Source organism: Ornithodoros turicata, chromosome 1, assembly GCF_037126465.1.
Source record: "Ornithodoros turicata isolate Travis chromosome 1, ASM3712646v1, whole genome shotgun sequence".
In the NCBI taxonomy this organism is placed as follows: Eukaryota; Metazoa; Arthropoda; class Arachnida; order Ixodida; family Argasidae; genus Ornithodoros; species Ornithodoros turicata.
Window position 1 is genome coordinate 180,945,735 of NC_088201.1, and position 143,170 is coordinate 181,088,904.

At 46.5% G+C, this 143,170-nt stretch overlaps 4 protein-coding genes, 2 long non-coding RNA genes and 23 other non-coding genes across 29 annotated transcripts in view; 4 read left to right on the top strand and 25 right to left on the bottom strand.

The window, feature by feature from the left end:
• Positions 1-1,244, top strand: part of LOC135373578 (uncharacterized) — a 2,297-nt gene extending 1,053 nt beyond the window's left edge. The window contains exon 2 of the long non-coding RNA XR_010416505.1: positions 548-1,244. This is a non-coding gene — a long non-coding RNA (uncharacterized LOC135373578). The remainder of the gene's footprint in view (positions 1-547) is intronic.
• A 28,045-nt stretch (positions 1,245-29,289) lies between these two features.
• On the top strand, positions 29,290-37,783 carry LOC135373584 (uncharacterized). Its single transcript, XM_064606684.1, has 2 exons — positions 29,290-29,446; positions 35,657-37,783. The coding sequence occupies exon 2, from the start codon at positions 35,682-35,684 to the stop codon at positions 37,608-37,610; it is 1,929 nt and encodes a 642-aa protein (XP_064462754.1). The 5' UTR covers positions 29,290-29,446; positions 35,657-35,681; the 3' UTR covers positions 37,611-37,783.
• An 11,168-nt stretch (positions 37,784-48,951) lies between these two features.
• Positions 48,952-52,658, bottom strand: LOC135391324 (uncharacterized). The gene is made up of 5 exons (XM_064621563.1): positions 52,450-52,658; positions 51,833-51,906; positions 51,524-51,715; positions 51,369-51,422; positions 48,952-50,786 (listed from the first exon to the last, which is right to left on the bottom strand). Exons 1-5 carry the CDS (start codon positions 52,656-52,658, stop codon positions 48,952-48,954), a joined length of 2,364 nt encoding a protein of 787 aa, XP_064477633.1.
• Positions 52,659-58,995: 6,337 nt separating this feature from the next.
• LOC135373592 (uncharacterized) lies at positions 58,996-59,463 on the top strand. Its single transcript, XR_010416507.1, has 4 exons — positions 58,996-59,056; positions 59,120-59,204; positions 59,263-59,349; positions 59,409-59,463. It is a non-coding gene; the product is annotated as an uncharacterized LOC135373592 (long non-coding RNA).
• Positions 59,464-67,736: 8,273 nt separating this feature from the next.
• Trnah-gug (transfer RNA histidin (anticodon GUG)) lies at positions 67,737-67,808 on the bottom strand. Its single transcript has one exon. It is a non-coding gene; the product is annotated as a tRNA-His (tRNA).
• A 116-nt stretch (positions 67,809-67,924) lies between these two features.
• On the bottom strand, positions 67,925-67,996 carry Trnah-gug (transfer RNA histidin (anticodon GUG)). The gene has a single exon. It is a non-coding gene; the product is annotated as a tRNA-His (tRNA).
• Positions 67,997-74,521: 6,525 nt separating this feature from the next.
• Positions 74,522-74,593, bottom strand: Trnah-gug (transfer RNA histidin (anticodon GUG)). The gene has a single exon. It is a non-coding gene; the product is annotated as a tRNA-His (tRNA).
• A 116-nt stretch (positions 74,594-74,709) lies between these two features.
• Trnah-gug (transfer RNA histidin (anticodon GUG)) lies at positions 74,710-74,781 on the bottom strand. The gene has a single exon. It is a non-coding gene; the product is annotated as a tRNA-His (tRNA).
• A 2,411-nt stretch (positions 74,782-77,192) lies between these two features.
• Positions 77,193-77,264, bottom strand: Trnah-gug (transfer RNA histidin (anticodon GUG)). Its single transcript has one exon. It is a non-coding gene; the product is annotated as a tRNA-His (tRNA).
• Positions 77,265-77,380: 116 nt separating this feature from the next.
• Positions 77,381-77,452, bottom strand: Trnah-gug (transfer RNA histidin (anticodon GUG)). Its single transcript has one exon. It is a non-coding gene; the product is annotated as a tRNA-His (tRNA).
• A 502-nt stretch (positions 77,453-77,954) lies between these two features.
• Trnah-gug (transfer RNA histidin (anticodon GUG)) lies at positions 77,955-78,026 on the bottom strand. Its single transcript has one exon. It is a non-coding gene; the product is annotated as a tRNA-His (tRNA).
• A 492-nt stretch (positions 78,027-78,518) lies between these two features.
• On the bottom strand, positions 78,519-78,590 carry Trnah-gug (transfer RNA histidin (anticodon GUG)). Its single transcript has one exon. It is a non-coding gene; the product is annotated as a tRNA-His (tRNA).
• A 555-nt stretch (positions 78,591-79,145) lies between these two features.
• LOC135391346 (uncharacterized) lies at positions 79,146-80,045 on the bottom strand. The gene has a single exon (XM_064621595.1). It carries the CDS (start codon positions 80,043-80,045, stop codon positions 79,146-79,148), a length of 900 nt encoding a protein of 299 aa, XP_064477665.1.
• A 3,855-nt stretch (positions 80,046-83,900) lies between these two features.
• On the bottom strand, positions 83,901-83,972 carry Trnah-gug (transfer RNA histidin (anticodon GUG)). Its single transcript has one exon. It is a non-coding gene; the product is annotated as a tRNA-His (tRNA).
• A 304-nt stretch (positions 83,973-84,276) lies between these two features.
• Positions 84,277-84,348, bottom strand: Trnah-gug (transfer RNA histidin (anticodon GUG)). Its single transcript has one exon. It is a non-coding gene; the product is annotated as a tRNA-His (tRNA).
• Positions 84,349-84,464: 116 nt separating this feature from the next.
• Positions 84,465-84,536, bottom strand: Trnah-gug (transfer RNA histidin (anticodon GUG)). Its single transcript has one exon. It is a non-coding gene; the product is annotated as a tRNA-His (tRNA).
• A 6,295-nt stretch (positions 84,537-90,831) lies between these two features.
• Positions 90,832-90,903, bottom strand: Trnah-gug (transfer RNA histidin (anticodon GUG)). Its single transcript has one exon. It is a non-coding gene; the product is annotated as a tRNA-His (tRNA).
• A 304-nt stretch (positions 90,904-91,207) lies between these two features.
• On the bottom strand, positions 91,208-91,279 carry Trnah-gug (transfer RNA histidin (anticodon GUG)). The gene has a single exon. It is a non-coding gene; the product is annotated as a tRNA-His (tRNA).
• Positions 91,280-91,395: 116 nt separating this feature from the next.
• Positions 91,396-91,467, bottom strand: Trnah-gug (transfer RNA histidin (anticodon GUG)). Its single transcript has one exon. It is a non-coding gene; the product is annotated as a tRNA-His (tRNA).
• A 304-nt stretch (positions 91,468-91,771) lies between these two features.
• Positions 91,772-91,843, bottom strand: Trnah-gug (transfer RNA histidin (anticodon GUG)). The gene has a single exon. It is a non-coding gene; the product is annotated as a tRNA-His (tRNA).
• Positions 91,844-92,147: 304 nt separating this feature from the next.
• Positions 92,148-92,219, bottom strand: Trnah-gug (transfer RNA histidin (anticodon GUG)). Its single transcript has one exon. It is a non-coding gene; the product is annotated as a tRNA-His (tRNA).
• Positions 92,220-92,335: 116 nt separating this feature from the next.
• On the bottom strand, positions 92,336-92,407 carry Trnah-gug (transfer RNA histidin (anticodon GUG)). Its single transcript has one exon. It is a non-coding gene; the product is annotated as a tRNA-His (tRNA).
• Positions 92,408-92,711: 304 nt separating this feature from the next.
• On the bottom strand, positions 92,712-92,783 carry Trnah-gug (transfer RNA histidin (anticodon GUG)). The gene has a single exon. It is a non-coding gene; the product is annotated as a tRNA-His (tRNA).
• Positions 92,784-92,899: 116 nt separating this feature from the next.
• Trnah-gug (transfer RNA histidin (anticodon GUG)) lies at positions 92,900-92,971 on the bottom strand. Its single transcript has one exon. It is a non-coding gene; the product is annotated as a tRNA-His (tRNA).
• A 5,204-nt stretch (positions 92,972-98,175) lies between these two features.
• On the bottom strand, positions 98,176-98,247 carry Trnah-gug (transfer RNA histidin (anticodon GUG)). Its single transcript has one exon. It is a non-coding gene; the product is annotated as a tRNA-His (tRNA).
• A 116-nt stretch (positions 98,248-98,363) lies between these two features.
• On the bottom strand, positions 98,364-98,435 carry Trnah-gug (transfer RNA histidin (anticodon GUG)). Its single transcript has one exon. It is a non-coding gene; the product is annotated as a tRNA-His (tRNA).
• A 492-nt stretch (positions 98,436-98,927) lies between these two features.
• On the bottom strand, positions 98,928-98,999 carry Trnah-gug (transfer RNA histidin (anticodon GUG)). Its single transcript has one exon. It is a non-coding gene; the product is annotated as a tRNA-His (tRNA).
• Positions 99,000-104,364: 5,365 nt separating this feature from the next.
• Trnah-gug (transfer RNA histidin (anticodon GUG)) lies at positions 104,365-104,436 on the bottom strand. Its single transcript has one exon. It is a non-coding gene; the product is annotated as a tRNA-His (tRNA).
• Positions 104,437-118,890: 14,454 nt separating this feature from the next.
• Positions 118,891-134,815, top strand: LOC135373599 (uncharacterized). The gene is made up of 2 exons (XM_064606697.1): positions 118,891-119,048; positions 132,699-134,815. Exon 2 carries the CDS (start codon positions 132,724-132,726, stop codon positions 134,647-134,649), a length of 1,926 nt encoding a protein of 641 aa, XP_064462767.1. The 5' UTR covers positions 118,891-119,048; positions 132,699-132,723; the 3' UTR covers positions 134,650-134,815.
• The last annotated feature ends 8,355 nt before the right edge of the window (positions 134,816-143,170 follow it).

Genomic DNA, 143,170 nt, shown 5'->3' on the forward strand with positions numbered 1-143,170 from the left:
AGCCATTTTTCTCTTTACCATTTTTCTCTGAAATCCAAACGCTAGCACCCCTGTAGGAAGACAAACCATGCGTGTAACGTGAAGACCGCATTAATATTTGCATTGTTATTAATAATATCAACACCTAGTATTACTAACCTAGACTGGTGGAAATCCAGCGAACCGGTACCGAAGTATGACGTTACTGGCAAGCTTTCGTGAAGAATCTGCTCGCCATCAGACTCGCGCACATTTTTCACGAAAGCCTACCGTTTAGAGAAGATGCCTCAAACCTTTCGAATTTTATTCTTCCTACCTCCTCCATGGACTTTTCCATGTAAGGACCAATGCTACGTTGGTAATGGAAAATATAAAGGAAAATTCTGGATGACGTACAGAGTGTTAATACATCGAGCTTTTTCAAAGCATCGTCTTGTCAAACAAATACGGCTATTATTAACAAACACCAACAGCGAAATGTATCACAATGTTCCGTTTATGATTTAGGCCTCTCACTCGCACACAAAATCGGATGTGGTCTACATGGAAACTTTATCTCCGTTTACAGCTATGACTGCGGCGAATTGTCTACCGAGGTCATTTCGCTGCCCAACCTGCGATAGGCATTTCTCCACCGAAGCCTACCGAGCCCGACACGTCAAACGCATGCACCACCACCCGGGAGGTCCACACCTATGTTCCCCCTGTGGATACAGCACAACCAACCTGGAAAGGTTGAGAAATCACCGACGAACCCATACTGGTGAACGTCCGTTCGTCTGCACCTTTTGCGCAAAGGCTTTCGCTGTGAAGTGTAGTTTAGATTGCCACATCGAACGCGTGCATGAAAAGGTCAGGCACCTATGTGAAACATGTGGAAACTCATTCCATGACAGATACTGTTTAAGGCGGCACCAGAGAACTCATACCGGGGAGAAACCCTTTGTATGCGCGGTTTGCGGGAATCCATTCAGCCGGAGCGACGTCCTCCGCGAGCATGAACGTACACACGCAGAAGACAACTCGGCTCGGACGCGACACGAACAGAACGACAGCGCGGGTTCGAAGGACGGAGCTGCGTTGTGTCTTGGATCTAACGAGGATGTTACAGAAGAAAAATGAAGAGAAGCGTGCTGGCTGAACGATATCTAGTTCTGTTCGTGTTCTTATCTTGACGACGATACGATGTCAAAATTTTCTGCACAATTATTCATGCGTCGACAGCAATCGACGTACAAAAAATAAATATGTCCGCACAAATCGTAGCCTGTCTAAAGTGTCTTCTCTTGCACTGTTTTAGCCTTATAATAATAATCATTGTATTTATTTTGGCTCGAGAGCTGAACCCGAAGCTCTGGGGAAAAAGCTGCATACGCAGCGCAGTTCTCGAACGAGCCGTTTTTGATGGTGTGATGAGTTGGAGGATGCAGGGGGAAGAGAGCGGCAGGGCGAACGCCTCTCAAAACCATATCAGCTCAGGTCGGCCTAGGTGACAATTCGCTGCGTCACATACTGTGGGCCGCCATTAGATGTCCCATTGGTAGCAGGCGTTGGCCCGTAGCGGATCACAGTAGACTATATTTATCCAATCCAAGCCCATCTGAGCAGCAGCAGCCGAAAGCAAAGCGTCTCGCTGGGATGAAGCTCTAGTGACGGAACAGATAGTGCGTGAGTTCGACGATTTTAATGAGGCGACACGTTTCGAAGTTTATTAATACACACATTGCTGCAGTTAAAGGTAAGTAACGTTACATCGACGCGGCTTATAGTCACGTAGTCACAAAACATCAACAGAAAATTACATACATGTGATCAACACGTAATCGTCAATAGAAGAGTAAAACGTACAGTACGCAACTCATTCTTGTTTTTAAAAGTCTTGTTCACTGTGAACCCTTTCCCCTTTGAACAACCTAAGGAAACCTCCTTTGGTATGAGCAACATAAAACAGCAAAAACGAAACGATACTGACGTTAAGATTTCGTTCGCCAAAACTAGCTCCGCCAATTATTGGCGGGCAGCTCTGGGACTCCTCATGGCGTCTTTTATCGTTTGATGGTGGTTCCGCGTGAGCTACGGTGACCCGCATCCGTTTAAACAAAAGGTTCACCTCTCCCCTCCCCCACTATGCAACCCCAAATTATAAGCTTAGAGAAAGCATCCGCCATCTCTTCCCGCCCGAAAGTGAGGATCTGGGGTGTACTGGTATATCCCCTGGTCTCATGGTAATCCTGGTACAATCCCCTACTGGTGCTTGCGCGTGATTCTCTCCAAACGATCGCGGGTTACCTCCACAGGCAAGTGAACCGTGTCAAATGGAGAATCCAGGGCACATAATTCTCCATTTTCTACTACCAAACTTCCAGGGTGTCACTTTTAATCTAAGCGAACTATACTCTCGCCCTCTGACAGCAACAAAATTATCAGCGCACCGACGCCCTGTCATAAAATCACTTCTCACCATTTTGGACAACGTAGTGCTTCGATCGTCACTGTGAGCCTCATCAACCAAACTACCACGAGCAGTGGGTTACAGTGTCGCCTCTGTCTATCAAGCACCTCAGTCCAAATCACCAATGTGAAGCAGCATGCCTACTATTTCCAGCAGGACTGTGATACTCGGTCATTTCGCTCGACAAGTTTTATCCGACGCTGTTAACTTAGTAGCTGGCCAGTACGTAGCTCCAAAGCTTGTGGGTATTCGGCCTCGCTATATCATTGTGAGGTTGCGGTATAAAAAAAATATTTTTTTTTGTACTTATGTCAATGGTCACACCCCATAGCTGCGAGCTTCTTGCAACAGTACCACACTCGCTCTTTTTTCTCGCACTGAATACCAGCTTTTTGTCTTTGTGGTTACATTGCACACTTTCATCATGCAACTTTCACCATGCTTAGCTGCATAGCTTGTGGAAACCCGCGTTTCAACCACCTCGGGGCGTCAGCCCGTCCGTCCGTCGCCAAGCAAGACACAGCATGTGCAAAATGCAACCAGTAACAACAAAGCTTTATTTCATACGTCGCTTCCAAAAACAGCTCTGCCCGACGGATTCCTAACAGCACAGTACAGCACAGCACACTTTTGTAGACGTCTTTATCTGCAGCTACAACACATCACTTCAGGATTAGCGCATCCAGCGCTATCTCTTGTTACGAAACAAAACTAAACCCAAGCAGCACAATGTACTGAAAGTCGAGTGCAATAGGGGTGGACGGGTAGGTGGAAGGCCTTGAACAGAATTGTGAAACTAGAGAACATTGATAAAACACATACCGGCCACCCCTACTGCACTCGGCTTTCAGTACATTGTGCTGCTTGGGAAGTTTTCCACACTCGCACGCCCCCAAACTGTCCAACATAACGAAGTTCAAAAGTTCAACATGTCCAGGATGACATCATCAGCTGCTGATGGTGCAGTGCGGTCCTGTGGTACTGACAGACGCCCGGCGTCCTTGAGCAGGTCGGGTCGAAGACATTGGAGGACCCGAAGCGCTGCGTTGACGTCTGTACTGACCGACGATACGGCCCTTGCAGCCTCTGACTTTGTACGATGAAGAGATCCTCGGCGATGCGTTTTCCGGTTGATTCCGGTAACAGAACACACTGGACACAAGAGACGCCGCTCTTCATCTGAAAGGGGCGGGAGCGGATCCGCCGGGTGCCGATCCTCCAGCGTCAGCCCGCGGAACGGAGGTGGTACGAGGTTCTGGTCGGTGCCGCGAAGAAGTCTGGCTTGAGAGGACCACTTCGACCGGGAGACCCAGGGGATCGGCTTATTTCCGAAGACTACGGTCCACGTCGCGACTGAATGTGAACGCCGCTGGCTTGTCGTAGGTGGGCCTGGTGGTTGGAAGCGGGCCGCCGGAACTGTCCGACTCCTCAAGCTCTTTGCTTGTTGACATTGAGACATACTAAAAAGAGAACATGAGAAAAGGGTCAGGAGGAAACTCCCAGCCATCGGGGTCGGCAAGGCCCTCTAAACTACATTGGGAGACCGTGAATGACACTAGAAATCACACAAGTAAATTCCCAACTAAATCAGAAGCACTAGGTCCTAGTGACGGAGATAGTGGCGGATACGTGCACCGTCTGCGAGGACGCAAACTCTAGCGAGTGGGAGGTCCGATTGAATGTTCTGTATCCGCACCTGTTAGATATCCAATGTGATCTTGAAATATGTTGCGCCCGTATGCAGTTGTGGTCGCGTAGTTTTATTTGTGCTGTGTGCTATATAGACCACCGAATACATGTGATTTTGTCGATGAACTGCGCCTCGTCCTTAACAATATAACCACGAGGTGTCCATCCAGTGAAATAGTTCTCACGGGGGATTTTGACTTTCCTAACATTAAATGGAAAAATGGGCTTCAGCTGCAGTGCTCCCCAGAAGAGCGCGATTTTGTTGATTTATGTAGCCTGTACAGCCTCGAGCAATTGGTAAGAGAGCCTACACTCGTAGGCAGCATATCGTCAAATATTCTTGACCTGATCCTCACTTCAGTACATGATATCTTGTCCATTGTATCTGTATTCGCTGGCCCAAGTGATCATAAATTCATCCACGCCTCTCTGTCTATTAAAGTCGCGCGCACACGGAGGGGTAATAAACTCATAAAAGATTACAAAGCTGGGAATTTTGACGCTATAAACACTGAACTTGCCGTATACTACGAAGATTATCTCGGCTCATTTCATGTTAGGTCCAAGTCGAGGATAACTGGTGTCTTTTCAAGAACAAATAACTTGACTTGGTGAACACTCATGTTCCTACCATTTCTGTCAATGTTTCACGCTCAGTGCCATGGTTCAATAACAAATTGAAACGTCTTCGTAGTAAAAAAAAGAAAAGATTATATAGGAAAGCTAAACTATCAAGAAATAATCACGCATGGGCGAGGTATTATCAAGCCGAAACAGAATTTCGGACCAGTACTCAGTCAGCCAAGACCTCATTCTATCAGAGCACACTGCCTTCAATGCTACGTGATAACCCCAAGAAATTCTGGAATATCCCAAGCAGCAAAATGTACTGAAAGTCGAGTGCAATAGGGGTGGACGGGTAGGTGGAAGGCCTTGAACAGAGTCGTGAAACTAGAGAACATTGATAAGACACATACCGTCCACCCCTATTGCACTCGACTTTCAGTACATTGTGCTGCTTGGGATAGTTTGCCCAACTCAGCACGGGGTGATACGCGTACACGACTCGACTGGCCCTTTGGTAACTGATGAAGATTGCGCCATGGTACTGAACGATTATTTTGTATCTGTATTTTCTGTTGACGACGGCGCAAATGCTACCGGTGCAGTAGAGCCTGGTTTCCAAGCCATGTGTAGCATTGATATATCGTACAATGGAATTATCAAGTTGATAGACAATCTGAAGATTAGTTCATCATGCGGCCACGATTGTATTAACTCTAAGATACTGAAAAACACGAAATCCATCAGTGCTGAATTTCTGTGCCTTATTCTAACCCCATCGCTTGTGGAAGGAGACATTCCTTCCGACTGGTTAATTGGAAAGATCATTCCAGTGCACAAAGGTGGTGACAAGCAAACGCCATGTAACTACAGGCTAATCTCCCTCACAAGTATACCTTGCAGGTTCTTGGAGCACATCATAGTGTCTAACCTTGTAGGCTTCCTGGAAAATAACTCATTTTCCTTTGGGTACCAGCACGGTTTTCGAAAAGGTTACTCGTGCGAAACGCAGCTAGCTGATGAACATGAAAGAACTGATGTCCTGAGGCTGGAACAACATAGAAGGGACAAATACATACAAAACCTCAATTTGCCTAACAAATTAACGATGAAAGATGAAAGTCACTGGTCAAAAGCTAGCCAGCTGTAGGACTCGAACCCACATCTTCTGGATTGCCGGTCCAGGGATCTACCAATTGAGCTAAGCTAACACGCCTTCTCAGCGACTTCCAGGGTGCGCCATCTGAAGGGACAAACCAGCCACTCTCTCTCATTCATCCTCCTTTCACTCTTACATTTTTGCTCACTCATACACACATTCATACGACGGGATCGGCGCAGGCGGCAACTGATGAACATGAAAGAACTGATGTCCTGAGGCTGGAACAACATAGAAGGGGCAAATACATACAAAGCCTGGATTTGCCTAAGAAATTAACGATGAACGGTGCCCGGAATTTGCCAACTAGCGCTTCTCCAGACCTCGATGCAGCCGGGTAGTGGGTTGCCCAACGGTATCTGGTGTCGTCCATTCACATCCACACTGCGAATGTGGTGAGGTCCTTCATTGGCCCGCACGTCGAAGTTCACATGCGTTTGTGGACACGGGACAGCAGTGCCCCTAGCATGATCCAAAACTGTTTAAAACTGCTCTCATGTTTGGTGACAACCGTCACGTGGCCAGGCACGGGTGCCAAGCTCGCAATTTCCGAGCGCTAGGCTGCGTTGCCACGAAATTACCACAGAAACGCCCATCCGTCTGCCAACAAGCTTATTGATCGAAAGTGCAAAAGCACGCCTCCCGATTCACCTACACATATAATAAACATAACCATGGATTGGCACCATCTTTGCATACCTTTTGTGGAGCGATCGTGATAGCAGACGATATACAGGACCATGCGGATTGGTCTATCTCGTGAGGGAGGAGGGCATTGATAATTTTCTCCAATGTGTTTCATGCAGGCAGGCTGCTCCATTTCGACTGTTCATTTTTGCCCCGTATATCATTTTAGCGGAACTCTGTGAAGCACCCTCTGCTCTGCCCTATGTGACTGATGTTTTTATAGAAGTCTCTGCATTTGAGTATATTGGGTATCCATAGTTCTGTTCGTACACCATTATTATTAAATGTTTTTTTTATAAACCATGACCAGTTGTTGCCTCCGATTTCTTTCTCTATGCTTTACTTACCGTGCACAGCAGTGTCAGTAACTCCTCAATTTTTCCACAGCTTTCGGAATGCAAAGGCCTCGGCGGTAGAAATGTGAATACCGCAAGGAGGAAAAATTTTGACCAATCTGATGGCTGATAATGTTGCCCAGCACTACAGTTGGGACGGCAATAAAGGCAAGAAAAAATTCTGCAACGTTAACATGAAGCCACTGATAATTGGGAGGTATTTTAACATGCTGCAGGTTATTCAAAGTTTTACTTAGATCCATTTTACAGATTGTGAACTTTCGTATAATTTCTGTTACTAGCCTTCTCACTCGCTCATATCTGCTTCCGTTTCAACTTGGTACTACTATTGTTACTTTCATTTTCATTAAAGGGCACTAAAATGCGACAATAACTTCTTCTCAAATGCAAGCCTGTGTCTCAGTATCCTGCAAGGAAAATTAGTTCACACAGCGCTACCGTTTAGAAGAAAAGCGCAATGAAAACCAATGATTGGTGCTAACCAATGTGATCCTCAGAAAAACATTGATGGCATCCAGTCAGACAGCAGCAGGAGTGTGCACATGCCTATTGTGTGCTCATGGATTTGGAACAGGTCCGGTCATACTGTTGTGCATATGCGTGGCACCATCCGCATTCCTGCATTCTTCAATACCAATTTAGTGAATTGTAGCCGACAACAGTAATCACAAATTTTCTAGTGGCAACAATTATCTTCACGTCCTTCTAACAGCGTGGCAGCGCGGCGTGCTTCATAAGCCACACCATGATTTTTGCCGGAACTCCTCCATGTCGTCGCATCCACGTAGATTCACAACACGGACTGAAAACACCCGATATATACCTGATGCACAAACTGAAGGTATGCTCGCTGCATAATGCAAAGGCACGAAAGAGTCCCGTATAATTCTGATTGTAGCTTCGTAATGGAATCAAAGTTTCGAACTACGACGACAGGTGCGAAATTAATGTAGCGCGTAATGCCCCTTGAAATGAACTTGTGGTGGCGATTTTAGAGTTCCTTTAAGTTTCTTTCATGCGCTGCCCTACACCTTTACCATCTGCATCTATTATCTCTCTGCCCCTCCTAGGAAGCCTCAAGATTGTGAGAAAGCTCACGTGTGTACTCTGAAATACTATATTCCAAGTACTTAAGGAAAGGAACACAAGCACACACACACACGCACACACACGTACACACACACACACACACACAATGGCAATTCACTGGTGTTGGAACACAACATTCGTAGCAGGGTGCAGGCCGAGAAATGCAGTCACATTTTGTCTCAGAACAAGTTACCTGCCCAACAAATCTATTATTTATGCAACGCCAGGGAACGAGTTTTTTTTTTTTTTGCGGGTAAACGGTAACGGTAATGGTAATGGAAACAAACAGTATATTGCCGAAATTTGAGATGGTAACGATAACGGAAACAGAAACGCATACCACGGTCCTCCATTACCAGAAACAGAAACGATAATTATCGTCCGGTACTGAATTCGCTAATGGCTATTTCTGTTGCGCGGTGATATTTGAGTGATTTTTGTATTATTATGACTTCATTCCCAGTAATGCTCCAAATACTACGCCAGAGCATGGAAACAAAGCGCAGTATTGGATCTCGAGGGTGCATCCCTCGTTTACCTACTCGTCCCAGTCTTCATAACTTCGTGATATCAACACATGAGACTTACACAACATAGACTCCACACACTCTACTCCCTCAGAGCACGAGGGCGAAAGCCTAGGATTTTCATTTATTTATTTTTTACGTTTTTTTTTTTAATTTCACTGTGTCTATTCCAGTATCGTTTTTAGTATCGAGAGCGTGTGCCTATGAATGTGATGTACATCTGATGTAGGTCACGCCCATCTTGTGTTGCTGGACTCAGAGTGACTGAAGAGGGAAGACATGTTCCTGCTTTTTTTTTTATCGTGCAAGATGTGCGCAGCCCAACGACGTAAAATTACTTGGGTAGTGTGTACGCGTGACACCGAAATAGGGCGGTGACACAGCTGGACGGGCTGTCCTCGCGCGGCTCTGTCACAGCCGTTCGTTTATAACAGTAAGGGAAACGAAATTCAAAGGCTGATATCAGAAACGGATAACGGAAACGAAAATATAGCAGTAACGAAAATGGAAACTGTAACAAAAATTCGTCCGTTACCCTTACCTGGGTTTTGGGGGGTTTCTCACGTGTCACTCTGCAAAGTGCATGGGACTTCCTGAATTGAGCAAGTAATTTAATAGGGGCTGAAATGTGACTGACATTTATCTCTGGTCACCCCATATACTGTATATATATTTGGACAGCCAGTACATTAACAAGGCTTTCGTGATTTTGATCTCCCATGAATCGTGCAAGTCACCGAAAGTGTACCAGATGTATACCTCGAAAAGCAGTTCATGAAGGGCGTCAGGAAAGAAACAAAGCATGTAAAATAGCGGAGGCAAAAGTGCCGCTAAGATGAGCATATTCTTATATCGTTCCTCGGTATTTTAGTTTGCTTCCTTCAGATTTAGTCGCTCAGTTTATTGAATGATGGGATCGCTGATTGTAATATTTTGGTCTCGCAGTCGCCAAAATGTTACCATAAATAATTTTGTTTACATTACTGTCTTAGGAGTCTGAAGTGCACAACACATATTTGTTTCCTTTCCCAAGCCATCACTGAATAATACCAATGCAAAATTGAATATATGTGCCGATATTGCTTTTGATAAACTGGTGCATGATGTATTGCATAATAGTTGCACAGCTTTTTTCTTTGTGGCTATTCACGATGCTCTTTTCCAGGTATCCTTAATTAGTAAGTAAGATAGCTTAGAAATTTGGAAGTAAGGCAAGCAGTGTTATTACACTGCGGTGCCTCCTCAGTTTATTTGTATTTTTTCTAGCTGCAGTGAGGTCAGTCAAGGCGTTCAATGCCACGTTGGACGAAATATAGACTGTTGTGAAGAAATGGTTGCAACACGCTTCCGATCGTGTGAAGCTGCAACAGGATAAAGCTTCGAAGGCACCTGTGGCTACAACTTCTTGAGCTCAAGCCAGTAAACTATCTTGTTGATGGCAACAGAAAGCAGCAAGTCGCCGCTTGCCAGTGTTGTGTTGACTTGAATTGACTAAGAATTGATTTCTCAAGAATGTAACCCTATTTTACAGGGTTCGATATATTAACTTTGGGGTTTCTAATGGAGATAACACGAATAAAAACAGTTTTGGGAAGGTATAGTAGATGTTAGAGGACGCTGAAGTAGACATCCGAGAACGTATTATGCCCCCAAATTTCATATCAATACTGCTACTTGACTCGTTTCTGTATGGATAAATAGTAAAAATAAAAATAAAAAAACAGCTACATCTGTGTTTCCTATCGATGTTTCAGCTCCTCCCATCAGATGGCGACACGGTCGAACCGAAACCAAGTTAACCAAGTGGAACTGAATGCAGAGCGCTGCTGCGCGAAGTCATCTGGAACACCGCGTCTGACCGTGTCACCATCTGAAGGCAGGAGTTCAAACACAGGTATAGCCGGTTTGAGACACATGTGTAGTCAGTTTTTTTTTTTATTTCTGCTATTTATCCACACAGAAACGAGCAAAGAATAAAATTTTTGAGGCATAATACGTTCTCGGATGTCTACTTTAGCTTCCCGACACTGTCTTCATTTGTTTTATCTCCGTTACAAAACCCAACGTTTATCTTGGAGAACCCTGTACTTTCATAACAGTCAGCCCCATTATCTTGCGCATGCAATGTATTGCACTTTAGTTTCTTATCATAGCATATTTACAAGGTAATGCGAAGGAAGTTTCGTTCCAGTTGGTTGCAGTATAGCTACGAACCACACAAATGAGGTTGTTGCAGATTAGTTACATGGCCTAGTCTCGCATCTCTTTAGTGGTATTTTGTTACTTTAGTACAGCCACTTAGCTAGAAGCAGTTCATTACCTTTTCAATTGTTTCATTAATTGTTTCCAATTGTTTCCAGTAAAAAGTGAATGGTAAGCATTGAGCATTTATTTGACAGACTTTTTTTTTCTGCCACCATGGACGAAACAGAGACTATTGTAAAAAAATGTTGCAACACGCTTTCCATCGTTTCCAACAGGAGAACGCTGCAGATGCACCTTTCTTGCGTTAAAGTTGGTAAAATATCTTGTTAATGTGCATATGACAACAGAAAGCAGATAGTCGCCACTTGCAAGTGTTTTGTTGAGCGCGTAAATGTCGACTTCTTCAGAATGTAACCTATTGTACTTCCATAAGCCAGCCACATTACCTGGTGCATGCAGCGCGTTGCATTTTGGTTTATTACTATAGCATATGTATAATGTAATGCACAGGGGTTTCATTCCAGTTGGTTGCTGTATAGCTACCACCCACACAAATGGGGCTGTTGCAGATTAGTTATATAGCCTAATCTCGCAGCTTTTGAGCTATATTTTGTTGCTTTAGTACAGCCACATAGTTAGAAGGAATAAATTAACTTTTCAATCGTTCCTTTCCTGTAAAAACTGAATGGTGAGAATTTATTTGGCAGACATTTTTATTCCCATATGGTGATTTAAAATTCTTGAACCCCGCAAGTGCTTTCAATCACTCGCATCCGAAATGCTGCCGAAATCAAAGCATATAGCCACAAGTGCAGCTGGGAAAGTACACCAGTTAGGTGTCACATCCCCGATTGAGAAAGAGGTGTATTGCCCTCCATCAAGATGAAACTTTAGATGGACATTTGTTTTGGCTGCAGTGATAAAACGATATTCCTAGGACGACGATGTCAAAAAGGTTTGTATAGAAGGGGCAGTAAGCATAAAAAAGCTATTTTTACTCTTCCCATCAATGGCATAATTTAAAATGTAAATGACAAATGTTGTGCACGTCACCACATAACCGCTCCTGCGTTGCACTCAGCTATATACAGCAAACCTTTTTTTTTTTTTCACTACAAGTAAGAGCACTACCAGGTGCGAGTGCTGTAGCCACAGGCATTAAGAAAGTAATTTTCAATATCCGTGTATATATGTATAACAATAAAAAGTGGCAATTTTCTTGCAGAAACATTTTTGTGTCTTATTCTCAGCTCAGCGAAGATTTTAGGCAGTAATACACACACCATTTTGGTATGAATACGCTGTATCCTATAAATGCAATATAATTAGCTTTTCGTTCGTAAGTTTATTAAACAGACTAAAATAAATACAGTATAAATATAATACTAATATAAACAAATAAAATATTGGATGGTAGAGATTTAAAAGATTACATGCACATGACGTCCAGTGGATGTTACTATATTATTGTCAAGATATTTTCTGGACGCCCAACAATAGTCAATAAAATATCTAATGGAAGACATTTGAAAACGTGGACATACACGAGATGTCCAGTGGTGTTGCACACCATCACCACCACCCCCTCATCCGTAAACTTCAAGGAAGGCGAAGCACGCCGATCCACGGATGTATAATGTCATTGAAATCCCGTGATCCCCCGCGGCTCAAAGCACGGCCCTGTGGACACTTCCGTCGCCAAGCGTCACCGCTTCTGTCCCAGGGTATCCGGCAGGTATCCGGACCTCGTACTACAGCAACTGACTATGGATTTGATCGGCACCACATACACTCTAAATCTTTTCACACCTTTAAAGGTGTAATAACGTGCATGGCGCACGCCTTTTTAGGTGTAATTTTGGCAACATCATAATGGAGCACGGTTTCGCACAAATTTTCTTTACTTGAGTGTTGTCTGTCCTCCAAAAATTCAGTCTTGCCACAAATCAACATTGGTCAACAGTATTGTAGACACTTGCGCGTGCTCGATTATCGATAGCGATGCATATATGCATTAGCTCGTACCTACGATATCCAAGACATAATGAAAGCAAGATTTGCACTGACACTTGATCTTTAGTAATGCTTTCCAAATTTTGTAAAATATCATCCGGGAGATGCAATGTTACGCAACCAGGTTGAATGTTCATAGCGCACACCTTTAAAGGTGTGAAAAAGTTTACAGTGTATGACGGATTCTGCACTAGGTGCATTCTTTTCGCTTTCACCTCCTCCAGCCAGATCTGAACTGGGTTATTTGCGTGCTGCATTTTCCTGTTGAAAAGAAAGGCATTACTAATAAAGTTCCTTTCAGCTGGAAAGTGCAGCTCCCGAAAACCCGTCTTGCGTGGAGTCCAAGCTAGTGCAGTCCAGTGCAAGTGAAAAGAATGCGCTTACTGTCTTCACCGATCAGCGAAAACTTCGTCAACCTCATCTTTTGTGATACCCTCGACACCGCTCGCCCGGGGCTGTCGGTTGTCCCATCGAGCTGTACGGAATCCTTCTGTTTTTACAATATGCGGCCAACTGCGACCCACGGCGATGGGTAGTCTGTACGGACTCCAAGTCATCTCTTCGGTGCCGGAAAACCGTAGGTCTCCGTGGCTCACTGGCCACACTTGTGATAGATTATCTACGCCTACTGAAGTTAATAACTGCCCACGACTACCCTCGCTTTTGAATGGATTCCGGGTCATTGCGGAATCTCTGGCAACCACGTTGCCGATGCTGCGGCAGCGGCCGCTCACCACCAGCGCAAGTGCGTTGGTGCGTCCTGATTGTACTCCCAAGGGGGGATAGACGGTCCCTTCTTCGTGACGGGACTGCCATACAAACGTGATTGGTGGATTCGAAAGATTCGATTCGCCGTTTTAGGTACTGGGATTCGGATTCGCGAATCTCGCATCCCTGCCTGGGATTCTAGGATTCGAGGACTCGATTGCCACATCCCTACTTCTGATAATTTCAGTCGCTACTCTGTAAGCTTCGCTTTGTGGAATGGGAAGTTGGTGAAACAACTTACAGTTCGAACATGACTAATTTGTGATTGAACTCCCCGTTTCAGACTTGGACTTCTTCAGGCCGCAATTCAATTGGATCTTGAAATGTCCCGAGATTCATGAAAGCCTGGTCACCAAGCGAAACGGGGACTGCAGCGAGTCATATTGTCTGTCCATTGTGCGATACCTTGCGAGATTGAAATATGTGTGCGTGTGAAACAGTTCCCGACAGTGTGCACGAGATGTTTTGTATAATTGTGTTAACCTGTATACCACTTTCAAGGTATGCGTTTTCGTGATAATAAAATAGTGTGGTGCTCTGTGCCTCACTTCGTGCGTGTGCGTTTATACGCGTCGCGAGTGTGTGAAACTCTTTCAAATTGGACTTCGAGAACTGCACGATTCCCGTTTCCACGTCTGGTTGGAAGCTTCAAATCGCACGGGCGAACGAGACCTGGCATTGTTTGACGCTTTTCTGGTCTCGCTGATCCGTGCATGTGCTTCCTCCATTAAGTGGCGGACGGGCATCGTACACTCTAAATCGTTTTACACCTTAAAGGGTGTAAATCAAAATGTTCATGACGCACACCTTTTAAGGTGTATTTTAACGCCCTCATGGCAGTTGGGGTGTAAAGGGTGTAACGCCGAATAAAACTGTTGGGTTTGTGGCAATATGCTGGTAACTGTGTTTTCACAATTACCAGCATATTGCGTATAATCACATTGAGGTCCATATGTCCATAGGTCCATATGTATGCACATCAAGGTGACTAAATATGTGTGTAAACATGCACAGCCGACATACAGACAATCATGTATGGCGTTGTCAGCTGTGGAATCAGCAAGGTTATCAGCTGTGAATAGCAATGAAGCAGGGCAGCTGTATATAGCCTTTCGTGAAACTGTAGACCTTCTCATGAGCAGGCACCTCCCCCATATGCATGTTCATTACTTAGAACGCTGCATTTATTCGCTGCATATTTCTTCAAGGCTCTGCGGTGTTGTACCCACAAATATCTAACCTCTGTAAAATGCATTACGCTGTTCATTATCCGCGACTCATCAGGATGTTAGGTCCTTTCCTATCTGTATGGTTGTACGCGTTTCGAAGGGAAACACCAGCATTTTAAAGATGTTGCTAGAAAAAGTCGACATCTTAAGAACATAACCCTTTCGTTAGCAAGAAGACATCAATTTTATCAAATGTATGTGTGGTTGCAGCCCTTCATGAGAAATGCCACATCTACTGATGGTTCCAAGGAGATACTACTTCAACATGCCCCAGAAGCAATTCAGAGTTACATTCATGACGGTTATATTCACGCAGAATCTATAGTCTATGTGAAAAGTGCAGTTGATAATGATAACACATTGGCTGTTGGCTTGCCAAAGAATCTTCCGAGGAGGACTTACCCGTGTTCATTGAGATTGCAGGCATACATGTTATTAACTCTGATACCATTTTTCTCGTACAAACATTAACTACAGTTGAGTATGATGAGCACTATCATGTTCTGTCTTGCAATGAGGAGCAACGTGTTTTAAATAATTTAAGCACTATCTCAACAGATCTTCTAAATCGGCATGCATTACCAGATGGTAGACGTGTTGTAAATCCAGGGCATGCACTTTTGTAATGTAACTTCCTGCTCCCTGTTGTTGTATATGTTTACTTTTGGTCATGTGAACGAAAACAAACGTACTCCCTTTCTACACCCAGGCGGCACACTATCATCATATATTTCACCTGAGTGTGTAGTACACCATTGTTACACCCTCAGGAACTTCCAAAACAAAGTTGTAGGGTGTGAAAGGGGTGTGATCTTTGTTAATACACCTATTTTACACCTTTAAAGGTGTGAAACGATTTAGAGTGTACCGTATGTGTATATCATACATGAAACCCAGCCGTACATCATACTTTATCAGGTTCTCCGAACTTCTTCAATCCTGAGGTAATTTTTCTTTAAGGTACCTCGTAATCATGCGGTAAAAGCAGAGGTTACACAACTATTGGCACTATCAAACATTGCATCACTTGCATCAGAAAGACACACTTTCATGCGGAATCGATACCCCAGGAAGTTCGTAAGATTCACCTGATGAAGTCCGTTGTCTTATTGCGCAGTTTTTGAGATGGTTCTTACTTTGTAACTTCTTTAGTTGTCATCTTTTTAAATGTCAGTATATAGTCACCTAATAAAATGTTACGTATGGTATTTAAAACATTGTCTGCAGAATAGAATACTGTTTTCTGCTATGCCTTGTCAGTCATTTCATCAGAATTACAACGGATATAAGAGCTATAAGTTATATTTAAGAAGATAGCTTTCCTTTATACCTTCTATTTCTGTATGGTGCTATCACCGAGGTCTTACGAACACCGAAAAGTTGTGCATCGCCTTCCGATTTACAAGTCTTTCTCACTCATTTGTGCGCACAAGCTTTTGTTTTCTGACCGCAAACGTTGTAAACAAAATGTCTAATTGGTTTATGTGTACTGTGTCTCTTCTAGCTGTCACAGATTATACACACACATACCCTACAACCATACAACACCTTTGTTAGTAGGGTATATCCTGGGCATAATGGATGCTATGCAATCACAGGCGAAACGTGTTCGACGACCCAGCAGGGATATTCGCAGTGTGTTCCTCTCGACGGGGGGAGGGTGTTTTGTAGGGGGTGTGCGGCACCCATATTTGCAGCTTTTATGGCTTTTTTAGCCTTTCTTGCAGACAATTTGGAGGGGTGTTACACGATTTTGGGGAGTGTCTTAGCGGGGTGTAGGGGATGCTCGAAAAATCCCTAGGACTCGATTTTACGAAGCACAAAATTGAAGCATTTGTTGAAGGTTATCAAGCAAAAAAGTGCGTCATTGACGCTTCAGGGATGGTCTCGAAGGTTCTGTGGCAAAGTGCAATGCGTGGGTGCGTATTACGGAGTCTTTGTTTGCCATCTCCAAATACGCCGCTGCCAAATACGCCGCTATCTTTCCTCATAAGACTGCTCGGGAGGTCTCGCAGGATTCCGCCGTATGCTGCGAAGATTTTGCGACGCGCGCCCTTCGTGAATCTACACTTCGTCGTAACATTCCCGTACGACGGAGTTACGACAGATTCCGTCGCATGAGCTTTTCGTGAATCCAACCCCAGAGACACATTCAATAGCTTCCTGGTCGCATATGGTCGATGCCTCGTCGATATAACGGCAACAGTGCCACTCATCATCTTCCACTTTGCAGCAATGACCGCAAAAGTGCCTGATGAGCAGCTTTATTAGAACCTAAACTTTGTTATACTGTACAGAAAGAAAAGGAAGCCTGAGAGCATGACCTACCTGAACGTGGTGCGTTGCGACAGGTCGGTAAAACCGCCGTTGGACTGGCTACCGGTTTATTTATTTATTTATTGCAACCCTCAAGGCTCTGGCGAGCATTACAGAGGGGAATGGGCACGATAACACATACATAACATAACAACAACATGTTAATTGCAAAAAAAAAAAAAAAAAACAGTAATATTAATGTGATAGATTCGATCAATAATGACATGTAAATAGCACTAGCATTAACCGTGATAAGACCAACACAGAAATGACTAAATAAATATATTTCAGAGCATATATGCGCATACTGCACTACGAAAATGCGCAGCGTCATTAAAGTTTATGATTGGAGCAGGCAGGTCATTCCACTCTTTGATAGTTGTGGGCCATCACTCTCGTTCTTGATTGTGCCACGAGATAGCAGGGCAGGTGGTCGGCAATACGAGTTACGGGGGCGGGCCAGGTACATATAAGCACACGGGCACTGCTTGGGTGCGTTGGTTTTTCTGTCTGTTTGACGGCGATGTGCGCTTGGGATCTCGCCCGTGTAACCAAGAGGTTGTGGAAACACGGGTTTCCACAACTGGCGCACCACAGACGCAGCACGTGTTGTTCCCTTTTTAATGGAGTACGTTTTTTTTTTCTTTTTTCATTTAGGGCTCCGCCGGTTTCTTTCTTTTTTTTTCCGGGGTGTCGTTTTCTTATTTATTTTTTCTTGTGAGCTAGCGTTTTTGTTTGTTTTGAGTGTGTTTGATTTGCTTTCGAGTGCTTCACAGCTCTCACTGGGCCCCGCCCAAGCCCCGGAGCCGATGCAGAATTCGCCGCCGCCAGGCCGATATACGACCTCGGGAGCGGATGGAAGGGCACTGTGCAGAAGGTGTACCGTGCGGAGAAAGGGCTGGTATCCGACACCTCGGCGCCTTCGGAGCCGATAGGACCAGCAGAGGGCAAAGAGGCACATGCAATGCCTCCGTCCCAATGTACGTACGTCAACTACGGTACCCGCAGTGCCGCAGTTGGACTCCGCTATAACGACAGAACTCTTGTCACGCATGACGGAGTTATGTTCGTTGGTGGCACAACGCCCTGATGCCGGGTCGGCTTCGCCGCCGCAGGCACAAGCGCCCCCGCGACTGAATTTACCGGTCCCTACCTTCTCAGGGTATACCGCTGAAAAGTCGGTCGGACACTTCTTGCATGACCTTACAGCCGATCAGACTGGTATGGGAATCTCAGATGAAGTTCTGATGCAACGCAGCCTGCAGGTTGCTTTGATCGGAGACGCCGCTCGCTGGCTTCGGCTGCAGTCGAGGTTTACGTCCGTTCAGGACTTTCAGAAGCGGCTTAAGAGCGAATTTCCTCCCCCGGATTACGAATATCGTATCCTGGAGGAGCTGCAAAAGCGTACTCACCATCCGGATGAGACCTTAAGAATTCGTTCGGGCCTTGCAAGAGCTGTATAGCAGAGCTGAACCTACTGCTACAGAGATAGCAGTGTGTGGCACGGGCTTATCCGTCAGTGTCATCCTCGCTACCGGCCCTATCTTCGAGCTCATCGCTTCAATAGCATTGAAACGCTGGCGCAACAGGCTCGCATTATAAAAGGCGACCTCTTAGCGGAACTCGAGTATCGCCCCCCCAAATGCTTCAAAACGGTGCAGTTCAAAGGTCCCAGGGCCCTTGGACGTTTCCTGTCGCCCTAGCTTCGAAACGTGATGGTGCGGCTAGGATATGTGTCGACTTCCGTCGACTTAACGCAGTCACTGTAAGGGACTCTTACCCCTTTCCGTCCATCGAGTGTATTATGTATTCCATGGGCAACGCGACAGTGTTTTCAACGCTAGATTGTAGTAGAAGGCTTTTGCAAATCCAAGTTGCCCCGGTGGATTTCCCGAAAACAGTCTTTACCTGTCATACGGTTTGTTTTCAGCTTGTACGGATGCCTTTCGGTCTGTCTAATTCTTCCGCCAGTTTCCAACGGCTAATGGATACCGTTTTGGGAGATGCGAGGTATAATTTCGCAATGGCGTACATGGATGATGTCGTAGTGTTTTCCAGGAGGTTTCAGGAACACTTGGAACACCTCAATCGTCCTTGTAACGATGAAGCAGGCAGGGCTAATCATCAACTCCCGCAAGATGGAGCTGGCATCGCCTAGGATCAGCCTTCTTGGTTTCGTGGTGGACGGAGGAACCATGAGTCCTAATGATGACAAGATAAAGGCGATCATGGTAACATCACGGTAACATAAAAGCCTTACAGTGTTTCTTGGGTATGGTTGGTTTCCACAGACAATTCATTCTTAATTGTGCCGAGTTAGTGCAGCCGGTTAACCAGTTGTTGCACAACGATACCCGCTGGCAGTGGGAAAAAGAGTAGGAAAGATCCTTTCTAGCTCTCTCTCTCTCGCAACCGCTAATACGGCCAGGCTATATTTGGCAGACCTGAACAAACGGGTGCATCCCGTTTGAAACCATTAAAAATAATCTTTCAAAAATAAACGCGTAAGTACCCACTGTTAAAAATATATCTCCCAGAATATACGCTTAAAAATCAACGCACAAAAATAATCGCCGAAATATCCCCGTTTAAATAAAAACGCTAAGGAATCCACGGTTAAGAATATATCGTTAAAAATAAATCGTTTCAGAATCCCCCCAAATCTACCCTACCGTTGCTAGAGTCATTCGGTATGGCCCAAATCAAGGTGAACTGCAAGCAAGGGGCTTAAACTAACCTCACAGGACCAAACTAGCCTAAACTATCCCAAACTAACCGAAACCAAACTAAACTAACCAAACATAACCTGATCTAACCCGGCGCAAATTGCAATCAATCTGCCTCCGTGCTAGATGGTAAGGGGATTTTGAAACAGTTTATTTTTAATGGTGGATTTTTAAACGGTGATCTCCAAGCGCGGATAGTAAGCGGTTTATTTTAGGTCATATATTTTTTACCCTGTATTTTTTAAGGGGTTTGTTCTTGAATGTTTTATTCTTAAGCGGTTTATTCTTAATGGTGGATTTCTGGAACCCACCGAACAAACCGTTTGTTGTGCAAACAGATGCTAGCGATTATGGTGTTGGCGCAGTTCTCTTGCAGGAGCAAGACGCTATTCTCTGTTCAGATTTGCAAGTCGCACGCTGAGTCCGGCAGAACGGAATTATTCCGTCACGGAAAAAGAGTGCTTGGCGATCATCTTCGCTCTCAGGAAGTTTGATCTCTACCTGGACGGCACCACTTTCACCGTCGAGACTGACCACCAGGCCCTTTCTTGGCTGCAGCGGCTCCGCAACCCATCTGGACGTCTTGCCAGGTGGACCCTGACGCTACAAAGCTACGCCTTCAACGTGGAGTACAGTCGGGGCTCGACGAACGTGGCAGCAGCATGTTTGTCACTCCGACCTTCGACGGATTCGCCTGCTAAGTGATGCCGCACGCGGCTTTGCAGCTTCACTCGCAGATTGGTGGGATGGCCCCTTCGAGGTAAGTGTGTGCCCCTCCGGCCTCACTTACAGGCTTCGTCTGCAGGCTGTGACACAGGCGCAGAAACTGGGCCAGTACACATCTCGGTACCTGAAGACTTACCACCTCTGAGACCCCGAGGGCGAAGAAGCAGACGTTCAGCTTCCTCCTCAAGACCTGGACCAGGGTCCCGTTCATGGACCTTCCAGTCGCTACAGTTTGCGTCTCCGCAGGCCGCCCACGTAGCTGCCACTATCCCAGTCGATATCCTAGTGCTCTTGTATAGTTGGTCTTTCTTGGTGTGATTTCTGTTTCGCAGTCTGCAGCTAAAATCTTCTGGGTGAGAGCCTTTTCAGGGTCCCGCGAATTGAAATAGCTTTCTTACCGGATTCCCCTTTTCTACCCTGGCAGACTACGATGCCTCTCACAAGGAAGCACCAGCGTGCCCCTCCTCCTGGACAGTCCCCAGGAACTAGCACATCGCGATCACGAGCTCGGCCTCCGAGCGCGGACCGGCGCCAGCAGCTCCGACCCGCCGATCGGTTGCCACCAGGACTTTGGTGTCAGAAGAAAGACCAGTGTCCTGGGCCTCCCGTACCCGCTGGTCCGCGCAGCCACGTCCGCTCCGTACGGACGATCCTATCAAGGCGCCTCTCCCGTTCAGGGGACAGACCCTAACTGACCGTCACCTGAATCCATCAGCCCATCCCACTTTCCGAAGAAGAGAAGAGACTCCTGTGTCCGCTTTGTGGAGTACTGGAAATTCATCGCAGTGCTCACCGACGTGGCCCACTACACAACGCTCAGCAGCAGACCGCCCAGCCCACCCACGGAGATGTCGCCACAGCATTGGCCACGCTCAGAAGTCTCAGGCCTGATCTTCTGAAGCCATCCTCCCTAACCAAGATGAAGGAGGACGTAGTCCTTGAGGTGTCCGACGATGAACTATGAGTGACGGATGGGGCACTTGAGGGTGGGGGATGTGGGCCATCGCTCTCGTTTTCGATTGTGCCACGAGATGGCAGGACAGGTGGTCGACAACACGTGTTAGGGGGCGGGTCAGGTACATATAAGCACACGGGCACTGCTTGGGTACGTTCGTTTTTCTGTTTTTGTTTGACGGCGGTGTGGGATCTCGATCGTGTAACCAAGAGGTTGTGGAAACACCGATTTTCACATGGTAGATGGTAGAAATTAGTGATAATGTGCGACTGTCTTACTTTTTACAGTCTTAATCTTCTTTTGATGATCAACGCGATCCGACACATAGGATGGCAGTTCTAGTAGAGATCCCTTGAGAATGGGGTGGACATGGTATATTTTGTGCAGAAGACATAGCCGTGATATTTTACTTCGAGTTGACAGAGCCGGTAGTGACAATGATGATTTCATGGCAGTGATACTAGAATGTCGGGAGTAGTCAGACTGCCCGATTCTGTAAGCTTTCTAAGCTTGTAAGTTTTATGAAAAAACCTGGATGAATTTTTGAAAAAAAAAACTACCTGCGTCATTTTCCTGTAGGGCATTGCGAAGCAGATATTACGTTTACTTCAGAAATAGTGAATCTTCGCGGACACCTCCTTTAACGAGTACAACGTGCCTAAGTGCATCATTACTGACCAGGGGCACTGCCTTTAGACCCGCACAGTTCGAGGCATACTGCAGGGAGAAGCGTATCACTCATACAAAGATATCTATACACAACGACCGCAAGGAAACTGTGAAGTTGAGAGGGTAAACCGGACACTAATTTCCCGCATTGCTACGTCAATTGAGCGGCCTGATAATAAAGACGGGGACAAAAATGTCGAACAAATTGAAAGACACTTAAATAATAGTAGCAGCAAAACAACAGGAAAGACACCATTCGAGTTGTTATATGGCTTTCATGCCAGACACAACGACAGTTTCATGCGACCACTGGATGTCGGCGAGGAACCGGAAGAAAGCGCTGAGAAAGTATGGCAACAGGGTCGGGAATCAATCGGAGCCAGCAGCGACAGCAAGCACGACGTTATAATTTGCGAAGAATTGCGCACCCCTCCGAACGCCGTAGGAGATATCGTTGTTGACCGAGTGACGCGTATCGCATAATATAGTTGAGTCATAGCCTCCTATATACTAGCTATAGGAGGCTATGGTTGAATCAAGCATCGAAAGGTGGTGGTGGTGGTGGTGGTGGCGATAGGGCTTGCCGTTGTCGGCCTCACGTATGTGGGCAACGTCATGACTGACGCCCTGGGGGAATGTGCGTCCTGGGCCGACTTCTAAGGGGACTGTGCCAACATATGTCTGAAAGCGTCTGAGGAAAACCCAGGAAAAACCCCAGACAGCACAGCCGGCACCGGGATTCGAACCCGGGTACGCATCGAAACGTATCTACCACACTACAGCGCACGCTGACCAATTAAACCTATGGCATGCTACACGGGAAAACGAATGGACTAGACGATGGTGACAGCGATGAATGTATTGATACTGAATGAAATGCACCACTTTTTCAATGTCACTAGAGTTTTTTTGTTTTATGAGTTTTTATTAAATTTTTTTGAAGTCACTTGTGCTACCCAACACGTGGGTTGAGTGCGAATTTCAATGTTACAATGTTGCATGTTGTGCAATGCGTTGCACTGCCGTGCATCTACCTATTATTCACCTATTATTACCATTATTCGCAATAGTATTGTTACCCATTGTGTAAGAAAGCCGATGACAATGCATTTACGATGTTTCTTAGAGCGTTACAGGCAGAGCTTGAGTTATGTACCGCAAGCTATATTTTTGTACTATGTAAACTGTTTACCAATGTTTCTTTCTCAGGATGTGTTTCCTCGTTGTTTCCATTTTTATTTTGTCGCAGTGTCGTTCTCCTGAGCAGAGTATGCACGAAGACGCTTTGTTGTGTTTCGAGGGCAAAACATTATTTAGGATGGCCGAATGTGAGCTGCCGTCTAGACATAAGCACGGCAAGTGTTTATGTCGTTGACACGTTGGCACGTTGGCAATAACTTTGGTAATAATTTTCGAGGGGATACCACAGGCCAGGGTACGCTTCCCCGGCAGGGTGACCCGTACGTGCTTAACGCAGCATATCGTAACTTACGTAATACAATGCCCCGATTTCGTTTACTGTAGATAGTGTGAAATAAAGGTGTCTGTTCTTGAAGCTCGATGTGTGAAGACGTGTTGTCTCGACTCTGTGTCCTCCAGCCAGAGCGGGCCCTGGGCAAAAGTGTCCTACGACGACAACGAAGCTTCGTATTTCTTTTTATACGCACCAGTTACGCCTATGACGGCTGCGAAGCTTACATATGCTGGATACTTTCTGGATGCTATGCTGGATACTCCACAAAAACACACATCGTCAGAGAACAGTAGGTGATTGTGGTTTGTATAATTCAGGTGAATACGCTACAACTTACCCAAATTGGAGAGTTACTAAATACCTCATTTCTAGAACAAGGGGTGGCGAACTATTTTGAGTTGTCATGCGTGTTAATACAGATTTGACAGATCACATTAAGCTATTATTACCGGGATTGGATGTTAGGGTATCTGCAGTGCACGCTAGCGACATGCATCGCTTATTGACTGATCCAGGAGAAACACGCCAACACTAAATCAAGATGCACAATGCAGTATTATCATTACAACAAGTCAAAGTCATTAATGCAATCTTCCTTTCGCATCAGTCAACATCCAACATGCTGTACTGAGTAAGGTTTAGAGAGCAAGATTAAGACACTAACTGGAGGCTCAGTGAATGGAATTTTCGACATCTAATACATCTATATCGAATTCGAAATTGAACCTCAATGGTTATGAGACGAACCGATGCTCATGAGGGCAACTTCAGATTGAGTCGATTCAATTTTGAGCATTTCAATGTAAGTTCAGTAGCACTAATAATTTATGGACATTGATAACAACTCTAATACGACTGGGAGAATGATCTATGCAGAGGACGCTATTATGAATTCCTATCTCAACTGAACGATAGAAGCATCGAGCTATGTTATCAGAATTATAAAACTAATTCATTCATCTTACATTAGAACCTCAGTGCAGAATTGTCCGTGGGTGGTTACTTTAATCCCATACTAAGGGAAACTATAGAATTGAACTTAAATTTGCAACACCATACTGCCTCATGCAATGTCGGTTATACTTATAAGTCAGAGCCCCAAGGTATTGACAGTCAATGCTGACATTTCAGTTCACTTGGATTAAATCATAGATGTTCTAGATCTTGAATTATAGTTTTCAATGAATCCTCAAACTGTGAGAATATATTAAGGTACCCATGCTATCAACAGAGTTTTGCCACTTCAAGAACAAGGTTTCAATGTTATGAATACGCATCCACACGACGACCCCTGGGAACATTGGTTGTTCTACATGAGGAAGCGAAATGATAGATTCATCTATGTGGACAGCTTTGGTGTACCGCCAATTGCACAAGAACTGCTAGATCTACCTGTTGATGAATATTGTGACAAATGTATACAGAGTCTCTACAGGTGCCACTGCAAACTCTTTGCTTCTTGTCTCCGTAAGAATTACCCACTCAAAAGCACCTTGTCCTTATTTGACAATAACCTTGTATGCAACGACCTCAAGGTAATAAAATGACTGAACAGGAATACCTCTTTTAAAAATTTTCTGATTTTGTATGTTCAATGTACAAGCTCTTTGAAGATAGTCCTCCAGACTCACTATCTTGCGAGAGCCGTCTTCCTTTCGCTGGACGATGTAGTGCGAATGTTGGATGTAATAACTCCGAAGGACTGCTATTCTCAAACCAGTATTTATAGTGTTCGGTGAAATCTGTTCACCATCACGATAGCATCTTAACGAGTCACATTTCGCAGCGACAAACTTTTGTAGCCTCTTCCTTAGTAGTCCGCGTCTTGTTCTGATTTGATAAGGTAAAGTTTGCAAGATAAGGGTGAAGTCACTCTCTGGTCCATTGCAATTCAGGTGTGAGTTTAATTTCATCAGGTCCTTGTACATCAAACACTGTATAGTCAAATTAAATCTCTCAGCAGAGGTCATACTCAATCCAAGCTGGGGTGGCATCCGAGATATGGCCTGATAACACGGTCTAGCCAGTCTGGTGATTTCCAGCAACCCCAGCAGTGTAATATTTCTTCCAGCGGTCTTCTTTACCATGTTCCCTTACTTGAGATGTCTCAACGGTTTTTATCTCCGGTAACGCTCCTACTGTACATCGATTTCTTTCGTGTATTCTTTTTCGCGCCCTCAGTCCTCTCTAATAGGAATTCGTATTTCCTTCTCACCACCTCCTTTGTCCCCTTTCTCTGATGTACATTAGTATAAATATCTCTACCAAGTGTTCAATGTATCGCTCCTGATGAAGGACGGACTCCGTCCGAAAGCTTGTTTTTCATTAAAATAAATGTTTCAATCTCTTTAAATACTTGAATACGATACTCAGGGTATCAAGACGACATGAAAAGAATTGCAGATGATAACCTCGATCTTTCGTCCTGTCCCACTGATCATCCACTCTATAGTAATAAAAATTAAGGGGCATTGTTCTGCTTCAAGGATGAGATGAGGGGTAGAATAATTGAAGATGTGGTTGCTCTGAAAGCAAAAATGTATTCCATTCGATTGAGCGATGAGAGTCAGATTGGTAGAGCAAAATGTGTCAAGAAAAGTATTGCTGGTAAGGAATTGCATCATGATGTATATAAAAATGTTTTGTTTAATAGTGCAAGGTAAATCAGCCACAGAGGACCATATGTAGTATGTGCCAATGCATGTACACTGTGGAAACAACTAAGCTTGCCCTCATGCCATATGATAAGACATACCTCTTTAATGCTATTTAGTCACGCCCATATGGAAGCTCCAAAATTGGTAATGAGTAAGTGTATTCTTTATCTGTATTTTCTAATACATGCACTGTCTTGTGTTTTGCTTCTTCTGTTTCAGGTTGTGAATGCGTTTCTCCTTCACCTGATTGGCATCACAATTGCCAATACAATTGGCTTTAATAAATATATTGCAACTTGTACTTCTGTGTATGACTCCTTTTTGCACGTACATGCATGTTATAAGTGTACGGGCAGCCTTCCACCCACGCTCCAAGCAGCGCGCACGGAGAAGAATTTGCGAAAGAAGTCGGTCCAGGTGGAAAAGATGTGCGAGGGTAAGCGCACGGGTAGCCATCCGCACACGTGCCGGCCAACGTGCGGGGGGGAAAATTCGCGAGTGAACTCGGCCCAGACGCGACGGTGGAGCAGCCCTGGTGGCGGATGTAGGCAAATGAACCACTCTCTATACTACTTAGGCCAGGACATAATCCTTGTCGTTCTTCATCACTCTCAATCTGCCACCACATGAATCGTGCCTTTTTGTGACAATTCTACATAAAGTGTATCATTTTAGTACACTTTGAGATGTTGCACTGCATTGCATACATTGTGTAGCACAAACAAAATTGTCTGACACAGCGTGCACAATCCTTAGTCAGTATGGCACAGAAGAGGGGATATTCAGTTATTCTATTCTGGGTCCCTAGCCATACGGGCATACGAGCCAATGACTTTGTCAATCGGGCTGTTGCTGATGCAGCTTCCAAAGACACCAGTCTTTTTGAGATACCCATGCAAGATAGCAGGTCGGCACTCAGGAACTCACTGTACACTCACGAAATGCAGAGCTTCTGGAACATTCAGACACACAAGCTACACTTGATTAAACATTACATCCACAGTTACGGAGACCGCCAAGAAAATCGTCTTTTAAGTGTTCTGTGAACGAGGTTGCAGATAGGTCATACTTTCCTCACCCACAAATTTTCACCGTAGGGAGAAGAGTCACAACAGTGCGTTTCCCGTGGTGTACTGCTCTCTGAGATGTACATAGTTATCACCTGCCCACACCACGAAACTCATTGTCAGCATCATTTTGCAGAGTTTTGTACATATTTTTACCTGTTTATCCAACGCTATTGCTTGGTGGAAGGCTATCATCCCTTTTAATAGAGTTTCCAATTTTTAAGATACATTGGAATTGTAAATCTTCTGTAGTTTTAGGCTTGCATTTTGTACAATATTCCTCTCCTTCTTTAACATCGCACCTGTTTTAACTAGTCTCATTTTAATCACAGTGTTGGCGCATTATGACCTGTGTCGACGCGCCATCAAAACGCCAATCATCATCATCACCTAGCAAGTGAAGGGGAAGAGAGAGATAGGGATGATGAGGAAGAGCGACAGGCAGAGAAATAGAGACTTCACGTTTCTGGTGGCGCGAATTCTGCATACCATTTTTTTGCGCCCATTCCGTAAGACAGCTGTATACCGGAGCTGGCTGTTGAATTTCATATTATTGTGTGTTAGAAGGCCGTTGATAATGCGGCCTTCGAAGTACCGTGTCTACCCAATTAACTGCTATGATCTTAAAGGGGCCGTAAACAGACCACCAAACATTTCTGAAATAATGATAACCCTTGAAAGAACGCAGATCATAATACCCAAATGTACATTTCGTTCGGCTCGTGCCAGCTCATTGACCCATATAGCTGCTTTCAAAGATGAGTAACCAGCATTCCTCTCCACCAGCGAGCCTCTCTCCACCACGCATACGTCACATGGCTACGTAGCGTTTTGCCGTCCAATCGGGGGGCCGAGCTGCGCACATGACGTTTCAAATTACCAGCCAATAAACGTACTTCGTTATCAGCTGTGAGTCGGAGCGCTCAATTTGTTTGTGTGAAACGACGTTTTGCGCTCCGTGGTTCCGAAATTCAGCGTCATGACATCTTCAACATCTCCGGCTGGCGCAAACGTCAACAGTTGGGCTGCTATCACATGACGCGATTCGAACCCGGGTTCCTCCCAGTCACGACATGACATGGCCAGCACGCTATCCACTGTACCACGCGAGCTGGTGACGCGATGTCGCGTGACTCCATCCAAAGTACGGCAGCCCAGTTGTCGGAACCATTCGAAGATGACGAAGATGTTCCGTCGCACACCTACCTAAGATTCCGGAACTCTAGTCCCGGATATTCATTCGCGCTCGTGGTGTGCTGCGTGCTACTGCCCAGAAAAGGTAGTGCGCGTATGATACCTAAATTAAACGCATTTCTTTTTCAGTTTGAGGCTGTAACTGTTTAGATTTTGAATAGAAGAGGATTCACGTTCATCTAGTTCAATTCCGCATTTGAAATAAAATAATACGTGGAACACTCGATCGTAATTGGTGAGGAAAGCGCCACGTCAAAATGACGTAAAGTTAGAGCGCGGGGCGGAGCTAAAATGCGAAAGAGTGCAGTGAATATTTCATCGGTATACAAGCGCCTTTTGTTTTTGAGCGTTAGTAATTGCAAGGGGTTTTTACTGCATAAGTTTCAATAATATAACATAAAGAAATGTGCACCTTTTGTACCTGTTTGCGGCCCCTTTAAGCCATGCATGCCGTCATTGGTTCCGGAAGGTACGGCATAACCTCATGCTGACATCATCAAAGGTCTACTAGCACTCACTATTGTCACTCCATTTTGCATACTACTGCATAAAATAGCATGGGGATGATATATTCAGCTCAGTGTCCAAGCATTTCCTCGGAGAATACCGCGACAGCTAATGGTTTCCTATGCAAATAGCAGAACTTCATAATACTTGCGAAGTAATAGAAGAAAGGCTGCAGGTGGTTTACCTTCACGACTGCTGCTGAAGTGCCTGCGTTTTTATTGCCTCGAAGGGGAGTTTCATGACTTCCGTTTTGAGAAAGATTCTCCACGCAGACGCGCTTTAAATGAATGATAAAATTAGTTGCAGTTTCTGCGGGTCACGGTTTACTGGCATCGTAGCCCTATTAAGAGAATTGCAATGAACGTAGCGTACTGTATGTGGATTAGTTGTTAGGGGCTGGTGTTAGTGATAGACTGCATAGGTGAAAGGGAACTTAAGGTGAGTCACTAATCGTTCACAATGATTACGAATGATTTACATCACGAGACAACTAGGCCACAGTCGCACGGCTGTGAACTTATTTCGCGCACCTGAGCAGTGGCATAGCCAGTGGAATAGTTTGGGAGGGAGTCTACAGCCCCGGTTACATGAGTGCGAGAGAAGCGTATCGTATTGAGTTATCGCACCTCCTCGCACCTATGCCTACCGGTTGATTGGCTGATGTGGCCCTGTCGGAGCGGTTTTCTTGTGATAAGTCTATATGAAGCGCTTTTGTCGTATTCATGTAAACGCAACTTTAAGCTGCTTTTACATGAATGTGACAAATGTGTAAACCGTGGTTTGTTGTGCTCTACATGGGGAAGGACGTTTTCCTCCCCCAAATACTACTAAAGTTACGATTTCGGGGATTGTAACCCCCGAAACGTCTCCTGACTAGGTCACTCCACCTGAGTTTTCTTTAGAGACAGCCGAACTAACAGTACAGGGCGAGCCTTAGTTGTTATCTCCTTCCTATTAGGGGACGTGAATATGAAACTTGTTGGCTGGATACAATTCGTTCAAACGTGTTGCTAATCCTTGTTACCGCATGCTTACATGATGAATCATAAGGTGAAGCACCAAGGTTTCTTCCAGCGTCACAGATGAAATTTTGTTGTTTCTAATTACGATTAAAGAACGCTAAACCGGTATAGGCAGAGAGAAGCGAGGACAACATTACTTGGTTTTAGTGCATCATAGGCAATCACCTTTGCGTACGTCAATGGTAGCGTGATGGTTCTGAGCACTGGGAGAAGCTCTCTGTTTCACGCGTGCGCAGAACCACCAACGATATCTCTTACGTACGCAAAGGAAATTGTGTACGCACTTGTAGCGAGCCGCCCAATCTGCAACGCCATTAGCGCTCGTTCGCATTGATCGCGCTAATAAATGCACGGCGCACCGGCCGCTCGGCTAGTTGCTCCCGTGCATTAGCCAGAGCGTTGTCTGTTTCCTGGAACATGCTACCTACAAACTGGTGACCCGACGTCTCAATGGACGCTCCACGGACTGCGTCATCAGCCCCGATGTCCCCTCCAGTCCACGATGCTGGAGACCATCCGTCGATCGCCGCCGTCGACGATGAGATTAAGCTTCCCTCCTTCTGGACCAAGAATCCCCGGGCATGGTTCTCCCAAGTTGAGGCGTGATTTGCACTTCGGCATATTTCGGCACAACTTACCAAGTACCTCAACGTTGTGTCCGCGCTACCCATGGAGGTCGCCGACCAGGTTGACTACCTCTTGGCCTCACCACCCCCTGACAACCACTATACGATCAGCTGAAGGAGGCTATTCTTTCCCGCACTGAATGCACCGAGCAATCCCGGCTCCGTCAACTTCTATCCGAGGAAGAACTGGGCGATAGGCGGCCAACCCAATTACTGCACCGCATGAAGCAGCTCCTCGGAGACTCGGCTGATACTCAGTCTGGTTCGCCCGCGCTGCAGACTTCTACGGGCATTCGTACTGTGTTGCCTGCGTCCCTCTACGCCACTATTCTAGCCGATTTTCCCGCTGTGACCAAGCCGTGCAACCTTGAGGTTACGCCCAAGCACTCCGTCATGCACCACATCCAGACCACCGGACCACGCCGTGGTATCACGCCCCCGTCGGTCTTTGGTGAGCGCCTCCAGATTGCTCGCCGTGAGTTTGACCCCATGCTGCAGCTGGGGTTCATCAGTCCATCGTCCAGCCAGTGGTCAGCACCGCTACATATGGTACCGAAGAAGGACTCCGGCGATTGGCGGCCTTGCGGCGACTATAGAGCTCTGAATTCCCGCACGGTACCAGACAAGTATCCCTTGGCGCACATGCAGGACGGATGCCGCGTGTCGGTGGACGGCATTTCACCACTCCCGTCCAAGGTACATGCCGTTCAAGACATCCCCGTGGCTTCTTCACTGCGGAAGCTCCGCGAGTTCCTCGGCCTCGTAAACTTCCACCGCCGTTTTCTCCCCCACTGTGCGGACCTCTTACGACCCTTGACAGACCTCCTTCCTACGCACACCAAGGCACACTCTGACACTCCACTCAGAAGCTCTCACTACCTTCCAAACAATCAAGGCGGCCCTTGCCTCAGTCGCCATGCTCGTAGATCCGGTGTCTTCTGCACCTACACGCCTAATGGTGGACGCCTCGTCTCATGCCGTTGGCGCCGTTCTCCAGCAGCAGCAGTCCGGCGATGATTGGGCCCCCTTGGCTTTCTTCTCTCAGCGGCTCAAGCCATCTGAAGAGAAGTATAGCACCTTTATCCGAGAACTCCTCGCCATCTACTACGCTGCCTGGCACTTCCAGCATTACCTCGAAGGCCGCCGGTTATACGTTCTCACGGACCACAAACCTCTGACATTTGTATTCAAGTCCAATCGTGACACATACTCCCCGACTGATCTCCGTCGTCTTTCGCTCATCTCGGAGTACACCACCGACATCCGCTTCGTTCATGGTGATCAGAACGCTCCGGCCGACGCACTGTCACGCCTCGAGGGTGCCACGTGTTCGGCTGCCATGACCTTCGACACTCTGGCCACCGCGCAAGCGGGAGGTCCTACGCTTAGTCACCTTCTCTCTGACACGACCAAGCACTCCCTACAGCTTCAGAAGGCGCCTCCACCCTTTTCGTCGTGGTGCGACGTCTCTGGCCCCGTCCCCCAACCCTCCTTTCCGCCTTCCCTGCGCTTCCCTACATTTCAAGATCTTTATAACATCAGCCATCCTGGGATCCGTGCCACGCAGCGACTATTGTAATCTCGCTTTGTGTGGCCGGGAATGAACACGGACGTTCGGCGTTGAACGAGGGCTTGTATCGCTTGCCAAAAGGCCAAGATCAAACGTCACACCAAGACACCCGTTCATCCCTTCACCTTGCCTGACCCACGGTTTCAGCACCTTCATGTCGACCTCATTGATTCGTTACCGCCGTGCAAGGGCCATCGCTACCTTGTTACTATCGTGGACCGCTATACACGATGGCTGCAAGGGGTTCCCCTTCTGGATGCGACTGCAGATACCGTGGCGCACGCCCTCCTTTCTGCCTGGATCGCATGGTACGGCTGCGCCGCCCGCATTACCACCGACCAGGGACGTCAGTTCCAGAGTGCCCTCTTCAGGCGACTCATGGTGCTCCTCAGCATTCACCATCTGCGGACCACAGCGTACCACCCTGCAGCAAACGGTCTGGTGGAGCGTTTTCACCGCCAGCTGAAGACCGCTCTCATCGCTCGCCAGGCCGGGACTCATTGGGTCGACCATCTACGCCTAGTCTTGCTGGGCATTCGCTCCGCCCTGAAGCACGACCTAGCCTGTCGCAGAGTTGGTTTTCGGCACGACCCTGCATTTGCCCGCTGACTTCTGGTTCCCTTGGTCAAACTGAGCAGCCTGTTCCCCCGGCCGACTATGTCCACGGCCTCCAACGCTTCCGAAGGAAAGGATCCGAAAGGGGTAGACGTTTAAGGTTGTTCAGTAGGAAGGTAGATACGTTTTTTTGCCACGTGTGCCTTTCGAACACAATAGCACGGAACGGTACGTCAACTTTGTGTGTTTTGGCCGTGTAGAATACGTCTAAGAACATCGCAGGGCTTGCTTTGATTGCCTTCTTCAGTTGGTGGAGTTCATTTTCTTCGCAGATATTAATAATTTTTTTGTTTTGCAGCAGCGCATTCTTTCGATTGGGCAGGTCGAAAATTCTTGTCAAGGGCTTGCAAGCTCTTAGCTTTGAACATTGCTTCAGGTATGATAACAAAGCTACCTTCTTTATCAGAAGTAACTACCTTACTATTTGCAACACTGAAGACGGTAGTCACTTCTCTAAGGGCATTAGCAGCAGACCTCTTGAGGGTAATGTCCTTAATTGCGTGGACTTAATTGCATGTCCTTAATTGTCAATAAATCCTTTAGTTGAGAATCTGCAGTTCCGCTGTTGTGTGTTTCTACCGTTGTGTCTTCGTCCTCTCTTTGGCTGCAAGGTTTTACTCATGGCTATGTACCAACTACCCCAAATTTCTACCTTGGTGCCGAAAGTATGGTTCCATTGGGATTGGGTCTGATGGATTTTTCGACTATAACTCGTGTCATGGTTACTCCTAGGAAATTGAGTAAACTGGAACTCCCTCTTTGAGGATGTAAGTTTTACTCCAAAAGATAGTGCTCATAGGCAAGCTACGTGATTCCCTAAAGGAGTTCAGACGGCACCATTTTTTCTGATAGTGTGTCACCATTGCATTTGTAGGAGAACTTCCGTCATCTACGTCGCTGCCTCGTGTAGTCGACGGTGTTTTTATCTTTTGGACGGAGAAATAACTGACATCCGATGTAAAGATATTGTTGCCACACGCTTTCATATTACAGCTCCAACCCCAATAGTATCTCAGGATCGCCGCTGGATGATTAACGCTAACACTATAAGAGGCAGAATGAACAGGAGACAAGTGCTTATCAACTTACCCGCCATGACGAAGAACAACGCAGTGTTGCTCATGAAAGACTGCAGTGCGCGGCAAAAGTCACTAACGAATTTGTGGGACTCCTCCTTCTTGAATCCCACCCGGGGTATAGCCCGACCAGTGTTCTGTCCCAACCGCAACCCCGAGAGCACGAAGACCAAACAGAAATATCAATATAACACTTTATTTTCGTACATCAGTCTCTTTCTGGCGCGTTTCTTCTCGCTCCTCCGACCCGTTCCCGACGTTCTTCTCTCCGCTGTCTGCGACGAAGAACCAAGGTATATCCAATCTGGTAATGAAAACAGGCAAAAATAACAATCAGACCCATCGGCAAGACTACCATCATGAGGCGCGCGCAATTCTGGGTGTTGGTAGTAGAGGTACGATAGTAAACAAAACAACTTTACAAGATGGGCATGGCTTGTGTGCTTAAAATTTCTGATAATTTCAATGTAGAAAAACCTTTCTGTTGCCCCACTCGTGCACGTATACTAAATCATCTACCCCCCGAGTATATTTTCGTATCCTGCTCCTTCGCGCATGTGTCACAGTGGGCGTATTTATCCGTGCACCTCTGTATACGTGTCGTCTGTCCGTGCATTGTTATACGGAGTTTGTACAGTTTTTGGGTCAAACAGGAAGCGGTGTTCACATCTCGGAGCTGTAGACCAAGATTAACACGTGTTAACGGATGAATACAATGCATCTCCTGTTGCTGGCCCCGCGAAAACAAAAATTTCGTCATGGGACGAGCGGCCATGATACTGTGAGTGTTAGCAAGGATCAACTGTGCACCAACGATGTCATGTTTTGTTGCAATGGACCTATAATGGCCACTCATTGAACAAATGCAAACGTCTAATCACTACGTGTACGTATAGCTCTAGGTGAGAAATGGATCTTAAGTGAACCTTCCTAATTTCTGTGTGGTCATCACTTCTGTTTGAAGTTGTCGAAATCTGTGATAACTGTATGTACTCCGAACTGATATGATTCATTAAACCTGATATGTTTTATTTTTCTGCGTTCTCGTCTGGTACTGCTGCCTGGGCGAGGAAAAGGGAATACAATGCAAACGACGTGCCCGAATGTAAACGTGCCATGGCTAATTATGCGCTACTTATTATTCATACTGCTGACGTCATCCCTGACGTCATTTATTTACAATCGTAGTAGTCCGCGGAACGGATGGATGGCGCTATCTCGGCGTCATTCTGAAGACACAGGGGCATATGGGAGTTGCGCTACCTGTTTAGATATACCGAAGAAGAACTGCCGTGTCCTTGCTCCGGCTCCAGTTTTTGCTCTTTTTTTCAGAGAGAGGGGAATGCTTCCCTTGCCATTCCTCGCGGCTGTTTCACATAAGAAAACCGGACATAAGGCGCTCCTCACATTTCAAAACTGTTTTTAATGATTCCCACTTTGTTTCCAACACTAGATATTTCGGAATTGTGCTCTGACCGTGCCAATGGTTGTAAAAAGGAAACACGTTTGATATCGATTCCGTGGCTAAGTCTCCCTCAAAGGTCGTGTACCAGATATTTGTTTTTATTTTTTTTTATTTAAAAACCGGGCGGGGGGCTGTTATGCAGACATGAAGTGGCAGATGAATATCAGAAAGCGCAGACAGCGAGAGTTCACCGTGAATCGGATCGTTAAAACTGTTATTTCGCGTGGGCTTTCGTTCCGGTGAGTAACATAATGACGTCCAATTCCTTTTTCAGACAACAGAGTTGACATTGAAAGGCAATGACAAATCTCAAGAAGCGTGCAATAAAAATACTTCTATTGGTATGCATCGCCCTCGGGACCTTTCTCTGCACTTGGAAGTCACTGCTTGGATTCACTGGAAGCAGAAGCTCTGGGCAAGCAAGATCGCCTGAAACAATTGAAAATGTGCCGGGAACTGAGGAAGCGAGGAAGTTACTCATCAACACGAGTTTTTGCACAATTCCCGATATTGACCCTTATGACGAGAGCATCAAGCGATTTTATGCGAAAAAGGATGGGCGACTTTGTCCCAACAGACCTTCGTTCATACAGATACTCAACCACTCCATACCAACGCTTCTGGAAGCGAGATTGCTGGACTTGCACGGGCTGAGTCGCAAGGAGATCAGCTGCACTTACAGCGAGATATATCGCGACGAGTCTCTGTCCGTGCCAGACGAAGAGCCGTTGTATAAGGACACGGAACCGCTTGCCTTTGGCCTGCCTTTAACTACGGAATATGGCCACATCAAATGTTTCACTCCTCGTGGTAGGCTGTTCTACGAAGAGTTCGTCCTCGTACCCATACTGAAGCCAACTGTTGAGGAGAGGTTGAAAAGAATCGAGGTCAACTTCAACAAAGCGCTTCCACGGCCCAACGTCTTGGTGCTCGGAATGGACTCGGTGTCCCGTATTAACTTTAACCGACACTTGCCGCGATCTGGAAAATTTGTTCGAGATGTTTTGAAGGGTTTCGAACTCTTCGGCTACAACAAGGTCGGCAGAAACTCGTTTCCCAATCAGACGCCGCTTTTAACCGGGCTCTCAGCTGACGAGGCCAAAAGCATGGCGGCGAATGAGTACTTCGACGACCTGCCCTTCGTATGGAAGGAATACAAGAAGCAAGGTTACAGGACATTGTTTCTCGAAGAAATGCCAAAGTACGGTTTGTACACGTGCTACGGCAAAGGTTTTAAACGCTCCCCTACAGACTACTATCCCAGGCATGTCGTACAAGCAATTGACAGGTCGCCTTTGAAGACGTATAAGTCTGTTAGATACTGCGTTGGACCCAAATTGCCAATGACACTATATTTAGAGTATCTCCTGGGACTCATCGATACGTGGAAAAACCAACCATTTTTTGCGTACGCGTGGATGTCCGAGCTGGGACATGATGACCTCAACTCAGTGGGACTCAGCGACTCTCCGTTCCTGGATTTTCTCCGTGCCCTCTACGATCGGGGTGTCCTTAATAACACTGTGGTCGCATTTTTGAGCGACCACGGACTACGCATTGGAAGCATCCGCAATACGTACGTCGGCTGGTACGAAGACAGCTTACCGTTCGCCTTCCTGCTCCTTCCGGACTGGTTCCTCGAAAGGTATCCACAGTACGCTAAGGCGCTTGAAACGAATCAGAGAAGGCTCACAACGCACTACGACATGCACGCCACTCTGCTCCAAATGCGTGACTTCCCCAACATGAAAAGGACGGACACGAAGCGAGGGCTCAGTTTGTTTTACGAAGTTCCTGAGAATCGCACCTGTGCTGCTGCGTCCATACCGGATCACTTGTGCACGTGCCTTCCGACATCAACCCTTCCACGAGATCATCCTCTCGCGCATCGACTTGCTAGCTTTGTCTTGAATGAAGTGAACCACATTGTCCACAAAGAGTTCAGAGGGAAATGCAGGCAATGGAGCTTAAAAGAGGTCGTCTCCGTATATCGCTTACATGTTCGAGATCATACACAACATGACGGAGCAACTACCCATTACCGAATTAACATTGCTGCTTTTCCGGGCAGCGGACTTTTCGAAGCTGCTGTCAGCCACACCATTGATAGGAGCGAGTCGTCGTTCGCGATGTCACGGGAGCCAGATCGGCTTGACCGATACGGGGCTTACGCTTATTGCGTACGAGGAAAGGTGCTAGCGAAGTACTGTTACTGTAAGCAGTTTTGAAGTGCATGTTGTTACCATGCGTGTTGTTCACAGGTGAGAAATTTAATAGTCACGTTCTGGGAAAAAAATCTGGGACCACATCTGTGTGTTGTGAACAAGGTACGGAATGCCAAGAGATGTTGGTGTTGATGTTTGCGAAAAAATAAAACGGAGAGATTGATTTCCACACAGGACGAATTCTACCATTCTCTTATAAACGATATTTCCCTCTTAGATATTATCCGTGTGAATTGCAGTAGTTGGTCGCACAATTCATGTGTGCTGCGATGAGAAAACAACTGCCGCATTTTCTTTCTTCTTCTGCTTTTTTTTTTCAGCAGTTCTTAGGAGCAACACTGAACCCAACTTTTTGGGGTGCGGGTGACAATTATGTGGGCTGTCGCTTGATTGCGCACCGTTCCGTCCAGACTTGCCGTCCGGCGCCCCCTTTGGGAATGCGCCCAGGGCGGATGCCCCTCTCGCACCCCCCCTCGAAACCGCTGCGGCCGGTTCTGTGGATTTTGCCCACCAGAGCATGCTATGCGGTGAAGTTCAGTTTTGAGAGTGTGCAATAATAATAATAATCTTTATTAACGTGTGCAACAACAGCCAAAGCCTTTGTATTGGCGCACGTAGACAATGCAGTACTTATATATATATATATATATATATATACGCTACAAAATTTAGGTTCGAACGACCAGGATGTTGAATATAGATAGGGGAGAAAAGACACCAGAGACTGAAGTAGGGAGTAGGGGAAGTTATTTATTAAGCTGGCATTTAAACTAAGGGTCTGGGGAAGTCTACGTTTCGGCGGAAGCTCCGCCTTCTTCGGGACTGAGACGAAAATCTATGTACAAGGTCTTTTAAAAGGTTACAAAAGTGTCGTCACAGTTGGTACAATTCCACTGCGAGGCAGTCGTCAGTGAGTCATGTTCTGGAAGATTCCGGAAGGTTCCTGGGTCATCGGCCGGGGAGATTACGTGTCAGAGTCTTGGGTCGCGCTCGTTGAAAACCTGTTGTCCGGGGTGTTTTTAGAGTCATTGTGTCCAACTGTAAAGAAAAGAAGAAAAGAGGCAGGGGGCACTCCGAGGACATACAGAAAAAAAGTTATCCGGATATGCTTCTTACAGTTGATAGCACTCCTTTATCCTCATTTATTAGAGATTGGAATTTGTAGATCAAGTACGATTCGCGTTGCTCTCTGAAGCGATCGGATGTGAAATTTGACTCTAAAATAAAAAGTGCGACGTTATTAATGGAATGACCGGGTCGACTAAAATGGCGAGAAACCGGGAGGCTACCTTTTTTCGAAACATCTGATCGGTGGTTATTGAATCGAATCCTGAATGAATTTTTACTTTGACCTACATATTGCGCGGAGCATGTTGTACATTGAATGATATAAATAATGTTACTGGAGTTACAGTCAAAGTCGCCATTGATTTTAAGGGAGAAGTCGGAGTTTGTACTCTTGACCGCTGCCGTGCTTTGCATTGATTTGCATATTTGGCATCTTTTATCATTGCATGGATGGCATCCCGCCGTAGGTGTTAATGGTTTGGGAACTTTGGAGTTGACTAGTCTATCTTGGAGGTTGCGGGCACGTCTGTAGGTAACTCGTGGCTTCTCGGCAAATATTTGTCGTGTCCGTTCAGATTGCAGAAGGATGCTATGGTGGCGGTGGAGGATACTGTTAATATTACCCGCGCCTGCACCAAAGGTAAGAACAAGGTTTACGCGGTCGCCCTTGGGTTCGTCGTTGCGTTTACCGAATAAGTTCCTCCGGTCTGTTTGTCGTGCTTTGGACAGGGCGTCTCTTACTAGACTGGGTGGAAAATTACGATTAACGAAGGTCTGCTCTAATTCCGCGAGGTTTTTGTTTAGAACATCGTCGTCCGAGCAGATCCTCCTGTATCGGAGTGCCTGGCTATAAGGAATGGCGAGTTTAGTATGGCGCGGGTGGCAACTGTTAAAGGAAAGGTACTGCTGAGCATCAGTTGGCTTTCGGTACAGGTCAGTGGAAAACCCCTTCTCGGTTAAGGTTACTTTTACATCTAGGAAATTAACAGTCGTTGCCGAGAAGGAGTGGGTGAACTTCATGGCGGGGTGTACCAGGTTGAAATCGCGAATAAATCCTGTGAGATCTTCTTCGGAGTGTGGCCAAACCATGAATATGTCGTCCAAGAAGCGTTTGTATAGACTAGGTTTTTTGTCGCGCACGGCTAGAAATTTTTCCTCTAGTGCACCCATGAAAATATTTGCGTACGTTGGTGCCATCTTGGTTCCCATAGCTGTGCCATTTATTTGTAGATAGTGGCGGCCGTCAAATTCGAAGTTATTATTTTTGAGGATCAAGTTGAGTAGAGTTGGTAATACAGATGGGTCAACCGCGCGATCGGAGTACTTCGGATACGCCGCCTTCGCTGCTAGCACGCCATCCTCATGTGGGATGTTAGTGTAAAGGGAGGTAACGTCTAGCGTTACCAACAAGCTTGCTTTGGGTGGTTCACATTTGCTAAGTATTTCGAGGAAATGGTTGGTGTCCTTAATATATGAGGGTAATCGGGGAGGTATATCTTTAAGGAGGTGGTCAACGAAGCTAGAAATTTTCTCCGTGGCGGTGCCGATTGAGGAAACTATAGGTCGCCCTGGGTTTCCTGGTTTATGGATTTTCGGTAACATGTAGAACCTGCCTGGTTTAGGGTTTTGGGGGGCTAGAAATTCATATAGGCAGGAGTCGATTATTTCACGCGCTTTTAGGGATTTTAGGGTTTTGGTGATTTCGGCAGCTATCTTATCTGTTGGATCACTGTCAAGCGGCTCATAGAACGTGTTACAGCCCAGTTGTCGGAACCCCTCGTTAAGGTAGTCCTGTTTGTCCATCACTACGATTGCCCCTCCCTTGTCTGCCCTTTTGATAATGATATCGCCACAGTTCTGTAAGTCGGAGAGGCTGCGCTGCTCAGCTGCTGTTAAATTTGGTTTAGTTTTGCGGTTAGATGGATTGTTGTATGCGTCAAGTACATCCCTTTGAACAGCCTTGATGTACATATCCAGGGCTTTGTCGCGGTTGGCATCGGGTGTGAAATCAGAAGTTGGTTTAAAGGGATTCGGATTGGAGTTAGGTTTGTCGAAAAAATATTCTTTTAGGCGCATACGCCTTGCGAAATTGTCCAAATCAAGATGGAGTTGATATTCATTTAGTTTAGCGTTGTTGGGGCAGAATGACAGACCCCGATTCAGAAGTGAGAATTCTGAGTCGGTGAGGGTGCGGGATGACAAGTTCACAACGTTTTGTGATACAGTTACACGTTGTTGGACGGAAGAGGCCGCACCGTCCAATTCACCATCATGATCACGTTGAAGTTGGGGCAGTAATAATTGAGTAGAGGTGACCGGGTGTTTATTTACCGAGATACTTTCTGGAGGCGTTTCATTATTATCAGCTAAAATAGGTGAGCATACTCCGTCCCTGGCAAGCTTTTTGTGTTTAGTTCTCGATACGAGCTGTTCACGGGACCTGCAAAATTTTGACAATTCTTCTTGATGGGCGTCGGATAATGTCGTCGTATCGTGGATGATTTTCGCTTCTCGAGAAAGTTCGTTAATAGAGTCATCGCAATGAGAGATTAGTACATCTATTAGCGCAGTAGAGGCATTTTGAACGATGTTATTCCACTGACGGGAAAGTCTATCATCGAGGGGGAATGTCGGGTTCACTTTAATGGTCAACCCTCTAGGAGTTTTTTCTTGCTCTTTGTAAAGTTTGAGTGCGGCGCGGTGAGAATTGTAGCGTATTTTCTTATCGCATACTTGACGGAGCCTAAAGAACGCTTCAGTCTCGGGAGTTATGTCGCTATTTCGTTGGGAAAATTTACGCTCACCGGCGGTTAGTCAGTCCGATACAGGAGGATCTGCTCGGACGACGATGTTCTAAACAAAAACCTCGCGGAATTAGAGCAGACCTTCGTTAATCGTAATTTTCCACCCAGTCTAGTAAGAGACGCCCTGTCCAAAGCACGACAAACAGACCGGAGGAACTTATTCGGTAAACGCAACGACGAACCCAAGGGCGACCGCGTAAACCTTGTTCTTACCTTTGGTGCAGGCGCGGGTAATATTAACAGTATCCTCCACCGCCACCATAGCATCCTTCTGCAATCTGAACGGACACGACAAATATTTGCCGAGAAGCCACGAGTTACTTACAGACGTGCCCGCAACCTCCAAGATAGACTAGTCAACTCCAAAGTTCCCAAACCATTAACACCTACGGCGGGATGCCATCCATGCAATGGTAAAAGATGCCAAATATGCAAATCAATGCAAAGCACGGCAGCGGTCAAGAGTACAAACTCCGACTTCTCCCTTAAAATCAATGGCGACTTTGACTGTAACTCCAGTAACATTATTTATATCATTCAATGTACAACATGCTCCGCGCAATATGTAGGTCAAAGTAAAAATTCATTCAGGATTCGATTCAATAACCACCGATCAGATGTTTCGAAAAAAGGTAGCCTCCCGGTTTCTCGCCATTTTAGTCGACCCGGTCATTCCATTAATAACGTCGCACTTTTTATTTTAGAGTCAAATTTCACATCCGATCGCTTCAGAGAGCAACGCGAATCGTACTTGATCTACAAATTCCAATCTCTAATAAATGAGGATAAAGGAGTGCTATCAACTGTAAGAAGCATATCCGGATAACTTTTTTTCTGTATGTCCTCGGAGTGCCCCCTGCCTCTTTTCTTCTTTTCTTTACAGTTGGACACAATGACTCTAAGAACACCCCGGACAACAGGTTTTCAACGAGCGCGACCCAAGACTCTGACACGTAATCTCCCCGGCCGATGACCCAGGAACCTTCCGGAATCTTCCAGAACATGACTCACTGACGACTGCCTCGCAGTGGAATTGTACCAACTGTGACGACACTTTTGTAACCTTTTAAAAGACCTTGTACATAGATTTTCGTCTCAGTCCCGAAGAAGGCGGAGCTTCCGCCGAAACGTAGACTTCCCCAGACCCTTAGTTTAAATGCCAGCTTAATAAATAACTTCCCCTACTCCCTACTTCAGTCTCTGGTGTCTTTTCTCCCCTATCTATATATATATAGTATAGCTATACGGGAAGTAAGAAAAAAGGGATAATTTATTTACATTTAAGATACTTGGAATGCTAAAAGGGTTGTCGACGTTTCGACAGTGGCTTCCTTTTAGTCCTGACGAAGACAGTGCCACTGTCGAAACGTCGACAACCCTTTTAGCATTCCAAGTATCTTAAATGTAAATAAATTATCCCTTTTTTCTTACTTCCCGTACCTTCGTAGTCTGTGTTTCAATTTTCATTTCAGCTACATATATTCGCGGTCGTCCGAACCCCATTCACCAAGTATATATATAAGTATATATATATAAGAAAATATTTTCTTCATTTTATACTTCACTGGCTTTGCACTGGGCTTTCAGTGAGTGAGTTATCTCACCCTGACGGGAGGAATCACGTGTTACGCGACCTTCTGACGCCATCCACTCAAACGCTGCCTGCCTGCGTACGGTTGATGAGGCCCAACAAGGCCGAAACAGCTGTCCAGTACTGGCATTGCGACGTTTGAGTTACAAACATATGCTATACGTGCAGCCAAAGAGCTCCGGCTATTTTCTTCATTTTATACTTCACTGGCTTTGCACTGGGCTTTCAGTGAGTGAGTTATCTCACCCTGACGGGAGGAATCACGTGTTACGTGACCTTCTGACGCCATCCACTCAAACGTTGCCTGCCTGCGTACTGTTGATGAGGCCCAACAAGGCCGAAACAGCTGTCCAGTACTGGCATGGCAACGTTTGAGTTACAAACATATGCTATACGTGCAGCCAAAGAGCTCCGGCTATTTTCTTCATTTTATACTTCACTGGCTTTGCACTGGGCTTTCAGTGAGTGAGTTATCTCACCCTGACGGGAGGAATCACGTGTTACGTGACCTTCTGACGCCATCCACTCAAACATTGCCTGCCTGCTGATGAGGCCCAACAAGGCCGAAACAGCTGTCCAGTACTGGCATGGCGACTTTTGAGTAGTAGTGCTAGAACTGTACTTTCGGAGCTATGACGTAACTATATCGACACGCGACACTACACTTGGAGCTCTACAGACACTGGGAGCAGTACGTAGTTAGCATTGAGATACCTAGCTAGACGCTGGGAGCAATCACGTAATTCTAGCAACACGTTGCTCTACACTGGGAGCAGTGCGTAGTTAGCAATGACATACCTAGCCAGACGTTGTTAGCAGGACGCTGGGAGCATGCAGTACGTAGTTAGCACTGAGATAGCCAGCCAGACGCTGGGAGCAGTAGACGCTGGGAGCAATCACGTAATTCTAGCAACACGTTGCTCTACGCTGGGGGCGGACACGGTAGCCAGTACGTAGTTAGCAAAATGACATAGCTAGCCAGACGTTGTTAGCAGGACGCTGGGAGCTCTCCAGACGTTGCCTGGGAGCAGTGCGTATTTAGCAGTGACATAACTAGCCAGACGCTGTTAGCAGTACGCTGAGAGCAAGAGAGCCCAGACCAATCTCGCGCCGGCGCCGCCTCGGCTCATGCAAGTGATTGATAACCAAACATATGTCTCGTTTTTATATTTTATTTGAATCAATTTGAACTGCATCACCTGCAACACACAAAGTATTGCAATTACTACACAGTGACACATACGTAAGGATGCGTCACATCTGCTACACAATGCAGCACACAAACTGTCACATAATGATATTTCTAAGAACACACCGTACACAAACATCGTTAATAACTTTTACGGGAGGGCACACAATGTATGCTCACGCGCAACCATAGTATATAGAGTTATAACGGACTGACCTTTAGTGGTGAAGGACTCTGAACTGCTGTGCTTCATGCATCAATGTAGTCCTCTGAACGGCTGTGCCTCATACATCCATGTAGTCCTCCGATATGCTGTGCCTCATGCATCCATGCATATACGACACAATCCACACAACATCACTGAAAAGAATAGAGACTGTAACAAGATTTGAAGACGACAGTAGGACGCACCACTTTGCTGACAAAGTGTTCTCCTCAGAACTCCTGCCAATCTTGAGGGAAATCATACCACATTGTGGTCGCCGGGAAAAAACTTCGCTTAAGTACCCCTTTCGCAAAACAAGTTTTCGTATCAATTATCTTGACTCGTGTATCTGTCTGTTGCGACTTGAGCAACAAACAGCTTTTCTTTTCTCGCATAACATTATCTTCAGCGAGGATCTGGTGATTGTTTTTGTTGTTGTAAGGTGTGTGTGTAACGTCTGAAGTGGAAAACTGAAGCTCTTTCAGGGTGACTATCTCGAACCACATCTCTCGAGATTTTCCTCGACTTAGAAAACAAGTGACACACCAGTTGCATATAAAAGTAGTGCGTGCAACTTAACGTTTACCAGAAAGGAGGAAAATGGCGAGCCAGTTTTATGTAAATCTGCTCTCGAATGCTTCCACTAATGAATTTCCCAATAACACGATGAGCAAGTTTCGTGTTAAGCTCTCTCAACCCATAAGTCTAGATGGTATGTGGGAAGTTGCCCTGACAGAGGTAAATATTCCTTTTGCAATCAAGAATGTCACAGATGGTGTTAATGAGATAACAGAGACAAGCATGTTCGGTGCTACAACTACAAAGGAGAAGATCAAGTTTCAGGCGGGAGAAAACATTCTCCCACCCATCAAGCAGTTGCTCGCAAAGCATTACAGGACACAGGCACGAATAATACGTGCAACTGGTCATTATGAAATACAGCTTCCACTGAATGCTGGCTTGGAATTCAGTTCCACGCTGGCAGCTAAACTTGGCTTTACTCAGAAGATTATTGGCCGCTCGGAGATTGATAAAGGTCGGTCTGTGAAGGTACTCAAGTATCAAGTGGATACCGAAGAGGAAATCACCCTAATTGTTTATCAGTCACGCACAAAAAAATATGAAATTCCACAAGGCTACTACAGCTCAGGACAGGATCTCGTAGATGCAATAAATCATGCATATCGGACACAGTTACAGCTGCCACAGAACGCTCGTCTTTTATTCTACAATTCCTACAACAACGTCTGTCAACTGGAACGTCATAACGATGGCTACACCACCTTTCATCCATATTTAGTTCTAATGCTGGGATTTGGAGCGAGAACAACTTTCTCCAACTTTGCTGTGGCAGAGCGTGATATATGTCTTTTCCCGGCACAAAATTACATCTTCGTTTACACAGACATCATCGGGAATGAAGCTGTAGGAGATATAACTGCGCCACTTTTACGTCTACTTCCATTCATGGTACAGAATCGTAACGAAGTCATTTCTTATTCTTTTACAAACCTGTACTATAAATATGTAGTAGCAAAGGAATTAACTACCATTCAAATCGAGTTGGCAAACGAGATAGGTGATTTCATTCCATTCATTGCAGGCTCAGGACGTGTCGGGGTCACATTACACTTTAGGAAAGTCAAAGAAAAAAAATGCATATATTGCAGCCACCTTGTTGCATCGCACATTTTGGTGGCGGTAAGCGTGATCTTCCACATTATTCGGGTCCGCTTTATCAAGTTGGATCAGGCTTTTTCTCAGACCTGGTGCAGCAGTTCATGCCTATACTAACTAAACAAGTGGCACCATATGTGGGACGAAAACTCCTCGACACGGGACGTCATATAGCTGAAGAAGTTCAACAAGGAACAACATTTGGAGAGGCTGTAAAGAGAGGTGTTGGCCGCACGATCCACTCCACCCATGACGATTTGCTTCGCAAACTTAAAGGAAAAGGAAGAAAAAGCAATAAAGAAGCAAACGCAAGAGGGTTGGCCGGTCAGTGAAAGTGGTGAAGAAACGAAGAAAGGTTGACTTTTTCACCTGAGAAACATGTCTAGCATTGCTATTGTACACAAGAATTCCTGCCTCTGCACAACAAATCAACTGGAGCTCTTTTCATTGCCTCCAACCAACTTTTCCTTGGAGAAGTCAGAATAAGTGGAGTTCTTTCCTGTTTCAGCACCAACATCGAGTGGTGTGATTGAGTATAATGTTCCCAGTCTTGGAGGTGCCTTCTTCGATCTACAGTCGAGTTTCTTACACATTCAATGCAAGATTGTTCGCAAAAATGGGGACGTGGCATCCGCCACGGTAGGCACGACTGTGACACCAGACAACGTGATCCCCGTTCAGAGTTTTGCCTCTTCCCTCTTTCAACATGTGCATATTTATCTAAATTCGACACTGGTTTCTAATTTCGAGCACTATGCATATCGCTCCTACCTGGATATCATTACCAATGCAAACAATGTTACTCAAACTCACACACTGTCTGCAATGTTATACGAACCAGATCCGGTGGGAGAGTCAGAAAATTTTGCCGTGCCTGCTGAAGCAAAAGGGATGTTTGCTCGTTACAAACGTACTAAAGGATCTGCACTCTGTGATCTTTATGCACCAATCTTCAGTGACATCTGCCAGCAGGAAAAATTTTTGCTTAATGGAACCGATCTCAGGGTTGTGCTGAGGCAAACGACTGACGAATTTAGACTTCTCTCTGGTCCCGCTGAGAATGAAAAACATACAGTGGAGTTTGCACGCATTGTCCTCTACCTTCGACGTGTGCAGGTATCACCCAGCGTACTTGTCGGTATTGAGCGACGACTTCAAACGACACCTGCCTCGTATCTCCTCCGAGGTTTGGAAATTAAGTACAGAACGATTGCACCAAACCAGTCTCAGGCGATATTCGATGACCTCTACAGTGAAAGAGTTCCATCAAAATTGACGATGTTGATGGTCAAAAGTGTTGCATACCAGGGCAACTTGCAGCGAAACCCTTTCAAACTGGAGCATTTTAAACTAAAGAGAGCAGTGCTCGATGTTGGTGGTCAACAGTACATGGATGACTTTGACTTTCCACGGGATATTTACACAAAGGGTTACATGAACTTGCTTCACAAACTGAAGCGCAAAGACATCCCCCTACCTCCAGAGGCCTATCAAAAAGAAAAATTTATGCTCTATTACCACCTCACACCAGACGTGGAGGTGCACTCACTCAGTCCAATAGTGCAAGCCAACGTTCGCCTTACACTGACATTTGCTGCAAACCTTACGGAAGCTGTGACTGTACTTTTTATATCGGAGACACCTCGTGTTCTGGAAATCAACAAAGACCGGCGAGTGAAATTCGTCTAGAGAAGATGGAAGAGTGGGAGTTCTATGCAACGTTTTCCCGCAACCATTGCACAAGGTCTTGCTTCCGTGGGACATTTGCATGTGACGAAATTGCGCAGCCTGGTCTTTACGTGGTGAACACCGCTCCCAGATCTTCACATGGAGAACACTGGACACTATGTCATATTGCCGGGAATGGAAGCATCTCTTATTTCGACAGTTAAGGTACCCCTCCAGTGTACAAGGAATTTTACACATTCATTGATCACACGAAATCGTTTCACTATAATCGAAAACGACTCCAGGGATATGAATCTGCAACCTGTGGACTCTCATCCCTCTATGTAGGTGCACTTCTCTGTTGTGGATTTCCACTACAAGAGTGTACTCGAAGGTTCTCACCAACAAATTTCAAGCTCAACGACAGACTTATACCAACTCTTGTGCGTAAACAATTCCAGAAAGGGAAGATGCTGTCATGCTGCAGTGTGCTCTAAGAGATCAATAAAAAACATGTTTGTTGTTTTCCAAACAAACTGATTTTATTTACTTATGCTAACAAAAGGGTATACAATAAAGCATTATTCAGACTCTGAGATACACAACATTGTAACAATATTACAAGATAAGCTACGTAAAAAGTTTTGTGTGAGTACAAGAACATTGAGAGTATCGCTCCAAAAGTTACTTTTTTCAGAATAATACAAGACATGCTGCTTACAGGCATCTGCTGTCTAAATCAAGTATACAATTTCATTTTAAGACTCTGAGATGCGTGCACAACATTATAACAATATTACAAGATAAGCTACATACAAAACTTTTGTGCGAGTACAAGGACGTTGAGAGCATTACTCCAAAAAAGCATTTTTTTTTCGGGAATATTAATTCAAGATGGTGCTGCTTATAGTCATCGCTCTCTAAATCAAGCATACAATTATTAGAATAGGGATAACACAACTACAACCATTTGTGGGACACTGGACTTTTAATTACAATTACAAGTACCTGTGGGATACAAAAAAAAGGTTTGTCACTTGTGTTGCCTGAGAAAAGCATTGACTTCCCTTTTTATTATTCAACATGTGAACTCCATAACAAAGTCTACGATGCAGTCACCACCCTTTCATTACAGTAGCTAATCACAAGACTGTCATACCAAAAGGTAATGTCTCTACTCCATCCGAGCAAATATATCGCTTTGTGTCCAGAGGGTTGAGAGCTATTTTTCTCACGGTCACGCTTTTGTTTACGTTGTCCTTCTGCACGATGAGGTTCTGTTTAACCCTGTGTATTGTGCCATGTTCAAGAGCATCTGTGTACATGGAAAAGTGAAGTTTTCGTGCTTCACACAGCTTTACACCTTTCGCACGGTTGTACTGTTTCTTGCTACAGAGATCTAGTGCATATAGCTTGGGTTTTAAGCAACAAAAACCAAGTATATGATCACGAGGCATTTCATTCTTAAACTTGCCCAGTACCATTTTGTTTTTCGTCGAATACAAAGGATTGTCTTGCTCATAGGCTGAGTTGTCCAAGTGATCTTCAGCTAGTTCAAGCAGTGTCTTTTCATCGCTCAGCAATATTATATAGGAATCTGTGTCCATGTACAACAGTCTAGTATCGGGAGCTACACGCATCAGATGATTGTGATAGAAGTCAAACATCTTAAGCTTTGAGAGTTCCAGTATTGTGAAACCCAAGTATAGTGGTTGTTTCATCTGAAGCACTGCCTGGGAGAACTGAAACAGGATTACATGAGCACTTAATGCTCGAAACTGTTTGAGGTTTGGCTTACGCAAGAGTTTCAAAACTTGTTCGTCCGTCACTGTGAGGCGACAGTCTACAAATTTCCTCACTTGCATACAAAATCTGCCGAAAACAGCATTTATCATATACTTACTCTTCTGACGCTCGAATGTATTAGTGGCATTTTTTCGCAGTTCGTGATTCAAATCCACATAGTCACGAAGAAAAGGTTTCTGGTTGAATTTTAGAACTCTGTGAACCTTTGTGACTTGCAACCCCAATTGCATGTACAACTGCAAATTGCGATAGTGAAGAAAGTACTTCTCTTTGTTGAACAATGTTAGCAGCAGCTTTGGCTCGATAGCTTTCGACGGAAGCCCAAACTTTTCCATCAACTGTTTCTGGTAGTCTGACAATAGGTCGTAGTGCATGGACATTTTCTCTGGTGCAACTGGAAGATCACTATGACGATCATGAATTTCTTGATCATACAACAGATCCACTTCGAGAAAGTAACCAATAGATGCATCATGTGGAATGCGAGTTAGGTCTAGGTTCTCAATTTCTTCCTTTGTCAACCACTGAAACCCTCCATAGGGTAGCGACTCTCGCATTACTGATCCATACAGACCGTTAACGTCAATGTAGTTAATTATTCTTGTCGGTTGTGTTGGATCAAACTGCTCTGTTCCCGGAATATTTGTGGTCGCTTTTCGAAGAGAGCATTGTGTTACACCTCCTCGCAAGCCATTCTCAATTAGCAGGTATGCATCAGGGTCGTGAATGAGTTCAAGTTGTATCTCACTCATTTTTAGTGCGCAGGACATGCTTAACCCTGGGAGAGATACGAAATGCAGGGGCTCGATTTTGTGCACATCAAGTGTCCATTTGCGAAAGTTTTGAAACACGTCTGCTAAAAGCAGTGTGTCAGTGAGCAGGTACAAATCTGAATATTCGCCTAGACTTGTCATTTGGAATTTTTCGAAGACATTCTGCGCATGGTTGTAGTCTTCTTCACTTACTTCCACTCCATTGAGTGTATTGAAGAATTTCTCGCGAGGTGGTAAACAAGGCTCATCATAGACATCGAAGTCAGTGATATGGCTGTAGCAAAAGACTCCCTTGCGAACGACAAGTCCAAAGTGTTCTTCGTTTGAGAAAAACTGTCGCAGACAATGAAAGTTTTCCACCCCCTTCTCACGCAGATTTTTCACCAACATTTCAAGACCTGCATTTAGGAAACTCAAACTGTCCAGGAATCTAAAGGACCCAACGTCAATAGATTTGAATTTTTGACAGCTGCTGGCAATCACTCTTATTTTCGATTTTTTGAGCAAATGCAAATGAGACACAAGGAAACTCATATCATAGTTAGCATTGTGAGCAATGATTGGAATCATCTGAGGTGTTCTGAAATTGAGGTTGCACGATTGACACAAGGATTGTCGAAACGTTCCACTTACATGGTCATGGTCGCAAACTTTCTGTTTCTTTGCAAACGACTCTTTGCAAAAGTTACAGTGGGTGGCGGCGGCGTGCTGGCGTTCGTTCTCTTCGCTCATTTCCAGAGGTGCAATCTGCTGTATCCACTCCAAAATTTCGTCATGTAGACTCATGAACACAGCAACACAATTTGGTCTACGAAAAAGGTGTTTCTGGAGAACATTTGAATCTGACGCTCGTATAACTAAGAGGCAGAAGGAGGAGGGGATATGGTCTTCATACACATTTCCTCCATCAAGACATGGTGACAGGACACTCTCAAAGTCATACACACAGTAGAAAGGTACTTCAGCCAAAAGACGCTCACCAGCGAACTCTAAAGTGTCTCCTTTCTTAGGATAAACTGTCTTGCCTTTACTTTCTGAAGTTTGCACATGTTTATATGATTACTCAGGACAGCTTGTGTAGTGAAACCCATGGTACATCGCTTGCAATGGAAACGTCCACGTTTTTGAAACAAACCATTGAAATTTGTGATGACCACAAAATGAGAGTCAATCATGAGTAGATCCACATGTTTTTCGCATTCCTCGTTCACAACTTTTATAGGGTAGACAAATTTCTCTTCCCTTTCATATGCATAGACATTAATGGTGATGCCATTTTGCTTTTCAAACATTTCTACATCTTTGGGATACGCGATGGGAAATGACTCTGGGAGCACATACTGAGATAAGTATGACCGATACGAGGATGCTCTAGGTCTTCGAAATCGATCAGCAGGATGCAATCCTGCTATCACGGAAAATGCGAAACACATATTTTGCTCACCCTCGTGCAGACCGTAATCCACATTCAGTAGAGACGTATTCTTTCGTTTCAACTCTGCAGGCAGCTCAAAGTCACTACAACCGATTAGTTCAGGCAGTAGTCGTCCAGCATTGACAATGCATGTGAGAATACGAAAGAGGAAAAAAACCAGAGCCTTCGATTTCGAGACTTTCCAAGTTGTGCGCAATTTCGCTGCCTGACTGAATAATAGCGGGTTCTATGTCAAGTTCTGACCATACTGTCCTCACCTTGGAAGGCACGAATCGTGTATCAAGTCGTATCTCATCATCATCCACTGTATGTCGTCCAAGTTCTGCTTTGAGAAGGATGTAAAAACGTAATGGGAAACCAAAGTATCGCAACACACTACCAATATACTGCCCGTATAGATGAAAGAACGTTGTCACATCATGTCCAACCTCGTCTCTGTCATGCAAGTGCAGCTCGAAGCGTCTTGTGTAATTTCGAAGTGTGCATAAAGTCTCACAGAATGGGATGCATGGTGTCTCCAGTTGGTGTACGTTTGCCAGATGAATTTGGAGTCCTATCGGTGTTCCGCAGAACTGTCGCTCATGTGGAGCACACAAGTGACAGGTGACCATGATTTCTGAAGTTACTTTTTCTTGCCATTAGTGAAAATGATGTCTGGATACGCCAACTTCTTGCCATTGCGGTATCCATCCTTCTTCTCCATTTGGAGGTTTGGTAACTGTCTCATCTCTTCCAGGTCTTCGTCCGAAAGTCGCTTGAATCTACTTGGAAGGTAGACTTTCACCTTGGTCTCATTGTCTGTCAGTAATTCTACGTAGACAGTGTCTCCATACATTGTCTCAATTCTGCGAATATCCAGAACATCAAATTTTTGATTCTTCGATAACATACTCATCTTTTGAATTTCTCCATCTCCCGACTTTTTCAGTTTGTTGAGTTTCTCCAAAATCGATGACATGCTTTCCTCGGAAAACTGAAAAAACGCATGGGGGAAAAGTTAGTTGATTCAACATGTACTCAGAGGGCGGCATACCTCTTCACACTCAGATTCTCACTGAAGAAAACCCAATGTGCGTGACGGTTTATATACGAAAGACAACTCAACATTTTTTCGCAAATCATGACCTTGAATGTCTGAACAGTGAACAAACATGCATATAGTCACGTTATATCTTGTCAGGCCTTTTGAAAGTCTGCATCCTCCTTACACCACGTGGTGAACGAACTTGTGTAGACATGTTATATCTTGTTAGTTCTTGAAACATCTTGCATGGACATGTGCTACAGCCTTGAACCTACTGTCTGCATCTTTTTTTTTCTAAACTGCATAGACATGTTATGTCTTGCCAGATCTTTAAGACCTTGTATAGTCGTCTGCAAACCCGAACGTAATCTCCACATTTCTTATATTATTTTCTCTTAAGCAGTTGCTGCAACACGTTTTCTTTTTTTTTATTATGTGGAGTCTTTAAAAGAAATATATTTATGAAGTTATGAAAGAGACAGTTATGAAAGCGAGTTTGAAATAGTAAAATGTGCAGTAGCTCTTGACGGTGACACCAGAGTGCCATGGCAAAGGAGAGCTCAAGGTGGTCCGATATTGAAACTCAACCCGGTGATTCGTGGTCCTCATCAGACGGTGATGAAGGAACACCAGACGGAGATGAGTGCGACAAATCCAACAAAACTGTCTTTCGTATGCTAGCACCATGTCGCCAGCAGCACAGATCGTGGAAAGAACTTTCCAGGTGTGGTCTAATGGAGACGAAACGAATGTCTTTGGTGGAGGCTTTCAAGATTGTCACCAATATAGTCCTCTTTCAAGAACTCCCCAAAAGTCTTCCAAACATTGGCGTCTGGGAGACTGCCAAAACCATGTATGCGAGTCTTAATAGAGAGCGTTTCGTTTCATACGACACACCATTCGGTTTGTGAACCAACTGGTCACACAAAATCGATGATTTGATGGACTACAAACAACAAATCGATCCTCTGTTGCTTTCAACAGAAAGCCTATGGTTTATCGAAATCGCTGTGAAGTTGGGATACCACTCAACAGCAAAGTTCATCATGCTGTTCGTGATTGACTTTCTCAATTGTCGACTTGAAAACTAACGTATAGCGACTGTCAAATAAATTCAGATTCTATGAAAAACTTTCTCAGTTGCCTCTAGCAAGTAGATTGGAGCGGTGTCTCTCTCCTACATGCGCTGTGAGTTTCTGAAACTTCACATAACATCATACTGTATAGTATTTCACTGTGAAAGAAAAAAAAGATGACCGAGGTTGAACCGTACCGCTTCATTACTCCTGCTTCGATAACCATTTCGGGGCAAAGTCAGAGTGGGAAAACAACGCTGGTAACAAGACTTTTGACTCACAGAGCATCCGTTTTTGACAAACCATTTGATCGTATATTTTACATATACTTATACAAGCAACCAATCTTTGACAAATTCCCCGAGGTCACATTTACGCGAGATATACCAGATAACATGGAGAATGTCAGAAATTCTTTAATCATATTTGACGACTGTCTGGCCGACAAAGGTCGACTTAAAGAAATCTGTAATTTCTACGTTGCCGGCTGTCACCTTCTAAATTGTTCATGTATTTTTATTACACAATATTTATTCGTCAACGAGCCCCTATATCGGTGCATTCAGTTTAATAGCAGCGCTCTGATTTTGTGTCGTTCTGCACGTATAGCGGATCAGATGCAGTTACTTTCACGACAGTTGTTTGGACGAGGTAAAGGTGATTTGCTCTCCACCATATATAAAGATGCATGCAAGGAACCATATTCATACGTAGTAATCGATTTGTCTCAAAAGTGTCCGGACCACCTACGAGTGTGGACAAATATTTTCCCTGACGACCGACGGCAGATAGTATATAAACCATGAAGCGTGTGCGGAAGAATATTCATTTCCTGCACTTGCTGGCTGAAACAAAGTCACCCGAACAACGTTACCATCTCCTGGAACATGCTACAAAGAATCAGTTAACAGCTATTAGAGAGATTTGTATAAATCTCTGTAAAGGGAACATCCAAGTGACTCCGAGTGTGCGAAAAAAACTGAAACCTTATGCAACCCCAATTCGAGCATTGGCAAAATGAGACGGTAGCAGTGTACAGAAAGTTCGCAGAGTATTGCAACAAACTGGTGGGTTTTTGCAGTTCCTCTTGCCACCACTACTCGGTCTCATCTCATCGCTAGGGGGCAGAGCGATTGCAAAAGCAATCGGTGTATAACTCATGCAGAAGTACGACCTTGTTCCATATCGCGAATCTCCTATTCCTGAAATACTGCGCAAGAATGAACCGGATGACATCAAAGCAAAAGAGATAATTCAATATCTCCACTCTTTGCTGCATCCCAATGTGGTGACGGATAGGACTACGACAGCTACAAGGAGAGAAGAGAGTGCACAGACGACAGAAGATGAGAGAAGTGACGCTGTCGCTGCTTTTATGAGCAGTGGTTATAAGGTCAAAGCCAAACAACTTTTGCATATACTGCAGCAAACCATTTCCTGGGATCCGAAAACCTATCAGATCATTATTGATGGACGACCACAAGAGGATACCAATATAATTGACCTCGTTTATTATCTCGTATCCAGAGCTCGTAGTACTCCGAGACCTCCATATCTTGATCGCATGTTACCTCATCTGGAGAAATTGAATTTGCCGTCACTCATTGTACCCTCATCACGACTTCAAAAGGGTGTCACAGTATCGACTTCAAGCAGACGCTCACCAACTCTCGCTACTGAAACATTGCCACCGCTTACACGTGCTGCAAAACGCGCTCGTCATCAACAATGAATGCTCTTCTAGCTCAAGATGAAAAGAGTTACTTTGAAGATGCAAAGATACTGTCTCACTTCCCCTCAAGACATCATAAAAAGGTATTGGCAATGCTTCAACTAATAACAACTGTACTGGCGTACGACGAGAGTGGAAGAGTTATCTGTCACGGCAGAGTGATTCCCCAATCGTCTATTGTGGAGGTATTGCAGTACGAACTTCACAATAAGCAGCCTGCTTGGATGAGAGGTGACGTTTCAGCTACGATTAATGCATATCTGACTCTCGACGCTCTTCGAGTGCACGGCAGGAAGCGAAAGTGTTGATGGCCGCCTACTACGATCCACAACATGTTGCCAGTTTTGGCGGAATACAGAGACTTGCGCAAGGCATTCGTGTAAAGAAGAGCAAAGTTGTCAAGTTTCTGGAGACGAGTGACCCTTACAGTCTGCACAAAGAGTTCAAGAGACCTTCGGTGTTCCGTAAAATAGTAGCCCTTGGTGTGAAGGAAACCTTCCAAAGCGACCTGAAGGATGTACAGAAACTTAAACATCATAACAGCGGCTTTCGCTATTTGCTATTCTGCATTGACGTTTTTTCTCGCCTTCTTGCAGTTGAGCCCATTCGTAATAAAAGACCTCCTGAGATCGTGCACTAAAGTGCTATCGTGCTTTAAAGCTTGCCTTTAGACGAATCGGAACACCCCGTCTTCTGCATACGGATCGCGGGGGCGAGTTCGTCAACAGTTTAGTGCAAAAGTTTTTAAAGAAAAAGGGTATTCATTGGTATAGCTCACATAGCCAGTACAAAGCCGCGCACTCTGAGAGGATTCAAAGAACTATAATGTCTACACTATATCGTATCTTTACATATCAGGGCCACAAACGATATGTAGACATCCTACCTCTCGTAGTAAAAGCATACAACAATCGAATACATAGATCTCTTTCTGCTAGACCCGTGGATGTAAACAAAGGGAATGAACACATTTTTCGAGCGAGACTCTACCCCACCCCAGGTGGACCACCAAAGAAACCACGATACAATGTTGGAAATATCGTGCGAATTGCTAAATACAGATATCAGTTGGTAAAGAAGTACTTAGGTTCTGCAACAACAGAATTGTTTATTGTGCATGCTATCAAACTGGGTTATCCCAATACCTACCTATTACGTGACCTGAACAATGAGGATATCATTGGTGGTTTTTATGAGAGCGAACTTGTACGAGTGCGACAAATTCCAACAGTAGAAAAGATTATAAAAAGACGAGTCAAGAATGGCGAGCTTCAGTACTTGATTCACTCCGGTGACAGCTCGAAGTGGGTGGCGGGAAATTATCTTTTTGATTGACTGGCTGAATATGGACTGTTCACAGAGTTCGGATGTACCTGAAGGATGCAGGACTATCGAATACCTCGATTTTCGAGTGCAAGATCTGTGTGGAAAGCCTCATGCAACGTGGAAAGAAATTATGGACTGCAGTTTGACAGAGGGATCCGACTCAGTGATAGTGGAAGCCTTTAAGGTAGTCACAGACATGGTGCTATTTCAAACGATGCCAGATCCCCCTCCAAGTAGGGATGTTTGGAAGATTGCAAAGAAAATCTATGCTGGAGTCCACAGTGGCTGTTCACTGAGGTCGTCCCCAGGAGGTTTGAAAGTAATCCAAGACTGGGCATGCACAATTGACAGTCTGTTGCTTTACGTGGATGAAGTGGATGCTATACGAATTGCTGAAGAGAGTCTATGTTTCATGGAGTATGCTGTCCGCTCAAAACTTCATTTTGTGGCAGGCTACATTAGTATGATGACCATTGACCTTCTTAAAAATAGACTGTTGCCTAAAAAAAATTCTATGTAGCAAAAGCGAAACAAAAATTATCTTTAAAGCCTCGTTCTTGTCATTTCACTGTGTGACATGGATAAGTGCGGGTGGTTTGTCACTTCTCTTGGATTCCATATATGTCTAGCAATAGTACTGATATTACAGTTTAAAAAGCCACAATTTTCCACTGTACTTCAACAAGGCAACTGTACCCTGGAGGTAGAACTGGAGGAATACGTTTATGTGCACAGGTGCCCCTCGGACTTGCTCTCCATTAGAATGTGGGATAAAGATGGTCGAGCGAAGCGCTATGGTGTTACACTGACACAAAACGAGACGCGTCGGTTGGATGAATGTCTCCATCGAATCAATGTTAATGAAACATTTCATTACCAGCATGAGTGTTTGCAAGTGTGTTGTCTATGTGATGAACGCACGTTGACACTCCGTCGGTGTCCAGGCAACATGTACTCTCTGAGTCGAATGGTTGGCAGACGACCTTCTGGCTATGGAATTTCCCTGTCGAAAAAAGCCATCACTTCACTGTCCTTATATCTGAATAATAAAAGTCTTATGTCTTGAAAAAGTATGTCTCTAAAGCTTACCATGTTCGTAATCCTCACAGCGTCAGCTGGGAGGGATTTTCATTTTTCCTCCTCAGGAATTTCTTCTTATGTAACCACGCGAGAATCGATTAGTATCGGCTCTCCGGAAAAAAAGAGAAAGATGGTGTGATTCGTGTGCCTTCCCCCTCCCAACGGATAACAAGTCTCAAGGCTGGTTAGCAATCAGGTAGGAATCGCTTGTGAAATGCGTAAGAGGGATTCTGGAGAAAAACAAAGAGAAGCTAATTTACATGAGTTGCATTGCAAGTATGAGGAACACCAATACTGGAGTCACGTTTGGCGAAAAGAAACTATTCACTACTTAAGAAAGACTAAATAAGACTCCATTATCTACACGTACGTCTTCGCAAGTCAAGAAAAAAAAACTGTCAAGTGAATGTAATTTATAAAAGATGCAAAGCAGCCAGGTACAGTCGTATGAGGAAAAACCAATGCCAGACATGCATTCGAGATAGTGATCAAGGAGAAAAAGAGGTTATTCGTTGATCAAGTCGCCACGGGGGTTGTTATCTACATCCTCAACAAGATACTTTGCAAACATGCAAAGAGGAACTAATTCATATGGGTTACACGATCAAGAGTGTAAGGAAAAGGCGATATGCTTAATTGCTACAAAGAACAACGAAAGTAAGAGAGAGATTAGTCAGTCATAGTTGACTATATAAGGTTACTTGATAGCCACATGCCGTGTGTCAGTGTACGTCTTCAGTGACCGCCGGCATGTCTCGTAAGTATTCTTCCTTACGTACTAGTGCCGCCTTTTCGGGTCACTATGACTTGTTAGCATAAGAGAAAATCACTTATGTATATAGCATCAGAAGTATGATATATCGAATAATATATTTGTGAAGCTTTTTCGAAAAAATGACTGAAAGAGGGTTCCACTTTCTAGGAAAGACATATCTTTGAGGTCTGTGACTTGCTCGGAGTTGCTGTGCTTCATGCATCCATGTAGTCCTCTATGAGTAGGTGTTTTGTAGGACCTTTCCAAAAAGTTTTTTCAACTCACTGGAACGCGCACTTTCTAGGAGTATCCCCCGGTCCAAATAGTCATGTCCATGATTTTGAGTTGCTGTGCAGCTGTGCTTCAGACATCCATGCAGTCCCCTAAGGGTAGGTGCGGTCTTTGCAAAGCTCTCCCGACTCAGTGGAGCGTACACACTTTTTCTAGGATCACCATCCAGGTCCATTTTTCGTCAAATTGTTGTGTCCATGCTTCGAGTTTCTGTGCATCAGGCAACCATGTAGTCTTCCACGGGTATGTGTCTTTGTAGAACAATTCAAATAATTTACTCACCTGAGCATAATTTTTTCTAGGATCACCCCCATGTCCATTCAAAATGTCGTCTCCATGCTTCAAACTGCTGTGCTTCATGCGATCGTCTTACAATGAAAATAAAATATAAAAAACGAGACATATGTTTGGTTATCAATCACTTGCATGAGCCGGGGCGGGGCCGGCGCGAGATTGGTCTGGGCTATCTTGCTCTCAGCGTACTGCTAACAGCGTCTGGCTAGTTATGTCACTGCTAAATACGCACTGCTCCCAGGCAACGTCTGGAGAGCTCCCAGCGTCCTGCTAACAACGTCTGGCTAGCTATGTCATTTTGCTAACTACGTACTGGCTACCGTGTCCGCCCCCAGCGTAGAGCAACGTGTTGCTACAATTACGTGATTGCTCCCAGCGTCTACTGCTCCCAGCGTCTGGCTGGCTATCTCAGTGCTAACTACGTACTGCATGCTCCTAGCGTCCTGCTAAGAACGTCTGGCTAGGTATGTCACGCACTGCTCCCAGTGTAGAGCAACGTGTTGCTAGAATTACGTGATTGCTCCCAGCGTCTAGCTAGGTATCTCAGTGCTAACTACGTACTGCTCCCAGTGTCTGTAGAGCTCCAAGTGTAGTGTCGCGTGTCGATATAGTTACGTCATAGCTCCGAAAGTACAGTTCTAGCACTACTTGAGTTACAAACATATATATATATATATAGCTGAAATGAAAATTGAAACACAGACTACGAAGGTACGGGAAGTAAGAAAAAAGGGATAATTTATTTACATTTAAGATACTTGGAATGCTAAAAGGGTTGTCGACGTTTCGACAGTGGCACTGTCTTCGTCAGGACTAAAGATGCGTAGCTGATTACACATTTCTTAAAGAGGTTTGCTACATGACGTCATAATCGGTAGGGGCACGCCACAGGCGTTTGTCAGTGAGTCAGATTCGGGAATATTCCAGAAGGTCAAGTCCGGGTGGTGATGTCATTCGCCGTAGGTCACTGTCCGCTTTCGGGAAAATTCCGGGCAGGGTGAGTGCTGCTTCAAACTTTGCTGGCGGTCGTCAATGGGTCGCGTTCGAGAATGTTGACTTGTGAGGTTCAAGTGTGGTGTCATCGTCCTTGGGGGAGTGGCTTTGTCCAGGTTGGGCCACCCATCCAGCTGAAAAGGAATTGGAAAAAAGTGCCTTATCTACGAGGTTAGACTTCTAATTGTTGATAGCATATCGGGGTCTTCGTTAATGGTCGATTGGAATTTGTAGATTAGGTAGGATTCGCGCTGCTCTCGGGAGCGGTCAGAGCTGAAGTTTGACTGGAGAATAAAGATTGATACATCGTTAATAGAATGTCCTGGCTGCTTGAAATGGCGGGAAACCGGAAGATTAGGTTTTTTGGTGACATCCGATCGGTGGTTGTTGAATCTGACTCTGAAAGAAGTTTTTGTCTGACCCACATATTGTGCTTGACATGCGTTACATTGGATTGCATAGATGACGTTCGAGGAATTGCAATCTAGGTCCGCAATGATCTTGGCGGTAAAATTAGAGTTTGTACTTTTGACTTTCTGCGTGGTCCACGTGGACCACGCAGGAAGTCAAAAGTACAAACTCTAATTTTACCGCCAAGATCTAAGCACAATATGTGGGTCAGACTATGGCACCTCCTTTATCAGGAGATAAAGGAGGTGCCATAGTCGTAATAGATAAGCAAGCTTATGTGGCGGAAGGACTCCGTCAACTTAATTGTGCAGACTTTTACAAACCTCTCGAATCCGACCCCACTAATGAAATTGCCGCAGATATATGTAAAACACTAAAACGGTTAAAGACCACTAAGAAAATTGGCGATGCGCTCTACGAATACTTACTTCCTAAAGACCCTAAACCAGGCCGATTTTACATGCTCCCTAAGATACATAAACCAGGCAATCCCGGAAGACCAATTGTGTCCAGTAACGGTACCGCTACAGAAAATATATCGTCCTTCGTCGATCACGTTCTCAAATCTATCCCCCCTAAATTACCTTCCTACGTCAAAGATACCAACCATTTCCTTCAAACTGTATCGCAAGTAACCGTTCCCTCAAGCTGTCTCTTGGCAACCTTAGACGTCACGTCCCTTTACACTAATATTCCCCACGCAGATGGTAGAGCAGCGGCCGTTTCAGCACACAAAAATCAACCTGACCAGCCGTATGATCCTACTGTCCTCACCGAACTGCTAACACTTATTTTGACCTCCAATAACTTTGAATTTGATAACAAGCACTATCTGCAAGTTAACGGGACAGCTATGGGCACGAGAATGGCCCCCAACTATGCAAATACCTTCACGGCATCCCTGGAGGAAACATTTCTCGAATGTTCCGTGTTGAAACCACTTGTGTACAAGATATTTTTAGATGATATTTTTATCATATGGCGTCATTCTGAAAGCGACCTTCTCACGTCCATCAACCGGTTCAACCAAATTCACCCTAACATTCAATTTACCTCCCACTACTCCGCCTCCGCTGTTACCTTCTTGGATGTGGAAGTCAAGTTACAAGACGGCGGCATCTCAACCAACTTATACCGGAAGCCTACAGATGCTCAGCAATACTTATCGTTCCGCAGTTGCCATCCAAGGCATACTAAGTTAGCCATACCTTATAGTCAGGCGTTGCGCTACCGCAGAATATGCACTAACGATGCCGAACTAGACAACCATCTCCAACGACTAGAACAAACCTTCATTGATCGTGAATACCCGGACAAACTTGTTAAAGACGCTATAGCCAGAGCAAGATCCACAGATCGCCAACAATTGCTCCAAAGATCTCCTCGAGTCAATGGAAATTCTGCAGTAAATCTCACTGTCACATTCAATGGCAGCGTTCCTAACATTAGCCGGATACTCAACCGTCACTACACAATTCTTTCACAATCTGATCGGATGAAGGAAATATTCTCACAGCCACCGCGCGTAAGTTATCGCCGGGCGCGGAACATCCAAGACAGACTAGTAAATGCCAAAATTAACAAACTTCCAGAAAATAACATTGGTTGCCACCCTTGTAATGCAACTAAATGCCAAATTTGTAAATCAATGCAAGCCGCTAACTCTGCAGATAGTACCAATTCTAATTATCGGATCAACATTAATGGCGACTTTAACTGTAATTCTTCCAATGTTGTCTATCTTCTTCAATGTAATGAATGCAACGCCCAATATATCGAACAGACAGCTACTTCATTTAGAACGCGATTCAATAACCACAAATCTGACGTCGCGAAGAAACCTAATCTGCCAGTGTCGCGCCATTTCAGTAAACCAGGACACTCAATTACCAATATATCTATTTTCATCCTGCAGTCAGGCTTTCTTTCCCAGCGGCTCAGGGAACAGCGCGAGTCTTATCTCATTCATAAATTCCAGTGTCAGATAAACGAAGATCCAGGAATCCTTTCTACTATTCGCAACCTGCATTCCTAATCCAGCACAATACATACACTCTTTTGTCTCTTTTTCAGGCTCACGGGTATTTCCTCAAGGTCCTGCTGCACAGACCCGGTCATTCCCCTTTCACTTAGTCACCAACCTATGTTAGTCATGACAAAAGCGCTGCTCTCTTTCCCTTGTACATAACCCTCTCCCATATATAAAGCTTGTTCTTGTCACCAAACCCCAGTCCCGTCGAAGGCAGCGCTGACTGCCGAAACGTCGACCCCTATCCCTATATGTGTTAATAAACTCCCCTTTTTGTTTTCCTGTAAGCTCTTTGTCGTCTTCTGATTTTTCCTGCTTATATATATATATATATATATACATATACAGATTAGGCAAAACATAACATATTCAGGACCTATTCAGAACAGGAACATAACACCAAACATACAGACATACATATATACAATGATACTGTACATGGCACGAAAAAAAAGGGGAGAAAAAACTCTACAACTTCACATGTTACTGGATGAACGCCAGAGGAGAGTTTTGAAAACATTTGTATGGGGGTTAAATATATCAAGAGAGGGATGAACTGGGTTTGTCATTTGTTGAATACGTGCGATCGGATTTGCAGGAATATGGTGGGATAGATACAATATATCCGTCTGTCTGGTTACATTGACAGGACGGACGATATGAAGCTGATGTAATAAAGATATGCTGATATATATGATAATAAACCTGATAATAAAACTGATGTATCGTGAAATAATAATAATATGGAAGCAAGCAGTATGGTATGCAGCTCCAAGTTTATGCTCAATTTTGAGCGGCTATATCTGCAAAAAGGTAGCAGCCCATCAACGCTAGTAAGAAATCACATGGAGACTGGAATATGTATGACACTGTCAGTTATGAAGAAGGGCCGTTGGCGTTCCCTTAACTGCGACTTCCAGATCATTGCTTGCCTGTTGGTGCGGCTTAAAGATAATGCGCTTATCCTTTCAAGTAGATTTCGAAACTATACTGTCATTTCGTTCTTCCTGGAGTGCTGACCACGGTATGGAAGATCCCACGAGAAATAGTGGTGAAGAAATAGGTGACAAGGAGCTGACGCCGGCCTCCACAGCTTTCCGTCTCCGCGGCTCTAAAAAATGATTTCACATCATAACCACGTGATATTACAGCGTCAGGCATCATAGTAGATACCCATTGGCCAAAACACATCGCGTGCCCCGGAACTGATTGATAAAATTTCCAAATAGCAGCGTTTCGCGGGCAGCCGGTCTGGTGGGCAGTCGCACCAGTTGTGAGCACAGTCGCAGCATCTCGACGTCGTCGGTTGATAGCGCCGTATAACCGTAGTGTTATTGAGGTCAAAGACAAGTGTATTCACCTAGTTGTTTTTGTGTTAGAATGACTGCGCGAGTTGTGATGTTTCCCGACACAAGTATCATCCTGCCAACAGCCTCTCCAGTTGGGAACTCAAATGTAGTGGTGAGCGGACGCCTGAGGAACACTTTTCGGCCTCGTCGCATTTTAAAATGCAGTGCAACGAAGAGAGGATTCGGTGTCGGCGCGACATAAACATTTCCATTTCGTCGTAACCTTCTGATTCGCTGCAACCAACGAAAGCATACCCACTCTTCGGGAAAAAGAGCCAGGCAGACCAAAGGCCGATGCCTAACATATTGATGTCGGTCGGCTTCATTGGTTTGTTTCCGGGTGCGACCATCCCTTTAAATGTTGCGTTTATCTTACTTACTCGTTTACCCTCTGAAATTCACGATACTATCGATTACTACTTTCACTTGCGGTGGCAGTACACTACTATAGAGTGCTCCAAGTTCTCGTGGGTGAAGCTATGAAGTTTTCTTTGCTAGAATCAGCTTGTAAGCTGCAAGCGATGTGGAGTTTGCGGTACTCACACTAGTGAATCTAAAATCTCAATTTTTTTCTTCAAATCAAATCAAATAAATTGCTCTAAACATCGCACATTGTTACGAAATCATACTTGAAACGTGGGAACCTTTCCAGCGACATCTGCTGCACGGAATTTCTAAAGGTCTACTGGACCCAGTGCATGTCGCAAGGATGGTGTTCATTTTCGCGGTCAGTTTTCACTGCGAGCTTTCCTACAATAGCTAGGAAAATGAAAGGGTCGAAGCGATCGAATTATTTAATTGACGGCGCCACATACCGACATTTGGGAGCCAAGATTCAACCGGCGGTTGAGTCTCCAAGGGCTGGCAGTGTTCCCTGCTGGCAGAGGCGGGCAGTAATACTATTTTTCCGTATCGTAACACTAAGTCATAATACTCCACAAAGATGTATATTATAATACTAATACAAATACGTTTTGAAAATGTGCCTGATACTACGTAATACCAATACTGTATTATAATACAGTATGGTAATGAAGGATTACAAACATTACCTTTGAAAATCCCACGGTGTACACAACATATATTTCACAATCTACAGTGCGTGTTGTATGAAACAACAGATGCGTTACTAATTATTTGGCTGTAATAACATCTTCTCAAAAATTCAGTATCAGTGGTGGATCCTGCGTGGTGGGGGGGAGGGGGTGGCTGTTGGGTGATCGCCGCCCCCAAAAAGGTCAGTGTATACATTAGATTTCCCTCTCTCCCCTACCACACTAAGCGCCCGGACAAAAAACTGCCCCTCCCCAAACCGGGGCTATCCTCCTCCCCCCTCTCCTCCGACTGATCTCCTGTGTGGTCGAAGCAAAGAACATCTTGCGGCATATTGAATATGGCATAAGACGTCTAAGACCTGTCCCTTCTAAGACTAGCCAGTGCTGAGGACAACTGAAAATTTTGAAAATTGCAAATGTCACACGAACCAGAAGTAGGAGCCGGCCCCGGTGCGTACATTAACCTTGGGCACACAGCCCTTAACGGCAAAATTTCTGCTGTAAATAAGTGATAAGCAAATGCTTGGATTGGCAATTATGTTCCTCAGTTTGTCAGTTGGTAATAATGTATAGCACAATTACGCTTTCCACGTTCCATGTGGACTTGTAAAAAAAACCCCCGACCGATCTGCCGTGACCAGGATTTGGACCTGGGTTGCTGCGGCCACAACGCAAAGTACTAACCACTATACGACCACAGCACCACGGATAGGCACAGGCTGTTGCTGTAACCATAGCGATAGCACCTCGTTTAAAGCATAGCACAATTACCTTTTCCACGTTTCATATAGGCTTGTCAAAAAGCAGCCAACCCATTTGCCGTGACCAGGATTCGAACCTGGGTTGTTGCGGCCACAACGCAAAGTACTAACCAGGGAGGGGGGATATGTTTATTAAGAAAAAGAAAGGAAAGGTCAGCCAGACGAAGGTCGGCTTGCTACTCCAAACAAAAAAGGCAAAGAAGGGAAGAAGGAAAGAAAAGGGGACGAAAAGAAAAATAAGAAAAGAAAAGGGGAAGAAAGAAGGAGAGAAGGGGAAGAAAAGAAAAATAAGGAAAGAAAAGGGAAGGGAAACGAGAAAAGGGGGAGTAAAGAAAAGGGAAGACAATGAAAAGAAGAAAAGAAAGGAAAATGAAAGGAGAAGAAGAAAAGAAAAGGAAAAGAAAAAAAAGTTTAGAACAAAGGAGATAAGGGAAGGAAAGGAAGAACACAAAACTAAAACTGAAAAGTCACGCACACAGTGACACAATCACAAGGCGTTGACAAGATTCGAAGCCTGGAGAAAGCGGAGGAGCGCTGTGGTGACTGCCCACTGGGTCGAGAGAGAAACACAGGGCTCACAGGGAGCCCAGGAGACCCGTGTTACGCAGAAAGCGGAGCACCGCTTTTGTGACTCTCCACTGGTTAGCTCGCTGCACAGGGCCAAGGAGTGTTGCGAGAGAAACGTCTGTCCGTCCGTTCGTGCGCCCAAGCTCTTAGAGATGTTGCCAGAGCACGGCCCGATGATGGTGGTGACGCTGACAGTGGAGGAGCTGATGAGAGATATCGTCTTCTACACCACAGCAGGGGCAAGTGGGAGATGAGACGCGGCCCATTTTGAACAGGAGTGAACGGGTGAGGGCAACGTTCAGCTGGAGATCAGCTGGAGACGATGTAGAAGGGTCTCCTCCTCGCGGGTACAGCGGCAGCCGATGACAAACCCGAGTGTGGGGTCGATGGACTGCAGGAACGCATTAGGTCGGATAGCGTCTACAACAAACTGGCAGGTGCCGTCGCAGCAGAGACGCCGTATAAGCAGGCGACACGCAGACACCGGGAGCGGTAGTAGGGGCACCGGCGTAGCCGCATCAAGCGCGGCGCGTCTCGCAGCCGCGTCAGCGTGTGTTTCCGTGTAGCCCTGTATGCCCGGGTACCCACTGAAGGCAGATACGGTGGCCGACCGAGGAGAGTTCGGCGTACTCCTAAAGTACCATGGTACGCAGATCACTCACGACACTCGGGTGGTATGTGGACAGGAGCGCCAAAGACGCCTTGTTGTCTGTGAGGACGACCCACGTATCGGCACAGATTCAGCGATATACCGCAGAGCGGCAAGCAGTCCGAGCAGCTCAGCATCCGTGGAGGACACTGTGTAGGGAAGTCGGAGGGCGAGGTCACGGTTTTCCTGCGAGACGTAGTAGGCCGCTGCAGATGACTTATTCGCTACCGATCCATCAGTATAGATGGCGCGGCTCGGAGGATAGGCCGAACTGAGATGCTCGAGCGCGAGATGGCGGGCTACTGTCACAGGCACATCGTTCTTCCTCTGGAGGCCGGGAATAGTGGCACAGGTCTCGTGTCTTGCAAGCATGTCTCGCAGGGGCGTGCAAGGGCAGAAAGAACTGTGCCAGAACTGTAACCAGGCTGTTGCTGTAACCATAACGATAGCACTGCGCTTCACGCATAGCACAATTAAGTTTTCCACGTTTCATCTGGCTTGTCAAAAAGCAACCAACCCACTTGCCGTGACCAGGATTCGAACCTGGGTTGTTGCGGCCACAACGCAAAGTACTAACCACTATACGACCACGGCACCACGGATAGGCACAGCCTGTTGCTGTAGCCATAACGATCGCACTGCGTTTAATGCATAGCATAATTACGTTTTCCACATTTCATATGGGCTTGTCAAAAAGCACCCACCCCAATTGCCGTGACCAGGATTCGAACCTGGGTTGTTGCGGCCACAACGCAAAGTACTAACCACTATACGACCACGGCACCACGGATAGGCACAGCCTGTTGCTGTAGCCATAACGATCGCACTGCGTTTAATGCATAGCACAATTACGTTTTCCACGTTTCATATGGGCTTGTCAAAAAGCACCCAACCCACTTGCCGTGACCAGGATTCGAACCTGGGTTGTTGCGGCCACAACGCAAAGTACTAACCACTATACGACTTTTTTTTTTATTGCCCAATATAAAACAAGTAAAGTACATACAGCACACCCTCGTGTGCCTTCGTATTAAAACACGGGCTTACATAGACCCTTCTCAAGACATTCCTCTAACTTTGAGGATGCGGCCGAATGTCGCACAATCTAACCAGTTTACTATCGGAGATAGTTTTTCCCATTGTTTTTCTCCACGGAGCTTCTTGCTTCCGATTAACGATAATGTCCACAAAAGCTTCGCCTTCAGGTAGCTGACGACAGACCTTGCTCTGACGTCTCGTTCCACACGGGCCGTTCGTGCGTTCCACAAAGCATGAAGTCCCGCCATCGTTATAACACTGAGCACGTCACGATGCTTGGAAGCTGCGAAATTTAGAAACTTCAGGGTTTCATAGGTTAGCTCCTCGTTTACATGCAGTGTAGCACGCAAGTCACTCCAGAAAAGCACCGCATTCCTGCATTCATAGAACACATGGCGAATGTTCTCAGCTTGACCACACACTTCACACTTGTCATCCAGGGGAACAAAGAAACCTTTGCCCTTCAGCCATTGCTTCGTCGGGAGTACCTCTAAGTGGAAGCGTACAAAAAAGTCATTTGTTCCTGTTGGCACTGGCAGTTTGCGGATCCTTTGAAGTACGTCCTTCCGTTGGATCCCGAGGTACATCTGACGGTAGAGTGGCGGTGGTAAGGTGCTGGTGACTGTGTCCCAATAGAGAGTCTTGCTCTTTACGGTTGCTAGATATTCCCAGGAAAATCTGTCAAGGAAGAACCTAATGCTCTGTGCAATTTCCTGGTAGAATTTCAGAGCAGAGGAATTCTTTACGCCAGGTTGAGTCGTTACGATCCACTGCAAGAGGTGACAGGTTCCCAACGATTGCAATGCTGCCCTTAGTTCTGGCGCCCGTTGCTCCCGAAAATAAATGAAACGCTGTACCTTGATCTTGATTTCGAGATTCACTACATTCAGACCACCAGCGTTCAGGGGCCAAAAAAGGTTTGATCTGCGCATACGCTCAAATGGAGACTGCCACAAAAACGTAGCGCAAAGTCTGTGGTAGCGTTGCACAGTGGTGGCATCGATGGGAATCGCTTGGGCGGTATACAACAATGCTGGGTACAGCACCGCGTTGCAAACGACACTTCGGTGCAAAATCGATAGCTCCCTGCCCTTGTAAGGCTGAAGTTTTCCATGAAACATATTCAGCTTCCGTTGCCACACATCTGCGTTTACTGCTTCCGGGTCCAACTTGGCTCCCAAATATTTACCGAGTTCTTCCGAACATTCAATACCCTTGAACTTACAAGGCTTGTTTTGCCATTCACCCAACCAGCATCCTTTCGACTTCTTCGTGTTTATCTCTGCTCCCGACGCCGCGCAGAAAGTTTGGAAGGACGCGATAGCTGTCCCCACCTGTTTTTCACTACTGCAGATAACAGCCAGATCGTCTGCAAAAGCCAAAATCTTAATCTCTTCTTGACCGAGCTCTAGCCCGCTGATGTTGTCATCCATATCAATTAGTCGGCACAGCGGCTCCACGAAGATAGAGAACAATGTGGGGGACATAGGGCAACCCTGCCGGACAGATCTTGTAATGCCGTACCTCGGACCCAAAGACCCATTCACGACCAGCTGCGACGAGATGCCCCTGTAGCAGGTCTGAATCCAGTTTTCTAAGTCTTTTCCGATGTTAATCCACCTTAACAGTTCCAGCAAAAACTTATGAGATACCCTGTCGAACGCCTGTCGCAAGTCCACTTGGAAGACAGCCAGTTGGCGGCCCGCTGCTCTGGCCATTTCACATGCAGTACGCATAACATTAAGATTGGTCGAGATAGATCTTCCTTTAATGCCGTATCGTTGATGCTTCCCGATCACCTTCCACAACAAGCTGTCCAGACGTCTCGTGATCACTTTCGCTAATATTTTATAGTCCGAACACAGCAAGCTGATGGGGCGAAGATCTGACACAGCTGGAGCTTCTTCTTGCACCAATTTTTTGGAATTAATACCGTATGGCTTCTCCTCATGGATGGCGGCATCAGCCCTCTTTTCTGGATGTCGTCGAAGACACGCTCCAGGACGGGGCACAGCTGATCTTGAAAAGTCTTGTAGAAGGCGGAACCTAGTCCGTCTGGACCCGGAGCCTTGTTTCGTGGGAGCTTTCTGACCACCCGCATGATCTCACTTGCTGTTATTTTTCCTTCTGCCTTCTCCCTCTCCGCATCTGTCACTTTTGGTACATGCTTGAAGATGCTGGCGTCAAAGAAGGTTGGATTATCCGAACACTTGAACAGATTCTTGTAGTAGTTGTGGAGCGTGCTCTCAACTTCATCAGTTCCTTCTACAATACCGTTATCAGTTTTCAATTTATTGATTTCGTTGCTTCTGACTCTGTTTCTTTCCAAAACACGAAATACTTTCGTTGGTGCTTCGTCCCTTTGTATGGCTTGCACACGGCTCCGAACTTGAGCTCCCGCATATCTTTCTCGCATTCGCTGCAGTATCTGCTTCTTGATTTCTCTTATGTCTTCAATAAAACGGCCAGGGGTTGCTTCCTCTTCTTTTACTATTCTCAATAGGCTTTTGGCCAAGGCTTTCATTTCTTCTTTTCTTTCTAATGCCTTTGATTCGGAGTATTCAACTGCCTTCAGATGGACATCATGCTTGAATATCTCCCAGGACACTGCATTTGCTTCTCCTTCCCTTAGATCGGCTATCATGCTTTTAATCTCGTCCTTGAACTTTTCATCTTCTAGGAGACTATTGTTCATTTTCCATGGCAAGCTGCGAATCCGATTGATCTTATGATCGCCTTTTTGCAAATCCGCCATGACTAAACCGTGATCTGTGAATGCCAGTGGAACGACTTTGTAAGTGATAGAGGGCAAATTGATATCGCAGAGGTATAAATACGGTCCAGCCTAGCGTGCGAAGTTCCCTGCCAGTGCGTGTATTTTATTGTTTTGTTGTCATTCCCGATAGCTATATCTTGAAGGTCATGGTCGTGCAGCAGTCCCTTTAACACTTTCACGCTGCTATCTGTTCGCGCCTTCTTGTAAGTGCAGTCTTCCTTCCGACACACACAGTTGAAATCGCCGGCGATTATCACTTTGCTATCTGTATCCGTAAAATGGGCTACACTGGTCTCGAAAAACTGTTTACGCTCTGCATCTTCATTCGGCGCGTAGATGCTAAGCACTCGTATTATTTCCCCGTCACACATGCAATCCGCACTCACCAGACGACCGTTTTGTTCAAGTTCAAAATCGATTACGGTAATCTTGCTGGCCTTCCTAATCATGATGGCGGTTCCCGCGCTCCCGGGCGTGCCAGAAGCATGAAGCATCGTAAACTCGTGTTGAAAAAAACTGACCAATTCGATCTCTTGTTCCCTCGATGACACTTTTGTTTCTTGTAGGCAGACTATGTCAACGTTTTCTCCATACAGAGCATTCCTTAGCCACACTTTTGTCTCATGTCGTACTAAGCTATTTACATTTAGCGTAGCTATTTTGAACTTTACTTTCATAATTGCAGAAATCGAAACTTTGACGCTCACTTTTTGTCCTGAACCGTGTATTCACACGAGCGCCTTTTCTGACTGCGCAGCGACTGAAGGAGGAGAAGGAGGTATCAGCATTATCACGCAATCATCCAACCATTCGGTCGGGGGCGGAGCTTATCGCACAGCAGAATCTATGAAGCGCGCACGTTTTTATTGTGTTTTTGGCGAGATATCAAAGAGCCTTGTGCAACATCACTGCGCTCAGCAGCTCCGTCCGTCAGAAAGAAGCACACGGATAGTTTGTTCGCGGGGCACAGAATCTGACGACTGACGCGCAGAAGGAGGACGGAGCGAAAAAGAAAGCCACCCTCTGTTGCCAATGTTACAAGCACTATTATTTTTTATCTATTACACCAGGTAGAGCAACATCCGATCTTGTGGAAGCTTGCCGATGAGCAAAACCGAAATGTACCGAGGAAACATGCCATGTGGGAAAAGATCGCTCTTGAAATGGAAAAGAGACACCCGGATGTCGAAGCAACGGTAGATGTGTACATCAAAACACTTTTTGGGTCCCCATATTCACGGCGCAGTCGTTGTATCAGTTGCTGTTAATTAATAATAACGAGTTGGCAGCATTCGCGTTCCAAACCAAAAGGTATCGGCTCAGGACGCTAGCAGTTTGGTTTAAAAACGAGAAATGTGTGAGCAGTATCGCACGCCGGGTAAGACAAAGGGGTGCAAAATTTTATCCCCAAGCCGGCCACTGTGGGGTCACGCATATTCATAGTTGTCTGGCATCATAAATTAACCATGTAATGGTATAATATTTTAGGGCTGTCATTACACAAGCCTACATGGCAGCACCCCGGGGTCATCATCACGTCATGCAGCGCATTCACGGGAGGCCACTATGTGCATACATCGTGTTCTGACAAGCACCAACGAGAACGATCAGTTGTAACAAAGGGAGTCAGTTTTCCGCGGTTTCACTATTCTTACGTGTTTCCCATTCATCGCGGCCACACAGTTTGAGAACTGCCACAGCGCTTTAGAGCAACGTGCTTTACCCCTGGACAAAGCTGTAGTGCTGAAGATTCAACACTTACGTGATGACGTCTCGCTTTGTCATGACATTATTTCATAATTAGTCACTAGGGGAGCTTCCTATATAACGCGATATGCAAAAAGTGCCAATTCGAGAATTTCGTTTTGTTCCATAATTTTATATGTATGTATGGGACGGTAACGTACCCCCACCAATAAAAGAGAAAAAGAAAAAGAAACAGATCATAAGGGTTGTTTGAGTGGGTGTGAACTCTGCCTCGCTATGCCACCGGTATACGCGATGAACGTTTCACTGGGAATGAGTAATAGACACAAAAACATGGCCTGTCCAACGTCTAAAGCAATGGGACCAATGAAACGCAGGAATTGGAAGCTACCAAAGCTAGCCGAAAAAAAAAAAGCAAGACGGATGGAGGATAGAGGATGAAGGGTGGAGATGCGTTGAGGGTGCATGAGTTCGTCGGGGAGAGCAAAGTATTAGATGGGCCGTTGAGCAAGACCTCCCTCCTGCAGAAAGAGGACAAGGTTTCTTGCTTTAGCGGAACGTACAGCAGAGGGACCACCAGACACACACACACAATTGACACAAAAAGGTGTACGCTCCACTCTGTCCTCCAATCAGAAGTGAGAGCCCTATCATTCACGGCAATGATTGGCGCAGAACCTGCTATGCGGTGAAGCTGTTTTTACTGTGTTCGAAAGGTGCGACCTTTACGCCACAGCCGTTTCTGCTTTACACCACACTCAACACCGTCAGACTGCTGCGGAGTCACGGTAAAAAACGACGACGCACAGCTTTCACAGTACTCTCTCCTACACTATTTCCCGCTCACTCTTATTTACGAACGTTTTATGCATTTAGAGGCATGTTTAAGCGCACATAATTCGAACGAACCTGTTGGAGACGGGGTACGAAAAGACGATGACTGGCTAGTATACTGTCCCGCATATTGGCCTCTATACTCTCCTTTTGCGCTTTGCTATGCGGAGCAGAATGTATTTAAAAGTGGCCGCATCGATGCTCAAAACCTTGCGGTAGACAAATGGGTCCTCGTGTCGTAGCTCCCGTAGAAGGCTATTTTGCAGACGTACTCTTTCCTCAGCAACCATTCATTCGCCCATAGCTTCTTTAACCGCTTCTTTTCATGGCAGCATTCACTATCGTCAATATGAGAAAAGCAAGAGCCACAAATTTTCGCTTTCTTTCGTCCATTGTGTACCAAGCGCCGTGCACATAAAATTAATGCTGCAACGTTCAACCGCAGCGCGAACGTAATCCCCGGCTTCCCCAACATCTGAGCCGACAGCACATTGGAACACTGTCTGTGTAGGCGTTCCAAAAGGGCGTAGCCTCAGCGCCTTATCATTTACCCCTCTCGCTCCTTCAGTCGCTGCGCTGTCAGAAAACACGCTCGTGTGAATACACGGTAAGTAGCCGTTGTCTTCTTTCTTCCGGTGTTATGATCGGTGCCGGTGAAAATCTGGACTTCTTTAGGTTAGATCCGCTGTCCTTCCACTTTAAATCGTTTTTTCCACCCTCCGTGACTTTCACGCTTTCTTCATTGCTTGCTAAGGAATGTGGCCCCTGTGGTACCTGTGCATCTTCTATTCTGTCTATGGTCAAAGTTTTCGCACTAACCACTATACGACCACGGCACCACGGATAGGCACAGCCTGTTGCTGTAGCCATAACGATCGCACTGCGTTTAATGCATAGCACAATTACGTTTTCCACGTTTCATATGGGCTTGTCAAAAAGCACCCAACCCACTTGCCGTGACCAGGATTCGAACCTGGGTTGTTGCGGCCACAACGCAAAGTACTAACCACTATACGACCACGGCACCACGGATAGGCACAGCCTGTTGCTGTAGCCATAACGATCGCACTGCGTTTAATGCATAGCATAATTACGTTTTCCACGTTTCATATGGGCTTGTCAAAAAGCACCCAGCCCAATTGCCGTGACCAGGATTCGAACCTGGGTTGTTGCGGCCACAACGCAAAGTACTAACCACTATACGACCACGGCACCACGGATATTTTTTTTTCCCATTTTTATTTCGATACATTTTAACTTGACATCACATTAAAAACATTTGCATTTAAAAGAGTGGACTCCGACTTGGAGCAACACAGCCGCAGAATTGTTCAAGCCATTCCGGTACTTCTCCTCTGTATTCAGCATATCGTTTCATTTGTCTTAGTTCTTCTCTTAAATATACCATCGGTGGTCTCATGGGCTCCTCGTTTCTGCCAGCAATGATGACTTTCCATAATGAGTACAATGCGACTACACACAAGACGTCATATCGTGGCCCTTTCTTCTCTGCTAAGGGTAAGTAGCGCATCGTGTGGGGGTTAAGTCGCAAACTTTTCCCAATTAAAATACTTAGGTCTTGCCACAGGAACTGGGCCTCTGTACAATAAAGAAAAATGTGTTCAATAGTTTCAGGTTCTCTGCAGTAACGACAGTTTACTGACCATGGTACGAATATTCCTTTCGCTGCCAGCCACGATTTCACGGGCAACGTGTTTGTATGTATCTTGAAGAAAAATGTTTTTAGCGCTGGCTTAATCGGCATTTTCCTAACACGGCAAAGTACATCAGTACCTGTCCAGTCACTCGGAATTTGTCTGTATATTGGAGTTGGAAAGAGGCATTCAATGAGATCCGCTCTTAGCTTGCTTCTTGACACACTGAACACATAGTCTCTTGTAAACCTAGTCAGTAGGAACCTTATACTTTCCACCACATCATTGTAGAAACCAGACAACACAAACGTACGTTTCACAGTCCCTACCACAATCTGCGGTAGATATACCTGTCCAACACTCTGCAGCATTTCACACAAAACAGGGTGCCTGCATTTGCGAAAGAAAAAGAGCCTCATAAGTAGTTTTTGGACAAACAGATGCTGTAGCCCTACTCCCCCATCACGTATTGCTTTGAACAAGTTGTTCCTTCGCATTGCCTCAAAGTTTGATTTCCATATCAGTGTTGCAAACACACGGTGAAATTGTTGAATTTTGCTCCTCGAACACTGCATCACTTGTAACAGGTAGACAACTTTTGCCACAAGGAACACATTGCAGACACTTGCCCTTTGGAAGATGGACAACTCTCTCCCTTTGCACATGTTTGCACGAATTTGCACCTTTTTACACAGTTCTGTCCACATCCCATTAGTGTTTCTGGTTTCCTGCAGGGGTACACCTAAGTATACAGTCGGATTACACTGCCACCTTATACCCTCATACATCGCTGGTGTAGAGCCCCATTGTCCAGCCCATATACCAACTGATTTTTCCTTATTAAGCCTGGCACCCGACAACTTACAGAATTCTTCAATTTCCTTCAGCACTCCCGCAACACTCTTTTTGTCCGCAACCACAAACGTCAGGTCATCAGCGTAAGCCAAGACCTTCACTATGCTGTCACCCAGGTGATAGCCTCTTATATCCATGTTGCTTAAAACACTTTGGCACAGTGGTTCTATATACAGGTCGAAGAGTAGTGGGGATAATGGGCACCCCTGTCGTACCGATGATTTCAGTTGGATTGCACGTGTGCACTTATTATTAATTACTAGTTTCGTCGTCACCGCGTTGTAACAGAGACGAAGACGTTCCGTGAACACCTTTCCGACATTCATCTGCTGGAGAGTGGAAAATAAGAAATCATGACTCACACGGTCAAAGGCGTTCGATAAGTCGGCCTCAATGACTGCCGCCTGATCACCTTCTTGCCTGCATACATCAATTACAGTACGGAGCACATGAATGTTCGTTTGGATGCTTCTACCCCTGATGGCACAGGTCTGATGATTTGCGACGAGGGTTCCCATGACTTTCTGCAGCCTAGCTGCGAGGACTTTGGCATACAGTTTATAATCTACATTGCTGAGTGTGATAGGCCTGTAGTCTGCGACACATGGTATTCTTCCTTCTGCCTTTTTCTTCAGTATTAGGACGGTGTGTGATCGTCGAAACGATCCCGGTAGCAATCCTTCTCTTTCGGCTTCCCGATATACTTCTAATAACACCGGTGATAACAAATCGGCAAACTTTTGATAGAACTCGGCCCCTAGTCCGTCAGGTCCCGGTGTCTTGTTCTTTCCCAATGATGTCATTACGGCACCACTGATAGGCACAGCCTGTTGCTGTAGCCATAACGATCGCACTGCGTTTAATGCACAGCATAATTACGTTTTCCACGTTTCATATGGGCTTGTCAAAAAGCACCCAACCCACTTGCCGTGACCAGGATTCGAACATGGGTTGTTGCGGCCACAACGCAAAGTACTAACCACTATACGACCACGGCACCACGGATAGGCACAGCCTGTTGCTGTAGCCATAACGATCGCACTGCGTTTAATGCATAGCATAATTACGTTTTCCACGTTTCATATGGGCTTGGCAAAAAGCACCCAACCCACTTGCCGTGACCAGGATTCGAACCTGGGTTGTTGCGGCCACAACGCAAAGTACTAACCACTATACGACCACGGCACCACGGATAGGCACAGCCTGTTGCTGTAGCCATAACGATCGCACTGCGTTTAATGCATAGCATAATTACGTTTTCCACGTTTCATATGGGCTTGTCAAAAAACACCCAACCCACTTGCCGTGACCAGGATTCGAACCTGGGTTGTTGCGGCCACAACGCAAAGTACTAACCACTATACGACCACGGCACCACGGATACGCACAGCCTGTTGCTGTAGCCATAACGATCGCACTGCGTTTAATGCATAGCACAATTACGTTTTCCACGTTTCATATGGGCTTGTCAAAAAGCACTCAACCCACTTGCCGTGACCAGGATTCGAACCTGGGTTGTTGCGGTCACAACGCAAAGTACGAACCACTATACGACCACGGCACCACTTTTTTTTTCCACCAGGTACAGCCTGTTGCTGTAGCCATAACCATCGCACTGCGTTTAATGCATAGCATAATTACGTCTTCCACGTTTCATATGGGCTTGTCAAAAAGCACCCAACCCACTTTTCGTGACCAGGATTCGAACGTGGATTGTTGCGGCCACAACGCAAACTACTAACCACTATACGACCACGGCACCACGGATAGGCACAGCCTGTTGCTGTAGCCATAACGATCGCACTGCGTTTAATGCATAGCATAATTACGTTTTCCACGTTTCATATGGGCTTGTCAAAAAGCACCCAACCCACTTGCCGTGACCAGGATTCGAACCTGGGTTGTTGCGGCCACAACGCAAAGTACTAACCACTATACGACCACGGCACCACGGATAGGCACAGCCTGTTGCTGTAGCCATAACGATCGCACTGCGTTTAATGCATAGCATAATTAGGTTTTCCACGTTTCATATGGGCTTGGCAAAAAGCACCCAACCCACTTGTCGTGACCACGATTCGAACCTGGGTTGTTGCGGCCATAACGCAAAGTACAAACCACTATACGACCACGGCACCACGGATAGGCACAGCCTGTTGCTGTAGCCATAACGATCGCACTGCATTTAATGCATAGCACAATTACGTTTTCCACGTTTCATATGGGCTTGCCAAAAAGCACCCAACCCACTTGCCGTGATCAGGATTCGAACCTGGGTTGTTGCGGCCACAACGCAAAGTACTAACCACTATACGACCACGGCACCACGGATAGGCACAGCCTGTTGCTGTAACCATAACGATCGCACTGCGTTTAATGCATAGCACAATTACGTTTTCCACGTTTCATATGGGCTTGCCAAAAAGCACCCAACCCACTTGCCGTGACCAGGATTCGAACCTGGGTTGTTGCGGCCACAACGCAAAGTACTAACCACTATACGACCACGGCACCACGGATAGGCACAGCCTGTTGCCGTAACCATAACGATCGCACTGCGTTTAATGCATAGCACAATTACGTTTTCCACGTTTCATATGGGCTTGTCAAAAAGCACCCAACCCACTTGCCGTGACCAGGATTCGAATCTGGGTTGTTGCGGCCACAACGCAAAGTACTAACCACTATACGACCACGGCACCACGGATAGGCACAGCCTGTTGCTGTAGCCATAACGATCGCACTGCGTTTAATGCATAGCACAATTACGTTTTCCACGTTTCATATGGGCTTGTCAAAAAGCACCCAACCCACTTGCCGTGACCAGTCTTCGAACCTGGGTTGTTGCGGCCACAACGCAAAGTACTAACCACTATACGACCACGGCTTTTTTTTCCTTTTTATTAGTATTTTTACAGTTTTGTAATAAAAGCACTAAGAGCGTGGTGGCACACCGCCGTCCACTTTGGCCGAAGCCTTCAGACTTGTGCAGCGTTGTTTGTCCGGTGGCGGTATTTCCCCGCTGTGCTATTCGTGACCCTTTAGTTCGCTGAGCGCGGATCCGTATCACTCAGCTTTCCTTGGGGTTGTCTTCTCTTTCTTCATTGTTTCGAAGAGTAACTTCAAAGCGTCTGTGAGAGTGTCTGCAGCATCTGTTTGAGCGACCAAAGTAGCCTCTATCCAAGCAAGGGTACCCATGAAGCAGTTCCATGGCGTTTTTGGATTCACTTTGCAGTCTGCGATGGCCATACGAAAGCGCCATATTCCATGGAGTCCACTTACCACTAGGGTAGCTGCAGCGTCGTTCTCAGAATAGGCGTCGAACACCAAGTACTTCAGGGACATCCAGTCGATGTTTACATCGAGCTTCGTATGCAGTCGAAAATCATCCCAGAAGTCCCTGGCTCTTTTGCACGTTACGAATACATGGAAGAGAGTCTCCTCTGCTCCGCACAGGTCGCAATTCAAAGACCACGGCACGAAGAACCCTTTTTTCCGAAGCCACACTTTGACTGGCAGTACCTCGCAATGGAATCTGATGAACATATCCTTGGTGCCCGTTGGAACGGGGAACCTTCGAAGCCTCCGAAGGACGTTCTCAGCCAGTGGCGAAAGGCCGGGGTGCCGGTACAGGGGGTCTGGTAGGACAGTCTCTATAGTGTCCCAGTAGAGATTCTTCTTTTTCACTGTACAGAGATACTCCCAGGAAAATCGCTGCTCGAAGAATCTGACTGCAGCAGCAACCTCTCGGTAGAAAGCTCTTACATGTTTCTTTCCTAGGTAGCATCCCGCTAGCACCGTCCACCTAGATAGGTGATCTCCGCCGAGCGCTTGTAAGCCACTTCTTAAGAATGGGTCGGAGTTGTCTCTAAAGTAGAGGAAGCGTTGGACCTTCATCTTAATCTCCAGATTGACTAGCCCAAGTCCCCCTCTCTTCAAACTCCAGAAGAGGTTGGTTCTTCGCATCTTCTCCATGGGGGAATTCCAGACGAAGGTGGCGCAGGTTCTGTGAAACTTGTTTATCATCCCGTTGTTATATCTACTGCATTGTGCTGTGTACAGTACAACCGGATACAAACTTGAATTGCAGATGTAAGCTCTGTTGAATAAGGAGAGATAACGGCCATGCCAAGGTATCAACGCTCCCCTGAGGCTGCTAACTTTTGTTCTCCAAAGCTGATCCGTTTGCGTTCGTAGGTCGAATGGGATACCCAAGTATTTGTCTAATCTTGTAGTCCACTGAATACCGAGGAACACGGAGGGTGTTTCCTTCCACGGCCCCAGCCATGCTCCAATGGTCTTCTTGAGGTTTACCTCTGCACCGGATAACGTTGCGAACTCCTTGATGGATTCCATAGTCTCATCTATTCCCTCTCTCGATGTGCACACCACCGCAACGTCATCAGCATAAGCCAACAGCTTGACGGTCTCTGCTCCAATCTGCAATCCTGTGATGCGATTGTTAGCCAAAATATTCCGGCACAGCGGCTCCAGGTACGCTGCAAACAGAAGGGGAGAGAGTGGGCAACCCTGACGTACTGAAGTATGAATGTTTATCGGAGCGCTGACCTTTCCATTTATGACAAGTCTGGTGCAAATGTCCGTGTAGCACACTCTTATCCAGTTTCCTAGGTACTCTCCCACCCTTAGCTTCTTTAAAACTTCCCAGAGGAATTGATGATTGACGCGATCGAAAGCCTGTTTCAGGTCGACTTGGAGGATGCCAAGTTTCACAGCCAGAGCTTCCGCTGCTTCACATGCTGTCCTCATGATGTGCAAGTTTCTTGCAATTGATCTCCTTCTCATTCCGTATGCTTGGTGTAATCCTACAACCGTGGTTAAGCAGGCTTCCAGTCGATTCGTTAGGGTTTTCGCCAAGATTTTGTAATCTGTACATACCAGACTGATCGGACGGAAGTCATTCACCGTGGGCGCTTCACCCTTCTTGACAGTCCTCTTCGGAATGAGCACGGTGTAGCTTTGTCGCATAGATGGTGGCAAGAGCTTGCGGGCTGAAATATCGTCGAACACTCTTTTCAGGATAGGTGATAGCTGCGTTGAGAACTTCTTGTAAAAGAGAGATCCAATACCATCGGGCCCCGGTGATTTGTTCCGTCCCAGTTTCTTGATTGCCTTTTCTATTTCTTCCACCGATATTGGTGAGTTCATTACCTCTGATAAGTCCTCTTTGACCGCAGGCAAGTTTTCCAAGTATCGTAGCGTTTCCGGCGAGTCTGCTGGGGGCTGGGAAGTGAAGAGCTGGGTGTACGTCTTGTGGAACGATTCTTGGATTTCCTGTTGGGTTTCTACGGTTGTCTCCCCCACTTTCACGGACGTTATCTGGTTTTCGCATGCCCTTTCCTTTTCTCGCAACAGGAACACCTTGCTAGGCTGTTCCTCTCTCGACAATGCATTCAGCCTGCTTCTAATCTCTGCTCCTTTGAAGCGTCTTTCCATGATGCAAAGTATATCTTTCTTCACCAGCTGTATATCTTCTTTGTGACCACCAGGATTGATGCTCTCCTCTGAAACAAGTGTGAGAAGATCCTGCATTAAGCACCTGATTTCTGCCCGCTCTTTGTGCTTTTTCACTTCACTGAAAGATATAGCCTTCTTCTTGAGGGTTCCTTTAAACATTTCCCACGTAACAGCATTAACTTCATTGGTGGTCCCATATTCTTCTATAAGTTGGTCTAGTTCTTGCGTGAAGTCTTCGTCTTCTAAAATGGTCTCATTGAGTTTCCAAGTGCTTCACCCTGTAACTTTTGAGGGGGTTCTTCGTCTGTTGAAATTCACCTCCACGCTTACCAGTCCGTGATCAGAAAAGGCAACTGGGGTGACGAGATAGTTTTCGGCCATTGCTATCCAATCTGCCGACATGTAGATCCTATCCAGTCTCGCGTATGATGCACCTTGCCAATGAGTATAACGAAGAGTATTGTCGGACTGTTCTTCCGCTACGTCAACAAGGCTGAAGTCTCTCAACATTCCCTTCAACTCTGCCACACTGGGATCGCTCCGGAAAGTATAGCTGCAGTCCCTTTTGCCCGTCACGACATTGAAGTCCCCACAAAGAATAACCTTTGCTGTAATGTCCACAAAACTTCTCAGGTCACGGAAGAACATTTTACGGTCCTCGCTACTATTTGAAGCGTAGATGCATAGAAGTCTAATTAGGTTTCTGTGTATGAGAAGGTCGACACACGTGAACCGTCCTCCTTGGTCTAAAACAAGATCAACTACGGTAAAGCTTCGCCGCTTCCTTATTAAAATCGCCGTTCCAGCACTGCGCCCGCAGCCTGCAGAGTGGTAGCACCAGAACTTCTGCTTGAAAAAATTGACAAGTTCGTTCTCCTGGTCCACTGTCGAAATCTTTGTTTCTTGAATGCATACAATATCGAGCCTATGCTCATCTACTGTTTCCATCAGCCATTGTTTCCTGTTTCGCCGGATTAAGCTGTATGTGTTTAAAGTTCCTACTTTAAGCTTTTTTTCCATCATTGAAGGCTTTCAAAAGGACAGCAAGCGTTCTGTTATGTGTCGGTAAAGTGCACATCGTCAAGCTGGGATACCCCGATCTCTTCCAGCGCAAATTGCGGTCTCATAGCATCAGCCTTCTTCCAGCGGCTTTCTGATCTCGCGTCTCGCCTCTGTTCTTTTAAATAGTATTTTCCTATCGTGTTCTGTTTGTCGCGTCTTTTACGCTTCACCACTTTTCCCTCCACTTCGACTATATCCATATCGCTGTCATCCTTCTGGCTGCTATCATCATCTTTGCGAACTATCGCTGTGTCTGTGCTGATTGGGGTGTTATCTTGTGTGACGTCCTTTTTCCCTTCCTTGTCTTGTGCATTAATCTCTTCGCTATTTCCTGTTTCTTCATGGTCCATCAAATGTTCCACATTGATTTCATTCACCTTCGGTTTTGTCTTGCTTGCGTAAGATTGCACGCAGTCATCTGCATCGTGTCCGAAAGTCCTACATTTTCTGCACCACGTGGCCCTGCACTGACTGCGAATGTGCCCGATTTCTTTGCACCGCAGGCAGAGTGGCGGTTTCCCAGGCACTGCTAGCAGAATAGGGTCGCCTCGTATATAGATCATGTATGGTATGCGGTCAACACTGTAGTTTTCCTTCAAGCGCAGCTTTACAGTTCTGGTCATGGTTTCTATTCCTGCAAACTCCTCGCATTTCCACTTCTCCCGAACTATATCCATAACCTCGCCGTAGTCCGACAAAGCCACGTTGATTTCCTCGTTCGGTATCTGAGTGGATATCCAATGTAGTTTTATTGATACGTCCTTCGAATGTGGGTCCACGACGATACACCTTTTCTCTTTTACCGTTATTTCTTTCTTTCTGAGAAGACGTTGTTTCTCTGCCTCGTTGTCAAACGTGATAGCCCACACATGATTATATCTGTAAGCTCCTATAGCACGGATCGTCTTCCGTTGAACCACTTCCTTCAACGGTGCGTCAAAATCCAATATCTTGTAAGGCTTAGCAGACGGGTCTGCGTGCAATAGAAGAGTTGTAGCAGAAAAATTACCTGCGTTTATGGTGGGCATGATTATCCTGTAATCTTTTTCGGTACCACTAGGCCTAAGTTCATCCCGGCTCGAAGCCGTTGTCACCGCCCGGAGCGAGCTCATCCTGCGTCCGTGCCTCTCGGTGCCCGGAACCAGAATGACTATACGACCACGGCACCATGGATAGGCACAGCCTGTTGCTGTAGCCATAACGATCGCACTGCGTATAATGCATAGCACAATTACGTTTTCCACGTTTCATATGGGCTTCTCAAAAAGCACGCAACCCACTTGCCGTGACCAGGATTCGAACCTGGGTTGTTGCGGCCACAACGCAAAGTACTAACCACTATACGACCACGGCAGCACGGATAGGCACAGCCTGTTGCTGTAGCCATAACGATCGCACTGCGTTTAATGCATAGCATAATTACGTTTTCCACGTTTCATATGGGCTTGTCAAAAAGCATCCAACCCACTTTTCGTGACCAGGATTCGAACGTGGGTTGTTGCGGCCACAACGCAAAGTTCTAACCACTATACGACCACGGCACCACGGATAGGCACAGCCTGTTGCTGTAGCCATAACGATCGCACTGCGTTTAATGCATAGCATAATTACGTTTTCCACGTTTCATATGGGCTTGTCAAAAAGCACCCAACCCACTTGCCGTGACCAGGATTCGAACCTGGGTTGTTGCGGCCACAACGCAAAGTACTAACCACTATACGACCACGGCACCACGGATAGGCACAGCCTGTTGCTGTAGCCATAACGATCGCACTGCGTTTAATGCATAGCATAATTACGTTTACCACGTTTCATATGGGCTTGTCAAAAAGCACCCAACCCACTTGCCGTGACCAGGATTCGAACCTGGGTTGTTGCGGCCACAACGCAAAGTACTAACCACTATACGACCACGGCACCACGGATAGGCACAGCCTATTGCTGTAGCCATAACGATCGCACTGCGTTTAATGCATAGCATAATTACGTTTTCCACGTTTCATATGGGCTTGTCAAAAAGCACCCAACCCACTTGCCGTGACCAGGATTCGAACATGGGTTGTTGCGGCCACAACGCAAAGTTCTAACCACTATACGACCACGGCACCACGGATAGGCACAGCCTGTTGCTGTAGCCATAACGATCGCACTGCGTTTAATGCATAGCATAATTACGTTTTCCACGTTTCATATGGGCTTGTCAAAAAGCACCCAACCCACTTTTCGTGACCAGGATTCGAACGTGGGTTGTTGCGGCCACAACGCAAAGTTCTAACCACTATACGACCACGGCACCACGGATAGGCACAGCCTGTTGCTGTAGCCATAACGATCGCACTGCGTTTAATGCATAGCATAATTACGTTTTCCACGTTTCATATGGGCTTGTCAAAAAGCACCCAACCCACTTTTCGTGACCAGGATTCGAACGTGGGTTGTTGCGGCCACAACGCAAAGTTCTAACCACTATACGACCACGGCACCACGGATAGGCACAGCCTGTTGCTGTAGCCATAACGATCGCACTGCGTTTAATGCATAGCATAATTACGTTTTCCACGTTTCATATGGGCTTGTCAAAAAGCACCCAACCCACTTGCCGTGACCAGGATTCGAACGTGGGTTGTTGCGGCCACAACGCAAAGTTCTAACCACTATACGACCACGGCACCACGGATAGGCACAGCCTATTGCTGTAGCCATAACGATCGCACTGCGTTTAATGCATAGCATAATTACGTTTTCCACGTTTCATATGGGCTTGTCAAAAAGCACCCAACCCACTTTTCGTGACCAGGATTCGAACGTGGGTTGTTGCGGCCACAACGCAAAGTTCTAACCACTGTACGACCACGGCTTTTTTTTTTTTTGAACGTTTTTATTATTACTAAAATATGTAAAACCACGCTACATTTCTTCCGGTTCCTTGCTGGCTTCCGCCTCACAAACGACTTGCTACTCTCCTACCATACACCTGGCAACTGAGGTTGCCTTCACCGCGTTCGATCTTGCTTTGGACCTCGGCCCACAAACCCACCAAGTCCTCGTTTGGTAGCACAGTAATTGTCCATAACACCTTTTGCACAAACTTCTCCCACGCTGTTCCGTTTCCTTCACGACATTCAACATAGTCCATGCGATAGCTCCAGAGGGAATGTAGTGCAAGAATTAAAAAACTGTCCAGTGTGTCACCAAAATGTAGAAACTTCATGCGGGTCCAATGTAGATCCAAGTCCACGTCAATGAAATTCCTGAATGCACCCCAAAATTGTATGGCTCTTTTACACAGCAAGAACACATGAATGAGAGTCTCCTCTTCCTCGGGGCACACAACGCAGTTAAGGGACCAGGGAACTATAAAGCCTTTCCGTCTCATCCAGGTTTTAACCGGTAAGACCTCCCAATGGAACCGAAAGAAGAAATCCTTTGACCCTGTTGGGATCCTTAACCTTCTCACTTTCCTGAGCACGTCTTGTGAGCCGTAGGGTGGCTTACACTGTCTATACAACGGAGTTGGCGTAACTTTAGCTATAGTGTCCCAATACAGTCTTTTCCTTGAAACAGATACGAGATAATCCTGTGAGAAGAGGTCCTCAAAAAAGGATATTGCACTTGCTATTTCTTTATAGAAAGTTAAAGAGTGAATGTGGTGGCTTCTATCTTCAGATGTTACTGTCCACTTCCTGAGGTATACGCCGCCTAGAACTTGAAGTGCTGCTCTAAGGAACGGATCTTTCTGTTCTCTGAAGTAAAAGAATCTTTGCACTCTTATCTTGATCGTTAGGTTTACGAGGCCTATGCCACCTTGCTTCAGGTTAAGGAAGAGGTTTGAACGTCTCATGCTTTCCATAGACGAACGCCAAATGAAAGTCGCACAAATCCTGTGGAACTTGGCTTGGAAGCGTTGATCAATGCTAGTACACTGAGCTGCGTAAAGTACAGCAGGGTACAACACTGCATTGCAAACGTATGCCCTGTTGCAGAAAGACAAGTATCTGCTTTGCCAGGGGACCAGACTTCCACGTAGAAGGTTCATTTTTTGTGTCCACCACATGTTTGAGGTACCCTGCCCGTTGAAGGCAATACCCAAGTATTTTCCAATGCTTGTGGTCCAGGTAATTTGCATGAACTGCTCCGGTGTATATGTCCAATTCCCTAGCCAGGCTCCTGTTGATTTCCTCAAGTTCAACTCAGCTCCAGAAACCTTTGTGAATTCCTGAATGGTACCTATAGCTTCACATACTTGCAGTTTCGTTGAGCAGATTATTGCGACGTCGTCCGCATATGCCAGAACGTTGACGTGCTCTGCACCGATCACTACACCTCTAATGTTCTTGTTCATAGCTAGCTTGCGGCACAGGGGTTCGAGGTACATGGCAAACAGAATGGGTGAAAGTGGGCAGCCTTGTCTGACGGAGGACCGGATCGGTATGCTTTTTCCGAGCTTTCCGTTTACCAAAAGCCGAGTGGTGACTTCATTATAACATATCTTGGTCCACCTACTCAGATAGTCCCCTACCCGACAATGCTGTAGAACAGCAAAGAGGAATCCGTGGTTAACTCTATCGAAGGCTTGCCTGAGATCCGTCTGGAGCACTGCAAACTGCTGAGAAGTACAGTTGGCTATTTCACAGACAGTTCTCATTACGTGGAGGTTTCTGGCAATGGATCTGCCGTGGAGACCGTATGGTTGATGATTTCCAATAATTCCCCGAAGTGCTGTTTCGAGTCTGCCCGCCAGAATTTTTGCTAAGATTTTGTAGTCCGTGCACAGAAGACTAATGGGTCGGTAGTCAGTGACGGATGGGTTCTCCTTGCCCTCTCTCTTTTTTGGAATCAGGACCGTGAGTGACTGTCTCATGCTTGGCGGTAACATTCCTCTTCTTAAAATGTCGTCGTACACAATTTTCAGTATACTGCATATCTGCTCAGAAAACACTTTGTAAAAACCTGCTCCAATCCCGTCAATCCCAGGAGACTTATTTCTTCCTAATTTTTTTATGACCTTCGTGATTTCTTCTTCCGTTATTTCTGCGTTGTTCGTTTCCATACATTCCTCACCTACTGTTGGTAAAACTTGTAACCAGATTTCGTACTGCTTCCGGTCGCTGTCCTTCTCTTGAAAAAGGCTGAGGTAATGTTTATAAAAGATATCTTCAATCTCGTTATCCTCCTTGACGATGCGCTCGCCTGTATCAATAAATTTGATAGCGTTGCCCTCTGCTCGTTCACGCTCCTTAAACCGGAAAATCGTACATGGTGTTTCTTCACGTGCTAGTGTCTGCACCCTACTTCGTATGAGCGCTCCACGGTGTTTCTCTTCAAACAGTTTCTGAAGTTCTTCCTTAACTTTCTTGATGTCTTCTTTAAAGAAGCCTGGGTGTTTACACTCAACCTCTGCCAAAGACGTCAGTGTCCGCATCAGATCCCTTATCCGCTGATTCCTTTCGAAGGCTCTTATTTGTGAATATTCAATGGCTTCTTTCCTTAACGCATGCTTAAATTCTTCCCAGGTCACGGCATTGACATTTCCTTCTTTCTGATATTCTTCTATCATACTTCTCATTTTGTCGCAGAAACTTTCTTCCTCCAGTATACTCTCATTCATCTTCCAGCAGGTTCTGCTCTCTTTTCCGACCCTACTTGTACGGTTCTGACACTGAACTGTCATGCTGACTAAAGAGTGGTCCGAAAAAAACTGTGGCTTTACTTGGTAGTTTCCAATCATAGGGAGAAGCAGCCCCGATGTATAGAACCTGTCGAGCCTTGCATGGGAGGTTCCTTGAAAATGCGTGAATTCGATATTACCTCCGGGCATTTTTTCCCAGACGTCGGTCAGGTCGGCATTCGTTGTGAGTTTTATCAGCTCCTTTCTGCTCACGTCACTCTTTACCTGCCTGTAACTGCAGTCCGCTTTCTTGAGAACACAGTTGAAGTCCCCGCACAATATGACGTTCCATGATACGTTCACAAACTGACTCAGTGACGCGAAAAAGTCTTTTCTTTCCGTAGGTTCATTGGGTGCATATACAGAAATAAGCCGTATCATATTTTGTCGGAACAAAAAATCCACCACGCACCGCCGACCGCTCTCGTCCAGCACACAGTCCACCACCACCAAGCCTGCTTTCTTCCTAATAAGAATGAGAGTACCCGCACTTCCTCCTATCGCCGACGAGCAATAACACCAGAATCTTGACTGGAAAAAATTAACAAGTTCTCTTTCTTGCTCTATCGTTGCGATTTTAGTTTCTTGAAAGCATGCCACGTCGACCTTTTCAGCAGCTAACATGTTTCCAATCCAGTGCTTCCGTCTGCTTGATATCAGGCTGACGACATTAAGTGTTGCAAGTTTTATTTTCTTCTTTCTTATCATACTGCTGTCTCGGCCGACAATCGCAACGCTGTTTACCATTAGAAGAAACCTGGGTCGTCCAATTGTGACAACCCAACCTCCTGAAGGGGCAGCTGCCTTTCCAGCACCTGAACCTGCTTTACTTTCTTCTTCCCCGTGATATCAGATTTTCCCTGATGGCTTTCAACGGATCTGTCCAAAGTTTTCTCAATTTCAGCACCTTTCCTTTTTCCGGTCGACTCCTGCTCCTGTGAGCAGTCCATCTTTCGTTGTTCATCTGTCCGTTTGTCTTTGTGCGAAGCATTTCCCTCCTCTTCTTGAAGTACTATCGATGAGTTTTCTTGCGGTAGACCACTTTCTTCTGTGTGCGGGTATTTTTCCTTTTCACTTTGCAAGGTCGCCTCAGTATCTTGAATGTCCATTACCATCTCCTCGTTACTTTTCCTCGACGTGCCCTTTGTCATCGAAGCATAGGAGCGGACACAGTCTTCCGTTAGATGACCGTAGCCCTTACAGCTACGACAGTAGTCTGTGCGACACTGACTGCGTATATGGCCTACCTGTTTACATCGTAGGCACAGGGGAGGTTTTCCAGGGACCGACACCAGCACTGTCACACCCATTATCTTCAGTTGGTATGGGATGCTCTCCGAAGTTACACCATCGTGAAGCTGCACGGTAACGGAACGTGTCGTCGTCTCCACCCCCTCCAGACCCGCACAGTTCCACTTTTCCCGCACGATATCTGTAACCTTCCCGTACAATGACAGGCAACGACGAACCGCCTCGTCAGTCACATTCGTTGGTAGCCAATGCAGTTTAAACGTAACGTCATTGGAATTTGGGTCCACCACAACACACCGTCTTCCTTTGACTACCAGTTCGCCAAGTTGCCGGAATTTCTCTTTTGTCGTCTCCGAGTGGAAGGTAACCACCCACACATGATTGAAGAGGTACGAACCGAATCCCGCGATGTCCGCCTTGTTCACTGCCACTCCAAGAGGGGCTATGAAGTCTTGAACTTTATACGGCCTCCCATCAGGGTCCGCGTGCAGGAAAACAGTGTTACGTGAAATTTCGCCTTTTGGTAACGTAGGCATAATCATCCTGTAGGACTTCCGAGGCACAGTAGACGATTCATCCCGGCTAGGGTTAGCCCCACTATACGACCACGGCACCACGGATAGGCACAGCCTGTTGCTGTAGCCATAACGATCGCACTGCGTTTAATGCATAGCATAATTACGTTTTCCACGTTTCATATGGGCTTGTCAAAAAGCACCCAACCCACTTGCCGTGACCAGGATTCGAACATGGGTTGTTGCGGCCACAACGCAAAGTTCTAACCACTATACGACCACGGCACCACGGATAGGCACAGCCTGTTGCTGTAGCCATAACGATCGCACTGCGTTTAATGCATAGCATAATTACGTTTTCCACGTTTCATATGGGCTTGTCAAAAAAGTACCCAACCCAATTGCCGTGACCAGGATTCGAACTTGGGTTGTTGCGGCCACAACGCAAAGTTCTAACCACTATACGACCACGGCACCACGGATAGGCACAGCCTATTGCTGTAGCCATAACGATCGCACTGCGTTTAATGCATAGCATAATTACGTTTTCCACGTTTCATATGGGCTTGTCAAAAAGCACCCAACCCACTTTTCGTGACCAGGATTCGAACGTGGGTTGTTGCGGCCACAACGCAAAGTTCTAACCACTATACGACCACGGCACCACGGATAGGCACAGCCTGTTGCTGTAGCCATAACGATCGCACTGCGTTTAATGCATAGCATAATTACGTTTTCCACGTTTCATATGGGCTTGTCAAAAAGCACCCAACCCACTTGCCGTGACCAGGATTCGAACCTGGGTTGTTGCGGCCACAACGCAAAGTACTAACCACTATACGACCACGGCACCACGGATAGGCACAGCCTATTGCTGTAGCCATAACGATCGCACTGCGTTTAATGCATAGCATAATTACGTTTTCCACGTTTCATATGGGCTTGTCAAAAAGCACCCAACCCACTTTTCGTGACCAGGATTCGAACGTGGGTTGTTGCGGCCACAACGCAAAGTTCTAACCACTATACGACCACGGCACCACGGATAGGCACAGCCTGTTGCTGTAGCCATAACGATCGCACTGCGTTTAATGCATAGCATAATTACGTTTTCCACGTTTCATATGGGCTTGTCAAAAAGCACCCAACCCACTTGCCGTGACCAGGATTCGAACCTGGGTTGTTGCGGCCACAACGCAAAGTACTAACCACTATACGACCACGGCACCACGGATAGGCACAGCCTATTGCTGTAGCCATAACGATCGCACTGCGTTTAATGCATAGCATAATTACGTTTTCCACGTTTCATATGGGCTTGTCAAAAAGCACCCAACCCACTTGCCGTGACCAGGATTCGAACCTGGGTTGTTGCGGCCACAACGCAAAGTACTAACCACTATACGACCACGGCACCACGGATAGGCACAGCCTGTTGCTGTAGCCATAACGATCGCACTGCGTATAATGCATAGCATAATTACGTTTTCCACGTTTCATATGGGCTTCTCAAAAAGCACCCAACCCACTTGCCGCGACCAGGATTCGAACCTGGGTTGTTGCGGCCACTACGCAAAGTACTAACCACTATACGACCACGGCACCACGGATAGGCACAGCCTGTTGCTGTAGCCATAACGATCGCACTGCGTATAATGCATAGCACAATTACGTTTTCCACATTTCATATGGGCTTCTCAAAAAGCACCCAACCCACTTGCCGTGACCAGGATTCGAACCTGGGTTGTTGCGGCCACAACGCAAAGTACTAACCACTATACGACCACGGCAGCACGGATAGGCACAGCCTGTTGCTGTAGCCATAACGATCGCACTGCGTTTAATGCATAGCATAATTACGTTTTCCACGTTTCATATGGGCTTGTCAAAAAGCACCCAACCCACTTTTCGTGACCAGGATTCGAACGTGGGTTGTTGCGGCCACAACGCAAAGTACTAACCACTATACGACCACGGCACCACGGATAGGCACAGCCTGTTGCTGTAGCCATAACGATCGCACTGCGTTTAATGCATAGCATAATTACGTTTTCCACGTTTCATATGGGCTTGTCAAAAAGCACCCAACCCACTTGCCGTGACCAGGATTCGAACCTGGGTTGTTGCGGCCACAACGCAAAGTACTAACCACTATACGACCACGGCACCACGGATAGGCACAGCCTATTGCTGTAGCCATAACGATCGCACTGCGTTTAATGCATAGCATAATTACGTTTTCCACGTTTCATATGGGCTTGTCAAAAAGCACCCAACCCACTTGCCGTGACCAGGATTCGAACCTGGGTTGTTGCGGCCACAACGCAAAGTACTAACCACTATACGACCACGGCACCACGGATAGGCACAGCCTATTGCTGTAGCCATAACGATCGCACTGCGTTTCATGCATAGCATAATTACGTTTTCCACGTTTCATATGGGCTTGTCAAAAAGCACCCAACCCACTTGCCGTGACCAGGATTCGAACCTGGGTTGTTGCGGCCACAACGCAAAGTACTAACCACTATACGACCAGGGCAGCACGGATAGGCACAGCCTGTTGCTGTAGCCATAACGATCGCACTGCATTTAATGCATAGCATAATTACGTTTTCCACGTTTCATATGGGCTTCTCAAAAAGCACCCAACCCACTTGCCGTGACCAGGATTCGAACCTGGGTTGTTGCGGCCACAACGCAAAGTACTAACCACTATACGACCACGGCAGCACGGATAGGCACAGCCTGTTGCTGTAGCCATAACGATCGCACTGCGTTTAATGCATAGCATAATTACGTTTTCCACGTTTCATATGGGCTTCTCAAAAAGCACCCAACCCACTTGCCGTGACCAGGATTCGAACCTGGGTTGTTGCGGCCACAACGCAAAGTACTAACCACTATACGACCACGGCAGCACGGATAGGCACAGCCTGTTGCTGTAGCCATAACGATCGCACTGCGTTTAATGCATAGCATAATTACGTTTTCCACGTTTCATATGGGCTTGTCAAAAAGCACCCAACCCACTTTTCGTGACCAGGATTCGAACGTGGGTTGCTGCGGCCACAACGCAAAGTACTAACCACTATACGACCACGGCACCACGGATAGGCACAGCCTGTTTTTTTTTTCTTTTCCACCTTTATTTTTCAGAGCTTACTACTCTGAGTCACGTCGACTCAATACCTCACAATACCATACACAATACGACAAAATCACAGAGAGAGAATACGATGTTTCTCCTCTATACCGGACACGTTAATAACACAATTTCTACAAAACATTCAGCCTTTCGCAGACTGTATCTAACCACTCAAGCACTTCTAAGAGCTGAGTACAAGCTAACTTTACCTGCAGTAGTTCGGCTTTGAAATATTTCATAGGAGGACACAAGGGCTCTTCGTTCCTATCGGCCATACGAAGCTTCCACAAACAGTACATGGCAACAAGAAGAACAATATCGTATCTCACATTTTCACCGGGGCGTAATGGGAGGAAGCGGATAGTGTGAGGATTAAGCGAAAGACGGCGCTTAAGGACTTTGAACTGTAAGTCATCCCAAAAGAATAAAGCTTCTGTGCAGTCCAGAAAAAGGTGATCGACAGTCTCGGGCGTGTTGCAAAATCTGCAATTCACGGACCACGGAACAGAGAATCCCTTCTGTTGAGGCCAAGCTTTCACGGGCAGTGTGGACGTGTGTAATTTAAAGAAAAATGACTTCATGTTGGGCTTGACCGGCACCTTCCTGACTCTGCACAATACATCCGTGCCGTGCCATCCGGAGGGGATTTGACGGTAGATGGGCACAGGAAAGAGTACATCGAGAAGATGAGCTACCAACGTTTTCTTGGCGACAGAAAAGAGGTACTCTAGGCTGAATCTAGCCTTCAAGAAGTTTAGGCTCTCGACAACCTCTTTGTAGAACCCGCTTAAGCGTAGACTTTCTTCGTGAAACCCAACATATATATCGGGAATGTAGTTGTACGCAAGGGCCCGCTTGATGGTTTCCAGAATCGGGTGTGAACTCTGCCTATAAAAAAACAGTCTCATGACGAGTTGCTTGATGTAGAGATGCTGTAAGCCTAGTCCGCCGTCCTTGACTTTCTTGAACAGGTTTTGTCTTCGCATCCTTTCGAACGTTGAACACCATATTGTGGTGGCAAATATGCGATGACAACGATGTATAATTTTGCGGGAGCATTGCAGGACTTGCAAGAGGTAAATCAGCTTAGCGGCCAGAAAAACATTGCACACAGAAGCTCGTTGAAACATTGAGAGATCTTGTTTTTTCCAGGTCGAAGCATGTGTCCTAATGTTTTGTAATCGCTCCGACCACAAGGAGGTCGTGTTACAACTTTTGTCTAACGGGACCCCAAGGTAGCAAGGACCACGGGTTTGCCACTGAACGCCACAAAAGAATTCCGGGGCTGTTCCCCATTGACCGCACCATATCCCCAGAGATTTGTCCTTGTTTAGACGTGCCCCAGAGACTTGACCAAACACATGAAGTTCGTGAATAACTTTGACGACACTTGGCTTGTCTGTCACGAGAAACGCAAGGTCATCCGCGTACGCCACGACCTTCACCACAGCATCGCGAAGCTCGAAACCACGTATGTCACCACGAGAGATGATACGCTGGCATAACGGCTCAAGGTATAGATCAAATAGTAGGGATGACATGGGACAGCCTTGTCGTACTGAAGCTCGAAGGGGCACTGGCGCGGTAAGAGTGCCGTTAATTACCAGGCTCGTTGCAACCTGTTCATAGCACAACTTGATTCGGCTTACGAACTTGTCTCCCATGTTGACGTAATGCAAGAGCGAAAACAAATAATCGTGACACACCCGATCAAAAGCCTTAGAGAGGTCCACTTGCAGTAGGGCTACATGACTTCCTTCAAGTCGACACCAGTCTAGAACCGAGCGGACAACATGGATGTTTGTTTGTATGGTCCTGTTCCTGATTGCGCATGTCTGATGATCGCCAACAAGTTGTGTCACCACAAGCTGGAGCCTGGCAGCAAGTACTTTGGCATACACCTTATAGTCCACATTACAGAGTGTGATAGGCCGATAATCGGTCACCTTGGGTAACCGTGTCTCCGCCACTTTTTTGGGTATGAGCACAGTATGGGACCTTCGAAAACTGTGCGAGAAGATCCCGTTAGTCTCAGCTTCCGCGTAGACGCATTGTAGAATGGGCACCAGCAGGTCCACGTACCGCTTGTAGAACTCAGCTCCCAAGCCATCAGGTCCAGGAGAACGGTTAAAATTCAAACTCTGTATTGCAGAATGGATTTCCGCCTCTGTAATTTCAGCGTCCAGGACATCTTTCTCTTGCTCGTTTAACTTGGGCATATGAGAGAGAAACGACTGGATCAAATCGTCGTCCACCGTGGCAGTTGGCCTCCCAAACAGGTTCTCATAGTAGTCAACAAATATTTGTTTCATGCGTTCAAGGTCTGTGACAACATGTCCTTGGTCCACCAACCGCGTGATGAGTCGAGAGCCGGTGTGCTTACGCTCTCCTGCAGCATGACTTTTAGACGCGGTCATATCCGGCAAAAACCTCTTCGTTCTCGATCGTACCCTCGCGCCTTCATACCGATTGTTGTTGAAAAGTTCAAGACGGAGACGAATCTCATTTAAATCTTCCAAGAACGTCCCAGGGTTATCTGCTTCCAGTCTTGTGAGTTCTTGTTGTGCTTCCTTTAACATGTTCTCTTCATACATTTCTAGGTAGGCTAGCACGTTACTTCTCTCTATTGCAAAGGCTCTCACGTCTTGTTTGAATGTTTCCCATTTAGCAGCCCAATTTCGCGGGTCATGTTGAAGCCGTGAAAGATTGGCCACCACGTGCTCATCAAAAACTGGATCTTGGAGCAACCTAACGTTCATCTTCCACAACTTCCATGACCTGGGGCTGCCCAGCCTAGGAGGGCGACACCCAATAGCGACCTTCACGAGGCAGTGATCAGTAAAATAAACAGGGTGCACTTCGTACTCACACACCGTATTCCACTGAGCGACAGAAAGATAAATACGATCCAATCGTGCGTGCGATGTACCTTGAAAGTGAGTGTATCTTATCACTGGCTGTGTGCTGTATTCGCAGGCATCTCTTAAACCATAATCACGTGCTATTCGCTGCAGACACTCGGCACTGCGGTCCTTCGCTTGAGAGGCAACGCTCCGGTCACTAGTTGACAGCACGCAGTTAAAGTCCCCTAAAACGACCAGGTTACCACGGGCTTGCAAATATTGCGTTAAGGATTCGAAGTACGCACACCTTAAGGTTGCATCATTGGGAGCATAGATAACTAGAATCCTCCAAGGCGTTCTGTCAATAAGGATATCAAGCATCACAGCCCTACCGTCGTTGTCCACCGCGTGATAAACATGAGTGTAGCCTAGGCGTTTTCGCACGAGAAGGAGAATACCTGCTGAGTAGCCCACAGCCTCACTAACAACAACGTCGAACTCATCGAGAAAATACTGGGATAACATCTGCTCAGTATTTTCCGGAGAACCTAGTTTTGTTTCTTGGAGTGCGAAAAAGTCAACATGTGGGAAGCTGTCAAGGAGTCTTTTCAGTTGATACTGTCGCTTTTTGGTATTCAAACCCCTGACGTTAAGCGTGGCAAACGTAAGTTGTGGAGGCGTCATTAGGAGAGTGGGGAAGCGTACATGCAGGATGGGCAAACAAGAGGAGTGAGTTCGTAGCAGTAGACTTACCGCGCTTGAAGAAGTCAAACTGCACAGTCACAAGAAACGAGTCTTAAAACAAGGGAAACGTACAATGCAACAACACACAACAGCACAATGTGACAACATGTCAGCACAGCAAAGAGCACTATTCCGACTGAAAGCCGACATCGTCGAGGGCAGAGTGCCCCACTTCGACAATCTTGACGGGCAATGTCGCCGGAGGTGATCTTCTACCCTTCTTCCTTCTCGGGGTTACCCATTGATCGTTATCATCGTCTTCTACGCGGGTCTCGGCCCAGTTGTTGCAATTTCCACCTTCCAGGACTGGGACTTGTGAAGGACCCTCTCCTGGTACTGGGTGTGGTACCGACGAGGACGGACATCCATTTTCCACCAACTTCTGAGGCTGACTCACTGAGAGGGGGGCCGACGATGTCGGCTGAGGCAGAGCAGCGGGCGGAAGGGGAACACTGGGTACACAAGGCGACGGATTGCTGTCGGCATCGTCATCAAGTTCTATGTCCATCTGATCGCCGTGGCTGGTGTGTTGACGAACCTGAGACGCATAGGTCACGACACATTCATCATCCGCATGGCCGAAGCGACGACAAACCTTGCACCACGGGGTGTGGCACTGCTTCCGAATATGGCCCACCGCTTTACACCGCAGACACAGGGGTGGCCTACCTGGGACGGCAACTAGAACCTGACATCCGGAGATAAACATCTGATGCGGCAAGTTATCTGCCGTTACACCACGCTTCAAAGTAATAAACATCTGTCGAGTAGTCGTCTCAGCGCCCTCAAAGAAAGAGTCTCTCCACCGTTCTCGAGTGATATTCTTCACAACACCAAAACGGTCTAAAGCAGCCTCAACAGCTTCGTCAGGTACATGCTGCGGAAGCCAATGTAGCTTGATTTGAAGCTCTTTTTTGTGGGGGTCCAGAATGACGCAGCGTTTCCCTTTTACTGTCACTTCCCCAAGGCTTAGCAACTGGTCCCTCGCAGCCACATTATCGAACGTCAGGGCCCACAGATGATTGTATACGAAGGGACCAACTGATGTAACCTGACTCCGGTTCACTTTGTCCTTGAGTGCATCACTAAAATGACCAATGTTGTACGGTCGACCAGCGGGGTCCGCGTGTAGGAAACTGTATTCAAGGCAACAGTACCTGAAGGAATCATTGGCAGAACAAATTTATATCCATCATCCCGGCTAGGCCTAGCCGTAGAAGCCGCTCGATCAGAGCACATATTTCTTGCGTCCGGCCGACTCGCACGATCTCGCAAAAAACAGGCACAGCCTGTTGCTGTAGCCATAACGATCGCACTGCGTTTAATGCATAGCATAATTACGTTTTCCACGTTTCATATGGGCTTGTCAAAAAGCACCCAACCCACTTGCCGTGACCAGGATTCGAACCTGGGTTGTTGCGGCCACAACGCAAAGTACTAACCACTATACGACCACGGCACCACGGATAGGCACAGCCTATTGCTGTAGCCATAACGATCGCACTGCGTTTAATGCATAGCATAATTACGTTTTCCACGTTTCATATGGGCTTGTCAAAAAGCACCCAACCCACTTGCCGTGACCAGGATTCGAACCTGGGTTGTTGCGGCCACAACGCAAAGTACTAACCACTATACGACCACGGCACCACGGATAGGCACAGCCTATTGCTGTAGCCATAACGATCGCACTGCGTTTAATGCATAGCATAATTACGTTTTCCACGTTTCATATGGGCTTGTCAAAAAGCACCCAACCCACTTGCCGTGACCAGGATTCGAACCTGGGTTGTTGCGGCCACAACGCAAAGTACTAACCAGTATACGACCACGGCACCACGGATAGGCACAGCCTGTTGCTGTAGCCATAACGATCGCACTGCGTTTAATGCATAGCATAATTACGTTTTCCACGTTTCATATGGGCTTGACAAAAAGCACAAAACCCACTTGCAGTGACCAGGATTCGAACCTGGGTTGTTGCGGCCACAACGCAAAGTACTAACCACTATACGACGACGGCACCACGGATAGGCACAGCCTGTTGCTGTAGCCGTAACGATCGCACTGCGTTTAATGCATAACACAATTACGTTTTCCACGTTTCATATGGGCTTGTCGAAAAGCACCCAACCCACTTGCCGTGACCAGGATTCGAACCTGGGTTGTTGCGGCCACAACGCAAAGTACTAACCACTATACCATCACGGCTTTTTTTGTTTGTTTTGTTTTCTTTTTTTTTACTTTATTGCATGCTTAAAAGACAGAATTAAAACCATGGAAGACTACTTCGTCTTCAGTTGTAGCAGAACCTCTGGTTGTTCCTCGTCTCGGGACTTGTGCGTCTGTGGCTTTGTTCATAGTGTCATCCAGCTTTGGCGCCGCTTGCGTCTTCCGTTGGATGGGAGGCGATACTAGTTTGCTACCCTTTCAGTGTGTACTTTCAGAGGTAGCCGCTAGGGGACGAAAACATTGTCTTCCTGTGTCTCTGGGTTCCTCTGACTTCATCCTTCGGAGCTGCATTTTGAGGGCATCTTTTTCCAGAGTATCCTCTGTGGCATTGACTGTAGCCTCTATCCTCTTTAGTGAGTTGAGAAAGTGAACCCACGGGGTCCTGGGCTTATCCAGGCAGTCAGAGATTGCCATCCTAAAGCGCCATAAGGCATGCAAACCGACTGCTACCAATGCAGCTGAGGTGTTGTTGTCCTCACATCCCCTGAAGACAAGGAACTTCAGTGAAAACCAGTCAATACCGATGTCGAGACGAGTGTAAAGCCAAAAGTCCTCCCAAAAGTCGCGCGCCCTTTTGCAGCACACGAATACATGATAGAGCGTCTCTTTCGTTCCACAGAGATCCCAATTAAAGTTCCAGGGTACGAAAACGCCTTTTCTGTGCAACCACTGTTTCACAGGAAGCACTTCGAAGTGAAACCTTGCGATAAAATCCTTTGCACCCGTTGGTATGCGAACTTTCTGACTCTTTTCAGAACGTTTTCAGCTTCGGTTGTTAAACTGAAGTTCCTGTACAACGGTTGCGGGAGCACATTTTCTACAGTGTTCCAGTACAAGTTCTTCTTTTTTACCTTACAAAGGTATTCCCATGAGAACCGTTCCTCAAAAAAGGCGATGGCGATTCCGAGTTCCTTGTAAAAGTTCAGGGCTTTTTTCCTGCCCATACATGGCCCCACACTCACTGTCCACTTCGCGAGGTAGTCTGCGCCAAGGAATTGCATACAGCTTCTAAGTACCGGATCCAGCTGATCTCTGAAGTATAGGAACCGTTGCACTAGCACTTTGATATACAGGTTTACAAGGCCCAATCCGCCCTTCTTGATGCTCCAGAATAGGTTAGACCGACGCATTCTCTCCATGGGTGAGTCCCAAATAAAGGTCGCACAAATCATGTGGAACTTGCTTACAACTGCGTTACTCTGTCTACTGCACTGGACTGTGTAGAGTACTACAGGGTATAGGCAGGTATTACATATATATGCTCTGTTAAAAAGGGAGACGTAGCGTCCGTGCCATGGTATCAGCGCGCCCTTGAGTCCATGTAGTTTTGTGGACCACAGTTGTTCCACAGTCTTGTGTAGGTCGAACGAGACTCCCAGATATTTCTGTACCTTTGAAGACCTTTGTATACCCAGAAAGGAGGTTGGTGTTTCATGCCATTCACCAAGCCAGCTACCCACTGTCTTTTTTAGGTTTAGTTGCGCCCCAGAGTACTTGCAGAACTCCCTAATCATCTTCAGTGCCTCTTCAACCTCCTCTTTTGATGTGCCCACAACTGCAACGTCGTCGGCATATGCGAGTAGTTTCACAGTTTCTGCGCCAATCTGTAGCCCTTGGATACGTTCGTTACTGATTATCTTCCGGCAAAGCGGCTCCAAATATGCGGCAAACAGCACAGGTGAAAGGGGGCAGCCTTGTCTTACAGATGAGCGGATTTTTATTGGTCTACTCAACTTGCCGTTCACGACCAGCCTAGTGCAGATGTCGGTGTAACAAACCTTAATCCAGTTCTCCAGGTAGCTACCTACACCCATCTTTTTCAGCACTGCCCATAAGTAATGATGGATCACCCGGTCAAAGGCCTGCTTCAGATCGACCTGTACTGCAGAAAGCCGGGCAGGGATGACCTCTGCAACCTCACACACTGACCGCATGATATGTAAGTTTCTTCCAATGGATCTTCCCTTGATTCCATACGTCTGGTGGGTACCAATAACAGTTCTCAGAAGCGGTTCCAGTCGAGCGGTGATGACTTTTGCAAGGATTTTGTAATCGGTGCAGAGTAGACTGATGGGACGAAAGTCATTCACCGTGGGAGTTTTGCCATCTTTGCTGTTTTTCTTCGGAATGAGCGCAGTAATGGACTGACGCATCGACGGTGGTAGTAGTTTCCGGCTAGCGATATCATTGAAGACAGTCTGAAGAATGGGACACAGCCGTGCAGCGTATTTATTGTAGTAGACGGATCCCAATCCATCCGGTCCGGGTGCTTTGTTTCGCCCAAGCTTCTTGATGGCTTTCGCTATTTCTTCAACCGATATCGGAACATTCATTATCTCAGCTAATTCTTCATTCGCCGTGGGAAGGTCACCCATTTCATGTAGCATTTCAGGCGCCTCTGCTGCAGGTTCCGATGAGAGCAGTTCGGTGTACATCTTGTGAAAAGCTTCTTCAATTCCCTCTTGCGTTTCCACCGTACCGTTGGGGACTGCGAGGGCAGAGATGGCGTTCCTAGAGGCGCTCTCCCTTTCTCGGATTAGAAATATCTTTAATGGCTCCTCTTCACGTGCGACAGCGTTGACCCTGCTGCGAACCGCCGCTCCTTTATATCGTTTCTTCATAATATTAAGTATTTCGTTCTTGACGTGTCGAATTTCCTCCTTATAACGGCCAGGATTATCATTCTCTTCTGCCACTTGAACACGCAGATCACGAGTCAAGCACGCCACCTTTGCACGCTCTTGGTATTTTTTCACTTGGCAATAGGATATTGCCTTGACCTTGATGTTTGCTTTAAAGGTTTCCCACGAAGCTGCATCGACTTCTGCTCTGTTCAGATACTCGTCTAGCTGATCTTCCACCTGTTGAACGAAGTTCTCATCTTCGAGAATACTCTCATTCAGCTTCCATATTGACCTCCTGGCGTTATCTTTCGGACTGTCGAGGGTAGCTTGTTGATTTGGGCTCACTTGAATTCTCACTAACCCATGGTCTGTAAAAGCTACTGGCCTTATAGAGTAGTGTCCTCCTGTCCTATCCCAGTCTGCGGAAAGGTATACCCGGTCAAGTCTTGCGTGAGATGCACCTTGCCAATGGGTGTACCAGATGTCTCCCTTAGGTTGTCCTTGAGCAGCATCTACCAAGCTGAAGTCTGCCAACATCTTTTTGAGCACCGTCACACTGCAATCGCTTCTGTAGGGGTAACTGCAGTCTTGTTTACTAGTCACCACATTAAAGTCGCCGCATAGCAGCACTCTTGCTGGATTGTCAACAAACGCGCGAAGCTCCTCGAAGAAAACCTTTCGTTGTTCCTTATTACATGGGGCATAAACCCCAATCACACGTACCAAGTTATTGTGAAGAAGGATATCTACACTGGTGAAGCGTCCGGCTTGGTCTAAAACAGTATCTACCACGGTGATATCCTGCTTTTTCCTGATTAGAATTGCTGTTCCTGCGCTTTGACCAGATCCCGCTGAGTGATAACACAAAGAGCTGTGAAGAAATTCACTAGTTCTCGTTCTTGCTCAACAGAAGAGATTTTGGTTTCCTGCAGGCAGATTATGTCCAGCTGGTGCTTGTCTATTACTTCCATTAGCCATTGCTTTCTGTGATACCGAATAAGACTATATACATTCAGCGTTCCAATTCTAATTTTCTGTACTCGCATTATCTGTTGTTTTATATGTGTCCTGTTTCCGTGTAGTTGGGGTCATCCAGTTGCGATGCGCCGATCTCTTCTAAAGACACCGCGGATCTCAACAACTCGTTTTTTTTTCCATCGACTTTCCAGCCTTGCGTCGCGCCTTTGTTCCTTCATGTATTCTTTCCCTTTTGTGTGTTGCTTATCAAGCCGTTTACGTTTGCTCACTTTTTCCCACCCTTCCTCAGAGTCCATATCCTCTTTTTCTACAAACTGATTGTCAGAATCATCCCCGACTCGTGCTGTTTGATTATTATCGGAAGGCTGTCCCTGGACCGTTATTTCTTCCTCATCTGTATGAAGCTTATCATCCTCAGTTTTTTCGGCCTGGTCTTGGTCCATCATATCTTCCGCGATTATTTCCTGTGCCTGTTCTTTTGTTTTGCTTGCATAAGATTGTACGCAATCTTCTTCCTCGTGGCCAAACGTTCTGCATTGTCTACACCACGTGGCCTTGCACTGTCTGCGTATGTGGCCTACCTCTTTGCAACGCAGGCAGAGGGGAGGTTTACCCGACACAGACACGAGGACAGGATCGCCCCTAATATGAATCATATAGGGTATCCGGTCGACGTTGCAATTCTCGGACAGTCTAATTCGGACTAATCTTGTCGTTGTCTCAATACCGGCAAATTCAGCAACTTTCCATTTTTCTCTTATAGTTTCAAGCACTTTTCCATATTCCTGTACAGCGTCGTGAATGACTTCATTGGGCAGGTGAGGAGAAACCCAGTGCAACCTCAACGTGATTTCTTTTGCGTGGGGGTCCACTAGCACGCACCGTTTCCCTTTCACAACTATCTCTTTTAAATTCAAAAGCTTGACCTTCTCTGCTTCGTTGCGGAAAGTTATGGCCCAAACATGGTTGTACCGGTATGCGCCGAAAGCGCATATTTCTTTCCTTTCGACGACTTCTTTCAATGGCACGTCAAAATCGATCACCTTATAAGGCTTAGCTGACGGGTCTGCATGCATAATGACCGTGTTTGGAGACAGGTTACCTGGTGTTATTGTCGGAAGAATCATCTTGTAGTCCCTTTGGGTTTCGCTAGGCCTATTTTCATCCCGGCTTGACGCCGTTGTTGCCGCTCTCGCGGAGCTCATTCTACGTCCTCACAGCACCGTTTCCGGAACCAGAATGACTATACGACCACGGCACCACGGATAGGCACAGCCTGTTGCTGTAGCCATAACGATCGCACTGCGTTTAATGCATAGCATAATTACGTTTTCCACGTTTCATATGGGCTTGTCAAAAAGCACCCAACCCACTTGCCGTGACCAGGATTCGAACCTGGGTTGTTGCGGCCACAACGCAAAGTACTAACCACTATACGACCACGGATAGGCACAGCCTGTTGCTGTAGCCATAACGATCGCACTGCGTTTAATGCATACCATAATTACGTTTTCCACGTTTCATATGGGCTTGTCAAAAAGCACCCAACCCACTTGCCGTGACCAGGATTCGAACCGGGGTTGTTGCCGCCACAACGCAAAGTACTAACCACTATACGACCACGGCACCACGGATAGGCACAGCCTGTTGCTGTAGCCATAACGATCGCACTGCGTTTAATGCATACCATAATTACGTTTTCCACGTTTCATATGGGCTTGTCAAAAAGCACCCAACCCACTTGCCGTGACCAGGATTCGAACCTGGGTTGTTGCGGCCACAACGCAAAGTACTAACCACTATACGACCACGGCACCACGGATAGGCACAGCCTGTTGCTGTAGCCATAACGATCGCACTGCGTTTAATGCATAGCACAATTACGTTTTCCACGTTTCATATGGGCTTGTCAAAAAGCACCCAACCCACTTGCCGTGACCAGGATTCGAACCTGGGTTGTTGCGGCCACAACGCAAAGTACTAACCACTATACGACCACAGCTTTTTTTTTCTTTTAACCTTTATTTGACTTTACTTTTGTGATAAAAACCTACCGTATTTTCACGCGTATTAGCCGCGGCTTATGCGCAATTTTTTTTTTCGCGGACTATCTGCGGCTTATCCACGGGTGCGGCTTATCTGATGGCTATTTTTCCCTGGTATTTTCCCCATACCCCGGATTAAACGAAAGGGCCGACAGTGCCTCATGTTTTTTCAGAACAGGACCGCCCTGCCAGTGCACGAACAATACCGAACAGGGGCGAGTCCACATTCGAGTGGACTGACCTTCCGAATACATTCCCCCACGCAGCTTTATCAAAATGGGTGACAGTGATTAATGTCTCCTGGAACACCACTAATTCATCAATCCACCAAAAACATGCAACAAGGGCACAATCCGATCTTAGTAGAACACTAGAACTGGCCTCCTTTGTTATACATCATGCCGACACCGGATTGTGGACCACAGGGTTTATGGCCTTCCCCACGGTCTCGTTTGTCGGCAGGAAGGGTTCAATACACCTGACATCGGGAAAAAACATGGTCAGCTAAGCGTCAGTTCTCATTTGACCTGAGCAGCAGCATTCGTGGACACGGGCACGGCAGTTAGAGGTAAGGCATGGCTCCAACGCGGAGGCACAGCTATGACAGCGGCTTCAAACTAGAAGTCGTCGACGTCGCGGACCAATACGGGAACAGGGCAGCTGGCAGGGAGTACGCCGTCGACGAGCGTTGAGAGTCTCTATTGATTTTGTTTGTGCATCACTGGTTTAGCGCACAAAGCAGTCACGTCGTATTACCCGCGGCTTATCTGCGAGTGCGGCTTATCTACAAAAACATTTTCAAAATGTATCTAAAAACGAGTCCTGCGGCTTATCTGCGGTGCGGCTAATACGCGTGAAAATACGGGTACATAAGAACTGCGAGGCGTCTTCGCACTCGATGGTACCAGAACTATGGGGGTAGGTCCTGTTTGATGGTAACCTTAAAATTCCCGAGGTTTCCCCTTCCTGCGAAGTTAGGGGGGACTTCTTAAGCTTCTTGCTGTGCCTGCGATCTTCCTCCTCAGCAGCGTCCTGAGGGCATCGTCTTCTGTGCCGTCCTCTAAAGCGCAGACAGCGGTGTGTATCCAGGTTAGGCTGTTGATGAAGTTAATCCAGGGTGTCTTGGGATTGGACTCGCATTCCGCAAGCGTCATCCGCAAGCGCCAGAGGGCGTGGAGGCCTACGGTCAATAGAGCTGCCGGGGTGTTGTTGTCTTCCCATCCTTCGAAAACCAGGTATTTCAGTGAGGTCCAGTCAATGTTTACATCGAGGTCAGTGTAGAGTCTAAACTCCTCCCAAAAGTCCCTTGCCCCTTTGCAGTTCACGAAAACCTGGAGCAACGTTTCTTCTGCTGTGCACAGATCGCAGTTAAGGGACCACGGCACAAAGAACTTCTTTCGTTGCAGCCACACTCTTACAGGAAGAACCTCGCAGTGAAATTTGAAGAAAAAATATTTGCTACTGGTTGATACAGGAAGCTTTCAGAATCTTCGGATAACGTTTTTGGCCTCTTTAGGGACTGCTATCTGGCGGTATAGGTGGTACGGAAGAAGGTACTCGATTGTGTCCCAATAAAGCAGTTTCGTTTTCACTTTGCACAGGTAGTCCCAAGAGAATCTATCTTCAAAGAACTTGATGGCAGCTCCGACTTCTTTGCAGAAGGTTCCAGTTTGTTTCCTGGTCGTGTGGGCATCCACTCTCACAGTCCAACTTTGCAGGTAGTCCGCACTGAAGGTTTGCATGCAGGTTCTGAGGAACGCATCGTTTTCATCCCTGAATTAGATGAATCTCTGGATCTTCAGCTTGATGTCTAGGTTCACAAGCCCTAGGCCGCCCTTGTTTAGATCCCAGAACAGGTTCGTTCGCCGCATTCGTTCCATAGGAGAGTTCGAAATGAATGTTGCACAAAGTCTATGGAACCTGCCTACCGTTGCGCTGCTATACCTTGTGCACTGTGCTGTATATGGTAAAACAGGGTACAGGCAAGTGTTGCAGATGTACGCCTTGTTGGAGAGTGAGATGTGCCTGCCGTGCCATGGGCTGAGCGCTCCTCGAAGACCGTTCACCTTGGGTCTCCACAACTGTTCCGTAGGTTTGTGGGGAGAGTGGGCACCCCTGCCTAACTGATGAGACAATGTCTATAGGTTTGCTCAGATTGCCGTTTACTAGTAGCCTAGCGCTTTTGTCGGCGTAGCACACTTTCACACAGTTCCGCAGGTAGTCTCCCACACCCATTTTCTTCAGGACAGACCATATATATTGATGATTAACCCTATCAAAGGCCTGCCGGAGGTCAACCTGGAGGATACCAAGCGCTGCGGGAAGGATTTCCGCTGCTTCGCATACAGCTCGCATGATATGTTGGTTCCTTCCAATACTTCTGCTTTTGATGCCGTACACCTGGTGGTGTCCGATGACGCTTCGCAGACAGACTTCTATCCGGGTGGTAAGGACTTTTGCGAGGATCTTATAATCAGTGCTTAGTAGGCTGATAGGGCGATAGTCATTCACCGTAGCTGCTTCCCCGTCGTTAGCATTTTTCTTCGGAATAAGTACGGTAAAGGACTGGCGCATCGATGGTGGAAGTAGCTTGCGCTTTCTCATGTCGTCGTACACTATCTTCAGTATGAGTGACAGCGACGTTGCGAATTTCTTGAAGAAAAGAGATCCGATTCCGTCGGGTCCAGGAGACTTATTGGGACCCAGTCTCTTGATGACTTTCTCAATTTCCTCTAATGATATCTCCTCGTTCATTGACTTCGCTAGCTGTTCGTCCATTTTAGGCGAAGTATTTAAATTCCTTAGGAAGTCAGGACCTTCTTCAGCGCCTGTCGAAGCGAAGAGTTCACTGTACTTTGCATGGAACGCCTCTTCAAGCGCCTCTTGCGACTCTACTATCCTACCCGAGACGTTCGGGACCGAGATGGTATTGCCGTACGCTCTTTCTCGCTCCCCAATAAGAAATACTTTACTTGGCTGTTCGTCCCGGGAAATGGCCTTCAGCCTACTTCTGACTTGAGCGCCTTCACACCGCCTTTCCATAATATGAAGAATTTCTTTCTTCAGGTGGTCGTATATCTTCTATGTAGCACCACGGGCTACGGTTTTCTTCTGCTATGAGCAACACAGATCCCTCATCCACGTCTTGGTTTCTTCTCTTTCTTTATGTTTCTTCAGATGGCTATACTTCATAGCTGCATCCGTACTCAAGGAGTGCCGGAAGTAGAATCCCTATACGACCACGGCACCACGGATAGGCTGTTGCTGTAACCATAACGATAACACTCGTTTCCGGGTTGTGCGTCTGCCATGTGATATCGCAAAATATTTCTGGAGTTGAACCACACGAGTACAGTGGAAAGTCCACACCATACTTCTAAAGAGTTCTCTTTGTTTACTTGAGCTCCAGAAGCTGTCCAAACCAAGTCGACCTGCTCCGTTATTTTCTCTACCCTTCTCTTATCTTTCACCAAGAACGCAACGTCATATGCATACGCCACAACTTTAACTTCAACACCACCCAGCTGAAAGCCATTAACGTCATACTGACAGATTAGGTGTCTACACAGCGGCTCTGAGTACAAATCGAAAAGTAAAGGCAATAAAGGACAACCTTGCCGAACCGAAGCTCCAAGCGCATTCGGGGTGGTAATGAATCTATTCACCACAAGGCTCGTTGCAACTATCTTGTAGCACAGCTGGATGCGATTTACAAACCTATCTCCCATGTTGACATGACGCAGCAATGTGAACAGGTATGTATGGCAAGCTCTATCGAAAGCTTTCGATCGATCCAACTGTAGCATCGCCGCGTGCTCACCCTCATATCTGCACAAGTCCAACACCGTACGAACTAGATCCATATTGGTTTGTATTCTTCTATTCTTGATGGCACGCGTTTGATGTTCCCCTACTAGATGTGGCAACACAAATTACAGACGTGCAGCAAGTTCTTTAGCTTAAATTTTGTACTCAACATTGCACAGGGTAATAGGCCTACAGTCAGTCACTTTCGTAGTGGACCCCTCAGCCATTTTCTTCGGGATTAATACAGTGTGCGACCTCCGAAAACTAAGAGAAAAAATGCCCTTTTCCTCCGCTTCTCCATAAACATTCAATTCAATTCAATTCTTTATTTTTCCAAACAAGTTGGTGGGGAGGTCAGGCAAAAAGCTGCTAGTGCGCAGCTTGACGCGGCCCGACCCCTGTGTACATTTGGCAGCGCGGCACACATCGTTCATGCAAAATGCATGATGCCCAACATCCATCTGTTAACGATGTAACAAAAGATAATACACATATATACATACAAAAAAACGAAAAGAAGAAATTCCACTCAAGCGGTACTTAAGCAAAGGTGTAGCACAACTCTTTTCAAAAGCATACAACCTCCTATAACAATTGAGAACAAGAATACATGTGAGCCTGAATAGTCGAAACTTTATTGTATATATATGTATATATATTGTAGATATATGTATGTATAATGCTCGTAATGAACGTAACGGGAGAGAATCAATGTTAATATTGTTCTGTACACAAGAATTTATATGTCGGGGCAGCTTGTATGCGAGAGACTGTAAACCAAAATTAGCACGTGCTCGCGAGGTGAAATATTGTTCGCCCTGGCTCAAAGTACGTCTGGTCGATCTTATGGTTAAATGAGCGAGTCCTAAGAAAGTGTAATTATTTTGTTTCACTGATATAATATATGTGGCTAGTAAGCGGTAATCATAAATGTGCATTATTTTAAGAATGTTAAACCTCCGGAAAAGAGTTTTAGACTCTGGAATTCCACGTTCTATGTGGACACAGAGTAGACATGGGCACGTTGAAAAAAAAAAGAAAAGAGCAAAAGATGGAACGTATATAGGTACCCAGATGTATTCGTGTTCATATTTCTAGTTATGTCAGCTGAGTCCGCAAAAAACTTACATCCTTCAGTCGATGCATCGCCATTGCTTGCAAGTTCAAAGTCGGAGTACACTTAATCGGCGTGGTCATCTAGTAACAAACCTTTAAACAACATGACATGAATATCTGTTCTATCAAGCTTTTTAATGAATGTGCCAAATCAAAGCTTGAATCTCTTGCACAGTCTGCAGGCTCAATAACTATCATTGTTATAGTTAATAATGATAGTTATTACCTACATGAGCATCAAGCGCCATATGTACTGAATGGTGCCATCCTTGTGCTCTGTACTGGTCTGCTTGCGGTTGTTTTTGGGCATAACCTGCGGGTCAAGAAAAAGCGAAAAAACAAAACGTCCACTATAAGTACAAAATGAAAGCTGTCAACGCTAGTGTGTTGTTCGCATTTACCTGTCCTCTACCGACACCGCTGTCCGCTGCCACCTTTCGGGCAGATTTTGCGAAGGGTCTGCTTGTTTTTCTTAGTCTTCGATGGTCCAGGTCTAAGAAAAGCAGTCGTAGGTGAGGATTATTAAGGCCATAGGTAAAAGCTTCACCTCAGGAGCAGGAACGAAAACGTGCTAATTACTTTTAAATTCCAGTTGCAAACGCTGTCAAAAACTCACCTTTATTGTCCTTCTTGCTCTTTTGTAGAAAGTCACCATTAGTGAACTGTTTGTTGTGCAGCTCTCTGTGCGTCGAAGGTTTCCTTCAGTTTTCAACTTCATGATCCAAGTCATTCACAGTGCAGCGTTTCTCCTGATTTTACCAAAGCTTACACCTGTTTCAGTGCAATTAGTTGTGCATCCGAACACGCAACAAAACCGAAGAATGTTACATGAAGCATGAGCGTCGACAGCTCATCCAAAAACAAAAGTGCGAAAATTTATAAAGCTCGTAGAAACACATACAACTGCATGCAGCTGCCTCGCCTTATCCACACTAACAGCGCGCCTGCAGTTCCTCCTATAGTTCGATCTCGCGGCGAATACAAAGTTGATAATGTATGGATTTGTGTCTTGGACTCTCTTGGAAAAGATGAATTGCCCCATGTGTTCGGATACCGATTCTATCATTGGTGTGTTTTATAAAAATAACAGCAAAATTGTAAAACACTGAAGTTTTCCTTTAATTGTTACAAGCTTTCATGCAGTGAACTGCATGAAATGATGAAATGCAGTGGACTGCATGAAAGCTTGTAACCATTAAAGGAGAGTTCAGTGTTTTATATTTTTGTTGCTACTTTTGCCAAGTCGACCTTGGCCCAACCCTCTACATTACTCAACTCCCTATTGGAAAAAAATTCTGAAAGACATCAGGCTAATGCTCCTGATGTCTTATGGGACCCACCAGGTCCATCAGGTCCAGCAGGCCATCATGCCCAGCAGACCCACAAGTCCCATTATAGCCATGAACATACTCAACAACCAACGAAAATAAGGTCCACCATTTGGGTTGGAAATTCTATCTCGTTGAATGATGTAAATGGAGGCAGTTTGTTTCCTATGAAGCCTAAAGGGGCTCATGACATTGCGCAGAGAATAAAATTGTCACGAAATTTCCCTACGGATGCTAGAGACACCAAAACAACAAGGCTGCAAGCTTTGCAATTCTTACTGCAAAATGGAAGATTTTTTGTCCCATATGCTCATTTGATGTGGTACGTCATTACATACACATGGGTACATAGATTGAAAAAACTGTGTACATTTGGCTTGTTACATTTCAAATAGCACCTATAGCAGTCAGTGCCGTGTATTCCTTTTATCGTGACTTTTGTCAAGTGCTCCTCTTAGAAAAAAACTCACACAGTGTGTCTGTCTTTCACACTGTGTCTGTCCCCTCCTATATACTGTGAGACAGACCTGCGTCCAAGATGTGAGACAGAAATGCGTCCATCGCCATCGTCGTGTTCTTCTTCTTCCCACGCTCTCCCTGGATGATACGCCTGCTCCATTCGCTCCGTGCACAATAAATAGTTTCTTACACAGAAACACTAACCGTTCTCTTCCTCACAATACTTTCTCTTTTTAGCGTAGCGCTTCACAAAGATGGGGATAAACGGAAGTTTATCCCCGAAAGCCGGACGCTATATCGCTATATAAGAGGAGTGTTCGAGTCAAACCGGGACTCTCTCTTTCCTGAGTGTGCAAATGGCTCGCGCTACTTCTTTTCCGTCATTTTCAACGCGACAGGCCTCAGCGTTCACCACGTGGTGGTCAAGAGTTTGTGCAACGTGGAAGACACGTGCTGGACAAGATGGCCGACAACGACGTGAGCGCGCACATCGAACAGTGAATTGTCATGAAGTTTCTCATGAATGAAGGCATAAGGTCATCTGAAATTCACAGAAGACTTCAGGCTAGGTGTGGCCACAATACACTTAGCCACAGCGAAGCATTTGAGTGGTGCAAACGGTGGTTCAGAGACGGCTGTACATCGACGCAGGGTGATCCCGGCCGTGGCGGCTCAGAGCCTAGTGTCAGAGTTCCTGAGAGCATCCAACTTGTGAAGCGCCTGATCCCCAGGGACCGAAGGATAACATGTCTCGTACTGACTCGAAAGACGAACCTTTGTGTGCGAACGTTGAACACTATCATTCATGGACACCTCCAGTTTCGGAAAGTTAGTGCCCGTTCGGTCCCGAGACAGCTCTCCGTGTTTGACCCGCACTGAAGACTGGAAATCTCCCAAGAGCTAAGGTACCGTTTCGACACTGAAAGACAACCGTTCCTTGATCGGATCATCATGTGCGATGAAACGTCGGTGCACCATTTCACTCCTGAGCCTAAACGCGCATCAAAACAGTGCAAGCATCCGGGCTCGCAAGCTCCCAAGAAGTTCCGAAGCACCCCTGCCCGTCTGTGGGTAAGCTCATGGCCACGTTTTTTTGGGACAAGGCTGGTGTTGTTCACATTGATTTTCTGCTGTATATTACTGCGAGGTTCTCAGGAATGTGCATAAGGCGCTGAAGCAAAAGCGGCCGGGCCTCATCACCAAAGGAGTCCTCCTCCATCAGGACAATGCACGCCCGCCTACCGCGTTTCTCACGACACGCACCTTACAGGAACGTGGCTGGGAGTTGCTGCCACATCCCCCTTACAGTCCAAACCTCGTCCCCAGCAATTTCCATCTCTTTGGGCCACTGATGGCGTTCCATGGGGGCCGCCACTTCAGCTACGACGACGAGGTCAAGAATGCGGTCCGATCATTAATTACAAGTAGCGGTATCATCAAAAGTTTCTGATGGACCATTCGACATTTTTTCAATAGGGCTGTGTGTTTCATAGGTCAGCGAATGAAGACGAAATTAAAAAGATTGCAGATGATAATCTCGATCTTTCATCCTATCCCACTGATCATCCACTCTATAGTAATAAGAATTAAGGGGCATTGTTCCACTTCAAGGATGAGATGGGGGTGGGATTGTGGCGCGGGAATGGACTGACAACCGTACCCGGTGACTGGTGGGGAACAACTGGTTTATTCGCGCTCTGCGCGCTCATGTTCAAACTGAGCTGCCATCATCCGATGGCACTAGTGCTGCTACAGGCCTCCCCCTAGACCCTGGTGGTAACCAGGGGAGAATGCCAGGAAACGTTGCGCCGAGGGACGGAGCGTCGGCGTCGAGGGCCTCCATGGGGGAAGAGAAGGTCGGGGACATGCACAGGGGCGACAAGTGTCTCAATATGAGCGGGCTTGACCCTGTCGAGGGAGATGGTTTCGCGGCGGCTATTAAGGCAGGCTGTTACGGTCTTTCGCTGCGGGCCAGTATCTTGTAAGGACCAGCATATGCAGGGGTCAGGGGTGGCTTTGCATGATCCACCCGGACGAAGGCGTGAGAGGCATTGGCCAAATCTGGATGCACGAAAATCTTCCTATGTGAGGACTGACGAGGTAGGGCAGGTTTGACAGGAAATGCCGAGGGAGCCGCCTTGCGAAGTCATCACGGGGGGGGGGGCTTCGGGCTGGAATTGAGGAAGTCACCAGGCAAGCGCAAAGGGGAGCCGAAGACTAACTCAGCCGAGCTACACTTGAGATCCTGTTTCAGCGCAGAGCGTAGGCCGAGGAGCACCCATGGCAAATGGCATGGCAACCCAGTTAGTTGGCTCAGGTTGGGAACAGAGGGCGGCTTTTAGCTGGCGATGCAGCCGCTCCACCATCCCGTTCGCAGCGAGGTGGTAGGCCGTCGTCATCATATGCTTAGCTCCGATAGCTTTGAGAAGAGACGTGAAGGAGCGGTATGTGAACTGGCGTCCCCCGTCGGGGGACACAATGTCAGGGCAGCCGAAACGGGCGACCCAACCGAGTAGAAACGCGCAGCCGACCGTATCCGCCGTCGCGTCTGGGATGGGTACAGCCTCTGCGCAGCGCGTAAAGCGGTCCACGCAGGTGAAGAGATACCGGCAGCCAAGTGAAGAGGGAAGTGGGCCAACCAGGTCCAAATGAACGTGACAGAACTGGCCTTGGGCGAGGGGAACGCTTCGAGTGGCGTCTGGATGTGGAGTTCAAGTTTGGTCCGCTGGCAAGCAAGACAAGAGCGGGTCCAGCTGCGGATGTCCTTGTTTATATTTGGCCGGACATAACGGGTTGCAATGGTCTTCTCTGTAGCGCACGCCGGTGTGGGCGAGGCTGTGGTACTTGCTGAAGATCCAGCGGCGTAGCGGCTCGGGGACGAAGGGGCGAGGATGCGCAGTGGACACGTCGCAGAAAAGAGGGTCGACGCACCCATGGAGGTGTACCTTTTGCAGGACAAGGGAGGATTCGCCAGCGAGGTAATCTGGCACTGGTACTCTGACTAGCGGGATATCCGAGCAGTTGCTTCATCCAGTGCAGCAGCTGTGAAGGCTTACGGTCACCAAGGTCTTCTTCAGAAAGTAGCTGCTGAAACCGGGCACGTTCGGAAACTTCCAGGCGATCCAAAATGGCGCTCTTAAGAACGTCGTAGGCCTCAGTAAGCGAGACTGTGGCGAGGACATCATCCAGCTCGGCCGCAATTTCCGGAGGAAGGCCTGCAAGGACGTGGAAGTACGAGGGGCGTTCAAGTCAAACCGGGACTTTTCATTTTTCGCGAAAGTAAAATGAACTTACAGGCGAGAAATTAGTTTTATCTTTCAACGTAATCTCCAGCTCCACTAATACACTTGTCCCAGCGTTTCACGAGGGCTTGGATGCCAGCAGTGTAGAAATCCTTACCAGCGCGTAGCAGCCATGATCGGACCGCATTCTTGATCGTCGCAGCTGAAATGGCGGTCTCCAAAGAACGCCTTCAGTGGCCCGAAGACATGGAAATTGCTGGGGGCAAGGTCTGGACTGTAAGGGGGATGTGGCAGCAACTCCCAGTCAAGTACCTGTAGGGTGCGTGTCGTGAGATGCGCGGTATGCGGGCGTGCATTGTCCTGTAGGAGGAGGACTCCTTTGGTGAGGAGGCCCGGCTTTCCGAAACTGGAGGTGTTCATGAATGATAGTTTTCAACGTTCCCACAGAAAGGTCCGTCTTTCGAGCCAGTTCGAGACATGTTATCCGTCAGTCCTTGAGGATCAGGCGCTCCACAAGTTGGATGTTCTCAGGAACTCTGACACTGGGCTCTGAGCCGGCCCAGCCGGGATCGTCCTGCACTGATGTACGGCCGCCTGGGAACCGTTTGCACCACTCAAACACTTTGCTGCGGCTAAGTGTATCGTGGCCATACTGAGCTTGAAGTCTTCCATGAATTTCAGATGACTTTACGTCTTCACTCACGCGAAATTTTATGACAATACGCTGTTCGATGTGTGGGCTCACCTCGTTGTCGGCCATCTTGTCCAGCACGTGTTTGCAGTTTTGCACAAACTTTGGACCACCACGTAGTGACCGCGGAGGCCTGTCACGTGTGAAAATGACGAAAAAGAAGTAGCGCGAGTCATTTGTACACTCAGGAGACAGAAAGTCCCGGTTTCACTTGAACACCCGTCGTACTTCGACTGTTGGCTCTGTATGTGCCGAAGCGCAAATTGGGCCTCCACTTGCCGGAACCACGACCGATGGTTCTGTCGCCAGAAAGGGGGAAATCGGCCGAAATGGCCACGTCCGCTGTCGAAGTTGTGGGCAGCGGTGCGCCAGCAACGGGGACAGTTTGTGGCGGGAGAGGTTCCATGAAACCAACCCAAGGTTTGCGTATGTCCAGGTTCGGGTCACCAAATGTGGCGCAGGAATGGACTGACAACCGTACCCAGTGACTGGTGGAGAACAACTGGTCTAATCGCGCTATGCGCGCTCACGTTCACACTGAGCTGCCATCAACCAATGGCACTACAGTGCTGCTACAGGATAATTGAAGATGTGGTTGCTCTGAAAGCAAAAATGTATTCCATGCGATTGAGCGATGAGAGTGAAATTGCTCGACCAAAATGTGTCAAGAAAAATATTGCTGGTAAGGAATTGGTTCATGATGTATATAAAGATGTTTTGTGTAAGAGTGTGACGGTAAGTGAGCCATAAAGGACCATATGTAGTAAGCGCCAATGCATGTATGCTGTGGAAAAAACTAAGCTTGCCTTCATGCCATATAATAAGACATACCTCCTTAATGCCATTGAGTCACGCCCATATGGAAGCTGCAAAACTGGTAATGGGTAAGTATACTCTTTATCTGTATTGTCTATTACATGTACTATCTTGTGTTTTGTTTCTTCTGTTTCTGGTCGTGAAGGTATTTTGGCTGGGTTTTTCTCTTTCACCTGATTGGCATCACAATTGGCAATATAATTGGCTTTAATAAATATATTTCAGCTTGTACTTTTCTGTATGATTCCTCTTTGCATCTATATGCATGTTATAATTGTACAGGCAGCCTTCCGCCTACACACCACCCAGCGCTCATGGAGAAGAATTTGTGAAAGAAGTCGGCCCAGGCGGAAAAGATGTGCGGGGGTAAGCGCACTGGTGGCCCTCCGCCCACGTGCCGAACAACGCGCGCGGGAAAAAATTCGCGAGTGAAGTCGGCCCAGACGCGACGATGGCGCAGCCCTGGTTGCGGATATAGGCAAATGGACCACTTAGGTCTATACTACTATACTACACTATTATATACACTATACTACTACTATACTACACTACTATACTACTATACTACATCTATACTACTTAGGCCAGGGCATATTCCTTGTCGTTCTTCATCACTCTCAATCTGCCAACACATGAATCGTGCCTTTTTCTGACAATTCTACGTAAAGTGTCTCATTTTGGTACACTCTCATTTTGAGATGTTGAACTGCATGGCATACATTGTGTAGCACAAACACACGCAGCACACGCAAACCAAAGAATTGTCTGACACAACGTGCGCAATCCTTAGTCAGTATGGCACAGAAGAGGGGATATGCAGTTAGTCTATTGTACGTCCCTAGCCATACAACCATACGAGGCAACGGCTTTGTCCACCGGGCTGTTGCTGATGCAGCTTCGAAAAACACCAGTCCTTTTGAGATACCCATGCAAGATAACAGGTCGGCACTGAGGAATTCACTGTACACTCACGAAATGCAGAGCTTCTGGAACACTCAGAGGCACAACAAGCTACACTTGATTAAATATGACATCCACCGTTACGGAGACCGCGAAGAAACTCTTCTTCTGTCTTCTTCTTCTTCTGCCTCACTCAGCCTTCTGAGTGTTCTGTGAACGAAGTTGCAGATAGGTCATACCTTCCTCACCCACAAATTTTCACGGTATGGAGAAGAGTCACAGCAGTGCGTGCCCCGTGGAGAACTCCTCTCTGCCATGCACATATTTATCACCTGCGCCCACAGCACCAAAGAGTTTTATACATATTTTTGTCTCTTTATCCAGAGCTATTGCTTGGTGGAAGGCTGTCATCCCTTTTAGCAGAGTTGCCAATTTTTAAGAGACATTGGAATTATGAATTCCAATGAAAAAAAGCTGTAAGAGCTATAGTAAACGCAGACTATAACACCACTACTGAACACATTTTTCCAAAATTGTCTCTTATAAAAATAAAGGACATTTACACGTATAGATTAATAATGACGTACAGACGTTTTTTGGGCCGAATGAGTTCTTCTTGAACGTTGTTAACCTAGCCAAATCCGACCGTATTCGTTGCTTGCGAACGCCGATAACACGACAGCACAACACGACAACACGAAAGACCACGAACACAATATGGCACACATCTAATTACATATACCTTGCCAAAACTTTTAAATGACAACATACAACCTAATTTCTTGGAATTAAGCGCTTCAAAGATAAGATTCCTTCTCTTTGATTGTGAGCAATGATTATTATTTTTCCTGATAGTCAGTTGTTTATTGAAGCGCCTTAACCAGAATCGTTTTTCCCGCGTGTTAATTAGACCCACATATATTTATATGTATACATACTATTCTGTGTTCGGTTCGCGATGTTGAAACACTGTGAACACTGTAATTTATTAATCTCCGAAATATTAGTTTATTGTCTGTGAGTCTTGTGATGCATGTTGAACTGATGACATTGTATGAACGTTATGTAATAAGTTCCGATCCTGAAGGACGGGGCCTGGGACACGTCAAGCTGCAAACGGAGCGTTCTTCCCAGAGCTCCGGGTTCAGCTTTTGAGCCAAATAAAGATTATTATTATTATTATAAATATTCTGTAGCTTTATGCTTGCATTGTATACATTCTTCTTCTCCCTCTTTAAAATCGCACCTATTTTAACTAGACTTATTTTAATCACAGTGTTGGCGCATTGTGACCTGTGTTGTCGATGCGCCATTAAGACGCCAATCATCATCATCACCTAGCAAGTGAAGGGGAAGAAAGCGAGAGCGAGAGGGAAGATGAGGAAGAGCGACAGGCAGAGAAAGGCAGCTGTATACCGGAGTGACTGCTGTATTTCATATTATTGTGTGTTAGCAGGCCGTTGATAATGCGGCTTTCGAAGTACTGTGTCTACCCGATTAACTGCTAAGATCTTGAGCCATGCATGCCGTCATTGGTTCACGAAGGTACGGCATAACCTCATGGTGACATCATCAACGGTCTACTAGCACTCACTATTGTCACTCCTTCTTTGCATACCACTGCATAAAATAGCATGGGGATGATATATTCAGCTCCGTCTCCAAGCACTTCCTCGGAGAAGACCGCGACAGCTAATGGCTTCCTATGCAAGTAGCTGAACTTAATAATAGTCGCGAAGTAATAGAAGAAAGGCTGCAGGTGGTTTACCTTCACGACTGCTGCTGACGTGCCTGCGTTTTTATTGCCTCGAAGGGGAGTTTAATGGCTTCCGTTTTGAGAAAAATTCTCCACGCAGACGCGCTTTAAGGCAATGATAAAATTAATTGCGGTTTCTGCGAGTCACAGTTTACTGGCATCATAACCCTTTTATAAGAATTGCAATGAACGTAGCGTACTGTACGTGGATTTGTTGTTAGGGGATAGTGTTAGTGACAGACTGCATAGGCGAAAGGGAACTTTGGGTGAGTCACTAATCGTTCAGAATGATTACGAATGATTTACGTCACGAGACAACTAAGCCACAGTCGCACGGCTGTGAACTTATTTGTGCACCTGAGCAGTGGCATAGCCAGTGGAATGGTTCGGGAGGGAGTCTACAGCCCCGGTTACATGAGTGCGACAGAAGCGTATCGTATTGAGTTATCGCACCTCCTCGCACCTATGCCTACCGGTTGATTAACTAATGTGGCCCTGTCGGAGAGGTTTTGTTGTGATAAGTCTATATGAAGCGCTTTTGCCGTATTCATGTAAACGTAACTTTAAGCTGCTCTTACATGAATGTGACAAATGTGTAAACCGTGGTTTGTTGTGCTCTACATGGGGAAGGACATTTTCCTCCCCCAAATACTACTAAAGTTACGATTTCGGGGATTGTAACCCCCGAAACGTCTCCTGACTAGGTCACTCAACCTGAGTTTTCTTTAGAGACGGCCGAACTCACAGTACAGGGTGAGCCGTAGTTGTTATCCCCTTCCTATAAGGGGGCGTGAATACGAAAATTGTTGGCTGGATACAATTCGTTCAAACGTGTTGCTAATCCTTGTTACCGCATGCTTACATGATGAATCATAAGGTGAGGCACCAAGTTTTCTACCAGCGTCACAGATGAAATTTTGTTGTTTCTAATTACGATTAAAGAACGCTAAACCGGTATAGGTAGAGACAAGCGAGGACAATATTACTTGGTTTTAGTGCATCGTAGGCAATCACATTTGCGTACGTCAATGGTAGCGTGATGGTTCTGAGCACTGGGAGAAGCTCTCTGTTTCACGCGTGCGCAGAACCACCAACGATATCTCTTACGTACGCAAAGGAAATTGTGTACGCACTTGTAGCGAGCCACCAAATCTGCAACGCCATTAGCGCTCGTTCGCAATGATCGCGCTAATAAATGCACGGCGCACCGGCCGCTCGGCCAGTTGCTCCCGTGCATTAGCAGAACGTTGTCTGTTTCCTGGAACACGCTACCTACAAACTGGTGACCCGACGTCTCAATGGACGCTCCATGGACTGCATCATCAGCCCCGATGTCCCCTCCAGTCCACGATGCTGGAGACCATCCGTCGATCGCCGCCGACCACGATGAGATTAAGCTTCCCTCCTTCTGGACCAAGAATCCCCGGGCATGGTTCTCCCAAGTTGAGGCGCGATTTGCACTTCAGCATATTTCGGCACAACTTACCAAGTACCTCAACGTTGTGTCCGCGCTACCCATGGAGGTCGCCGACCAGGTTGACTACCTCTTGGCCTCACCACCCCCTGACAACCCCTATACGATCGGCTGAAGGAGGCTATTCTTTCCCGCACTGAATGCACCGAGCAATCCCGGCTCTGCCAACTTCTATCCGAGGGAGAACTGGGCGATAGGCGGACAACCCAATTACTGCACCGCATGAAGCAGCTCCTCGGAGACTCCGGTGATACTCAGTCTGGTTTGCCCGCGCTGCAGACTTCTACGGGCATTCGTACTGTGCTGCCTGCATCCCTCTACGCCACTATTCTAGCCGATTTTCCCGCTGTGACCAAGCCGTGCAACCATGAGGTTACTCCCAAGCACTCCGTTATGCACCACATCCAGACCACCGGACCACGCCGTGGTATCACGCCCCCGTCGGTCTTTGGTGAGTGCCTCCAGATTGCTCGCCGTGAGTTTGACCCCATGCTGCAGCTGGGGCTCATCCGTCCATCGTCCAGCCAGTGGTCAGCACCGCTACATATGGTACCGAAGAAGGACTCCGGCGATTGGCGGCCTTCCGGCGACTATAGAGCTCTGAATTCTCGCACGGTACCAGACAAGTATCCCTTGGCGCACATGCAGGACGGATGCTGCGTGTCGGCGGACGGCATTCCACCGCTCCCGTCCAAGGTACATGCCGTTCAAGACATCCCCGTGGCTTCTTCACTGCGGAAGCTCCGCGAGTTCCTCGGCCTCGTAAACTTCCACCGCCGTTTTCTCCCCCATTGTGCGGACCTCTTACGACCCTTGACCGACATCCTTCGTAAGCACACCAAGGCACACTCCCCTCTGACACTCCACTCAGAAGCTCTCACTACCTTCCAAACAATCAAGGCTGCCCTTGCCTTAGTTGCCATGCTCGTAGATCCGGTGTCTTCGGCACCTACACGCCTAATGGTGGACGCCTCGTCTCATGCCGTTGGCGCCGCTCTCCAGCAGCAGTCCGGCGATGATTGGGCCCCTTGGCTTTCTTCTCTCAGCGGCTCAAGCCATCTGAAGAAAAGTATAGCACCTTTAGCCGAGAACTCCTCCCCATTTACTACGCTGTCAGGCACTTCCAGCATTAGCTCGAAGGCCCGCGGTTCTACGTTCTCACGGACCACAAACCTCTGACGTTTGTCTTCACGTCCAACCGTGACACATATACTCCCCGACTGATCTCCGTCGTCTTTCGCTCATCTCGGAGTACACCACCGACATCCGCTTAGTTCGTGGTTATCAGAACACTCCGGCCGATGTACTGTCACACCTCGAGGGTTCGACGTGTTCGGCTGCCATGACCTTCGACACTCTGGCCGCCGTGCAAGCAGAAGATCCTACGCTTAGTCACCTTCTCTCTGACACGACCAAGTACTCCCTACAGCTTCAGAAGGCGCCTCCACCCTTTTCGTCGTCTGACATGTGGTGCGACGCCTCTGGCCCCGTCCCCCAACCCTACTTACCGCCTTCCCTGCGCTTCCCTACCTTTCGAGATCTTCATAACATCAGCTATCCTGGGATCCGTGCCACGCAGCGACTATTGTCATCTCGCTTTCTGTGGCCGGGAATCAACACGGACGTTTGGCGTTGGGCAAGGGCTTGCATCGTTTGCCAAAAGGCCAAGATCACACGTCACACCAAGACACCCGTTCATCCCTTCACCTTGCCTGACGCACGGTTTCAGCACCTTCATGTCGACCACGTTGATTCATTACCCCCGTGCAAGGGCCACCGCTACCTTCTTACTGGCGTGGACCGCTATAAATGATGGCTGGAAGCGGTTCCCCTTCCCGATTCGACTGCAGATGGCAGCAAAAAGGGGACTAACTACCCACTCTTATTCCATTTTCAATCTCTGTCTCATACCCTTGTCACACGGTCAGCGGAAAATGACAATCGACTAGAAGGCCTTCGTGATTTTATATCGCCTTTCAACTCAAATGGATTGTCTCGGTGCCACACGGGAAGTTTTTGATGGCCGTTGAAAGCTTCCGCATTCGGCCTTCAAAATGCTGCAGCGCATCAATCGCGATGTAGCTCGTTCAGCTTCTTTTCGTCTGGCCACATTGTTTGTTGTTTATTGTTATTGTATTGTTTTGTTATTGTTATATCATTGTGCTGTGGTTTGACGCGGCGTATCCTCTCGCAGGCGCCGGTGAAAAAAGCAGGGAAATGCATAACATGCAGACTAAATACAAACGTACCTTGAAAACAATGTACTCGAGAGTCTAGTGATCCTCGTACCGACGGCCTTCGAGACCTCGAGGGAGTTCTGTGGCTCTCCCTTGACCCACTTGACAGTCCGGCCGAAGGCGATCCCGAAACGCCGTGTGGCAGCGCATAATTGGTAGCTGAATCAATTGATAACAGCCACAAAGGCCTTCGAGATGCCCGTGTGACAGGGGTATCAGTCGCTTACTCCCTCTTTCGTCTTGTATTTGCCATGTAAAATCCATCACTGCAAAGAGGCTACTCACTCTTGCAGTCAAAATTTTAATCAACAACTGATATGTAACATCATCCTCCTTCTCGTACCGTGACTTTTGAGTTATGAACTGGTGTACTACAATGCAGCCATTCGTATGTTGCATCTTTTTTGTTCTTATATATCTTCCTTGTTTTTGCATTAAGTCTCAGTCGGTGAAGTTATCACCCTTACGTGAGGATATATCGTGACATGCGACCTTCTGACACAAATTATGTCGAATACTTATAACTAATTAAAGGTGAAAGTCACCGAAAAGGTTGGCCAGCTCTAGGACTCGAACCCACACCTTCTGGATTACAGGTCCAGGACTCTACCAATTCAGCTAAGCTAACACACCTCCCCAGCGACTTCTAAGGGTGCGTCATCAGATGGCACAAACCAACCACTCTCTCTCACTCATCCCCCTTTGACTCTTACATTTTTGCTCACTCATACACACATCCAAGCAAGCGGCAAATGTTGAACACGGTAGAACTGATGTTCTGAGGCTGGAACAACATAGAAAGTACAACGTAGAAAGGTTTTGTATGTATGTGTCCTTTCTTTGTTGTTCCAGCCTCAGAACATCAGTTCTCCCATGTTCAACTTATAACTGAGTTTACCGTGTACGCGGGAGGCTCCTAATGAAGGTCGCTTAGGGATTATCGGGTGTTTTCTTTGTTTTGTGTGTGTGTGTGTTTTCTTTTCTTTTTTGTTTTTTGCTGTGTAGTTCTGTGCCCACACAAAACCGAATATCCTCTGGATATACAAATAATGTCCTAACGAACTCATACGTCCCATGAATGCCCTCAGAATATACGTCGGACGTGCAAATACGTTTGAACATTATTCGCACGTCCACATCATATCCAGCGTTGGTGGGGTGGGGTACCGAAATTTCAGGCAAGAATATGTCTCACCCCTACCTCTTGAACCTACCATAGCACTTCCCTTTCGTGTTCGCCCACAACGTTTTCAACGATGTACTACGACGCACAAGTTGTGCTTTCGCTTCAACTTACCTATCTGCGGAGACACAGATATACCGAAGTGAGAAATTTCATAGAAGATTCCAAAGCGGCCCTAGAGGTACTGGCATAAATCCGTTTTATGGTGTCAGGACCCGACCGAAACAGCCCATAAAACTCCATCAGGAATGTTAATGGTCCACCACAATATTTTGATGGGCCATCAAACCAGCTTAAAGGCCCATTAGCAACTCCTAGTGGTCCGACAGAACTGTTAGTGGTCCGACAAATGCTGTCGCACAGTCCTTCATGTGCGCCTAATTGCCCTTCAAGAAGGTACCACAGGGATCCTCGTAGTCTGCCAACGGGTATCTAACAGTCCACCAGGTGGGCTTAGTGGCTCCACAGTAGAACCTAATGGGCCGTTAGCGAAGCTCGGTGGTCCAATATATGACGCCTCACAGTAGGTCAGGAACCCCGAATGTCAAATGTGAAAAATCAGACGTACGGAATAGCTTAAAATCGCTAAAGCCATCAATGCATGGGAACACTATAGAACATGACTACGAAATACAAGACAGAGGCCACATCCTGTCGTATCCCAGTCTTGTCTTTTAGTGCTTAGTTGCATTGATAGTTCTAGCGATTATAGGAAGTGAACAACAAACTAGACACCGTTCCTGCAGTATTCAATGTGGTAGCTCATACTGTCCTGTCACGTCAATAGACTGCCGACCGTCAGGCTGCTAATGGTTTATGGTCCAATATTGCTCCAGGTTTCAGTTGAATATGGTGCGTGATATGTGACCGCCATAAAACGGTCGTATTAACGGTTAGAAGGCGACGGTGCCACCCCGCCAGGCTATCGGGCACTGTAGCGCATGCAGCTTGCAACAGGTCACGTGGCATTCGTAATTCAAATAAGCATCCATAAAATGATTGGTAGCTTCATAGATTGACGTCCCTGGCCGCATATCCGCTAGCTGCCGCATGTCAGCAGTGTAAAAAATTATATTAAAAATTATCCAATTATCTGAGTTCTCCGAATTGCCTGACGGAATGCCGCTTATTACCGGCGTCTCTTTGAAAATGCAGGTAACAATGCTGAAAATATTTGGAGGACCTTGAAAAGCATTATTCATCCCAATGTTCCCAGATTTCATAATATGATCATAGACGGAGAAGCGATTAGCGGTAAATGTCTGTGTGATCGTTTTGATGAATACCTAGCGACCTTAGTTCAGCGCTACCCCAGTGTATCCACTTCTAGTCCCGCTGATGCCTGTAGTTATATTACGAATTCAATTGCTGATTCTCTTTTTTTTAATTTAAATAGTAGCAAGGGGGATAGCAAGGATTGCGATGACTTTCAAATTAAACCAATTATGCATGTCATCGAGTTTCTCGACCCGTTTTTAACTCATATTTACAATCTCTTTTTTCTACTGGTGTATTTCCTTTCAAAATGAAAACTGCATGAGTAATTACCCTGAGCAAAGGAGGTGATCCAAATGTATTCGGAAACTACAGGCATATATCGCTGCTCCCTGTGTTTTCTAAAGGCCTTGAACGCATTGTTCACAAACGATTGACAGATTTTTTTTTTTCAAAGCATGGTGTCATTAGTGACTTGCAGTTCGGATTTCGGAAGTTCAGATCCACGGAAATAGCACTCCGATGTCAGAAAGAAGAAATTATTCGCAATCTTGAGGACAAACAACTCACGTTAGGGATTTATATAGATTTCACTAAGGCCTTCGACCTTCTTGACCATTCACTGCTCCCGGGCAAATTGGAGAGATACGGGATCCGTGGTGTAGGTCTGTCGTTTTGCAGGTCGTATCTGTCCTCACGATCACAGTATGTTTCAATAAATACTGATTCTTTTGCCAGGCTTGAGGTGGCGACGGTGTTCCGCAAGGTAGTATCCTGGGGCCACTGTTATTCTCAGTTTACATTAATGACATTGTAGCCGTATCAGCAGGTAACAAACTCCTCATTTATGCTGATGATAGTACCCATTTTGTTTCTGGTGCCGATGTGAAGCAAGTCGTTGACAAAGCGAATCTTGCTGGCATGAGATCAGGCTTTGGGCCAGTGTTAATGGCTTAGTAGTAAACGTAACTAAGACGAAGGCAGTTTTATAGAGATAAAAAAATAAACCTGTTTTCTGCCCTGTTGATATATTTCTTGGGGATCATCGCATTGAGGATGTGGAGCCAATGAAAGTACTAGGAGTACATTTTTCAGAAAATTTGTCCTGGGACATCTTATGTTAATGCAAAAATTTCTAAACCCATTGGGCTCATGAATCGGCTCCGTGTTGCTCTGCCAAAAAGGATTAAGTTGATCATTTACAATTTATTGATATTTTCCGTACTGCGTTATGGCCTGTTGGTTTGGGGTACGGGAACCCAGGTTTCCATTAACAGTTTGTTCATAGCCTAAAAGGGAGCTGTTAGAATTATAGCTGATGTACCTTTCGACAGTCACACTGACGAGCAGTTCATTACGCTTAACATCATCAAGGCAACAGACCTATATAGCTATTTTTTGTTAAAAACCTCTGTAACTGCTGTAAAGAAAAATAATACCTTTTTTCTATCGCTTTTTTCACTTCATTCTTTCACCGAGCGTACGCGCCATACTGCAAGATGGAAGATTCCTGTGCAGTGCCTGCATTTCGTGTATATGTTCCTTTATATGTTTTCTCTTTGGCTAGATTTCTGATATAACTATCAGTGATGAGTGACAAAGGGTCGTGCCCTAGTCAAGCAGCTTTTTTGCTGCTTTTTGGCCACCCTCTGATGTACAGGTTCCTACAAATGTTTCCAATAAATGAAAAGAAATGAATGGAGCATATGTTGTGAGCACGGAGGAGAGTAAGGAGACCGATATCGCAGGGCGCCGCTCCGAGAAACTATGGCCCCTAATTCGTCGAACCTATTGTGATCATGCCGTGACGCTCGCGTGCCGTGGGAGGCTGGACTCCGCATCCTCTCGCCTTGGTAATGCACATTTGCAACTCGTTCGGTATATACCTACACAGGAAAATAATTTGAAAAGTAAAGCGTTCTTCGCATGTCTTTGCATGTCCAGCAAAGTTTACTTTTCTTTTCTTTTTTTTTCTGCTTCACGTTTTCGTTCAAAACTACACGCTCCTTCAGCACAGCCTGAGCAGAGTGGGTAAGCCTCCATGCAGGGGATTACCTTTCATGCACTGACACACTGTGACAAAGACATAAAATAGAGGCTGGCTGATTCTCTCAAGATTCCCGTGTTGTCCGTATGTGTTCCTATGTGTCTAGAAGAAATGTATCAAGCGTGGGCGAGCTAGTAATGAAACTAGTAAGGAATATGGATGGCTCGATTGTATTTCGCCACGAAAAAAAAAAAGAAAACACGAAAATTCACACAGAACACACACACATAACTGCTACTTTGTATTCAGCGGTGCACAGAGCTCCAGAGAAGCAATATTATGAGATTATGCAAGACGGGTGCCAATGAGAAAATATGTACAACAGGAATTATTTTTCACAATACAACGTGAATAAAATTCAAGATGCGGGCTGACTTTGACAAGGCGGGAGACAAGGAAAACGCAGACGAGAATGTGTTTGTGATAGTCTGTGTTTCCTTTGTCTCGGCGTTCAGTCAAATTTCATCTCACAATAGACCCCTTTAGAAATTCCGCCATCTGGCGGCGGTGAAGGGCGACAGGCGCCATGTTGCGGGAGTCTTTCCGTATCGGCGGTTTGGCGTGAGTGACTATCCGTCCGCATCCTGTCAATCCCACCTTCTATATTATTTTGCTGTCTCTGCACGACATGGAAAATGAATCGTTCCCCATCACCGGATGGGTAAGCGATTTGTCAAAGCTACCGACATTGTCAGAAGAGAGCGTGATGTCATACAATCCGTCAGGAAGAAATGTGCTTAGAAGCTACAACTTCGGCACAGAGCACTGTCACTGTCACTTCTGTCACTTCTTCTATAAAAGCCAACTACACAAGGCGAGTAAACCACATTTAAGTTGCGGTTGTTGCAGTGTTGTCTTGTGTCAGTTACATGATGTTTCGTGACTTCACTCCGTGGTCGCAGCCAGCGAGCCTGAAAAAACCCGCTTCGTCCTTCGGTGGACTGTGCATTGGATCTATCATTATCGTTTTCCGTGGCGTTTTCTTAGTTGTCGGTGACAATCCAGAGCAACGCCGCAGTTCGAAGTTAACAAAACTTGTTCTTTGCACTGTGCCCCAAGAAGATCGTGCCAGAGCGCTTCACGCAAGAGGGCGATAAACGGAAAGCCGAGTGGACTTTTGTGGTACTCGAGCTAAAAACAAGTGCTACGTTTAATGTAGCACATGTTTGTAACTCTAATACCATAAAAGTAGTCTCAGGTGTTTGTTTCCAACCCTCTTTGTGAAGCGCTCTGGCATGCTTTTCTTGGGACGCCCTGTAGAAGCCATCCAAATATTTTACAGTAACTTTTCACAGGCAAGATGCCTTCTTCATCAAGGCGCAGTGCTACAAGAGCAAGAAGAACACACATGACCTATACTCCGTGCTGCTTTGTTTGAACCACAGTGCTGTTGTCCACGATGGTGCTTGTGACTGCCCTGCTGGGAGACGAGCATGCGATCACCAGTTTGCTTTGCTCCGTGTTGCTCATCTGCTACAGTGGAGCGGTTACAGTGAGGCTCTTCCTCAACTATCCTGTACTGACGTCCCACAGCAGTGGAGGGTACCTCGTGGGAGCAAGATTTCTGCCACGTAAGTCCAGTCTGTTGACTGGCGGAGTGTCCGAGAGGGAGGCAGAGAAGAACCTATACCGATGCGAGCCTATGACGCAAGGAAAAAGCCCAGGTCATGTTTGGAGCAGGAGCTAGCAGCGAAGGAACTGGGTGATGCCCTCCAAAACCTGGACAGCAACAACCCTTTCATTTATGGGCTGCTGCATCCCAATGCCCAGCGTGCCAAGGACACAAGGTTTGGTCCATCCCTAGGGAGCTCGCCACTTTCCTGCCAGCAAGCACGGCTCCCATTTGGAGGAATTTTATCCAGGCCTCCAACAACAGCTTTCCACTGGACGAATTTTCATTTTTCACCAGCCAGTCCCTCTGCAGTATCACTGGTACCTTCCCAAAGAAACAGCTTGAAATTCTGAAGGTAACCTAACACAACTTTCAACTGTATGCACATTCTCAAGACATTTGCATGTAATGATCACAACTGTGAAAGCTACTTCGAAAATGTAATTTAGTTAAAGTTAAAGTTAGTTACGGACATATGAAAGAAATTAAGTTACTGTCACTGAAATGATGTAATTTACAATTACAGTTACATGTGTAAAGTAATTGAGTTACTTTGTGAACAAAAGTATACACTTGCTAAAATCAGTACTGGTACCGAAAGGATAACAGATTATTGTCGTTTACTCACAAGAAAAGTCGTTTAACAGGCGCATTTTTGTTTACAGTCGTTGTCTGTCACTGCTGCCACTGCACGTCACTGCATGACTTCTCCGTGTTGTGGTCAACACTATGGGCTCTGAAACGCATGGACACTGGCATCTCTGAGGCGAAAGAGCGGACCGATGAACGCGTAGCTATGTAACATTGCGCTTACCGTATCTTAGTGATACCAGGAGCGTAACGTCTCCACAAACACTACAACATGAATACCAAAATAAAGTTAGTAAAGTTCATCTGCTAGCGATCTGTGGGAAACTCCAAAATACATGGTCAAATAATCATTTTCTTTTTTGAATGGTCATACGCAGAATACAACACTGGCACATTAAATAAATCTCCAACTGACAGGAACGTATTTAGTCGTATCACATATACATATGCTGCACACACAGGCACAATACTGTTCACTAATGAACGACACCTCAGCACAATCGGAACAGAAATCACAACCGCGTACGATCCACCTCAACCCGGGCCGTCACTGCAACACAGAGGCCTGGCTACACCTTTTACACTGCCCGCAGTCTTGTTTTATGCAAAACTTACGAGACAAATCATGTAAGAACGCAAGTGAATGTCAAACGCAAATACATAGCAACAGCGTCTCAGTCGGTAAGTTGCCGCGATTCCTGAGCTAGCAGACGATTCTGGCGGGGAGCGGACGCTTCCGGCAGCCAATGAAGTGCTCGGACGCCTGACGTCACCACACGCCAGACTCGGCTTGGGGGAGACTGTCGCCGCGGAGCGCATTCTTCCAAACTAATTTTCTCAGGAAATTCGCGCTTTTCGAAGGAAATATTTTCCGTAACAGTTTATGAAGGTAGTATGTTCATATCAAGCGGTGAAAAAATATATGTTCCAAATGATTTCCATGCTCCTTTAAAAGGGAGTCTGGCCATGAATGGGTCATGCCTATACCTGAAGCTCCACCCACTTTTTCAGCTTTTCAGCTCCTTCCATTTGACTGAGGCAGTAAACAGGACTCTCGGATTCACCGAAGCTCAGAAGACAAGTAATATATCGTGTCTGTGCTATCCCTCCTCAACAGTGCCTTCCTGGGACACCTTTTGGACTTCTTTGGGGTTCTGGAGAGTTTTCAAATTTTTCTCTATTATCTTTTCAAAACGCCGTGCATTGTCCGGTACGAAAAGTCCGGGAAACAAAAACAAAAAATAGAAGCAGACGGAAATAAAATGTGTGGCGACAGATGTTTGCAAAACGTCACAAAGAAAAGAAATGCTGATATCTAATAAAAACGTGCGTTTCCACTAGACCCTTGGGTCGTAACGATCCAATCAGACCGCTAACCCATCAGTCTTATTTGAAATGCCTGAAAGTATGGTTCCATTGCGATTGGCTCTGATGCATTTTTCGACTATAATTCGTGTCATGGTTACTCCTAGGAAATTGAGTAAACTGGAACTCCCTCTTGGAGGATATAAGTTTTACTCCAAAAGATAGTGCTCATAGGCAAGCTACGTGATCCCCTAAAGGAGTTCTGATGGCACCATTTTTTTCTGAGAGTGTGTCACCATTGCATTTGTTGGAGAAGTTCCGTCATGTACGGCGCTGCCTCCTGTATTCGACGGTGTTTTTATATTTTGGACGGAGAAATAACTGACACCCGATGGGGTAAAGATATCGTTGCCACATGCTTTCATATTACAGCTCCAACCCCAATAGTATCTAAGGATCGCCGCTGGATGATTAACGCTAACACTATAAGAGGCAGAATGAACAGGAGACAGGTGCTTATCAACTTACCCGCCATGACGAAGAACAACGCAGTGTTGCTCATGGAAGACTGCAGTGCGCGGCAAAAGTCACTAACGAATTTGTGGGACTCCTCCTTCTTGAATCCCACCCGGGGTATAGCCCGACCAGTGTGCTGTCCCAACCGCAACCCCGAGAGCACGAAGACCGCACAGAAATATCAATATAGCACTTTATTTGCTTACATCAGTCTCTTTCTGGCGCGTTTCTTGTCGCTCCTCCGACCTGTTCCCGACGTTCTTCTCTCCGCTGTCTACGACGAAGAACCAAGGTATATCCAATCTGGTAATGAAAACAGGCGAAAATATCAAATCAGACTCATCGGCAAGACTACCATCAGGAGGCGCGCGCAATTCTGGGTGTTGGTAGTAGAGGTACGATAGTAAACAAAACAACTTTACAAGATGGGCATGGCTTGTGTGCTTAAAGTTACTGATAATTTCGATGTAGAAAAACCTTTCTGTTGCCCCACTCGTGCACGTATACTAAATCATCTACCCCCCGAGTATATTTTCGTATCCTGCTTCTTCGCGCATGTGTCACAGTGGGCGAATTCATCCGTGCACCTCTGTATACGTGTCGTCTGTCCGTGCATTGTTATACGGAGTTTGTACAGTTTTTGGGTCAAACAGGAAGCGGCGTTCACATCTCGGGGCTGTAGACCAAGATTAACACGTGTTAACAGATGAATACAATGCATCTCCTGTTGCTGGCCCCGCGAAAACAAAAATTTCGTCATGGGACGAGCGGCCATGATACTGTGAGTGTTAGCAAGAATCAACTGTGCACCAACGATGTCATGTTTTGTTGCAATGGACCTATATTGGCCACTCATTGAACAAATGCAAACGTCTAATCACTACGAGTACGTATAGCTCTAGGTGAGAAATGGATCTTAAGTGAACCTTCCTAATTTCTGTGTGGTCATCACTTCTGTTTGAAGTTGTCCAAATCTTTGATAACTGTATGTACTCCGAACTGATATGACTCATTAAACCTGATATGTTTTATTTTTCTGCGTTCTCGTCTGGTACTGCTGCCTGGGCGAGGAAAAAGGAATACGACGCAAACAACGTGCCCGAATGTTAAACGTGCCATGGTTAATTATGCGCTACTCATTATTCTTGCTTCTGACGTCATTTATTTACAATCGTAGTAGTCCGCGGAACGGTTGGATGGCGCTGACCGTCTCTATCTTGGGGTCATTCTGAATACACAAGGGCATGTGGGAGTTGCGCTACCTGTTTAGATATACCTTGGAAGAACTGCAGTGTCCTTGCTACGGCTCCAGTTTTTACTCTTTTTTCCAGAGAGAGGGGAATGCCTCCCTTGCCATCCCTCGCGGCTGTTTCAGATACGAAAACCGGACATAAGGCGCTCCTCAAATTTCAAAACTCTTTTTTATGTCTCCCACTTTGTTTCCAACACTAGATATTTCGGAATTGTGTTCTGATCGTGCCAATGGTTGTAACAAGCAAACACATTTGATATCGATTCCGTGGCTAAGTATCCCTCAAAGGTCGTGTACCAGATATTTTTTACTTTTTTTAAATTTAAAAACTGGGCGGGGGGCTGCTATGCAGACATGAAGTGGCAGATGAATATCAGAAAGCGCAGACAGCGAGAGTTCACCGTGAATCGGATCGTTAAAATTGTTATCTCGCGTGGGCTTTCGTTCCGGTGAGTAACATAATAACGTCCAATTCCTTTTTCAGACAACAAAGTTCACATTGACTGGCAATGACAAGTCTGAAGAAACCTGCAATAAAAATACTGCTATTCGTATGCATCGCCCTCGGAACCTTTCTCTCCACTCGGAAGTCACTGCTAGAATTCACTGGAAGCAGTAGCTCTGGACAAGCAAGATCGCCTGAAACAATTGAAAATCTTCCGGGAACTGAGGAAGCGAGGAAGTTACTCATCAAGACGAGTTCTTGCACTATTCCCGATATTGACCCTTATGACGAGAGCATCAAGCGATTTTATGCGAAAAAGGATGGGCGACTTTGTCCCGACAGAACTTCGTTCATACAGATACTCAACCACTCCATACCAACCATTCTGGAAGCGAGATTGCTAGACATGCACGGGCTGAGTCGCAAGGAGATCAGCTGCACTTACAGCGAGATCTATCGTGCTGAGTCTGTGTCTGTGCCAGACGCAAAGCCGTTTTATAAGAGTTCAGAACCACTGGTGTTTGACCTGCCTTTAACTACGGAATATGGCCACATCAAATGTTTCACTACTGGTGGTAGGATGTTCCACGAAGAGTTCGTCCTCGTCCCCATACTGAAGCCAACTGTTGAGGAAAGGTTGAAAAGAATCGAGGTCAACTTCAAAGGAGCGCTTCCACGGCTCAACATCCTGGTGCTCGGAATGGACGCCGTGTCCCGTATTAATTTTAACCGACACTTGCCACGATCTGGAAAATTTGTTCGAGATGTTTTGAAGGGGTTCGAATTCTTCGGCTACAACAAAATTGGCAGAGACTCATTTCCCAATCAGACGCCGCTTCTAACCGGGCTCTCAGGTAACGAGGCAAAAAGCATGGCGGCGAATAAGTTTTTCGACGACCTGCCCTTCTTATGGAAGGAATACAAGAAGCAAGGTTACAGGACATTGTTTCTCGAAGAACTGCCGAAGTACGGTTTGTACGTGTTCTACGGCGACGGGTTTAAACGCTCCCCTACAGACTACTATCCCAGGCATGTCGTACAGGCAATTGACAGCTCGTCTTTGAGGCATAAGTCTGTTACTTGCTGTGTTGGACCCAAATTGCCAATGGAACTATATTTAGAGTATCTCCTGGGACTCATTGATACGTGGAAAAACCAACCATTTTTTGCGTACGCGTGGATGTCCGAGCTGGGACATGATGACCTCAACTCAGTGGGACTCAGCGACTCTCCGTTCCTGGATTTTCTCCGTGCCCTCTACGATCGGGGTGTCCTTAATAACACTGTGGTCGCATTTTTGAGCGACCACGGACTACGCATTGGAAGCATCCGCAATACGTACGTCGGCTGGTACGAAGACAGCTTGCCGTTCGCCTTCCTGCTCTTTCCGGACTGGTTCCTCGAAAGGTATCCACAGTACGCTAAGGCGCTTGAAACGAATCAGAGAAGGCTCACAACGCACTACGACATGCACGCCACTCTGCTCCAAATGCGTGACTTCCCCAACATGAAAAGGACGGACACGAAGCGAGGGCTCAGTTTGTTTTACGAAGTTCCTGAGAATCGCACCTGTGCTGCTGCGTCCATACCGGATCACTTGTGCACGTGCCTTCCGACATCAACCCTTCCACGAGATCATCCTCTCGCGCATCGACTTGCTAGCTTTGTCTTGAATGAAGTGAACCACATTGTCCACAAAGAGTTCAGAGGGAAATGCAGGGAATGGAGCTTAAAAGAGGTCGTCTCGGTATATCGCTTACATGTTCGAGATCATAGACAACATGACGGAGCAACTACCCATTACCGAATTAACATTGATGCGTTTCCAGGCAGAGGACTTTTCGAAGCTGCTGTCAGCCACACCATTAATAGGAGCGAGTCGTCGTTCGCGATGTCACGGGAGCCAGATCGGCTTGACCGGTACGAGGCTGGCGCTTATTGCGTACGGGGAAATGTGCTAGCGAAGTACTGTTACTGTAAGCAGTTTTGAAGTGCATGTTGTTACCATTCGTGTGGTTCACAGGTGAGCAATTTAATAGTCACGTGCTGGGAAAAAAATCTGGAACCGCATCTGTGTGTTGTGAGCAAGCTACGGAATGCCAAGAAATGTTGGTGTTGATGTTTGCGAAAAAATAAAACGGAGAGATTGATTTCCACACAGGACGAATTCTACCATTCTCTTATAAACGATGTTTCCCTCTTAGATATTATCCGTGTGAATTGCAGTAGTTAGTCGCACAATTCATGTGTGCTGCGATGAGAAAACAACTGCAGCATTTTCTTTCTTCTGCTGCTTTTTTTTCAGCAGTTCTTAGGAGCAACACTGAACCCAACTTTTTGGGGTGCGGGTGACAATTATGTGGGCTGTCGCTTGATTGCGCACCGTGCCGTCCAGACTTGCCGTCCGGCGCCCCCTTTGGGAATGCGCCCGGGGCCGATGCCCCTCTCGCACCCCCCCCCCCTCGAAACGGCTGCGGCAGGGTCTGTGGATTTTGCCCACCAGAGCGTGCTATGCGGTGAAGTTCAGTTTTTAGAGTGTGCAATAGTAATAATAATAATAATCTTTATTAACGTGTGCAACAACAGCCAAAGCCTTCGCATTGGCGCACGTAGACAATGCAGTACTTATATATATATATATATATATATATATATATATAAAATGAAGAAAATAGCCGGAGCTCTTTTGGTGCACGTATAGCATATGTTTGTAACTCAAACGTCGCCATGCCAGTACTGGACAGCTGTTTCGGCCTTGTTGGGCCTCATCAACAGTACGCAGGCAGGCAACGTTTGAGTGGTTGGCGTCAGAAGGTCACGTAACACGTGATTCCTCCCGTCAGGGTGAGATAACTCACTCACTGAAAGCCCAGTGCAAAACCAGTGAAGTATAAAATGAAGAAAATAGCCGGAGCTCTTTGGCTGCACGTATAGCATATGTTTGTAACTCAAACGTCGCCATGCCAGTACTGGCTTTGCACTGGGCTTTCAGTGAGTGAGTTATCTCACCCTGACGGGAGGAATCACGTGTTACGTGACCTTCTGACGCCATCCACTCAAACGTTGCCTGCCTGCGTACGGTTGATGAGGCCCAACAAGGCCGGAACAGCTGTCCAGTACTGGCATGGCGACGTTTGAGTTACAAACATATGCTATACGTGCAGCCAAAGAGCTCCGGCTATTTTCTTCATTTTATACTTCACTGGCTTTGCACAGCTTTGCACAGCTTTGATCGACTTCGGAGAACACCAGTTGGAATAGACATTCTTGAACGCGTCAAGGCGCACAAACACTCGCGCTTCGCAAACCTCGTGCACACCTTCTCCCTGTTAGCTGATCCACTCCCTGTAACCCCTGAGGCAATACCACCATGGCTTATCCGTGAAGTAAGCTGCGGGATGTCCATACCACACTTACGGAAGAAGACAGCCTCCGCAATCGTCGCAAAATCAATCGCCTCCGACTTCATTCAGACGACACTCGACGAGCACCTGAAGATATTTACAGATGGCTCTGTCCTCCAAAAGCCCAGATCAAGCACTGCGGCCTTCTGCATCCCAGCCCTTAACTTATCTTGGAGTGGACGCATCATCACCAACGTCTCCTCCTCAACTGCCGAGCTCATAGCCATAGAACACGCACTGAGGAACCTGCAAACACTTTCCCCTCAACCAGCCGTCATCCTCACCGATTCCCGCTCTTCCCTTCTTCGGATCCAGCACCCAAAGCACGAAGACACCGTGGCTTGGCAAGTTCGAGACCTAATTCGAACGCTCGAGGACTTGAACTATAATGTCCACCTCCAATGGATACCCTCACACGTGGGCATAGTCGGCAATGAACAAGCGGACAACCTTGCAGCAGCAGCGCACCAACTTGACGCAAACCTACCTGCCCCTATTGACCCTGACGCCACGCGCACGGCAATAAGGGATTATATCACCATGGTTCATCTCCAAACAGCAAACACTCCAGCAGAATACGCACCTGCCTGTCCGACCAGAGGACTTCCGAGACACACTGCCACGCTTATACATCGCCTGAGAACGGGAAGTGCCTTCACACCAGCGTTCCTGCACAAGCTCGGACGAACAGAGTCACCATACTGCAGCAGCTGTAGAGAACTATCTGATATATGCCATCTTCTCCTTTGTTGCGGGAGGTATCACAGCGAAAGGCAATCCCTACTTCAACGTCTTCAGGGCACAGGAACGACTTTACGCTCTTCTAATGACCTCACGCACCCTCAAGGGTCAAGATATACCCGAAGGAAAATTCGGGACGCACTCCTCAGCTTCCTAGAAGACACCGGACTTTCGCCAGTTTTGTAATTTCATCCCCCTAACCCCTCTTTTTCCTCTTTCCTTTCTTTCTTAACTTTTTTGCTTATTCTTTTCCTCCCTTACTCCCCTCCCTTGGAAATGTAACTTGCCGCCATTATTCTGAGCAGGCAGACCACATTTCTTTTCTTAATAAACGTCACTACCACCACCTCCACCACCAAGATCGTGTCACTTCCCTACGCCGGGCTGATGAGTCCCAAGTAGGACGAAACAGCCACCATCATACCATCATACTGGGGACCATCATACTTGTGCCGAAGACGGCCGGCCGTCTGTCTAACCCGGAATCTTGGCGCCCCATTACACTCCTTAACAGCGACTATAAACTCGTGACAGCAGCTATCGCGCTCCAGGTGAGCGGCGCGCTTCCACTGCTCCTGCACCCAAGTCAGACGTGTGGCGTGCCTGGTTGTACTTTGTACGATAACCTAAGTGGGATTCGGGACCTCCTACAGTATACCCAGCGGAGGGCAGCGTCAGGATGCCTGGTGTCGCTGGATCAAGCGAAAGCTTTTGACAGAGTACTCCACGGATACCTGTTCGGACTTCTGTCTGCGTATGGCTTCCCAGAGACCTTTGTTTCTGGGATTCGCTTGTTATACCAGAACCACCGCAGCATAATGAGCGTTGCTGGCGTGACATCTCCCAGCTTCCCGGTGCTCCGCGGCGTGCGGCAAGGGTGCCCATTGTCCCCTGCTCTTTACGTCCTGGCTTTGGACCCGTTCCTGCAGAGTGTCGAGGCGTCCCGCTACGTGGTTGGTCTTCCTCTCCCAGGCTCCGGCACCTGGAAAGTCTCCGCCTACGCTGACGATGTTACCCTCTTCATCGGTGACCCACACTCTCTGTCGTCTGCACTGCGTATTTATGATGATTATGCTGCGGTGTCCGGAGGCAGACTCAACTTGGAAAAATCTAAGATACTCCCTCTTGGCGCCTTTCCCGTCCCAGCAGATCTGCCGTTACGGCGGTGCTCAGGCCTGCGAGTGCTTGGAGTTTTCTTCGACCAAGCCGGCCCGAGCCCCCTGAACTGGTCGAACGCTGTCCAGCGAATTGAGGATGCATGTCACCGCGCGCAGCAGTACAGCTTCTCGTATCGGGAGCGTGCATATCTCATACGATGTGTGTTCCTGGCTCATCTCTGGTTCCTCGCCCACGTTCTTCTGCCCCCTCAGTCAGTGGCGGCCGGGATTAATACGGCGGTTCTGGGTTTCTTCTGGAAGCGGAAAACGGCTTTGCTCTCCCAGGAAATGCTACGGTTGCCTCCCAGCGAGGGTGGGTGGGGGCTGCCTGACATCGCCATTGCCTGTCGCTCCTTCGCTTTGCGTACGACGATGCGGATTCTGCGTTCAGAGCTTACCCCTGCAAAAGCGCTCTCACAGTATTGGCTTGGCCCTCTCCGACGTCATCTCGCCCCCGACAGCCCCTTGAACAGCGGCCCTAGTGCAGAGGCTCCCAGTCGGTTCCACGCCGCAGTCGTCCGTTTCTTTCTGCAGGTGTGCAGCTACGTCCCTGCCATCGACCCTGCATCGTCGCCACCGTTGACACTTGCTACACACATGTCCCGTGCAACAAGGACTTCCCAGTCTTCCCGCCGTGCAGCTCACGCCGCGGCAATCAGCTGGTCGACATTCGTGCCATCCTGGCTCCCCGGCGCACTCCAAGACACGCAGTGGAATTTTGCTTGGCGTGTCCTGCCGACGCGCGACCGCCTTGGCCGCTGGGGTATTGTTGCATTTTCCACGTGTCCCTTTTGCCGCCTTTCGGAGTCTAACGACCATGTACTCTACGACTGCCGCGTTGCCAGAGCCTTCTGGCAAGTTCTCCGCAGGGCAACTCGCGTCCGGTGCCCGGTGGACTACCGTGCCGCTCAGACCGGCCTTCGTTCGGCGGATGGCCGTATCCGCATGCTTCTGACCTCCTGCGGAGCCACGGTGCTGTGGACGGCAAGGTGCCGCGCTGTCACGCGAAATCTTCGCAATGTCCCCATTCTGCCGCTTGTGCAGCGTGCCAGATGTCTTCTTGTGGCAGTGCTCCAGGAGGAGTTGACTTCGAGTGCTGAAGAGCGCTTCGGTGCACGATGGGGAGGTCTGTCCTACCTTGACACTTGGGGAGGCCTTGTTTTCTTCCGCGACTTCCGGCCGTGAACGTTATTGTGAGCATCATTGTACATACCACTGTTCATACCACATAGCATTGTAGATATCTGTCACCTGTCACCTCCTCTCGCCTGTATATGAACATTTGGAAGTGAGCCTAGGTCACCCATGAATAAATTTTTCCCCACACACAGGACGAAACAGCTGTGCTCGGCTGGGAGTGCACGATCGAATTGTAAACATATGCTCAACGTGCAGCCATAGAGCATTAGCTATTTTTCTATTTTGTATATGTACTTGCTGGCTTGCACTGCGGCCTCCACAGGTGACGCCGTCACCGTGGAACATTGACGTCTCGCCGAGACGCACTGTTAGTCCCGACCCAAGATCGTGTCACTTCCCTACGCCGGGCTGATGAGTCCCAAGTAGGACGAAACAGCTGTACTCGGCTGGGAGTGCACGATGGAATTGTAAACATATGCTGAACGTGCAGCCATAGAGCATTAGCTATTTTTCTATTTTGTATATGTACTTGCTGGCTTGCACTGCGGCCTCCATAGGTGACGCCGTCACCGTGGAACATTGACGTCTCGCCGAGACGCACTGTTAGTCCCGACCCAAGATCGTGTCACTTCCCTACGCTGGGCTGATGAGTCCCAAGTACGACGAAACAGCTGTGCTCGGCTGGGAGTGCACGATCGAATTGTAAACATATGCTCAACGTGCAGCCATAGAGCATTAGCTATTTTTCTATTTTGTATATGTACTTGCTGGCTTGCACTGCGGCCTCCACAGGTGACGCCGTCACCGTGGAACATTGACGTCTCGCCGAGACGCACTGTTAGTCCCGACCCAAGATCGTGTCACTTCCCTACGCCGGGCTGATGAGTCCCAAGTAGGACGAAACAGCTGTACTCGGCTGGGAGTGCACGATCGAATTGTAAACATATGCTCAACGTGCAGCCATAGAGCATGAGCTATTTTTCTATTTTGTATATGTACTTGCTGGCTTGCACTGCGGCCTCCACAGGTGACGCCGTCACCGTGGAACATTGACGTCTCGCCGAGACGCACTGTTAGTCCCGACCCAAGATCGTGTCACTTCCCTACGCCGGGCTGATGAGTCCCAAGTAGGACGAAACAGCTGTACTCGGCTGGGAGTGCACGATCGAATTGTAAACATATGCTCAACGTGCAGTCATAGAGCATTAGCTATTTTTCTATTTTGTATATGTACTTGCTGGCTTGCACTGCGGCCTCCACGGGTGACGCCGTCACCGTGGAACATTGACGTCTCGCCGAGACGCACTGTTAGTCCCGACCCAAGATCGTGTCACTTCCCTACGCCGGGCTGATGAGTCCCAAGTAGGACGAAACAGCTGTACTCGGCTGGGAGTGCACGATCGAATTGTAAACATATGCTCAACGTGCAGCCATAGAGCATGAGCTATTTTTCTATTTTGTATATGTACTTGCTGGCTTGCACTGCGGCCTCCACAGGTGACGCCGTCACCGTGGAACATTGACGTCTCGCCGAGACGCACTGTTAGTCCCGACCCAAGATCGTGTCACTTCCCTACGCCGGGCTGATGAGTCCCAAGTAGGACGAAACAGCTGTACTCGGCTGGGAGTGCACGATCGAATTGTAAACATATATATATATATATATATTTTGGTGTTATGTTCCTGCTCTGAATAGGTCCTGAATATGTTATGTTTTGCCTAATCTGTATATGTATATATATATATACAGATTAGGCAAAACATAACATATTCAGGACCTATTCAGAACAGGAACATAACACCAAAATATTCACATTGATGCATTGAGTACAGACATACATATATACAATGATACTGTAGATGGCACGAAAAAAAAGGGGAGAAAAAACTCTACAACTTCACATGTTACTGGGTGAACGCCAGAGGAGAGTTTTGAAAACATTTGTACGGTGGTTAAATATATCAAGAGAGGGATGAACTGGGTTTGTCATTTGTTGAATACGTGCGATCGGATTTGCAGGAATATGGTGGGATAGATACAATATATCCGTCTGTCTGGTTACATTGACAGGACGGACGACATGAAGCTGATGTAATAAAGATATGCTGATATATATGATAATAAAGCTGATAATAAAACTGATGTATCGTGAAATAATAATAATATGGAAGCAAGCAGTATGGTATGCAGCTCCAAGTTTATGCTCAATTTTCAGCGGCTATATCTGCAAAAAGGTAGCAGCCCATCAACGCTAGTAAGAAATCACATGGAGACTGGAATATGTATGACACTGTCAGTTATGAAGAAGGGCCGTTGGCGTTCCCTTAAAGGGACTCTGACCAGAAGTTTGACAAATCTTTCGTTTGCATCTATTACGAAGGTATAATATGACCCCAAGCCACACGCGAAATATTTTGGCTGTGCGCGGCGGCAAAGTTTGCCAAACGGCGAGCTGAAAACCGGCTTCGCTTTTCCTCCTCAACTCGCGCAATCGGGGCCGAAATCTAGCCTCTTTGTAGTGGACATCCTCCAATTTCCGTGTGCGTGACGAAAGCACGAGGTCCACGTTTCATTGGGCGCCCGGACCGGAAGTTCTGTTGTTAGTGAGTTTGTGAGAGCGCCGGCATCCGTCCGGAAAGCGATCTTCAATATGGACGTCGAAGGAAGAAATGCGGAGACTTCGAGCCCGGAACTTCTTTCTGACATTTCTGCGATCGAGAAGAAAATTCTGCGTGCTGAACAGCTCGGTAGGCTTTCGAAAGGTCGTCGATGCCGCGAATGCAAGACGAAGTTAGAGCTCTACGAACATCGGTCACAGACGGAGCAAACAGCATGAGTCGCCTATCTTCAGGTAAGCGATGAGCTTTTTAACGCACACTGTGATCGAACACGTAAACGTTCTCTGAAATTTCGTGTTCTGGTATTTAATGCGCACTTGCTGTTCGTAGTGCCGGTGTGGCTGGTGTATCATAATGCCGAAGGAGATCGAATGCTTGTGCTGCCAGGAGCTCGAAAACACTGCCGAATGACTGCAGTATGAGTGCATTACAACCCACGAAGATTTCCAACTTCTATGCTTCAATATGACTGTCCTGAAGGTCGCATATTGAACTCCGTGGGCAGCGCGAACCTATGAGCGACTATATTCACAAGTAAGTCACATGTGTCCTTGTCGAACGATGTTAAAATTTGGGCGCCCAAAACTGGTTTGGTCCTACATTAAAGTCGTTAAAACTGTAAAAAACAGTACAGGGCGCAGCACGTAAAAAGGCCGTACAGTACACAACTCTGAACTGGAGAAAACCAATAGTTTGTAATTGTCAGTGTGCTGTGTCCTGAGTCACGTTTTTATGTATTGCCCTGTGCATAAGGTTTTAGCGTAGGTTTTTAGCGATATTGAGTGTTCTTGATTGTCGATTCAGTGAAAGCTAAAACAATGTTGGTTTCTAAAAGAACACAGCATGTGTAGTAATGTACAGGGTGTGGGCAGGTAAACTGCAGTTGCTCTCAGGTACATGTGGAAATGACACTGCACACACACTGTACTGTAACCGGTTACCTATTTGCCTAAACTATATTTTATGTACATCTGTGTAGACGATGCAGATACACTGCTTATCGCCAGTTTGCAAGGTGAGTATGGCACAAGCTTGGGAAAGACAAGAGCATGGTCATCCCAGCCTGTGCAGTGAAGAGGGGCTTGCAAGCCTTTCCTACAGAAAATGCCACAGGCTTCAAGTACCCAAGATCCTAACTGGAGGTACCTCTTCGCACAGCTCGTCTATCGCATTTAAAATAATTCAGCATCTGTATTTGGGATGATTTATAGCCCTCAGGATGATGCATGGTTCATGAGTTCAATATGTTGTGTTGAAACACAACACTAGTCCTTTTTAATGAGTCTTGCGGAACGATAGATGAGCACTCCTTTCGTACCATTGTACCATTGCTACAGTGAACAATTTCTTGAGCAAGACTGATGAACGAACGAAAAACAGAGTCTGTCTTCCAAATATGTATGTTCCTTGTAACTTCCGTATTTGTTAAGTGACCCACGTTGATGTCCCC

Excerpts from the sequence above, each read along its gene's own strand:
- LOC135373584 (XM_064606684.1), top strand. The coding sequence starts at position 35,682 with ATGACAAATCTCAAGAAGCGTGCAATAAAAATACTTCTATTGGTATGC.
- LOC135391324 (XM_064621563.1), bottom strand. The coding sequence starts at position 52,658 with ATGTATGGAGACACTGTCTACGTAGAATTACTGACAGACAATGAGACC. Across the intron at positions 51,716-51,832 it reads GGATTACGGTCTGCACGAGG|AGTCATTTCCCATCGCGTAT; the intron begins GTGAGCAAAATA and ends ATGTGCTCCCAG. Across the intron at positions 51,423-51,523 it reads GGTCATCACAAATTTCAATG|AAAGTAAAGGCAAGACAGTT; the intron begins GTTTGTTTCAAA and ends TGCAAACTTCAG.
- LOC135391346 (XM_064621595.1), bottom strand. The coding sequence starts at position 80,045 with ATGCGAAGAACCAACCTCTTCTGGAGTTTGAAGAGAGGGGGACTTGGG.
- LOC135373599 (XM_064606697.1), top strand. The coding sequence starts at position 132,724 with ATGACAAGTCTGAAGAAACCTGCAATAAAAATACTGCTATTCGTATGC.